This window comes from Diceros bicornis, chromosome 4 (assembly GCF_020826845.1).
Source record: "Diceros bicornis minor isolate mBicDic1 chromosome 4, mDicBic1.mat.cur, whole genome shotgun sequence".
Taxonomy (NCBI): Eukaryota; Metazoa; Chordata; class Mammalia; order Perissodactyla; family Rhinocerotidae; genus Diceros; species Diceros bicornis.
Genome location: NC_080743.1, coordinates 2,256,030 through 2,385,000, shown reverse-complemented (window position 1 = coordinate 2,385,000; position 128,971 = coordinate 2,256,030). Strand labels below are relative to the sequence as shown.

The 128,971-nt window shown below is 37.6% G+C and overlaps 2 protein-coding genes across 6 annotated transcripts; one reads left to right on the top strand and one right to left on the bottom strand.

The window, feature by feature from the left end:
* Positions 1-36,916: 36,916 nt before the first annotated feature.
* ATG4C (autophagy related 4C cysteine peptidase) lies at positions 36,917-125,410 on the bottom strand. 5 transcript variants are annotated; one of them, XM_058538196.1, is made up of 11 exons: positions 125,276-125,410; positions 102,993-103,136; positions 95,658-95,741; positions 81,018-81,251; positions 78,765-79,095; positions 76,845-76,915; positions 63,995-64,131; positions 59,250-59,328; positions 58,514-58,590; positions 52,426-52,545; positions 36,917-38,065 (listed from the first exon to the last, which is right to left on the bottom strand). In XM_058538196.1, the coding sequence occupies exons 2-11, from the start codon at positions 103,066-103,068 to the stop codon at positions 37,898-37,900; spliced, it is 1,377 nt and encodes a 458-aa protein (XP_058394179.1). In that variant the 5' UTR covers positions 103,069-103,136; positions 125,276-125,410; the 3' UTR covers positions 36,917-37,897. The 5 variants fall into 5 exon arrangements, with proteins under 5 accessions (XP_058394179.1, XP_058394178.1, XP_058394181.1 ...); XM_058538195.1 differs by lacking the exon at positions 125,276-125,410 and adding an exon at positions 125,058-125,159; XM_058538198.1 differs by lacking the exon at positions 125,276-125,410 and adding an exon at positions 104,637-105,068.
* Positions 87,517-87,931, top strand: LOC131404022 (thymosin beta-10-like). The gene has a single exon (XM_058538201.1). It carries the CDS (start codon positions 87,535-87,537, stop codon positions 87,667-87,669), a length of 135 nt encoding a protein of 44 aa, XP_058394184.1. The 5' UTR covers positions 87,517-87,534; the 3' UTR covers positions 87,670-87,931.
* Positions 125,411-128,971: the final 3,561 nt, after the last annotated feature.

Here is a 128,971-nt window from a genome sequence, read left to right as displayed (position 1 = left end):
GAGTGCCAGCAATAACACCACCTTGGAAATTAAGGTGGAGACGCCAGCCTGTCTCTAATTCTACTCACGACGTTCACATGTATCTTTGCTCCAGATGAAGACTGTCGGAGAGAAAGGACGCCATGGACTGGGAGGGAGACCCCAGGAGCTCAGGACCTATTACTATTTCTGGGCCTGTATATTCAAATCTTCACATGTAAACCATGAGGACTATTTACTGTCTCCACTCACATCTGTCAGATGTCTTTTCCGGTTTTGTTTTTTGTTTGTTTCTTTGTTTTTAACTTTTAGGCCAAATTTGAATGGTCATTTCTAGAAAATTAGGACAAAAAAAGGGAATGGTTACAGATTTTAATTCATCAGGTTAGTCTGAAACATTTTCCTTTTTTTATTTTTAATTATGTGCCCCTTTTTTCCTCCAATTTTCTACTGCAGCCAGCATCTAAACAGTAGCGTTCATGAATACATTAAATTGTTGAAAGAATACACTAAAGCGAGAGAGCTGTGATGGATGGAGTGCGCGTGACACCGTGAGACGGGTGTTCGACTGACTGTGGAGTCAGAGCCCTGCACTCAGGCCCAGGTCCAGGCTGGGCCCCTTCTGAGCTCTGTTACCTCGGGCAGGTCACTTGACCTCTCTGGTCTCTCTAGGTCTGGTTCCCACCCTGTGACAGGAATATGCATCTCGAAAGGTCTCTGGGAGGATTAAATGAGGAAGGTAATTCAACAACTGTTACTTACCAGGAGCTTCCAAAATGCTGGCTGTGCAAGGCCTTGGGAGGCTACGTAATGGCACTTGGTAATCATTAACAAATGTGAGGAATTATTATAATCATAAAAAATAAAACATCATATTCCTGTGTGTTACCCAAATAGCATTGCCAAGCAATATAATTGTAGCTAAATGTATTTAAATCTTATTATATTCCAGACAGTGTACTCAGCTTTTTACATCGTTATTTAACCCAATACACAACCTCTGAGGCAGTGCTGTTAGTGTCCTCATTGTATAGACGAGGAAACGGAGGTTTACAGGAGGTTAAGTAACTCTCCACGGAATCTGTAAGTGCCAGAAGCCACATTAGAACTCAGGCCTACTTGCCTCTTCTTGCACCGACTTGGGCCAAATTCTTGTCCCCCACCGTCAATATTTGCAAGACTTTAAAATGTAACATTAAATGTTTTTAGACAATATTGGGTGTGATGTCGTTCTTGGCCCCTGCGTTTCTCCTTGGTTCAGTCTTAAACAATAATCGAGGCCCAACGCCGACGTTGCAGAAAGCTTTGGCATTAGACACTTTTGTTCCAGGTGCTCTCCTCTGCCACACGACCAGCCTCACAAGGTGCCAGGGGTGGGTGTGTTCCCCTTTACAGACGGGGAACGGAGGTTGCAGGCCAATGAGGGACTTGCTCGAGGCCTCACTGCTGCTGAGTGAGGGAGCAGCACAAGACCAGATCCCCCAGCTCCCTAGGCAGGTGAGGCAGGTGTTTCTATGTCTCCTCTTGCAGGAGGGGTGAAGGGATGCTGAGAGCCCAAACATGTGTAGCCAAACCCCGCATCTAAAAGACACAAGGAAGGGTAATTCAGATTTATTGAATACGGAAGATTTCTAGGGATTTTAGAAGGTTTTCCTACGTTTTAACTTATTTAAAAAAGATATTTTGAACAAATAAAACCATCCGTCAGCGCTCACCCGTCCATGCCTGGTACGTGCCTCACACAGTGAGCAATCCATATATTTGTTCAGGGAAGGAAAAGTTTCAGGTTCTCAGAGTAAACTCTCATTCTTTAGTATTTTTCTGGGAAAAAAGAGCACGCAGGATGTTTTCCAAGTCTATATGAGAAGCTGAAGATGCGATGTGGTGGAAGAACGTGTCTGCTTTGTAATACCTGGACTGGTACTGGTGTGCTAACCTTCAAGTAACTCCAACTGAGAAAATTTACATCAGAGAAGAACACACAACACACGAGTTTGGAATGGCAAATCCTAGCCAAAAAGCCGCCCTTGCTGCAGTCTTCCACCCCTTCCCCACGGCAGGCATTGCTCCCAGACCATGACACAGTTCCCTGCTGACCCTGGCCAGAGCCTGGAGTCCTCAGACACCTTGCTCCAGGCAACCACCACCAATCCATCAGAACTGACACTCACGCTGAAATCTATTTGTCATCCCTGATAGACTTGAAGGCTTTTTCTCTGGTGCCTACGGAAGACCGGAGAACCAGCTCAAGCCGTTTGTACATCTCTTGCCCTTTGCCAAGAGGACAGGAGGGGCGCAATCTATAAAGCTGTTCTTTGGCACCATTCTGATTTGGTTTAAACTTTATTAAAGAACTGTGGGCCCTGATTACAGAGTCTCTGAATGGGTTACTACGTGAGGCCGTGAAATCTCTTAGATACCTTTATAAATAAGCTAGATCCCGATCAGTCCAGAATTGTTGGGCATAGTCCTGCCTGTGGGAAGGGTTGAAACAAAATACCTTCTAGAGATCATCTCTGCCCCTATTATTGGGTTTTCTCCCCAGCATCTCTGAAACTATGTATGTATGTTCAAAGCTTCAAAGAAACCTCTAGCTCAAAAATTTTGTGACAGCAATTGGAAAAAGTCTTTCACCTACAATTAAGGGATGTCGTATGTGCATTTAAAAATATTTTCTAAAATATACATTTGTAGCATGTTAGGAATTTTAAAACAGAACTTCTTTTGTAACCATAACCTGTGTAACCCTTGATATGATCCCACATGGTAGCCCTTAGAAAATATCATAATTCAATTTACTCCTAGAACTGATCAGCTAACTGACTAACATTAAGTCAAAATCTTATCTTTTCACTAACGCACTTTCTAGAGGAAGATAGTTAAAAGGACAGTAACCATGATTGTTAAACCATGTCTTGATTTCATACTGTGTCAATCTTAAACACAATCATTCGTGATTCTGAATTTCATCCAGTTTTCCCGAGCAGGTATACACCTAGAAAAAGATGTTTTAATTAAAACTATTAAGCAGTATAAGCAGAGCTCTACACTAAAATCTTGGCTTGGAATGGCAGCAAATTAACATAAGACGTCAATCTAATAGGAGGAAAAGCATCCTAGCAGTTCTTGTCCAAGAGAGGGCCTGAAGAATTAACCGATGCACGTCAAAGAGCACGGATGTCCCTGTTACTGCATTCGTGGAGAGAGCCACCTTGAGGAGCACCAACATCGAAACCAACGAGAAAGATGGGCCCCTGTGGAGGAACCTAACCTACGGCAGAAAACCTTCATTGGGGCAAAAAAGAAAAAGGAGTTGACAGTGAGCTGTTTCGTTTTTCAAATACCATACATATCCAATAAACTCCCTAGAATGTTAATAATCTCTGTGAATCCCAAGAAAGAAAAAAATTGTACTTAGATATAAATTATATCAGGCGTAAATCAAAAGTTTATGAGGCCAACTATATATCAGTAATATTTCCCATTTTTGAATGCCAGGCGCTTTTCTAAGATGCTGGGGAGAAAATTACATATTTTTTACATATTAACCCCCACGACAATCCTGTGAGGTCGAAGAAGAAACGGAGGCACGGGGAGCTTGCTTGACTCGCCCCAGGTCAGGCAGTGGTAGAGCAGGCATTCGAGCTCAGTCCGTGTCTTCATCGTCTTCATCGTCACGCTCTGCTCCTCCTACTCTGTTTACAGACCCTTGCTTTGTTCTGTTTTGGAAAGAAGGAAGAAAGGAACCAGGATCTCTTCCTCCGCCTTTAAGCTGGGATGGGTGGAAATTTTCCATCACGGTCTTCTAAAATCGTACCAAAAAATGGGATAATTCTGGTTTTCACAGATTTAAAGTAAAGACGGAACTAAGCCATCCAGATGTCATTGTGGGGACTGTATCAATAGGACATAGTTTTTAAAGAAATTGATTACATTTTCAATGTCTGAAGTGAGGCATGCTGGTCATGCAGCTGATGAGGAGCCGTGTGTAATTATTCTGAGGTTGGCTCAAAATGTGGACAGTCCTATTCCAGGAGGAGCCACATAAAAACAAATGACGTCGAAAGCCTAGGAGGTCAAGTACGAGGATCTGATTGACCCTCGCTCCCTGTATAATTGCAGGTTCACTCTCCCTGGATGTCTTCACGTGGCACTGTTGCTCTGCTGGCTAACTTGTACCTGCTGGAAGTTTTTCTTTGGTCAAAAACCAAAGCATTAACATTTGACTGAATATAGTATGTGAAGTTTCCATAATAAAAATTCACACACACACACACCCCCCTCAGATGGGTATGGACCTCTACCATGAGAATTACCTGTTTATGTGGTTGGTTTACGTATTATTAAACCACCCGTCTGATCTCTAATGGCAGCCCTGCTGACTCCATCTGACCCAGTTTGACAATCTGGATAGAAATTGTAGGGTTGGCTGTTCAATGGCTGTGACTTTTAACAGCACTGCTTTTGGGCCTCAAATCAATTCTGTCTGTTTACAGACCATTTCACAGCCCTTTACCTGCAACATCACTTGTGTCAGTCTCATAAATACTTTGGTGTATATAATGCTTGAATTAGCATAATGGTTTAGGCTCTGAGCTCTGAGCCCAAAGAAGGACACGTCAACATGTTCTCTTCACTTAAGCAATTAAGAGCCATTATGCTGCTTCGGTGGAAATATCATCAAGGTTAAAGACAATCCCAAACAGCCCTCTCACCTTTTTATTCTAAGTCTAATAAATGAGGCATAGAAATTGAAATGTTAGTAAACAGTCCTACTTGCAAGCTCTTTTTGGATCATGCTTAATCAGACCCCCATTCACCAGACGTTTGCAACGGATTCAGAAATGTGTATATTGAATTGTTCGTTTGGTGCAAGAAAATAGAGTTTGCTGATTTTATTCCAAAGTCATAGGGAGCACTAATTTATTTTTGTCAGATTTTTAAAATTTTAGCACCAAGTTACATAAAAAATATTTCTATACTTTTATTATTGGATATGACAAAAGTTACATTTTTAAAGACGATAATGTTGCTTTGACTTTAAAACAAAGGGATATTTCCAAGGTCTTTCTATATTTTTTTCTTTTTAGATTTTTAAAAAATTAGCTTTATTGAGGTATATTTTGCATATAATAAAATTCAATTCTAAGTATACATTTTGATGAGTTTTGGCAAACGTACACAGTTGTGTGATTACCATTACAATGAAGATGCAGAATAGTTCCACGACCTGATGAAGTCGCTCCATGTCCCCTTGTAGGTAATCCTCTTCCCCACCCTGGTAACCAGTGATCTGCTTTTGATCGCCAGCCTTGCCTTTTCTAGACTTTCATATAGATAGACAGCACCCAGTCTTTTGTGTCTGGCGTCCCCTCTGTCTTTGTATCATGTCCTCTGTGTATTGCAGTGAGAAGGTGACGTGGGAAACAATGTGGGTGGGACGCTGGCTCCACCAATTCCAGCTCCACGACCTTGAGTAAGTTACTAAATTCTCTGGGCCTTGGTTTCCCCTTCTGTAGAATGGAGACAACACCCCCACGGGGTTTGTGGGGGGTGTAAATGAATCTGTGCATACACTTAGGGGGGCATCTAGAAAGCGCTTGGTAAGCACTGGCTCCTTAGATCGGTCAGGTTCCCTCCAGCCGCTGGGCTTGTTTGCTCACTACCGCTCTCACGACTGACTGAATTCAGCAACTGCAAAAGGCACAAGGGAGCTTCTTTAGGTTTTAGAAACATTCTATATCTCGACTGTAATGCTAATTACATACTTGTATACATTTGTCAAAACTCATCAAACTGTACACTTAAAATTGAATTTTATATGTAAACTATGTTACAATAAAGCTGATTTTTTTAATCTAAAAATAATAAAGAAATAGGGAAAGACCTTGGAAACATCTCTTCGCCTAAAAGTCCCATGTGATGAGGACACCCCCGACTCCCCGCTCCGTCAGTCGAGCTTTTGGCTTCATCAGCCGAAGGCAGCATTCAAAGCCTATCCTAAGAACAGCACAGTTGATACGGCCAGCCAAAGCCTACACACAGCAAATGTTCTCTTCACCAGCCACCGTCTTTGTGCTGACTTTCAAGTTTAAGAAGGCGTGGTGCAATGAGAGAGTAAAAGTAGTGTGAGAGAAAGACTCATGCGTGTGTGTCTGTCTAAGAGAGAAAAGGCAGTGAAGTGACGCGGTACTGACCATCATGAACTACCAGCTTCAAAAGGTCACAAACAGCTTATTGGAGAGAGAAAACACTCAAGAAGATCTGAGCTCAAAGCAGTTCACTGACGTGTCACTTTCTTTGGGACACCTGCCCCCTCCCAGCAACACTCGCCCCACGCCGGGCTGGGTGCCCCTTCTCTGCCATAGCCGTTCTCACACTGCATTTCAACTCTTGGTGCCTGTGTCTGTCCTCTCCCAAGACTGTGCAGTCCCTGAAGATAAGTGCTATTTTTTGTTTCTTTATATTCTCAGCACCCTGAACAGCCCTTAGTAGGGGACTGGTAAACATCTGACAGATAAATGAGGTCTTAACCATATTACCTCCATGCATAATATTACAAAAAACATGTACCCCAGGGTTTCTTTTAATAGTGATTTAGGTCCATTGTAGATGAGGATCTGAAGTAATAAGTGAGCCACTAAAAGGCATGAAAAAATAACCACCAAGGAGAAGATAATCTAGTAGGAGGAGCCCTCTCACCCCTAGGAGCCCTCTCACTCCTAATAGCTAAGAGAAGTGTCATTTTTTTAAAAATTATTTTATTGAGGTCATATTGTCTTACAACATTGTGTAAATTTCAGGTGTACCTCACTATATTTCAGTTTCTGTATAGACTGCACCTTGTTCACCACCACCAACAGTCCAGTTATTATCCGTCACCATACATATGTGCCCCTTTACCCCTTTTGCCCTCCCCCAACCCCCTCCTCCTCTGGTAAACACTAATCTATTCTCCTTATCTATGTGTTTGTTTATCTTCCACATATGAGTGAAATCATACGGTGCTTGTCTTTTTCTGCCTAACTTATTTCATTCAGCATAATACCCTCAAGGTCCATCCTTGTGGTCACAAATGGCACAATTTTGTTTTTTTATGGCTGAGTAGTATTCCATTATATGTATGTATATATATATATATATATATACCACATCTTCTTTCTCCATTCATCCATTGATGGGCACTTGGGTTGCTTTCACATCTTGGCTATTCTGAATAATGCTGCGATGAACATACGGGTGCATAAATCTTTTTGAATTGTTGATTTCATGTTCTTTGGATAAATACCTGAAACCAAAAAACTCCTGGAAGAAAACATAGGCAGTACACTCTTTGACATCGGTCCTAGCAGTATGTTTTTGAATACTATGTCTACCAGGCAAGGGAAACAAAAGAAAAAAATAAACAAATGGGACTACATTCGACTAAAAACCTTCTGCAAGGCAAAGGAAACCATGAACAAAACAAATAAAAACAAACAATGCACCAACTGGGAGAAAATATTTGCAAATCATCTATCTGACAAGGGGTTAATTTCCAAAATATATAAAGAACCCATTCAACTCAACAACAAAAAAATGAACAACCTGATCAAAAACTGGGCAGAGGATACAAACAGATATTTTTCCAAAGAAGATATACAGATGGCCAACAGGCACACGAAAAGATGTTCAACATCACTAATTATTAGGGAAATGCAAATCAAAACTACAGTGAGTTATCACCTCACGCCCGTCAGAATGGCTATAATTAACAAGAAAAGAAATAACAGGTGTTGGAGAGGATGTGGAGAAAAGGGAACTCATACACTGCTGGTGGGAGTGCAAACTGGTGCAGCCACTATGGAAAACAGTATGGAGATCTCTCAAAAAATTAAGAATAGAATCACCGTATGATCCAGCTATTCCACTGCTGGGTATTTATCCAAAGAGAAGTGTCATTTGTCTTTCACTCCCAGAGTCCAGGGTTTGGGCAAACATGTGCCTTAGGAGTTCTGAGTCCAGGTTCCAGAACCCAAGGACCTGGGTTAGATTTCAGCCCTGCCAACCTCTGCAACCTTGGACGAGTTACTAAACCTCCCTGAGCTTCAGTTCACCTGTGTCTTCGCTTCTCGTCTATAAAATAGAAGAAATAATAATGATACCTCTTCCATAGGGTTTCTGCGAAATTAAATGAGATGGTGCATGTACAGCATGCAGTGCAGTGCCTGGCACATGTGAACACTTACAAAACGTGAATCTTCTAGCATGTCTCAAGAGTGCAGACTCTGGAGTCCAACGGATTAGATTTGAATCTCAAATCATTCCAATTCTGCCTTTGTGAACCTAGACAGATTACTTATAACCTCAGGTTCCGCAAAAGCAAAATGCCGATGATAGCAGTACCCCCCCACAGGGTTATTTTGAGGATTAAATGAGATAAAGAGCTCAGCATGGTGACTGGCACAGAGTAAGTGGTCGATAAATGTGAGTTACGATCCTAGTCCGACAGGACCTGGCTCTACTGTCACCACAGGAGCCCTGCTCCTCAGCAAGAAGGTTTGAGGTCAGATGACCTGGGTTCTAAATCTGTCTTTGTCAAACTCCTAATTGTGCACAAGGCACCTCGTCTCCCTCAATCTGTTTCCACCTGTAACACGGAGATGAGAATCCCCACTTCACTGACTTGTTGCCAAGATTCAATGAGACCATATGTAGGAAGGCGTCTGATGTGTAACAGGTGTCTGTTGAATGAATTTTAGTTTCCAATCCACTTGCCCTCTCCTTTCTACCCATCCAGACATCTTCTACTCTTCAAGACACACCTAAAAATCCACCTCATTCTGGGGCTGTCTCGCACTGACCCCCCTTGCACTCATCTACTGTTCTTATTTTGCTGATTCTGTAAATCAGTCCTCTCTCTCCATCTGGACCAATTAATCTTAACCTCTTCTGAGTCACGGACCCCTCTGATAATCAGATATTTCACCGACTCTCTCCTCAAAGGTATTCACATACACATGAAAATTTGCAAATAATTTCAAGATGCTAATATCCCCTGAAACCTCTGAGAGCAGTGACTGTGTGGTACCCTTTGTGTCTTCCGGGGCTGAGGACGCAGAAGGTCCTGGGTGATGGACATGAACCTTCCGCCTCAGAAGGTAAGTGGTGGCAGCAGCTGCACAGAAAGGAGCAGGCTGCTGACCCAGGCAGAGAGTGAGACGCTCTTTATAGCATCTCGGGCTTTAATTTTCCCAAAGCAAAGCAACTTGAAGCTTCCTTCTGACCTAAGGATGGGACACAAATATTGGAGCAATAAATAGACATAAGGAAAGGTAACCGTGAAAATATTCCATTCCTGCACCATAGATGTGTCCAGTCCACAGAAGCCAAAAGGGTCCCCCTCTCCTCTTATCTTCAGGCACAGATCATAACTTTTCCCTGTGCTTTGCAGCCTCTCATTTCCCGTTAAGGACTGGTTGTTTAGTTTGACTGGTTTTTTTTTTACTTAACGGCCTTTGGGTTTACAATAAAACAGTTCATTTTTGTCTCTGCTCATGCAAAATTCTTTGACTGTGGTTTTCCTGTCTATCATTCTCAATCTAGCAAAAGAGATGGCACATATAGGACGTAAGCAGAAAGAGCCCCGACCTGAATTCTCGCATGGCTCTGAGTACCGGCTGTGTGACCTTGGGTAAATCACCCGTCTTTGGGGTCTGTTTCCTTCTTCATACAACGTGGCGATCTCTCCCAGCCCTAACTCTCCGTGATTCTGAGACATGGCAATGATTCATGGTTGGAACTAGAGGGTTGTCTAAAAGCTTCACTGTCATACATGATAAATGTATGGAGAATGGCTAGGAGGGATGGGTTTTATTGGTTCAATTACTAGATTAAATGAGAGTTGCCGTATTTACCACATAAAGTTTTCTAAACCATCCTAGAAAACATGCTTGACACTAGACAACAATAAATATAAGCTTTATTTCTTTGATGATTCAAAAATCTTATGGATCTTGTGTCCAGCGTTCAGAACTACAAAAGAAAAATGCAATTTTCCATGCTTTCGGGTTGTGGTGGTTTGGAAAAACGGGAGCAGTAGGTCTAACCAGCGGGGTCTGTGTCGTCAGATCACCTATTGCGCTCCTGCTGCAAACCTGTACAGCGCGGCTGACAGAGAAAGCAAAGGGCACAGTCAAGGCTGTCCTCGCTGTGCTGAGTGTTCTGGCAGAGAATTATCGTCCAAACATCCTAACATTCTGACATTCTAGTAAGAAGACTAGCCTACCACAACACTGGAAGGAGGTGAACAGACGGTTTCTACTTTTATTCTGCCTGCTCAGACTGTGCAAGAGCAAAACAGATGACAAATAGCCGGAGAGAATTTCTTGACATCGTGCTTAACTGAAATTTCAAAATAAATCAGCTGGGCTCACTTTTAAAGACCTACAACTAAATTATCATTGGGTCGTTTTGTTCTGCTCCCAACTGGGTTTCTGAGGGGCAGGGAGTGAGATACAACGAGATCTGAAAATGGGCCACAGTACGCAAACACTGCAGTGTGGTTTGATTTAGTCCAACGCTCGTGTAATAACTTTCTTTGAAGTGTGGGTTGAGGAGCAGGTTAGGAGCCTGAGGCCACAAGCTCGTCTTGCTCTTGTTACAACTCTGACGCCCTGCAGTCCCCGCACTATATATCAGGGGCCTGGCACTGGAGTCCCCGGCTGATCAAGAGTGGAGCTCTCATTCCCTGCACGGCAGAGTGGCTGCGAGACAAACAACAACAGGGTTGTGTTTGCCTGGGAAATCCGCTCGATAAAAGGACGCAGGTGGGTCTTCGAGGAGCCCGTGAGCCAGAGGAAGCCTGACACTGCTCTCAGCTAAGGAAAGACGTGAAACCCACCTGCCTGGTGCAAGGTGGCTGGTCTCCCGGACCCAGGGAGAGGCAGGGCACGTTTTCCGACTGCTGACTGGCCTCCCTCCTTCTCCAGCTTCGGGAATTGCTCCTTCTCTGCGGATCCTCTGACCTGAGCAAAGCTTCATTTTATTTATTTATTTTTTTTTTTTTTGAGGAAGATTAGCCCTGAGCTAACATCTGTGCCAATCTTCCTCTACTTTGTATATGGGACGCCTACCACAGCATGGCTGACGGGTGGTGTAGGTCCGCGCCTGGCATCTGAACCTGCAAACCCAGGCCGCCAAGGCAGAGCTCGCCAAACTTAACCACTACGCCACGGGGCCAGCCCTGACCTGAGCAAATCTTGAGGCACATCCCCGCTCCTCTTTGGTCTGATTTGTCCTCAGCAAAATGAGGGGGTTGGACGAGTGATCTCTTAGGCCCCATCTGACTCCAATATTTGATGATTCTGACCCCAAGATAGTCTTGTAGCCCCCAAGGGACTGACTTCCTTCCTTCCATGGTCACATATTTTCCAGTAGCCTGAGTTAGACCCTTGGAGCTGAGTGGGACCAAAGATGATTCTGGAAAATAATAATACCTGCACACTTCCGTAGAACTTGTTAGATGATTTTACATACAGTATCTCATTGGATCCTTAAAAAAAGCACCTTTGAAGGAGGAAAGGGTATTATTCTCTTCATTTGATAGAGGATGGAAGCTATGCTAAGGGAGATTAAGTCATACCTGCCAAGGTGAAAAGGGTTCCGTAGACGGGGTCCAGATCTGAAAAGAAAAAAAACTCCAAAGGCAAGTTTCTGAGGCTGGATGAAGCGCATACATCCAGTAAAAGACACGTGAGGAGTATCGTGGGAGCAGTGAGCGTCTGGGAATCTGCCTCTGAATTCAGGCATATTAGAGCTGCCAACATGAACTCTGTTTGGAGAAGCGGCAACATTCCAAGGAGAGAGCTCAGAGGTCGGAACTGATCTTCACTGCCAGGGCAAAGACGACTCTAGGGGACAAGGGTTCTTCTTTAACTCCTCACGCAGCGCTCTGAGGAGAGAACAGAGGGGTGGGGGTGGAACTCATCTTAGGTAGCTAGTGGAAGGTCACCAGTTCAAGCCAGGGACACTAGTGGAGGGCTGGTGGGAAGTGACGATTTGGGCAGAGTACCAACTTTATGCCAAGTCCTCAACAGAGCTTATGGCTGTTGCTTACAACCTGTATCATCTTTCATCCCAGCCTTGAAGGAATCCTGTGGCAAGTTAGGGAGCCTGTAAAAATCCTACAGGTAGGGTGAAATAAATAGGGTCCGTAACAGTGAGGAGGTATTAACACACACACACACGCACACGCATGCACACACACGCACTCAGAAGGTAAGGCCCTCCTCGGGGGCCTTAATGAAAGAACAGCTTTCTTTCCCCAAGAATGAAAGAACAGTTCTTGGGGAGGCCTCCCCATCCGAGCACAGGCCTGCTGGAGCAGAGGAAGCACTCCGACGACTAGAAGCAAAATGAATGACGACATCAGCAATAGTGTGGCAGTGAGCAGCCAGCAGAGGAGTGACAAACTCCAGAGATGCAGGGAGTCAGCCCCTATCACAGGGAGCGACAGCGGGGCCGCGGCTGCAACAGCAGCGGTGGGGGCAGCAAAGTGGGGGCCACACCAGCTGCTGCAGCAGAACCACCCTCCGTTACAGCTCCGGAGCTCTCGGGATTAGGAAAAGGTCAGACAAGAAAGGAATGTGAACAGATGAAGGCGAGGAGGGGATGCAACTAGCAGTAAACCTCGAGGAAAGCTTATCAAATTTGCAGATGACACAAAACTAAAAGCATGCTTCATATGAGTCTTGGATCAGTAAACTTCCGTCACAGACAAACTCTGGTCTACAGACCCAAGAAGGTGAACCTTAACATGAATGTACGTAAAGTCCTGCACACACACTCTAAAAATCAGTCGAGCTGGACAGGATTGACACGGTAAGAATGAGATGTGACAGGATTAGAAAGACTTAGCTTAGGGGTTTTGGTGACCAGAAACTCAGCAGGTGCCAATGATTTGGCTGCTAAAAAAAACTAAGAACCTCAGGCGACACTGATGAAAATACACGTCTGGACCACTGGGCTTTCGTGGCCAGACCACGTGTGCAGTATTAGGATGATGGTTGGCGTTGCATCTGCAGAGGAGCACTGATATTTTGTGTTTGTCCTCAGGAGCAGGATCAAGACGACAAGGGGTCCAGAAACCATGTCCCACAAGGGGCAGCTGGAACTGAGGACGCTTAGGGGATGCAAAAGTCATCGTTAATTCCTGAGTGCGATCTCTTCTTGAAAAGGAATCACACTTATGTGGCCTTATGGGATATGACCAGAACCAAACAATAGAAGGCCAATTTTGGCTCAGGGTAGAATAGAACTTTCTAATAGAATTGTTCCAAGGTGGAAGGAGCTGCCCTCAGGAGTGGCAAAATCCCCATCACTGGCAGTGACTTTCAGTTGAGGCCGGATGACTTTCTGTCTGGGATACGATAGAAATGGCGCCTGCATTAGGAAGAAGCTTGGACTACATGACCTCTGACACTCCCTCCAGCTCGTAGAGACCAGCTCAGGGTTCCCTGCCTTGGAAACCAGCCATTTGGTGCTGGAGGTAAGACCCCAAAGGGACCCTGCTCTACCCTGGGCCTATGGGGTATAGAGTTCCACCACAGCTCTGTTCTCAGAATCCTTTCTCAGCAAATGATGAGGCTCCAACTTATTTAGAATCTGGGGATAAGAAATGTACTTTTATGAAGCAAATAGGTGTCTTCCTTCCTCCCACCTTCTAAATGCGATGAATCAAATTCGTTCTGCTTAAGTCTGAAGAGTGTCTCAAAAGCCCTTTCTCCTTCCCCATCTCCAGGAACCCTGCCTTACTTCAGGCCATCATCATCTCCCCCAGGGCTTTTTCAATAGCCTCCTAGGTAGACTCCTTACCTCCACTGTATCTTCTTCAGCAGGCAGTTGTTTTTAGAGCCACGCTTCCATTTTGAATAGCTCCCACTGACCACGTGGGATAGTACCAGCTCCTAATGTTGCATGGAAAGCCTGCAGCCTCATGTTCTGTGACTTCCCACACACGCCAGCATCCCTACACACCCACACACACACACACACACACACACACACACTTTGTACTTCAATAGCACCACACCATCTATAATTTTCTGCACACACCATGCTGTTACACATCTTTGTGCCTTTGCACGTGCTGTCCCCGTATTGGAAATACCTTTGCCCTCTCCAGCCTCCACCTTACTCACCAGAATAACTCCTATTTATATCTTTCCACACATCAAAGCTTTGCTCAGGCATAACCCTTTAAGAAGCCTTCTTTTAACTTCCTCCCCAAACTTACACCATCTCCCACCGTTAATCACTCCTTCCTTGCTACCTCTGTACCTTTGTACGTGGCTCTATTACGGCATGTATTACACCGCACTGAAATGCAATTATTTCCGTATCTGTCTTCGCCACTGTTCTTTGGCTTCTCAAAGGCTGAACCAAGTACTGTTCATCCACAAATGCGTAGCACTCAGCAGAGTGCTTAGCACACAGTACATCCCTGTGTTTGCTGAACTGACCTGACAGAGGTGTCTTCACGGACACGTCTATCCTTTGCTGTGACATTGAACTTTGTATTACAGAACACGTGAACACCAAGTTCTATTGTGGAAAACAAAGTTAAACTTTGAAAATGCCCAGTAATTTTAAGTTAAATGGAAAGGTCCCAAGGCTAAGAAAAAAGGCTTAGAATGGAAGAAGGGGAGATTTTAACGTACACATTTCTATCACCCTTGTTGCTTTTGTCTTGAAAAGCCATAATCAGGAAGCTGGTTGCGAAGAACATTGGGTTTCTGGTCTTGGCATTCCAAAAGGGAGATTCTCAACTCAGAACCTAAAGCACTCATTTTATTCCACAAAGATTTCCTGGGGGTGTACAAAGCATGGTGCTAAGCACTGTGGTCATCCAAAAGGGGTATTTTGAGGCTAAAATGAAATAGTAAAAGAGCTCTACTCTATAGAGTCATAGGGTTATTAATATGCATCAGAAGACCCTTTGCTTAATTATCCTATACAATGCACAAGAACAACTTTATAACCAGAATAAAATAATAGTTTACATTTACTGAGCACTCACTATGTGCTAGGAATTACTCTAAGCACTTCATTCATTCATTCGACAAACATGTATTAAGGTCTAATACGTGATAGGCACTGTTCTAGGCGCCAGGAATCCAACAGTAGACAAAACACACAAAAACCCTGTTCCTCCCAATAAACAAACAAACAAACAAACAAAACATATAGAAAGCCAGATGGTGGTAAGTGCTATGGAGACAGGAAGAGCTGGAGGGGAGGGGGCGTGGGTGTGGGGTGGCACCTCTCACTGAGGCTTCAGAGAGGACATCAATGAGCAGGTGACATGTGAGCAAACACCTGAGGGAGGCTAGGGAAAAAGCCAAGAGAATGTCCCTGGGAAGGGAGTTCCCGGCAGAGGGCAAAGCAAGTACAGAGACCTCGGGCAGGAGTCGGTCGGGCGTGTTCAAGGAACAGGAGGCCAGTGTGGCAACCAGTAACTGAGGCAGAGTGCGTGACGGCAGAGTTGGAGGAGACGAGACCAGTGGGGTAACCGGGCACCAGAACGTGAAGGGCCATGTGAGCCATTATGAGGACTCTGGTTTCTGTACGGAGTGACGTGGGACACCATTTGAGGGTTTTGATATGATTTTGAAAAGATCACTCTGTTTGTTATGTTGAGAATAGACTGTAGGAGGGCAAGGGCTGAAGTACAGAAGCTATTGCAATAATCCAGGTGAGAACTGACGGAGGCTTGGAACAGGAGGGTAGCAGTGGAGTGTTGAGGCGAGACTGGTTCCTAGATACATATTTAAGTAGAGATGGCAGGATTTGTTGATGGAATTGATACAAGGTGTGAGAAAGAGAGAGACAGGAGTCAAGGATGACTTCAAGGCTTTTGGCCTGGGCAACTGAATACATAGAGTTGCCATTTATTGAGACAAGGCTGTGGAAGAGGCAGCTTTTGGGGGGTGAGCATGGGGAGGAGAAATCAGGGGTTTAGCTTTGATTGTGTTAATTTGAGATGCCTATAACACATCCAACTGGAGGTGTGAAGCAGTTAGTTAAGGGGCGAGATTCAAGCTGGAGTTATAAATTTGTAAGTAGCCACCATATAGATGATATTTAAAGTCATGAACCTGGAGGAAATCATCGAGGAGTATCAGCACAGAAGAGAGGAGAAAATGACTAAGGACTAAGCTCCCGGGCGCTCCACTTACAGATGAGAACAATGAGGAGAACGCCAGGAGGAGCAGCGGAGGAGGAGAAAACCAGCACAGCAGAGGATCTTGCAAGCCAAGCGAAGCGTGTTTCAAGAAAAAGAAAGTGATCAACTGTGCTGAATAGCGCTGACGGGTCAAAGAAAAAAAGAACTAAGAATTGATCACTGCATTTAACAACATGGACACGAGAGAAGTAGGTGGACACCAATAACATTGATCCACTTAAGAATCCCAATTCTATACGATGGGGATTACTGTCAGCCCCCAGAGATGGAAACTGAGGCACTGGAAGATTAAGTAACTTGCACAGGGTCACACAGCAAGAGAGTGGCCAAGCTGGCATGTGAACCCAGGCAGTGTAGCCCTGGAGCACATCCTGCTTGGGGAAATAGGGAAAACAGGTTTTTATGGGAAGTTGACTAAACGGCAAAGACAAGACCCTAAAATATTACTTTTAACCCATTATGCTGAAGCTCTATTTCTAATCCTGCACCTTGATTTAATCTGCCATAGAGCTTTTTGTTCCAAGTCAGGAAAAAAGCATTGGTTGACTTCCAAAGTCCATTTTTATGGAGACTTTATGGATGCTTTCTTAATAACCATGACTAGCCTGTTAGCTCAACTGGTTAGATCCCAGTGATGGACACCAGGGGTGCAAATGCATTCCTTGACATGAACCAGTCAGGTTTACCAGAACAACTACGTCTTGTGGACATGAGCTAAATTCTTTGCCTGGACAAATATCTCATATGCAGGTTCAGTTCTCAGATAATTATAGCACGTGTTCTATTGCCAAGGTATTACTAGTACCTCTTTCCTGCTCAAAGGACATGTTCTTTCTTTTTCAGTGCTGAGGAGAGCGATAGTTTATGTGCCCACATCTTCACAAGATGACAGCATCCTCCACAGCTCAGATTTGTAAACTAATGTCTCTATTTTGGAGAGTAAAGAGCTGCTCTTTATAAAAGCAGGATAGACTATATTCTGGAACCAATTGGATGGAGACCAAACCTGAATCAAGCATTAGCAAGGGTCGGAGCCCACTATTCAGGGATAGCTTTGAATAAATCTGGGGAAAGGAAATTTTAGCCAACTGTTTTATATAATTTTTAAAATCAAGTCTACCTTTTGAGGAAGCATTACTCAGCTAGTAAGCTACAAGGCTCAGGGCAGCTGATACTGGTTGATAAAAACCCCCAGGTGTCAATCACAATTTAAACTTCCAAGACCTCACCCAGTAAACTCATTCCTTAGGAAATCCTGCCCTGGCATCTGCCCTTTTATTAGATCTTGTGGCCAAACTCAGTTGTGCCCACATGGATTTATTGTATCTACATTTTTGGAGGTAATGACAAATTTACAATAAACTTTATATTTGGCATAATTGTGGGTGGTCACTTTAACTTGCATTCTACATGTTGAATCACTAATTTGGATACAGTGTTTTGACCACTTGACAATCTTTGTCAAGCCTGGTTACATCTGAGATTACGCTGATCAGTACTCTGAAACCCTCATGCAAATATATAACTAGAAGGTATCCCTAACTCTCTTTTTTCATCTCCCTTAAATCTCCAATTTCCCACAATTCCCACAGTTAAAATAACTATTTGTCTATTTTTGTTGTAATCAGAGGACAAGACTTCTTCCAATTCACGGGCCACATCACTAGTGGTACTATTCAATTCCCCCTTCATTCCAGGTCATATCCAAGGCTTGTCTCAATGTTGCCATCTGTGATAAATGATGATCAGCAACAGGCAGACGTGTGAATTCAGGCATTATAGATGCTATGTAGACACAGAAAAAAGAAGTTTTGGTGAAGGAGTCTTTCAGGATCTGTCTTACACCACCATCAACCCACAGCCAGGTCATGTTCAATCAAGGTCACACCCACATTCTCCTCCTGCTCTACACTTGCACCACGGCGCCATTTTGCCCTGCCAGATAACTCTTGCTGGGTAATTCTCCTCACTGTCTCACCAGGCCAAGTATCTGACTATCAGAGAAAATAATAAGAACCATCATTGCAAAATTTATGTACACTCAGTTTCTCCTTATTTCTTTTCAACCAGCACGGGTGGGGGTGGGAGGGGATGAAAAGCAAAAAAACATCGTCCGAATGATATAGCATCAGCTTAATTTTTCCAGATAGATCCAATACTGGTTCTCATAAACTGGACAGAAAATTTGCCCAACAAAAGAAGGGTTCTAATCAGAATATTGTGAATATAATATAAGAGGAAGTTTCGTACTGACTGGTCTCTTTCTTAGGTAGAAAGGCTTAGAACAGCTTATGGAACATTTCAAAATGATGTCTTACAAGCATTCTACCCCCTTTTAAATCACACGTAGCCCTTGAATACGAGGAGGAAACAGGCTGGGCGGTTTTAAGTCTGTCCACGGCTGGTAGGAGATAGGATGCATTTAGCCATATCCACCACCACAAAGGTTGGTTCCCCCACAAACCTCCCCAGCAGGACATGGATGGAAATGTGGATTTTTTTTGCAGCAGAGAAGCTTATACATAATACTATTACTATCCTAGGCACCTATTAAATATGATTGAAACAACGCCCATTGGAAGTCTTAAAACCTTAACCACCAGTTTTACTTCTAAAATAAAGTAAACTGCCAAAAGTTCTGATAAAAGTGACAATTTATATTTTTAAGTAGTACAACTGGAATTTTCCTATAGCTGTAGACAAAGGAATTCTTACTCAGATAAGTAGAAGAGCACCAATAAATTTAAGGTAGCTTATGCAAGTTAGGCACTAATGAATGTCATCTTCTGTTTTGTCATGAAAAAAGATCTTTCTGCTGCTAAAGGAGACTGATTTAGATTATGAATAGCTGTAGTGATTTGCAAAAATGGCTCCAGAGAGATAGAATGAGACTCCATATACTCATGGCACTTGAGGTTTCTGCCCTTTTTGTTGAAAATTAATTTGTCCTGTGGGTTATTGGATTCTAGCTCAGCCAATGTATATTGCTCAGTCATCACAAATTTACTTAAAATTTAGTGTAGCTGAAGTTCATTCAACAAGACAAAAGTCTACAGTTGAAAGCTTCTAAAAATCTTTTTAAAAAACTGGCTAACAGTGTAATTGAAAGTGCTGGCGTCTAAGTAGATTCACATAATGTTTTGCAGGTATCAATATATACTATATTACTATGTTAGAAATAGATTTTTCACTTGTTTCCCAAGAAAAAGCAGATAGGGAGGATTTATCATCCTTTGGTAAAAGGACGTTTTGGTTGAAGGTTCCATATTCCAAAATAATATAAATCCCTAAATTCAGATTAGATTCTGTAATACATACCGCATAATTCAGCCATTCACATATTTTACATAATTTCAAAACAAATATTTTTAAAAGCAAATAGGATATGCAACTCCTAATGCTTCCAAATCCCAAATACATGACACTAGAAAAGAAGTAAAAGTACACAAATTCTGTCTGCCTGTTTCAGCAGCTCTAACCACAGGCAACTCACTTCCTCCTTAGAAGGCTGCAGCCTGGACGCCCCCAGACCAGGAGGGTCAGAGTCAGTCACGCTCCAGACAGAGATCAGGACACAAATCACTTGCTGTTGACAAAAGGAACACCGGTTTAGTGGCCCTGCTCCTTTACCCAACAATAATGAGAAGAAAGGAAAAGGAAGTATTCTTCAAAAGGGCCTATCATGAGAAGATATGAAGGAGACATAAAAAAAAGAAGCAGCTAATTGTGGGAAAGAGAGCAGTTTTTAATTAATCCTTCCCTTAAAGGGATTTTCCTTAATATAACCTATATTTTTTCATTTTTGCACATTTAAATATGTATATTTAACACATTAAACACATTTAAATATATGTGTTTGACAGTCTTTTTTCCCTTTGAAAATCTAGATGAAGCTCCACACTTATTTAATAGCTAAAACCACACTAGAGACCCTCAGCTGTCATTAGGGCCATTGGGGCAGCTCCTAATTAAACTGAAACACAGGAGGCAACAAACACTATTTGTTCATTTCATTTACAGTTGAAAGATTACTAGATAATAAGACTGGTTCTATTGAAATATTATATCACAAAGTAATTAAGAGCTGAACCTAAATGGTAAAAACATTAAGACGTTATCATCTCATTAAGGAAAGAAAGCAAACACTGTTTGGGGCGACCTAAACCATAGTTCTGGGGGTTTTTTTCAGAAAGCGGCTTCTGTTTTATTCCTTGCACTTAGATTACAATTGAACTACACAACTGATGAAGTTCAAACTCTGAAGCGATCAGCTCTTTGCTTGAGGTACAACCGCACAAAACGAGGTACCGAGTGCTAACCCGATCATGACACAATGGACTGGAAGTTTCAGATTAATAAACCTCTTCCAGTGGAGGACTAAATAACTTTTACAGTTTTATCTATGGTTATTTGTTCCTTTGGAGATTTATGGTCCTCACAACAGATATGCATCTTATCTTTCACTTTCTAGATCAAAGAGAGATGATTTTAAACAGACTTCTGACTGGCATAATCTGGAATTGCAGATGATCTCAATTTTTTAAAAAATGCTGAAAGTGAACTTGTAAGCCAAATGAAAATGACTTTGTGCATGTCAGGTGCACAGGAGAAAAATCTGCATACAGCTAACCAAGGCTGACCTTCTATTACCAATACTGACGCTCTCGTCCGGCCCTGAATCAGCCAGGTGCAATCTGCACATGCTCAGCCAGGAATTAACACTCTTCGTGCTGCTGCTGCTTTAACCGATTGATGCTAAAAGTTTAGAAAATAAAACCTAACCAGCTATTATTACAAAGTGCCTTTAACCAAGCCTTCTCCTTTGAAAGCAGGATCCTCAATTGAAACTGGCAGACCACATTTTTAGGTTTCAAGCAGCTCTGTCATTCTACAAGGAATGTGTCTGCCACTTCACACGATAGCTTGAGCTGAAAGACATGTACTTTGAATCAGAGAATCAATAGAACACTTAATGGACAATTAGGAGAACAGCTGTAGGACTGTCAGAGACCCATCTGTACACAGCTCAAACAGCAAGCCTGGACAGGGCCCGGAAAACAAAGTACACTGCTCCAGGGCACTGGCCCCACTACAAAACCTCCCTTTCACTTCTCATTTAATGTTAATATAGTGTTCTTTTTCATTACAAATTTTAACACGTGTAGAAAATTATGGAAATTGCTTAAGCCATTTGTCAACTTATATCATGTGAATTGATCAATAAATTTCACTACTTTGTTGTTAATGTAGATAAATTTTGGCATTTAATTAAGCTCCAGTGAAAATGTGGCCACTTTTAATTTCAGCAGATGCTGTCTTTTCATTTGTAATACATAACTACAGGGGTAAATACAACCCAATCATGAATTATCACTAAATATTTATAGACAACATAGCAATTCAGAAAATAGACACAAAAGATTTTTACAATGAAACAATTACTGTGTGCAAAATCTGAAATAGGTGGTGATGAACTCTAATAGGAGCTGTGAACAGAATCTTAATATTGTAGCTCAGCAAAGAATTACATATGCATATTTTTCTCTCATGATCCTGCCTCCATAGAGTACATTTCTATTGACAGAAATAATCAAGTTTTTTTCACAAAATTGTTCCAAATGTTAAAAGATAGTGCCCTAAGTTTGTAGAAGCATATTAAAATTTATAAATTAAAATAAAAATCCATTCCTTTATATTTCTTTTTACTAAATTTATTTAGATAAAATTGGGAGGCTTCTCTGAACGGATAAGAGGAAAATCTTACAACGATTATTGCACACACATGATTTGGATTGGGGCTATAGGTTGGTCAAGAGGACACTGGGATGGGGAAAGGAGACAAGATGTCAGACAATGGGAAAAGCAGAATGAACTTTTCAGGCTTCCTCCATATGGCCTAAGGGGCCTCAACGTGAAATCCTGCTCCCGACAGCCAGAAGCCCTATAGCCCTAACCCTCCGTGGCGTAGTCTGACATGATAAACTGCTGTGTCTCATTTGAAGGGGAATAGGCTGCCTCTTGGTGATTCTGCTGGTGCCTTCAGGGAAAAGGGGATTCAAAATCACATTGCTGTCTTCACAGTGTAATCCACTCCATAACGTCCATTCCCACCATTGTCCAAATGCTTCAGGAAGAGGGCCCTTGCTGGCTGTGCATCGCTGCGTTTTCAGCAGAAAAGCAGACCCGAGTGCTGTGTGTAGCGCCTTTGGAAATATTTTAACAATAAAGTTTAGGGAAATCAAAGCTGACCCCTCATTCCTATTTTCACGATGTCTCCACGTCAGAATGGCCACCACTGCTGAGGCAGTCTGGCGCTTCCTACTGTTCTGGCAGAGGAGTGCGTGGTCAGAGACGATGATCTCGACATTCAGACTGTATCAGAGGAATGAGAGTTAAGCAGCCAAAGGGAAAATGGATTGCGTCTTCTTGCTGAACCAAATTATACATCTAAATTCCCAGCCAAAATTCTCTCTCTGGCTCATTCTCACATGCTCATATTTTTTTTTATTCCAAAATTTAAATTTCCTGGGACTTGAGGCCTTGTTTTTATACCCGTAAAAAGTAGAAGAGGCTGGAAAATCCACCTCAGCCCTAATGCGGATAGTTAGGGATTTTTGGTAATCTCTGAAATCTAGGATTTCACAGAGTCATAATCCTAGTATTTTCCTGAGTCATGTGTATTTATGAATTTCTTTGCCTTTGGGGCAAACTGAGGAAAGACAGAGGTTCTTGCTAAGGAAATACAGGTATTTGTTGAATATTTGATGTGGACATTAAGGTGGAAGAAAGTTAAGACACAAGATTGGCTGAGAAACAAAAATTGAGATTCTAAAACATCGAGATTGTAGTAGATTAAAGATGACCACGAAATTCTTGCCATTTCTCCCATCAGTGAGTGGAGTCTATTTCCTCTACCCACGAATCTGGGCTGGCCCATGAGCTGTTTTGCTCAGTAGAATTTAACAGAAATGACAATGTGTGAGATCCCAGCCAAAGTGTGAGAGGACCTGGGAGCTACTGCTTTTGTGCCCTTTTAGGCGTCAGTTGCCATGCTTTAAAAAAACTCTAGTTAGACTACCAAATGATGAGAGATCACTCAGAGAGGATCTTGGAAGATCAGAGACCATCTTGGATGATCCAGCCCAAGGCAGACTCCCAGCTGAAAGCAGCTGCCTGGATGACTACAGCTTCCCCATGAGGAGGAGCTGAGCTCAATCAACCCACAGAATCATCAGGAATAAATTCTTATTAGGCCAAGCCATGAAGTTTTCGGGTGATACATTACATGGCAATAGATAACCGAAACAGAGATTTTATAATAAAAATATCCATTCTTTTTCTTCTCATATCCTACCCTCCCTCTAAAGTCATGTCAACTGGCAATCATCATCTATTTTCCTATGCCTCTTGCAGAATTGACCCAATAACAAGAAAACAAAAAGCCAAGATAAGAATTGGGGGGGGGGGGAGTAGAGTTATTTTTAAAAAGGAGCTCAGACTGATTCTATTACTTCTCTGTTTTCTCTCTTTACAGTTTCACTCAATATCCCAAGTCGACATCAGTGCTCAGATTGGACACCAAAGGAAAGGCAGTTTCTGTAGCAAGTAGTCCTTCTCCTTTCAGGACTCCAGTCTTGACAGTCAGCTGAACAACCCAAGTTACCTAAAGGAGAGTGGACTTTTTAAAAGACATCAGTAGATGTTCTGCCACTTATATTAGAGTTGCCAAACATTTATTCTTTAAAATCAATTTTCTCTGAGCTAAAAGAACAAACTAGATTCTAATCACAGCTCTGTCATCTGTGGCTGTGTAACTTGGGCAAGTAATTTTATCTTTTTGGAGCTCAGTTTCCTCATCTGTAAAAAGAAGACAACAGACTACGTGATCTTTAAGGTCCCTTAACACTTTGCCATCTTTCAAAGATATATGTCATTTTTCAGGTGATGCCAGCTCACTGGTCATCCCTTATTGTGATCATGTAGTGTCAACTAAAAAGTCTTTCTCTACTGCCCAAGGCAGGCATGAATATATCCTTAATGTAATATTCTACCCCTGAATAATTGAGGTGATTGTATAATTAACTTTTTCTCAGAAAGCATAATCCCAATTTTTTTTACTCCATCATTCTATAAGAATAAAGAAATATGACCATTTGTCTTTACCATGCAGGTCTCTAAATGGATACCCATTCTTCATAAAGTTCATAAGAATTTAGTGCATGTTTTTCTTGTGGAAGAGACCTGAGAGGAACTGAGGGAGGGTAACAGTTGAGCACGGAAGGTAATAGCTTCAAAACTCACTGATTCTTATGTTACACCTGACACTGAAAGTTCTGTTGTATTTCAGGGGGTCTTCATGAAACCTTGGGTTTAGTCAGAAATAGGATATTAATGTGTAATATAAGTCTAATTCAAAAGCAAGTAAGCAAAAATCAAAAATTAGGGCTCTCTATCTCACTGCACTATTATAGTAAAATATGGTAAATATTTGGTATGGTAAAAATCATAAAGTTAGTCATCACTTATAATATCTAGGAAAGGAACAATACGGCTCATCAATCTCGCATATATAATTCCAAAATTTAGCAGTTTCGACCATTTATGGAATCAAATAGATCTAGGGTGGAATCCTGAATGAACCATTTACCAGCTGGGTAGCCTTGGGCAACTTGATTAATCTCTCTGTGTCTCGAGTTTCTTCCTATAAAGCACAGATTTCTGTTTATGGCATAAAAATGAGATAACATACATACAGTGCCTAGAACAGTGAGCACTCGGTAAACAGAAGTTACAATTAAACATGAGCTCCATGAAAGCAGAAACCTTGCCTTTTCACCTTTCTACCACAAGTGCATAGACACGCTGTGTGGGTCAAACATTATTACTCCGGCCAACAGCTCCAACATCGTTCAGCGGTCTTGTTACACTGCTTATCAAGTAGCAATCACTTGGTTTGAGTTTCATGCCCTTTAACCTCCTGTGCTCATTATGAACAAGGAAAGAACCATCCAAAAGACAAAAGTCAGAGGGACAAACCCTACACAGATTACCGGTCCCTGGTAAATTAAAAGTTGGGAGCGTGAACTAAAGACAACCACGGCTCGCATGGAATGGGAGAATCCCTGATCACAAATAGGCACCTCTGGAAGCTGTGCTAACTACCTTTACAGAGGCCACGGCTTTGCTGAGCTTCTGCTTTGGTGAAAGTTTTCTAACAAACAAGGGAACTAGGTTTTAGGGGATCCCTGTGGAGCAGTTGCCATTCAGTCTGGTAGAAGAATAAAACAGAAAGAGATTCTGGACAATTTGCCCCAGGTCAGTCACTGACCAAACCGAAATTAGAACTCACATTGCTTAATTTCCCTAATCATTATTCCATTATTGACCATATTTCTTTGCCTCCTATATTGAGAGAGAATTCAGATAGTGGAATGAGGCAACATTAGAAAATATTTTACATAACGGGTGTTCTCAATCTTCCTTCACAGAATCCAGGCTGACTTTGCAACACCAGGAGTCCTGTCAGATCAGTGATCACAGTCTGACCAGCGGTCCTGCTGCCCCGGATGGATAATTGATTCTGGTTCACTTTCATATGAACGTACTTTTAGGGTGGCAAGCATTGGTTGGTGACGAGACTGTTCCCTCCCTCAACTGTACCAAATCTCTGCCTAATCAATCATTCCTACGAAATGAGCCAGTTCCTTGGGTCTTCATACATGGCAAACACAAAACCATACAAAAAGATTTACACTCAAAACTACTGCCGCAGTCTTTCGATAATTACAGAGAGTTAATGTGGCTATTGGCAAAGCTAAAGCCAACGAAGACATAAGTATAAGACTTAAACGCAGAAAAGAAAGGGGAATCTGCCAGACCATAGATATGGAACCTGGTACTAAATGTTCTAGGCCCCTGATAATACATGGTATATGACATGAACTCATATCAAAACCACACCCACTAGTTCATCTTTCTCTACTCCCTTCCTGTAATAAGGAAGATAGCGGGCAAAAGGAAATGGGAAGAGAGGGTTTATAAGAAGCACGACCACAGACAGAACGCGGAGGGAGACTTGGGCATCTTGTTCTTTGTATCCAGGGTTGGATATACCAAGTTAGACACGGGCTCTCAGATGATTCCAAACCTTCACCTTCATATCAGCTTGCTTGTAGCTGATATGAAGATTGATGAGATTTTAAGATTCTAAGAGTTGGTGTATCCAAATGTAAACAATGATGATAATTTTGGTGTTTCCTTTCTTTACACGCTAATATTAAGTATCTTTACGTTGTGGAAGTTAGGTAAACCACAGTCACAGTCTGTCTGTGGCTTGAGGAAAAGCTGACTTGAATCAGAGATGTGGGTTTGGTTCGATTTCCAGAGCATACCCAATAACTTGAATGGATCACAGAGAGCCTAATGCTAGTTCTGCTTGAGAAGCTGATGTGTACATGTGCATAAAATGTATATTAGAAGCATATTAATACAATTCTATCTCAACAGATTTAATTCTTAAATGCTACATATACTTGTTTAATCTCCCATTTTAAAAGTAGAAAAGGTTAGATTATAACATCAGGTTAGCTCTCTTTGAAGCAGGTAATAATTAAGTTGATTCACTGTTGCAATTACTGTCAAATCCCCCTTAATTACCAGAGATTTTATAGCAGCTTCATTATACGTCTGCTGTAATGCATTGTGGCCCTAAGGAGAAGTGTTGCAGGAAATTCTGCATAGCATGGATAATTCTAACCTGCAGTTACAGCTTCCAGCAAAAGCTTCTGCACTAAATTTATCTTTTTTTGACATTTCTCCCTGTTACTCAAGCAGTTAAATGAGGTAACATTACTAAAATACCTACCTAACTTTGAAAGTTGGAATTGATTTCTCCATGGATATTAAAAAAAAAAAATGAAGGGATAAGTTAGCCTTCAATAATTCCTGAAAAAGTATCACACTATGTTTAATAATGAATTTCGATTATGGCATTCAAATAGAGCTGAAGTCTATATCTAAGTCACAAATGTATCTCATATTTCTACTTCTTGTGGATATTTCTTATATAATAAGCAAGAAAAAATTATTACTGAATCCCCAACAGATAATCTTGAAGAGGATAATCAACTGCTTTTTATTTATCAATGACTTTTCAACTAATTTCTGAAAAAAGTAATCATTTAAAAAAGGTAATTTTTAAGTTTCCATATCACTGCTTGTTTTCATTGGAAAAATCTTTACAAATCAGAGCCTGTAAATTGAGTCAAGTTCAAAACCAATAACTGAATAATGTCTCCCTCAGATCCCATTTTGACCAAGGAATTCACTCCACAGAATATATTAGATTCAGAAGGGGTTGCAGTGTCAATGACACTATTGGCAGCTGTGTTAACAGTCAAGGGCCTGGCTTTGTACAGCAATACAGTTATTAAATTTCTCCAGAGACCATGACTCATTAATCAAATATTCATACATCTCTGTGAATACACACTGAACAGAGAATGCCCTCAGAGCTGAGCATCCCAAGACAAGTCTCTTTCATGTAACACTGACAGAATCCCGAGAACATGCGGTCCTGGTTTGCATTTCTAATGCACTATGTACTCTTGAATTCTCCATTTCCTAAAAACAGAACACAAACGATCTTACTGATTGCAAGTGTTTGAGGGTTACAATTAAAATTATTCTACTATTGCTTCATACCATCTTTTTTTAAAATGAGGACAGTGAATCAATTCTTCTGTTCTTTGTTTACCATCAAACAAGTAATTTTTTCCCAGGCGGATGAAGAAACCCAGGGCCATGCTCCTATTAATACAAGAATTTGTATTAGCATGAAAACAACAGATCACTACTTAAACCAGGGAGGCCAAATTACTTAACATATTAGCAGACATGAACTTGCTATATTTTGCAAAGTCCTCAGTCTGTTTTATACCACTGGGAGTTTTCCCCCTATTAAATAGTAACAAAAGGTCTTTCTCAATTGTGGTCTCTGGAAAATTGGGGTCTGAAGGCCAGGCAAAGAAGAGAAGGCTCAAAATGTCACCTCGGAAGGCTACTAAGAGCAGGCTCTTCACCTCTGCGAAGAGAAGTGAGAGAAGGAGCATCTTACATACATTTCCCATCTAACTAGCAGTTTCTGCAACAACAGGAACCTGATTCTCAATGCTAGTACAATACTAGCAAATCTGCCAAGTGCCATCTCACCTCTTCAACCTATCCAGTCTACCAACCAAACTGCCTATGTCTTTCATCCTGGTTTTCCAAAATTCTGGCTCCAGTAGGTCAAAGACTTCCCTTCCATAGTCACCCAGCTTTCCTCCCATCCAGCCAAGTCCTTCGCCACTCTATGTGCTATTTTCCCCAGTGCCTTCTTCTTGGTCATTTGGAACCTCGAACTCAACATGAGGCAGAGAAAACTAGGACAGGCTTTGCAATCAGGAGAGGTTTAAATCCCGGATTTCCAAATTGTCAACTGTGCTAACTTGGCAAGTTACCTTACCATATCTGACCTTCACTTTCTTCATCTGTAAAATGGAGATGATAAAAATACCTAATTTCCCAGGATTTTGAGGATTACACTAAACAATGTGCTTTATAAAATACTTAGTAAGTGCCCAATAAATGGTATCATCATTGCAACCGTTAGTCCTCTCTCTCTTCACATTGACTCAAACTTTTCTTTTTCCTGACAAGACTGATTCCCTCCTAAACTCAACCAGCAGAGACTCCTCCTTCCACGTAGACCCCTCTGATCCAGAGGGCAGCTTTGCTCTCCCACCTCCAGGTACTGGCTCGGCGTCATCGCACACCCGCTCCCACTGATGCTCACACCGTCACTTCACACACTCAAAAGGCTCCAGTTCCTGATTTCAGCTGATCTTGTGCCTTGTCTTCATTCTCACAACTTCTATCTTCCATTTCTCCCACTTCCTCACTTTATCCTGTGGTAGTCTGGTAAAGTCTATGGACCCATTCTCAATAAAATATTTTAAAATATAAACAAAATGCATATGGTTACAAAAGGAATAGTTATCAAAATATTTTAATTTGTGATACTAGTAAGTCCTAGCAGCAAGTCCTACCATAATTTCAAAGCAGTGTGAATATTTCAAGATAGCTGCAGTAACTATGACATGAAAGTATTTCTGATTTCTATTAGGGACAAAGTCCTAGGTACTGCGGATGCTACTGTACTTCATCCCCTCCATTCTCCGTGGAAGGAAATACTGTTTCAGTTAGATGTTAGTAAAAATAAAGATGTAATTTTTTTCACATCCCAGCTCACGGACCCTTGAATTCTATTCATGGGTTCATGAGGTTAAGAACCTCTACATTAAATGACCTATTGTTGCTCTTCTAAATTCACTAAGTTCATCCATAGACTATAGAATTACACCTAGATAAAACAGACTCTAAGGGTAGGGCTTGAGAAATCATCTTCCAATTTTAAAGTGTTAGAACTAAACTCCAGTTCGTCTGACTTCTGTACCCTTTGTTTCTTCCTTCACAGCATCCTTCCTCCTGTGTCTCTCTCCCAGGCATCTACCTACATAAGTATACATTTCAGCCTGACTCTCACGGCCCTCGGTAACAGAGCTCCCAGACGCGTTTCATTCTTGTCACTCATTCTTCTGTCCACATCATCGCAGGACGTTTATCATCACCCCACACTAGATGCCAGCAGTGCGCCCTGGTCAGCACAACAGCCCAGACCAGGCACATGCACTTCAGATGTGCCCTCTGGGGACAGCCCTCCACCCTGACCCCACTTTCATTTAGATAATATGTCCACAGACCCTGTCTCTGGGTCTTTGGGCTGTTTCCTTCCCAGATACTTACCTCCTCCCTGCCTGTATATAAATCATAACAGACTTTCAGAATTCATCTCAAACACCACCTCCTCCATGAAGACTTTCTTAATCCCCATAACCAGGTGTGAGCTCTCTTTTGAAACCAAATATAATTTTATTTTGTAGAACTTCTAAGTCTTCTCTTCCCTACCAAGCGTGACAGTTTTTTTGTGTATTTTCCCCACCCTTAAGTAAATTTATAAGCTCCCTGACAGAAGTGTCACATTTTTATCTCAATGTATTCTATAGACCCTTACAGAAATTCAGTATTAGAATGGAATTAAGACGTTTTAGGGTTTTGGACTTTTTCTTTTCTTTTCTAATTCCCGTTCTCCAATGCCAGTTCAAAAAAAATAAGGCATACTCTTAAAGCCTTTTCAAATCTTAAGACAGAAATGAATGAAATCTTGACAATCATCTTAAAGGCTAACACTTACTGAGTTCTCACTGTGTGCTGGGCATTTTTCTAAGTGTTTTTGCATGTTTCCTCACTTAATCCTCACAATAGCCCAGCATGATAGTTGCTGTTACCCAGACTGTACTAGGACAGTCACTACTATCCTAGCCACGTAGCCAGAAGGTGCTAGAGCCACAATCTGACACAGCCAGTCTGACTCTGCAGTTCAATCAGCTCATTAATGCCACCTCCACTGTGTGACATGGAGCTTGACAGAAAAAATAAATCTGTTTTTCCCTAAATATAAGGAGTCACAATTTTTTCCAAACTAGTAGCATTAAGTGAATATATAAAGTCTAACTTTTGAACCACTTGTTTCGGCTGATGCTATGGGTTAATTTGATATGTTCTTAATACAATATGACCACAACTATGAGACCTACGTTTTATTCCTTTCCAAACAAGTATCTTTGGTGCTTGGGGCCAATTTTACACTACATAAAAATTCAATAACACTTTATGTTTTAAAAAAGAAGCCTGAAAAAAAATGAAGAAAAATTTTGCAGAAATTGACAAGCTGATCCTAAAAGTCATATGAAAATATAAGGGATTCAGAATTGCCAAAATTATCTTGAAAAAGAACAAAGTTGGAGGACTCACACTTCCCAATTTCAAAATTTACTACAAAGCTATAGTAATCAAGAGAGTGTGGTACTTGCATAAGGAAAGACATACAGATAAATGGAATAGAATTAGAGAGCCCAGAATAAACTCCTACATTTATGGGCAATTAATTTTCAACAAGAATGCCAAGACCATTCAGTGGGGAAAGAACAGCCTTCTCAACAAATGGTGCTGGGACAACTGGACATCCGCATGCACAAGAAGGAATCTGGACCCCTGTCTCACACCACATACAAAAATCAGCTCGAAATGGATAAAGAACCTAAATGTAGGAGGTAAAACTAAAAAACTCTTGAAGGAAGTATAGGTGTAAATCTTTATGACCTTGGATTAAACTATGGTTTCTTAAATATGACACCAAAAGCACAAGAAACCAAAGAAAAAATAGAAAATAAATTAGACTTTATCAAAATTAAAACCATTTGTGTTTCAAAGGACACCATCAAGAAAGTAAAAAGACAACCCACAAAATGGGAGAAAATGTTTGTAAATCATATATCTGATAAAGGACTTGTATCCAGAATACGCAAAGAACTCTTACAACTCAATAATATAAAGACAAATAACCCAATTTAAAATGAGAATTTGAATAGACATTTCTCCAAAGAAGATATACAAATGGCCAACAAGCACATGAAAAGATGCTCAACACCATTAGTCACTAGGAAAATGCAAATCAAAACCACAATAAGGTACCGCTTTACAAACTCCAGATGGCTAAAACAAAAGACAGTAACAAGGGTTGGTGAGGAAGTAAAGCATTGGAGACTCACGCATCGCTGGTGGGATGTAAAATGGTGCAGCTACTCTGGAAAACAGTTTGGCAGTTCCTTAAAGAGCTAACCACAGCGCCACCACATGACCACAACTCCACTCCTGGGCCTGTACCCAGGAGAAATGAAAACAAATGTCCACACATAATCATGTGCACAAATGTTCATAGCAGCATTATTCATAATAGCCCAAAAATGAGAACCCAAATGCCCATAAACCGATGAATAAACAAAATGGTGTATATCCATCTAATGGAATATTATTCAGTCACAAAAAAGAATGAAGTGCTGACACATGCTACAAATCTTGAAAATATTATGCTAAGTGAAAGGAGTCAGACAAAAGGCCACATTTGTATGATTCCATTTACATGAAAGGCCTGGAATAGGCAAATCCATACAAATAGAAAGTAGATTAGTTAATAGGTACAGGGCTTCTTTTTGGAGTAATGAAAATGTTCTGGAATTTGATGGTGGTGATCATTACAAAACTGTGAATATATTAAAAATCACTGAACTGTACACTTTAAAAGGGTGAATTACATCTCAATAAACTTTGTTACTTAAAAAAAAAAACACGAGATACCACCTCACACCCACTATGACAGCTATAATCAAAGACATTACACTTTCACATGTAACCTGATATCCCTAAATCACTTTAAACGTTATAAAATTTGGACTTTTGAACATCAGCTGACAAAGAAGCACTTTGAGCTCTGAGCTGATGCTGTCTGCTGGCTAATATCGCGATCTTTGTATAGCAGCTTATACAATATTAGATTTTATATTTCATTTCCCCTTATTTTGTAAACATGACAGGAAAATACAAAAATGAAAGTTCTAAAACTCATGGTAAGAAATGTAGGTCTCATAAATTTAATATAATTAATATAAAGACAGAAACAATCAGCCTCAATGAAACACTCACTTGACTATCAATCAACTGTATATTTGACAATAAAAGAACAAAAATAAAGAACATCTATGAAATGCTGGAACTATATCATCTGAGATCAAGCCTATATGATTAAAAATAACTTTATATTTTTAATATTTTTATAATATTTTATACTCTCTGGGACAGAACCTTTCTTAAAACGTTGTTTGAAAACATCTGTTTAGTTCCTTCAGATCCAACTGTTTTAAGTGTTTACAGAAACATATTATGTACAAAAATAAGACTTTCTCTCTACGTACAGACATGGGCTGGTAGCCATGAAACTGGCCAAGCAGTGGCTCAGGTTTAGGAAACATTCAGAAGACAGGAAGGACTACCGTGCCAGTCCGGGGCTTAAGACAATGACAATATACAAATCGAAATATGAAAGACCGATAAGTAATGGTCCTCTCCATCAAATAGGATAGCTGTTCAGTTAAATTTTAAAAATAAGAATCAAAATTCAACCTATTAAATGTGCTTAGAGTAATGTGAACAGGAATATAAAATAGAAGAGAAAATAGACAATTGAAAATTATATGTTGAGAAAGCAGAAGTGTGGGGTGGATTTGTTTTCTATGATATTTATTTAAAGTATTTTGGAAATAATTTAAACATGTATGTGTATTTCTCCATTAAAACCCTGATTACTAAGTAGAGTCCTAGCCATAGACTCTCCTGACCTCTTCCACAATGCGATCATCCAAGTCCCAGGACTCATATTAACTGTCTCCTTAATCCCAGATCCAATTCCCCATCTTAGATTCATTAGCCACAATTTAATACAAGTGAATTGATCAGAACAGTGCTCAGTAAATAGAAAGTAGGATGTAAATATTAGCGATAGGGAGGGCACACTGCACATCCCCAGGGAGAGCCATTCACATAACATAAACCAAAGACAGTGCCCCCTGGAGTTGTGCAACATGGCAGCCCCATACCCACTTTCTGGTATTGGTATTTACCTTCTCCCAATGCCTACATCAAATTTTAAATCATCCCAGCCTGCAAGCCTTTTTAATTCATATATTTTCATCTGTGTCAGTTTACTGTGGTGTACCTGCCTAGACACACTCAAAACTTGCTGTCAATAATTCTCTCATTCTTTTGTGATCAGAGACTTCTGTCGGATTTCTTACTTACCTTCGTTTACCCATCCTGCTTATAAAATAACTTTTGAAACCCATGAATTCCCAATTCTTATTAATTTATGTTATCTTAGTATAAAATATAAATATGTATTATATTTATAATTATTAACTTAATTTTCAGTACCTTAAATGGAAGACAATTCTCTGTATAATTTATGTTTCACTCTTGGATAACACCCAGTATCTGGACCGTTGGCTTAAAATAGGGGAAGACTGAGTTTCTAAATTTCTGGAGGAACTGCTTAGAGGGCAGCAAAGTAATTTTTCTACCTAATAACAAACATGTATTCTCCACTTTTAATATATTTTTCTTATTGTGAGAGAATAAGTGAAATTTTATAACTGTAGTTGTGAATGTTTTGGGCCATTGCTTGTCACCAATAATGTCGAAGAGGACTGTAAAAAAGAAAGAGAGAAACATGCTAATTCAAAATGTGTCTACAATACCAACTCTAAATAATTTTTCAAAGTTTATAGGCAAGAAGGTCTTTATATAACCATGAAAACCACACAAGAATGCTTAAGATTTCTAAACTAAGATTCAAACTGTAAAATGATATAAAATTTATATTTTGGAATCAATAGGATGTTTCCAATTATCCCTTCTCTGATGTTTCACCTTTTCAATTCAGCATTCCAAGATATTCGGTCTGAATGCTCGACTGAATATAGTCCTATTGAATAGTGGTTGATAATACTAAAGCTATAATAAATATCACATGAAAAATATTTAATCTCCTAAAATTTTTTGAAAGATATTTGCTCTTTTTATAGAAAATAATAATCCCTATCCTTTCCAAGAAATTGCTTCTATCAATATATTCTGGGTATCCTGCCTCTATTTCACTATTATTTTAAATTCTCAGTTTCTTCCTTATCTTATGTCAGTTTCAATAGAAATTCATATAGTTATTTAATATTTTCAAAGTGTTTTTCATTATCTGTTCTTGTTTCCTGTTTCTGGAAAGTCCTTTATAGTGTTTTTATGGTTGTATATAAATATTTAATCAAAAAGACTTAGATGTACAATGGAAGCTACTGAAGGTGATCTGTGATTAAACCATGAAAATGACACTTTTTCCTAGTAGCAAAGAAATTAGCAGAGAAAAGGGAAAAAGAAAGCTGGATTAGTATAACTTGACCAGAAATACAGTGCTTTCTAACATGCTGTAATTGACAGCAACTGGAGAACTCTAAAAACAGAGATTTCTGGGCTAAAATTGGACAGATTATACAGATAAGTCATTTTTGCTGTTTTGTTTCTTTAATTCTTCTAAAAACAAGATGGAATTAACATATATACTTTTAGATATGTTTGCCCTTGGACAATGTTAAATCCTAAGGTTAACAGAACACAAAAGTGACCTAAAATTTTAATCTTCTAAAGTTATCTTCTCACTAACACAGATTTCATGGGGTTAGTTTAATGTAAAAACAGAAAAATGGATACCTAAGGGGAATTCTTTTGGATATACTTATTCTATAAAGGATCTTTTCACTCGCTCATTCAGCAAATGATGACTCTCAAGATTGCCTGCTGGTGGTTAATATATTGACAAAAGGGGATTCAAAGTGTCAAATCTTATGAAGAAGAGAGAAAAGAAACCTTCACCATCAAAGAGTCACATCAAGGATTTTAAAAATTCATTTCTGAAATGTTAATGGTAAAATCTAGTATCTTAATATTGATGTCCAAATGGAAGACCCTCCTATTATAATTGTAATGGAACACTCGTCTTAGAGTCTCGTCCTTTTGCGCTTTCCTTTATTCCAGGCTGAAAGAGATCACCCATGAGCTTTACTGACTGAGTTTATTGGCTGTCAGAAATTGAAACGAAATCTGTGTTCAAAACAAAGTCTGAAACCAGAATATACAGTAACTGTACTCTAAATCTAATGATGTCGTTTTGCTGCTGTCTTTCCAATAAACATTAACACAACTTTTGGCTGGTCCTCAGCTGAAGTTGAATTAACAGGCAAGATAAATCCATCAGCCTCTCTCTCAATTTTCATAAATGCATGCATTCATTCATACACATATTGAATACTTTTTAGGTGTATATTATGCTGATAATTTATGACTCTAAACATTTATTCTCAGTCATGGGGATGACTGGTAAGATTTGTTTGTTTCATCTGTACAATGCTCTGAGTATTTTCAATATAACTCAACGTAAAGGAAGTTTCTGCCTCCTCTCACCTCAACTTTGTCCAGGTGTAAGTCTGTCTCATTCAAAAATCCTACTTAAAAATGATCCCCCAATATACTGAGAGAATGCTCTCCTATACCCCTAAGCTTTTATGTAGTTCTTGGAAGAGAACACTTGCAATCAGTTCTGATTCATGTGAAGGTATGGGTGGTCTCATCTGATCTGTTTGCTCCAGAAGCCTGTGAATACTGCAGGTGTGAAGAACAAATTGCAACAATTTAGATGAGGTAGCTGCAGTGTATAAAATCGGGCACACCACTGGCTTCTTATTCTTATAGTGCTTTGACATTCTAGGAACATTAGTTCTGGACTTCACTGTCCAGAGTGTATCTAGAGTAAAGGAAAATTTTAGATTTCAGAATATTTGTTTCAATTCAATGAACTACACTCACTGGGAAATGCCAAACCTGATTTCTCTCATCAGGCATATGAACGCAATCTGCCCACCCTCTGTTTCAGTTTTGCATGCAACTCTAAACCTAACAAGTGGAAGAGATCAATGACTAAATGATACACAATTTTATGTCTTCATAAGTCACTTTTCCACACTGAAACATGGAAGCTCCATAAAATAAGTTAATATTTTGCTTTCAGAGCAACAACATTATTTGCCTTCATTATAAATAAAGAGAATTCATTTGAGACAATGATTTTTCAAACAAAAGGATTAAAACAATCCCATTAAAACCAAAACAAAGGTATTTTATGTTCTCAGAACTTTATTAAAGTATATAATCCTGGCTCAGTAATAACTCTAACATTTTTATATCACAAATTTGCCTTTAACACATAATACACTTAGGTAGATTTACCACATAGACGGCCTCAGCTTCTAAACACCACTATACTGATTCATACGAACAGAAAACTCATGTAGAGGAGCACCTATTGATATCTTGCTTGGTACTTATCTTTAGATTTAAAAACTGCATAACAAGTAGAGTTCCCATAATATTTCATTTTTGAGATAGGAAACAAACACTACTCCTATCTTACAATTGCTTTTATCTGATTTGATTGGATGCAATTATTAATAACATAAACTTTAAATGTGTGGGGAAAACCAATACTTTATATTCACTCCTCAGAGAAGCCTCAACAGCAAGCAAAATGAGCAGCCATTATAAAATAATACTGCTAAGTATTACTTTACCTCGCAATTCTGCTTATATAATTGTATGCATATCACAGCTAACAATTACTATTTAATATATCAAGATACATCCAAAAGTATCCTTTGGTTGCATCAATATCAGGAGGCTAGGAAAGCACTGAAGATTCATTCTCTGGTCTTCTGATCATTAGTACAAACTAAAACTTCTGAAACTATTTGGTGATCCCAATTTTGGGGCCTATATCACAAAACCTTCAGGAGACTAGTGGCCTCAGGTGGAAGAATTTGAAGACGGGAAGACTTGCAGTTAAGGAAGAGTTATCATTAGCAGATCTTAGGAAAATAGGAACGCAGCCAGAATCACTTGATATTTATTAGAAATCAAGATTCATTAAATCATTTCTCTTTCAGAAAAATATCTTTAAAACTTGTATATTTTCAAATGTTCTTTTTTTAAAGAACATATAAAATTAAGATATTTGTGAAAATGAGTTTCAAGTATACTTGTTTCTCTTCATTTCTCTCCTTTCAAAGGAGATCTTCTCACCAAGCACAAATGTGCTAATCCTTAAAGCAAGACAAACTCTTCTGTGCTAAATCTTTTTAATCTTTTCTTTTCATCCTCTGAGAAAAGGTCTTCTTCATTGGTTGTAGTAGATGTAAAATCATAGTCTCTGGAATGACCACTTACAAAAGTAAATAAGGGATATTTCTCCTTAGAAGAAATTTCCAGCATCTGTAACAGAAAGTACAGAAGAGTCTCTGAGTGGACGCAATAGTGTACAGCAGGACCATGTGACAAAATCTAATGTTTTAGCCCTGAATCTCTCTTGTTGGCTTCTGTCATTTACATTGATCCAGCGCCACTGCTTTACCGTTCTGGATAAAACACAAAAGTTCATCAGCATTGTACAGTTTATTTACAGCTAAATACCTGCTTCTCCGTTAGGACTAGACCATCAAAAATTAAGTATATTATCATTCCCTGCCACCACCACCACCCCCTCCAGCCAAAGTAGGTCTTCTAGTCACATTAGTTTGAAGGCTTACTAAAAAGTTCAGACGTATCTTCTTTTGGTATTAACAGGCAATGAAACAAAATGGCATCACTGACTATGGTAAAATATTGTGAAGGATTGTTTGGTACTAAAACACAGAAAACAAAGCTCTAAACTGAGTCAGAAGGTCCATTCTAATTTCAGTTCTACAACTTACCTTAGTGTTACCTTGGACAAATCACTCTACCTGAGTATCACCTATAAAACAGGGCAAAAGATAGCCAAACTCCTGACCCCAGAGAATTGTTAAATTGACCAAAAGCAATAATAAAAAGTTATTTTTAAAAATTAAGTTTAGGGGCCGGCCCGGTGGCGCAAGCGGTTAAGTGCGCGCACTCCGCTGCAGTGGCCTGGGGTTCGCTGGTTCGGATTCCGGGCGCACACCGACGCACTGCTCGGCAAGCCATGCTGTAGCAGCGTCCCATATAAAGTGGAGGAAGATGGGTACGGATGTTAGCCCAGGGCCAGTCTTCCTCAGCAAAAAAAGAGGAGGATTGGCAGATGTTAGCAAGGGCTGATCCTGCTCACAAAAAAAAAAAATTAAGTTTAGTCTTTTTAAAAATTCCTATATTTGAAAAAGTACTTCTGCAATAATCTAGTCAACATGAAAAAACAGTGTTCTTATATATAGTAATAATCTATACTTTAAATATTACCCCCTAAGGTTACATTACATAATTCGGATGCAATAAAAGCAACACCTGGAATTTTGTGGGGACCCCGACACCCTTTATAATCTCTGTCAATTTGGGATTCATTGACAAGCCAACAACCCATTCTAAACCATTTTAAATCTCTCTGTTAGACAAGTTCTATTAAAAAAATTAAAACAATTTTCATTTAAAAATGAATAAAATGTTTTGAATGAAGGATGTTTTGATAGAAACAAACTTTTCTGTAAGTAACCAGGACCTATAAGGATTCTGAAAAGTTCATATGAATTACAGATGAATTATACATCATTAACCATGATCAATTAAATATAATTTGTTTTTAAAGAGTAATTTCAGGGGTAGAAACTAAATTTTCCCAAATGTCAATATTTAACTGAAGGATCATCAAATTCTTAAATAGTATATTTATAGATTCTCTTGAAAAGTGGCTAAAATAAATACGTAGCCCCAGCATACAGATACAATGTTAAATTAAAAATATTTCAATGAGACAGTTAACATGAAATACATTTTTTAATTGAATGGAAATGAACCATTTAAAAAACAATCAAGTACTTAAAAAAACTAGATATGATGAAAATTACATCCTATAATTCACATTGTGCTCCTAATTTATACACTGCTCAAATTTATTTTATTTATATTCTACAAAAAAAGGGAAAGAGAAGGGCAAAAATGTGAAAAATGAAAAATAAAGAGACAGAGGGGGCTGGCATCCCATCAGTCATCTTTCAACTCCAGCCAATGGCTGTAGTACAGTCCAAAACTGCTGCCATTTTATATTCATGTAATGTCACTTGTAAAAGTGCAGTATCTAATGGGCAGGTATCATTTTCAAATCAACACAGAAGACCTAACATTAGCTCTCTTCCTTCTTTCTTTCAAGATCAAGAAAGAAGTCATTTAGGTTTATTAGTTGTTCATCAACTAAGATTCAAATCTGTGCCCCAGGGCAAAATGTCAGAAAGGAACTCTCTATCCTTTAATCATAAAATCTACCTACATTTTGCAAACCCACTAGCAGTGTAAGGCCTCTTTATGCATATTTATTGATTTAGGTTTTGAAAATTATAATGTTTCTAACTTTTCTGAGTTTATTTAAAATATTTTTAAAGATTATCATACGAAAAATATAGTAAAGGTTAACGCAAATGAGTTGAAAACTTATGTCCACACAAAAACTTGCACACGTATGTTTATAGCAACTTTATTCACTACCGCCAAAACTTGGAAGCAACGAAGATGTCCTTCAGTAGGTGAACGGATAAATAAACTGGTACATCCAAACAACGGAATACTATTCAGCACTAAAAAGAAATGAACTATCAAGCCATGAGAAGACATGGAAGAACCTTAAGGACGTATTACTAAGTGAAAGAAGCCAATCTGAAAAGGCTGTGTACCGTATGATTCCAATGATATGACATTCCAGAAAAGGCAAAACTACAGATACAGTAAAAAGACCAGTGGTTGACAGGGATTAGTAGGGAGGGAGAGATGAAGAGTTGCAGCACAAAGGATTTTTAGGGCAGTGAAATTACTCTGTATGATACTATAATGGGGGACACATGTCATTATACAACTGTCCAAACTCATAGAATGTACAACACCAAGAGTGAAACCTAACGTAAACTTCAGACTTTGGGTGATAATGATGTGTCAATGTAGGCTGATCAACGATAACAAATATCTGGTGGGAGATGCTGAAAGTAGGGGAAGGGAGTATATGGAAACTTTCAGTATTTTCTACTCAATTTTGCTATGAAACTAAAACTTCTCTAAAAACTAAAGTCTACTAAAACTATATATATTAAAGGACAATTAAGTCGCGCAATTATAGTAAGTGATAACCTATCAGCACGTAAATATAATATGGCCGGGAAGAAGTAATTTTACAACAAATAAAAATGGAAACGCCAAAGGAGACCTTAGAAATTATCTAGCTCACTCTCATATTAAACGGGAAAATTGAGACCCAAAAGATTTAAATTACTTCCCAAAATGACTTAACAATAGCAGCAGCAACAACAAAAAGAAATAAACTGATAAGGAATTACTAGGATATCAGACCTCACTGACTTATCAACATGCCTTTCAAATTACAGTTAAGTGTGCTATTCATTTCCATGAAATGGAAATATCCATTTCATGTCTTCCCATCTAAAGGATAAGCCTCTGAAGATTTTAAAAGAAATCAAAGTTCCTATCATTAAATCCCAGAAGTAAAAAAAGACCTAAGAAAGAAAACACCCCTCAGCTTTCACTTGGAGAATATAGAACCAGAAGGAGGGGAAACATAATCATGAACATAAACCTGAAACAGAAAGTGTTTACAGGGCCGGCCCCGTGGCTTAGTGGTTAAGTGAGCGCGCTCCACTGCTGGCGACTCGGGTTCGGATCCCAGGCACGCACTGACGCACTGCTTCTCCGGCCATGCTGAGGCCGCGTCCCACATACAGCAACTAGAAGGATGTGCAGCTGTGACACACAACTATCTACTGAGGCTTTGGGGGGAAATAAAATAAATAAATAAAATCTTTAAAAAAAAAAAAAAAAAAGAAAGTGTTTACAGAAAGACATTTACCACAACAGCAATGGGCATGGTAAATTGTGTACCATGGAGAAAAATCGAATGTTAGTTCTAGAAAAGGAAGCAAACCTATTCTCTTACTCAATGAGCTGAAGGAGTAAAAGTTACATGGAGGCTGATTCCAATTCAATGTAAAAAAAGCTTTTTGAACAATGAGCATAGCCCAAGAGATGAAAACAAGGAAAATAATTAGTTCACCATTTCCTGAAATAAAGATTAGACTCTGGACCACGGACTGATGTATAAACAGGAGACTGTATAGAATAGTGCTTACCAGCACATATTCTCAGCTTCAACTACCTGAGGTTTGAATCTCAGCACTACCATTTATTAGTCATGACCTTTGTGAAAGTTCCTGAACCTCTTCAACTGTAAGATTCCTCACCTGTACAATGTAAATAACAGGACCTACCTCAAGCTTTGTGTAGATTAAATGAGATAATGAATATAAAGTGCTTAGCACAGTGTCTGACATAAGGTAAGGACTCAACAAATATTAGCTTTGGACTGAATAACCTCTAAGATCTCTTGGATCTCTAGGATTCAATGGCTGTAATATAAATTTTGTTCTGTAGCAGGAGGACAACTCGCCACATGCAAATATTTTTTCCTGTGTTGACATCCATTCCATACTCAAACCATTAATTTCCTAATACTCACATTTTTATTTGAGATTTTCTGGCCTCAAACATCAGCGCTATCAGGTAGTAAGTTTATCATTAAACAGGAGTATTTTGCTTGACAACAATCATTAGGCTGAGAACAAGTGAAAAGAAGAGCAAGAAAAGGAGGTGTGAGATAAGATAAAAATAATCTACATCAGGCCCTTTACAAGACAGCAGAGCAGAGGAGATACAATCTAAGTCGGCCTTGGGAAGGATGCCTATGAAAGGTGAGCAGGTTCACCTGCAGAACTTAGAGAGGAACAGTATATAAAGGCACAAAAACAGGAGTGAGACACAAAACTGACAACAAAGAAACTGACTGAAAGCCTGTATGTGAATTCAATTCCCAGTCCCAATAGCAACCAATACCCTTCTTCGCTCCCCACTAGCCATCCCACACACAGGAAAATAAAGATTTATTCTTTGGAAAAATTGAATAAAGATACGGACCCTAGGACACCAGGCCTGGTGATGACTACAAAAGCTGAGGAATTAGTGACAGTCTAAAATACTAAACCGTGGGCGGGCCCGGTAGCGCGAGTGGTTAAGTGCGCGCGCTCCGCTGCGGCTGCCTGGGGTTCGCCGGTTCGGATCCCGGGCGCGCACCGGCGCACTGCTTGTCAAGCCATGCTGTGGCGGCGTCCCATATAAAATGGAGGAAGATGGGCATGGACGTTAGCCCACGGCCAGTCTTCCTCAGCAAAAAAAGAGGAGGATTGGCAGATGTTAGCACAGGGCTGATCTCACAAAGAAAATAAATAAATAAAATACTAAACTATAGGGCCCTCAGCATCCTTTACCTCCTGCTCCTGGAGCACCTGCAAGCAAACACATTCCACAGGGAGACGGCAGAACTTTTCTCTGAAAAAATCAAACAACTCCAGAGAAAAGATTACCACTTACTAACATCTGGGGGCCAACCAATGAAAAGGCAAGCTTATCACCTGAATGCCCTCGTAGGAGGGTCACCAGCTTTAAGCCATGCTCAAACACAGAGAACTTGGACTCAGCTCGTCAGTGCCTCACTCTTAAATATATAAACAGACACAGAAGATCACCAGTCATCTAGGGGAAAGCATCCAATGGAACACTGGAAGATTAAAACAAAAAACAACAGCAAAACAAAAAAAGGATCCAGAAGGAAACATAAACAGCAAAAGAAGCAGAAGAAAATTTCAAAATTACTACAGTTAAGTTCCTTGGGGAGAAGAGGAGATAATACATCCATAAAAAAGATGAGAAGATTATGAAAAAAGAATAACAGAAAAACATAAATAAATCCTAGAAATTTAAATGTCATAATTGAAAGTTAAGAACAATAGAAGAGTTAGAAGATAAAGTAGAGGAAATCTCCCATTATAAAAAGATAAAGACACAGAAAATAGAAGGAAAAGAGACAGGAAAATTAGAGGACCAATTCAGAAGGTAGTTCCAGAAAGAAAGAAGGATGAAAACAAAAGAGAAGAAAAGAGAAGTTTTTTTAATTTCAAGAAAATTTCCCAGAATGGAAGGAAACGGGACAATCAATGAAAAAGAATGCAAACCAAGACACATAATGAAGTTTCAGAATGCTAGGGATAAATAACGATAGCTAACACTTTATATAGTGCCGACTATAAACCAGGCACTAATCTGCTAGATCATTTAATTCTCATAACGCTGCTGCAGAGAGAGGCAGCTATTATTATTTTAATTCCACGAGAAAACTGATGCACAGAGAGGTTAAGCAATGTGGCCAAGGGTACACAGCAATGAGGTGGTGGAGCTGGGATTTAAACCCAAAAACTTTCAGAGAGAAAAAATGTCACCCTTCAGAGGAAAAGAACTCAGGATGACATTAAACATCTCAGCAGCAACACTGGATGCCACAAGTGAGTAGACCAATGACTCTGAAGTTCAGAGAAGAAATTACTTTCATTCTATAGTCCATACCAAATCAAATTATCAATAAATTAAAAGATAGAATAAAGATGGTTAGACATGTAAGAATTCAAAAACTTTAGCATCTGTGTCTTAGGAAGGTGTTAGAAACTCTGCTTAAGGGAATAAACTAAGGAAAGATTCAGAAGATTAGGAATCCAGTTTAGGAAGGCAGCATTAGGAAGTTCCAAATGGACATCTCTGCATCAGGTCTAGAGAACAGATGAGACCGAGGCATGGGCCGGCCCGGTGGTGTAGCAGTTAAGTTTGTGCGTTCCGCTTCGGTGGTCCGTGGTTCACCGGTTCAGATCCCAGGCGCGGACCTATGCACCGCTCATCAAGCCATGCTGAGGCGGCACCCCACGTAGAGCAACTAGAAGGAGGTACAACTATGACATACAGCTATCTACTGGGACTTTGGGGAGAAAAAAAGAGAAAGAGGAAGATTGGCAACAGATGTTAGCACAGGGCCAACCTTCCTCAAAGGGGAAAAAAAAAAAAAAACAGACTGAGGCAAACAGAAAACTGAGAGAGAAAAGGAAGAAAGGAGAAAAAAATGATAGATTTTCTTACATTTGTACTCAAGAAAAATTTGCTGCTTGCTATTTGACAGACAGGAGTGAACATTTAGAAAAAATATCATTAGGTACAAAGAAAACAGAGGAAATGAAAAAGAGGGGTGAGCAGTATTCACTCCAAGAAAATGACGGTTAGAGAGAAAGAAATGTAATCATATACACTGTGTGGCTACTGAACAACATCACGGAGGCATAATACGTGAACACTGAGCGGTGATTTACCAAACTCTGTGGGAGTACGGCTGTGAGAAGGAGAAACGGGGTGAAGGGGAAGAGAAGAGAGTTAAATCCTCAAGTACTGTAACAGGAAACTAATCAGTAATGTCTCAAATGGATCAATCAAGAAATGGCAGAATAGGGCCAGCCCCGTGCTTAGCGGTTAAGTGTGTGCGCTCCGCTACTGGCAGCCTGGGTTCGGATCCCGGGCGTGCACCGATGCACCGCTTCTCCGGCCATGCTGAGGCTGCGTCCCACATACAGCAACTAGAAGGATGTGCAACTAAGACGTACAACTATCTACTGGGGCTTTAGGGTAAAATAAATAAATAAAAAGAAAAAAAAAAGAAATGGCAGAATAAGCATATTACTTAGAAATGTAGAAGTAAAAACCCAAAGAAATAGCTGAAAGAGTTACAAGTGACCACCTCTGAGGAGGTGCTCTGTGAAGTGACGAGTAACATGGCAAGGACTCTTGTTTCTCAGCTTAAGCCTTTTATTGCAATTTTACTTTCTAAAATATTTGCATATATTACTTTGATAAAAATTAATTTTGGGGCCCAAACATATTTTGAGTTATGTATTAAATAAACGGACTATTATAAAGGAAGATACAGCCACAGAAATTTAAGGTAAATACAATAGAAGAAATAGGTGAAAACACACTGGATTTGCTATAGTTCAATCACTGAGCTCCCTGCTAATTTATAAGTAAGATAAATTTACAACAAAGTCTCTCGAATTCTTTCCTTCATAGAACAAAAATTTATTAAATTCCTACAATGTGACAGGCAGTTCTCAGCACTGGGGACACAATAATATACAAAACCAACAAATATCCCTGCCTTATCGAGATTACATTTCAGCGGAGTAGAAAGGTGATAAATAATTAAATAAACATAATGTGTTTACATACGATATAGCAGAATATACACATATACAAGTGTGTGTGTGCGCGCGTGTGTGTGTGTGTGCGCGCCTAAATGAATGTGCTATGGAGAAAAATAAGACAAAGAAAGGGGAAAACAACAAACGCATACAGGTCAGCCAGGGCTGGCCTAAGAAGGTGACGTTTGAGTGAAGAGCTGGGAGAAGTAAGGGAGGGACCATGAGAACACCTGCAGGAAGAGAACTGCAGGCACAGGACAGCACAGAATCCGTGAACAGAAGGGCACGCAGCATTCTCAAGGAGGCTAGTGTGGAGGAACTTGCGAGAGCTGGGGGAAGAGAGGAGGGGGACGAGGTCAGAGTGGCGATGGGGTGAAGGGAGATTCCATTTTATGAGGCCTCACGGGTCACTCCAAGAGTCTGGGCTTGCACTCAGTCAGAAAGCTACTGGAAAGTTTTGAATAAAAAAGTAACACAATATTAGTTATATTTTAATGAAATTACTCTGGCTGCTGTATTGAGAAGAGACTATAGATAGAGCGAGGGAGATCAGTTAGGAAGCTACTGTAATAATGCCAAGGAAGATATGATGGTGTTCCAAGGTAATAATGGTAGTGGCGAGAAGCATCAAACCCTAAATATATTCTGAAGGAGAGGTGATAGGATTTGCTGATGGATTGGACGTGGGGTGTGAGATAGGATTTGCTGATGGATTGGACGTGGGGTGTGAGAGAGAGCAGGGGATCCAGGATGACTCCACGTTTTTAGACTGAGCACCCAGAAAAACGGAGTTGCCATTTATAGAGTAACCAAATTCTTTTCATTTGGTTTATTTTACTTTACTTTTATAATTTACTTTAGTGATAAAGTTTCTTTTGATGGATTTAAGATAAAACTGTAACCCTATATTCCTTTCTATAAATAGTACTCATGTGGTAAAATTCCAATGAAATATAGAAATAAAGCTAATTTTTATGTTAGGATTTTTAAAATGGATCTTTTTATTTTATAGTCACATCTTACAACTTAAAAGAACCAGCTGAAACAAGTATTTTATAAAATAATTAATTAGAGGGCCATGATGAGATTTACCCTGCCACCAAGAACAATATAAGAAATGGATAAAGTAGATAAAGCAACTGTTGGAAAATATCTGAGAGCAACCAAGAGAAGTATGTCTTGAGAAGTGAAAATCTTAGAGAAAGGATGTACATCAAGAAATGACAGAGGAAGCCAGAAGTCAACGGAACAAATATCTTTAAGGTACTGAACGAAACTGCTAACCGAGAATTCTATCCAGTGAAAACATCCTTTAACAATAGAGGCAAGCTCTTCCCCTTCCCTTCCCCTCCCAAACAATTCATTTCTAAAGCCACTAGAAGAGGCTAGACAAAACAGGCATTCCTGCAAGGGGGGGGGGGGGGTCACTCTGGTCTACGAGGTATGTTGAAGCCAGATTGGAACCTGGCAGACAGCACCTTAATCAAGTGATCAAAGTAACATCACCAGTAAAAGGACAAACTGAAATCATCTGCCAACCTCTAGGATGCAGTAGGAAGAACATAGAGCATCATTTCTGTGCTGTACCTGACAAAGACACGTGACCTGAAAAATCATGAGAAAACATCAAACAAACTCAAATTGGGGGACAATTAAAATTTCCAAAAGTATCTTGCAAAAACAAGTGTCCCGTAATCTTTGAAAATATCAAGGTCATGTGAAAGTCAAGGAAAGATGAGGAACTATTCTAGATTAAAGGAAGTTCAAGATATATAAATGCAACACCCTATTCTGAACTGGATCCTTTTGCAGAGCATTATTGGAACAATTAGCCAAGCCTGAATAGTTTCTGAGGATTACACGGTGATAAAGTACAGTGCTGTTTTCCCAATTTTGATAGTTGAAATGTGGTTAGGTAGGAGAATGTCTTTAGGAATTGCACACTCAATTATTCAAGGGTGATGGAGCATCATCATGTTGGCAACTTACTCTCAAACAACTCAAGAAAAAATTATTTGTACTGTATTTACAACTTCTCTGTAGGGTCCCAATTATTTCAATTTTTCAATGAAGACAAAATAAAGATGTAGTCAAATGAATAAAAACTGAGAGAATTTATCACCAGCAAACAGCACTAAAAGAAATAGTAAAGGAAGTTCTTCAGAGAGAAGCAAAACGATCCCTGAAGGAAACAGCAACAGAGGAAAGAATGAAGGGCATCAGAAAGGGGAATACTGACTGTTCAGAAAACAATGCCTTGTGGAATTTAAAAAAGACGTATGATTAAAATATCTGACAACGAAGCACAAAAATGGACTTTAAGGACAGAAATATTACTAGAGATAGAGGGTCATATAATTATAAAAGAGTCAATTCAATAGAAAGACCTAACAATCCTAAATTTGTATGTAATGAATAACATAGCCTCAAAATATATAAAACAAAAAGTAAGTGAACTTAAAGGAGAAATGGACAAACCCACAATCACAACTGGAAAGTTTTATCACATATCTTATATACCATGCAGGAACATAAAAAGGACGCGAAAGATTTTAACAACACGATTAACTACTTAGAGACAGAAGGGAGGGAGAGAGGAGGGGAGGAGAATGTTAATGGAAAGATCAGAGACAGTCTTAAATAGAACTATTCCACAGAGATGCTCAAGTCTGAAGAAGTGGAAAATGGAAGAGGGGTTGTTTTAGATGCATTCCCAGTAAACCTGACTTCTTCATAGTCACCTGACCTTTAAATTTTCTACCTCTCTCAATTCTCCCAGACCATTTGCCTCCCTATCCACAGGGATTCCATGATTAACCATTTCAATGAAATAAAAGATACTCCCATCTCTACTTAAAATTCTGCTATCCCTATCATGCCAAACTCTACTGTTCACTTTATTTACTGCCAATTCAAGGCTTCCAAGCATTCTTAAAGCAAGTCATGAAACTGTGTTAATTAAGTTGGTTATAGTAGGAAGACTTCACTATTCTCTTGCTGATTTCTTACTAATTGTGTGGTAGGTTTAAATAGGGCAGGTTTCATGGACCAGTTAAGACTTTATCTGGACGTTAAGGAAAACTCAGTGACTATAGAATGCTTTTGCACTCCCCAAATTAAATTATGTCTTTCCTATTTTTCTTTCCCACAGCACTGTATGTTTTTTCTTCATGGAATTTTACATTTTTGTTACGCATTTATGTGTTTAATGTCCACCTTGTCCACTAGACTATATAGAAAATGTAACAAGCTACATAACCATCAACAAAGAAAGTTTAAATAAAAAGCAGTATATTGCAGAATGTACTATTCTTCAGCAGTTTAAATGAATAAGCTAGACCAACATGTATAGATACAATCTCTACGTCGTGATTAAACAACAAAGCAAGATGTAGAAGGATATATACATCTTTCTATAAATACACCAGTGAAAAGTTTAACAACATACGAAACAATGTATGTTGTTTATGGATATATAAAGTATGGGTATTAAATACTGATTCAAGACAGTGGTTATCACTGAGAAGAAGGAAGGGAATAAGATTGGGGAAGGGTAACACACTTCAATTATATATGTGGTTTTTTCCTTAAGTTCAAGAGTAGCACATGGGTATTTAATAAGTTATTCTCTGTATTTCTGTATGCTTGAAATTAAAAAACTATTTTAATAAAATCAACATATTGCTAAGTATGAACTTCTTTAGCCTGGCTTTCAAGACACTCCATAATATCATTCCAACTGCCTCATCCTTCACTATTTCCTACAGCAGTGTTTCCCAAGCCTTAGACATTTATATACTTCTTTCATTATTTTTGCTATGTATGCCATCTCTATTATTAATGAATATTTTTCTTTTCATAATTTTTACTTTAAATAGCCTTGAACAAATCAATAATAAATAGAAAATCACATGTTTAATATGCCAGGTATATTCTTCTAATGTGAATAAGTATTAAAATATTTGTCCTAGTGCCATCTAAAAACACTAGGTATCACACTCTGGGATGCACTGTCTTACACCAATTGTTCTCAAATTCGGTGCACAAGATCATTTGGGTGGCTTGTTAGAAATGGAGACTCCCAGGCTGTACCTCTAGGGATTCTGATTCAGGCAGTCAGAAGACAGAAATCCTGTCCTATAAGTGTCCTTGGCACCAACCAGACTGGACTATTTGCCATTCTCTAGACCAGCTCTGCATTTTCCTTTTCTAATACCTTTCCTCTTGTCATTTCCTCTGCTTGAAGTACCCCTCCTTCTCCCTAAGCCAACAGAAATTAAGCCTACACTTTAAGGCTCATATTAAATATCACCATCACAATAAAGGACTTTGACTTGGATGTGACATCCCTCTCATTTTAATACCTTTCCCTCCCTTATCAATTTATTTCTATTTCTGTATGGATGCTTATCATATTCAATGTAATATATGTCTACTAGTCTTATTCCTCCTCCTAGACTATAAAGGCTATTTGAGGACAGAAGCCTTATACTTGCTCAAAAGTAGGGATTATGGCTTGGTTATTTTACGCCTTCAACATGACAGTTACTCAAATACTTGCTGGACTGACCTCTGATAAACACTCAATTAATTTAACAATTTTTATTAACATTTCAAAAATCATGTAGCATAAGGCATTAGAATATTCATTCATACAGCACTGCAAATTAAACATGAGATTCTAGACTACCTGGCTTCATTTTCAGGACGAGAAAACTGAAAATATATCCTATATACAAACAAATAATTTTAGTTCTTTTAATTTTTAAAGAGAAAAAAAAATAACAGTGTAACTAGCCAAATTCAGTTTCTAAGAAGAAAAAGAAAACTGCTTAACTTAAAACCTTCCAAGCAAAAGTAAATGATCAAGTTATTAATTGACAAAGTGAGTTTTGATACTGCTACAAAAAGCTATTAACTTAAGAACAACACTATTATTAAAGTAAAGTTAATTGACTCTGGTAAAATTCTCAGTACTTACAAATGATATTTCAATATGGTTTCTCTTTGCTTCAATATTGCATATTACCCTGACGTACCAAGAGCAATAATTTCTAAGTATTTTTCCAGTGTAAAAACTATAATAACTATCAGCATAAAAACCACAGAAACTATTTGTTTTTAATCAGAAAATATCAACATGCAATTCACTTGTGAATCTTGTGTTTTCAACTTGGTAATAATAATTTGGTTTGTTTCTATTTCACGAGTAGACTACTTTACTGTTCTAAACATACTTATTTTAACCTAGATAGAAAATAAACTAATGGAAACAGAAAAGCGACTTTTTAATGGAAAATGTTCATCAACATCAATCTATATTATAATATCATCTGGATTTGTATATTTTAGCATATACATGATACTTTATAAAGACAGATAATTGTCAAACTAAAATATACAAATGTACATACTAATTTCAAGTAATAAAAAAGAGGAAAAAATGGAGAATAGATATTTTTCATGTTCACTTAGCCTTCCAGGTTGAAAAGGAGAATGAAAAGACGACAACTATGAGAAATGAAGAATAAGGAAAGGTTCTCACATAGCTCATTTTCTCCTCTCCTCATTCATTTTTCTGTCACGTTCCTGTTAAATTTCCTCTTTTACATGGCAGGTCAAGTAAACTAAACCTAGCTTATATGAAACTTTTTATTTAACTTTTTCATTCTATTTTTACATCATAAAAATAAAATTTCAACCCACTATGTCCATTTTCCTGAATAAAATTAAGTGGAAGTAAAGAAGTAATAAGGTACTATTAAATCTGGGCTCAAGAATTCCCCAAAATGATTCTCAGTATTGGTTTTATTTACCATAAAATGATAACCTATAATTATTGATACTAATAAAGAGAGCCATCCAGTTATGCTTATTTCCTAAATAAGTAATCTTTTTGATTTTCTAAAGTACTAAATGTAGACAGACCTTGAGGCTCTATAAATGTTTTAGCAGTACTCAAGAACCAGAAAAATGCAGAATTTTAAAGGTAATGAGAAGACATTAAATAAACCTATTTCAAAAAGCCTATAAGTAGAATAGATAGATTAGACAGCTTACTGGAAGGTAACAATACACCTCATTTGATAAAGCAGTTCTGAGAAATCCAAAAATACCATTTCTCTTTTAAAAAAAATCAAAGAAGCACTTGGACTAACAAGAAATAATGCACAATTTGGCCTGATCAAATACTTCATTAATTTTTTTCCACCCTCTAAGGTATTGCCCTTTTAAAATCCTCTTCAAATAAAATATAACCTAATTGCTTGCACGTCTTCAGTTTGCAAAGGGATTTTTATTTCAACAGTGCCACCTAGTGGAGCAATCGATACCTTCAACTGGTCACTAGCTGGTTTCACTATTAGTCTCAAAGGCTGGGAATTTCAAATAGTTTTATTTTCTGGTTCACAATATTCCTAATAATATTAACATTCAAGGGGACTGATAGACTATCTAATAAAATGAGGTCATTTACAAATATTATTATAATATTTTAAATAAAAATACCTTTGTGATTTCTTCAGAAGCTCGTTTGAAGTCCTGAACATTTCGACAGTAAAATCCTATTGTACAGCTAGGATCCATTTTTCGAAATGACATCTTTTTGGGAGAAGGGCAGTGGAATGTCTGTAATTTTAAAAGTTTTTTAGGATTAATTTAGTCTTATTTGATGGACTTAACTCTATACAAGAATATCACTTAACTGAAAATTTGCTATCTAGCTTTTCTCAAAACTATAAACATGCTTTCAAATGGTGTTTAGTCTATCCTATACAGATGGTCCTTCTCATTCTCCAAAGCTGTAAAATATGAGAGCCAACACCGTGTATATTCAATTCACCAAATCTCCACATTATGTGACATTAGTGTTATTCTGCAAAAGAAAGAAGTGTGTCAAAAGTGGTATGCATTTCTAACACTTGCATAAGGGAAGAAAAACGTACCACTGAAAAAGACATGAATAAGCTAGTACAAAGTTTAGAATAAGTTGGCAATTTCTATAAAAGTGCAATTAAGTTTGTTTTGTTAGAGATTTTATTAATGTTTATAAACCTTTTAATAAGGATATCAAGACTCTGTAAACAAATGCACAGATTCATGTAAACATTCCATAATGATATGAAACTTGCTAGTTTTAGCAACTGACACAATTAGCACATAACTGCATATCCCAGCCCACTCTTCTGCTGTGCTTTCCTGTAAGTTCTGTTCAGTCCCCTAGGGGACGCAGGCGAGTCCGCTCTCTTAGGGCACTTGCCCTCCTCCTCACCAGCCCTCCTGTCCTTCAGTTCACTCTGCTCAAGTGGTCACTGTGCCATAGACATACATGGCCTGGGGAGGCTGCTCTAGCCTCTCTACTCTTGCTAATGGGATGCGGCTGCTACATTGAGAATACAAAAGTAGGAAAGGGCAGAATATAGAGCTAACCATTCCAGTATTTTTTTCTCCACCACATTATGTACTTTGTTTAAAAGATTTTTTTAAAAACTGCATTTGATATCTTGTCCTTAAAAATCACTGATGCTACTGAGTCTTTTTTTGTATGTATAAAAGATGTTTATGCAAAAAAGCAGGGCTATAAATATATACATATTCATATTTGTTTATATTTGCATAAATAACTGTGAGGATATACAAAACTTAACAAGTTTAGGGGAAAGGGAGAAAACTGGGCATATGGGAGACAGGTGTTGGAAATTATTTGTTGTATATTTTATATTTTTGAATTAAAGAACAAGCTCAATTAAGAAATAATCTAGGCTGGATGTGAATTCATAAACTTAAAATTTCCCTACATTTAATGCCTAAAACTAAGAGATTTTAACTTGAAATTATCTATGAAAACGCAAACAAATATAGGCTTATAGGCTTTTATATTTATGTTCATGATGAATCAATCAAAATCACTCTTTTCTCTCCCCCTACATCCCCATGATCCAGTCAGTGGCCCATATTATCACCAGAGGATATGCAAAATGCACACATTTAAGCTGCTTTTTTCCTTATGGATAGTTCAACCATATATTATATTCAATCCAACATCATGACAGCGAATATAGACCAAACAAATATGTCTTCAAAACTACGATTTCCACTAAATGCTTAGCTAGCACTTACTTTACACAGTGAGATCCAACCTAGCTAAACTGGAACCTCCAGGGTACTAGTCAACACAAGCATTGTCTTAGTTGTACTTTTTTTTAACATTGTTGCACTTGTTTCATTTATAAAGAGATAATAAAAACATCTGGAAAGGCATAGAAGAGCTAAGTAACCCGTCAGTTAACAATATACAGGAGTATATTAGTGTATAAGGCGTAGAGAGTTCTAGGTCATATTTACAAAAAATTATTCTACATGTAAGGTATCTAAAAGGAGTCATTTGCCCAACTCCTTCCAAAGCCAATAATAAGGAATGTTTATTTAGTTTTTACTACTTGGGGATAAGGAAGAAGGGCCAAAAGTTTGTACAAGGTCCAACAAAGTATTTTTTTTAACTCATTTACAAGGGTGTCCTATATTATACTAAAGCACTGATTAAAGTTTTCATGTAAGAACCTACCAGTAACTAGACTAAACCAGAACAGGCTTAGTGCTATTTCACCGTATTGCTTCAATCATCATAAACAGTAATGACAAACACTAAACTGTTTTTCATGGCTGTTATTTGATATCTACCAAGAACTTTTTAAATTATTCACAAAAACACAAATATAAATTTCTGATCACTGAAAACTGAAACTGCTATTGGTTGTTACTACATGAGTATTAGGACTCATACTGCAGAGAGGCATTTTATATCATTTAAACTTAAAATCATATTCTTTTGTTTACCCAAGAAGACTCTGAAGTCTAACCAACATTAATTTAGAATTCAGAATTACTTCTGCTTATCAAAGAACAAGTCAGACTTTAAAATATTTTCCCAAGTGGCATTACTCAGCTATGTTTCAGCTATGTTCACTTTGTGATAATTCTTTGAGCTATGCACGTATGATTTTTTTTAATTTTTAAAATTCTGACGACTGGTAAGAGGAGCAGCTTCTACTTCACAAATACATTTTAGGGAGTATTCGCCAGATACACTTCTGTGACAATGAAATATATTTCTGAAAAAACTGGCCAGGGTGAGTCAATTCCTGTTTCTTTCATTTTTCAATACATTACTTGTTCACTGCCTCAGCAAACATTCACTAGACACCTACTAAGTGCCAGGCCCTGTTCTGGGCTATGACTCAGAACAGTGGATTCTACACCTAAACATACAATCTGGACTGAAACAAACACTGTCAGGTGTAGCTATGCTATTTTGGTGATTTAGATGAAGCTTCCTAAGGTAGTTAATCAGCAAATACCCTCACTAAAAAGCACCGCCTACTAACTGCAGTTAACATGTGTAATTCATAAAGGGTACGTCTTTCATTGATGAATTCACTCATCCATCTATCTAATCACATCACATCATTCTAACAGCTTTACTGCCACTATTCTCTGCATTTACTAGGATAGATTAAAACAGTCACCACTGTATGAACCTCCTAAAACCGAAAACTTGGAATTGGGGGCCCAGGAATCAGAACAGACTAACATGTCTATTAATAAGGCTTTTCTCACCTTATTAATAGAATATTGATATTAAGGTAACAGCATATTACCTTGGATAATAGAATAGAACTTGGTATTTTTAAGAGTTAGAACCAGTCATTCCAAAAGTATATCATAAATAACATGGAGCAATAATCTCTGGTTTAGGTAATCTTAACTTATTAAATACACACACACAAAACACCGATGCACCGCTTGTAAGCTTGTTAAATACACACACACACACATATAAAAATAAATATAAGAAAATACATATCCGCTAGTCCTCTCATCCCAACAACTGAAAATTGGCCCTGTCCTAACCACTGACAATGGGAACCCACAATTCAACATACCCTCACTGCTAAAGCCTATTTGAGTTTTTCTCATTCCCTTCTAATTTCAAGTTGCCCTTTCATGACTTTTTTCCCTGAAGGTCATTCATCCTGCTCCTTTGAACCTCATTTTCTATATGAAGATGAGAGCACAAGTTTACACATTGTAACATGCCCTCACTAAACCACGTGCTCCATTCCTCAGCGCTGACCAAGCACTGGCCTGGCACACTGGCACATCCCCACTACTAACTGAGGATCTAAATATGACTATTTACATTCACTATTACATTCACAATGTTAAAAACTCAGGATAGCTAAAGATGAAGATTCTCTTAAAACTTAGTATAGAAATTCAATAGTATATACTAATATATTTTATAAGAAAATGTCACCAGAATTAAAAATTAATAAAATATATATAATCAAAGTATTTGGAACTACGAAGAAGGGAAGAAAAGGGCTCAACAGAGGACTTTAACTAAAGTGCTCAGGACAGTGCCTTGCACAAAGGAAGAGTTCAATAAATGATGGTTTAAAAAGGAAGAGATAACTTGATCTGATTTGGTTTCAAAGTTTTAAAAGTTCAACTCTAGAAATATAGTAATTCAATACCGTAAGAACAACAAAAAATATAATCTGCTAAATCTATTATTCTTCAATCTCAAATATTCTGATATACTACTTTCTTAAATTTTCATAATCCCACTGGATTCATGGCACTCACTTAAAATACAAGGACTACTAGCAATTATTTACATGGAATTGGATAAAAGAGCTAAGATTTTAATTTCTCCATCTATTGACTAAAAAGAAATATTGATCAAAAAATGTTTCTTTCAAAAATAATTTTAATAATTGAGGTATAAGGGTGGTTTTAGAATGTGCATGTACTGTATTCCATCAATCAACTACAAAATCTCAATAACACATAAACAAACAACCTATGCAGCAAGGCAAAGATGGTAATTAAAATCCCTCCACTTGGAGCATTTTAAGTTTACGACATGATAAAAAGCAAAAAATGAAATTTTATTTCTATACAAAGATAGACAACTTGCTGCAATTTTTATATTATACTTTCATAGGAAAATAGATAATGCTATTCTCTAAATAATCTAAGATAAATGCCTGAATTGAGAAAAATGAAAAACTGCCCAGAGGAATTATCCAGACAGGGCAAGATACTCTACTAGCATCTCAAAAATAAAACATCTAAACCCACCTTCCTGATGTCCTAATGTATAAGAAATAAATGTTTTATGCATTTAAGAAATTATCTAATTTCACCAAATTTCACTTTACAAAGTCTCCTAAAATCAATTCCTCTTTGACTCACTCACGAAGTGCTGCAACAGTCTCCCAATAATGAGCTGCAGCCTTTCTAATACTGACTGTGTAGACACAACAGGATACTCATCCACCTGGCACTTTGCAGAGTCTCTCAGAATATCAGATGAATAGTCTCTCTCTACTGGCCAAAATAATCAATACAAATAATCTTTTAATTTGCCTACTGTGGATAACACTAGAACACTAGGAACAACCTTCCATCTGAATCTCAAGTATCTACTTTTTTGAGGAGTCAATTTGGCACAGGTACACTGGAAATGTAACTTAAATCACAGGAATTAGTGCTACAAGGCCACAATGCAGCAGAAACAGAATTACAATGTGGTTCACACAGCACAGTTCTACAGATGCCTCCCACAGTATCAGTCAGTCAACTACAAATATTTATTAACGTTTACATGCAAGATACGACAAAAGAAGAAAGTAGAAAGCAAACGATCTCTGGCCTCAAGATGCCTGTTCTTTAGTTGAGGTAACAGTTTACAAAGGATGCTAGAATGTTTTATAAAGTATCTTTTGGAACCAGATTTTCAGCTTGCAGTTTATCTATTTTAATAATCTACCCTTTAAATACTATTAGGTATTAATATTAGTCAGCAAGCTATTACTAAAACAAAGTACTAAACCACATTTCCAACTTGTCAAGCCCTTGAGAATTAGTGATCCATGCCACCCAAGTGATTTAAATTATTTTAAGTCTGTAAAAGCATCAACCAGGAAACCAAGAACCAAAACCACGTATCTTTAATTTTATGAATTAAAATACAGGATCACAAAATGACCAACATAAAGGAAAAGACATTGAGAAATCACAGCTAAAACAAATATCAGAGACCAAACTAAGCTCCTGAAAACTTAACTAGAGGCTAAGACTTAATTACTATACTGAAAGCAAAATAATTTAGCAAATAGTCTCCTTAAGTCACTTTGTCATTCTAACCCAATTCCATCATCTTTATTTTTCTTTCTTTTCTCCTTTCTTTCTTTTTTTAAACATGCCTACCGTTTTAAATTCTTCAGTACTGTTCAGGTGTATACCTACAAAATTACTTGGAGCCTTGATCATTTATTTTGGTAGAGCTAGGGCATCTAACAAGAGAGAGACAAAGATGAATGAAGAAGAAAATGTACCATAAATTAAAATTCAGCAACAAATTACTTAACCTTTGACCAGTGTGTGAATTATGGTTTTATAAATCAGTAAAATATTGATTAACTTGTAATTGTAATACCATAAAAGTTCAGCTGCCTAGCACATCTCTAAACAATTAGAGATGGTAAGAAATGGTATGAAAACAGTACCAGCTCTTTATCCATAGTACCTCAAGAGGGAAATCCTTTATGCTGACATCTACAAAAGACTGGCAGTAATGAGGATCCATGTAAATCAAACTGTCATCTACAAGGACAAAACAGAAGACAAGTAATTCAAAAAACACCTTATTATTACACAGCTTACAATCCAATTTCTATGTAGACTAGCTGAAAAAAATCTGGGAGTAACAGCTTGCCAGACTGATATTCATTGACTGAAACATAGGTTTGCCCAGGACAGATTAACTTTTGCATAATCAAATATGCTTGTATAAGCAGAATTTTTATAAAGTGATGAGACTGTCATTTAATTTTTGGTGATAAAATTACTTTCACAAACACACAATTATATTCTACAGTTTGCATATGAAAAATGTATTGCACTACTTTATCCTGACAGGAAGAACCTATTGCTTGTCATTTTATCATCAACTAGCACCACTAAAACTGGTAAAAAGTAAATATGTAAATAGCAACTGCCAGAATGTGGCAGCAATGTCTTCTGAAGTTTAGTGAAACCAATAAATTATACCTTGTTTATGCAATAACAGAAATTAAATATACATTTTACAGAATCCAATTATGTTGTGGACCAAATGACAAATGGGGGGCTATGGTAGGAGTGATGAATTTATAAGGTACTCATTTTGTTCTGTTAATCATCCTCTTTCCAGATGATCCTGTATTAACTCTCTGACTTTTAAAAGAAAACAATGAAGAAATATACTTCACTAAATCACTAACCTTGAAATCCAGCAAAGTAATATGACTGTTTAGGTTTGCCACCAATAATACCCACACAATATTCAAGGCTTAAAATACCCTGCCAAAAGAAATTAATTCAGATTTAGAGTCAAGAGACAAATGGTAATCATTCAAAACAACCAAATTTGCATTACCAATATTAGTAGTTCCAAAATTTTTCACCACCAGTTCTATTTTTATTACATTTGCCCCCATGTTCGAAATCCTTCTGTCTACCAAATTATCTTCCATTTTCTTTAAATCACTCAACACTAACACAACTAAATCAAATATTCAGCATGTCATCAGCATGTCACTCAACAACAATAAACAACTACTACGTGCCAGACACAGAGGTAAATAACGTTACCACATAAAGGTAATAAAATTCCCGCCACAGCCAAAACACTTGGCCTTTCAGTTAGCTGGTACAACCTTATCGTGATCAAGGTAGTATTTTCCTCAGGTTTTCTGAAATGCTAGAAATAGTTCTTAGACCTTGAGTCTTAGAATCTCAAAGTAAAAACCATTTTCTAATCAACAGCATTCACTTCACAAATTTTTTATGCTACTTCATTTGGAATAAACATAAAGACTAATGAAAACAATTTAATCCAAGAAAAATATTAATTGTTATTGTATTTAAAGCCATTTTATTTTACAAATCATAAAATATCAGGATACCTCAATAAATTATTTAGTATGGCCCTCAGCATCTGTTCTAAGCAGAACTCTATTTAAGCTGGGCCAAATAATTCTACAACTTTTAAAAAAACATGTCCAGTGAAATCAACTAATGTCTTGCCAATAGTTCCTGCATTAATTTTAGCACATACTATGTTAGAAAACACTAATAATGATAAAGTGTACATTATAAAACTCCAGAAGTATTAAACAAACAATAAACTTTCCTTCTCTTAAATGAGAGGATGTTTTGAAATCTAGAAGACAAAAAAATAAAGACTATATGAGCAAATGCTTTGTTTTCCTTTAACAAGTAATCAAACCACAGAGTTTTTTTAACTTAATTATTTTCTTAAAAATAATATGTGGTTGTTCCAAAAAAAAGCACACACAGAAAATATATTAAAAAGTAAAAATTTCCCGGGGCTGCCCCGGAGGCGCAGCAGTTAAGTGCACACGCTCTGCTTCGATGGCCCAGGGTTCGCAGGTTTGGATCCCAGGCGCGCACCAACGCACTGCTTGTCAAGCCATGCTGCACCAGCATCCCATATAAAGGAGAGAAAGATGGGCACGGATGTTAGCCCAGGGCCAATCTTTCTCAGCAAAAAGAGGAGGATTGGCATCAGATGTTAGCTCAGGGCTGGTCTTCCTCACCAAAAAAAAAAAAAAAAAAAAAAGAAAGAAAAGAAAAAAACAAGTAAAAATTTCCCAAAACCCCAACACTCAGAGCTCATTATTATTAACATTTGGGGGAACACCTTCCTGACATCTGGGTATATTACATATATTCACATACAGATTTACAAATACAATTTTATATATGTGGAATCACACAACGTATGCTGTTGTAACTTCTGTCACTCATTATGTCATAAACATTTTCTTATCAATAAATAGAGATCTACATTATAATATTTAATGGCTGTAAAATATTCTATTTTATGAAGATAACAAAACGTGCTTTAAAATCTCCCTCATGAATATCTAAGTTGTTTCCAGGTTCTCCCTGTTACAAATATCCCCCTAAAGAACAACCTTGTGTATTTTCAGTCTTGTGAAAATATCATACAGGTTTTTTTGGATAGGAGAACTGCAACTGAAAAAATTAAATAAAACACGGAAGTCATGTTAGACTAAAATTTTAGAGCTAACTAAAATATAAATTAAGATGAAATTACACAAAAAAATAAACACTTGGTAATAATAGTTATTATTCTATTGTTATTATTATTCTATTCTATTAATAGTTCTATAATCCTATTGCTTTCTCCCTAAACAAAAATCCTTAGCACAATTTGAGAGTGCCTTACTTTAACTTGAGCACTCTGATCAGCTGACACACAATGTCCCTGACACAGGGACCCATGAGGAAGTGAAAGCTCTAAGTTCCTCATAGCTGAGAAAAGAAAGAAAAAATATATAGCAAGAACCATCACTGACTCTCCTCAGAAAAAGAATGATTCCAAGTAATGGAAGACAGACTTTGGTTCTAGACATCTGTATTTCCTTTGCAATAGACTGGAGCAGATTTAGCAATAAGCACACAGAAGCAGATTAGGAGCTGGAATGCCACTACATATAAGAGGTTGTATCTTTGGAAACTTGAAACACTTTTCGGTTCCTAAAAAAGCATCTTCACATAGTGAAGATCTCTATCTATCTCACTATCTCTCACATAGTGGTGAGAATTTATTGAGCTGTATCCATGAAGCAATAAATAAGACTGAAGTCATCAGTCAAAAAGGAAAGTCCTAATCTGTCTTGCTGAAGAAGGAGAACATGTGGGATTTTCCTCATTCCAGGTCCTTTAAAAATATATAAACAAACAAACTTGCTGTGGTAAGGGCTGATAAAGCACCACACCAGATCTCCTTCTCCTCACAGAATGCAGCAGGAGATGGTACCATCTCTGAAGTACTGTGAAACTCCCTTGATGAACAAATGTGAAAAACACAATTGAACGGTGAATTTTAGAGAGTATAATGTACAGTGCTTTGGCAGGGAAAAAACAAGTGCTGACAAAGGAAGTGGAGGGAGGGCGGGGGGGTGGAGGTGGACAAGGAGGGGGTGGAGGAGAAGAGGAGGAAGCGAAATGGAAGAGGAAGAGGAGGAAGGTTATTTTTCTTTCAGGGCTGTTAGACACACTATTTTTTCACTTCCAAATGCCTCATTTTGGCTTTTGACCCCACCACCCCCAACCAAGCATAACACCTAGCATATAACCTACTTTACTCAGCCATTTCAGCCATTTTTACCTGATAATTGAAAAATTAAAATGTCTCAACAGTCATTGCTCTCTTATTTTAGTGGACTATTAAGTTAAATTTTAGTGGACTAAGTATAAATTAAATTAGTAGAAGTTCAAAGAAATGTTACAGTTTAAAAGTTCATATTTTAGGAAAAAATATAAAAAACAACGAAAGTTCTGGTCTCTTATCAGTTTGCTATCTTAACTTGAACATATCACTTAACTTCTCTCTGTCTTTTCTGTTTTATAAGGACAATCCAGTTCCTAGCTATTGTGAGGGCAAAATGAGATAAATCCATATTGAAAGTGTTACACAAATATGCGAGTTAACAATTATTTGTTGAGCAACTCCTCTATACTAGGTACTGCGGACCACTTTAACAGCTGACTGAGGTTCCTTTCACTACAATTCAGGCTCCAATAAATCACTAAAGAGCATTCGGCAGTCCTGCTATCTGATAGACACTATCAATACCACCAAACAGCAAAGCCCTCAGCCAGATGAAATGCGCCGTGAAGCCATCTGCAGCCCATTCCATGAGGAATGGGGATTTGGCCAAGGAGTCAGTTCCAAGATTGTCTCAGTTTCTAATCTTCTCATAGTAGTAGAGAAGGCAGAGAGAATCCAGTTCAGATTTGGTTACAACCTACACAGACATGGCAACATGCCAGAAGTCCCAAAACCTTTAACAGATTCACTAGATGAAATGGTTCATAGCTTCTCACATTCCACCAACAACTCTACTAAAGAGCCCGCATGTTAGAAATCAAAAACCCACTTTTATCTAGGGGATTCATATGTTATCAACATATTATAGTATTGGTATTATTAGTAACAAGTATGCCTGCAAAATTTTAGTAACTATTAGGAAAAGCCAATATACCAGCTAGAAGACTTCCATATACCATGTATTGAAAACAACTGCTCTCGATTTTTAGAATCAGCACAATGTTCCACCTTATATACACAGGGACCACAATATGGGGTTAAAACCTCATGTGGGCAACACACTGTTACTGAATAATAAAAGACAAATCTAGACTTTATTTCAAGGCTACTATATGCCACAACACTCCACTCAAAGAGGAATTCCATCTCTGGCCTTGGAAAAACAAGAAATTTTATTAAAACTATGAAAATAAGATAAATACCATAATCTTAACCAGAAACTAGATATTTTAAAAGTTAAAGTTCTGTTACAACTGAATGTCTTGGTGCCCAAAACAAGAAAACATAATTAGACAGTTTCTTTTGGAAAAAAGAATTATGTGTTCTGAAATAGAACAGATTTTTAACTGGTTAATATGAAGAAAACAAAGTTGGAACCTCTCCCCATACTATCTTCCTCATTTCTGTTTATGTACATAATCATTCTAACTACTTATTGACCTTATGGTGGCACAGGAAACAAATTAAGAGATAATGCAGCAGTAATAGAAAACTCAGTTTGTTTCAGTAATTACCTCGATACAGTTTAATGTGGGTTTTATGAATAAACAAAGGTACATACTTTTGAAAATCACAAATAAGGATAATGGGAACCATAATATTAGAGATTATGATTATTGCTGCATCTGTGTCTCCTTGATTAGCTACAAAGATTAAAAGGCTTTTCATTTTGTCGTAGAACACTGTACTCTTCAACTCACATCTGATCTTACAATACTGATATTTAAAATCTCTAATGTCAAACTTTAGAATCTACAACTATAAAAACATCACTGGCCATTAAATATAAAAAGGACTGCAAATCTTCTGTATTTTTCATATTAGCTAGCATTGCCTTAAAAAAATTTAGCTCTTATTTCCTACCTTTACAAAATCTAAGTAGTCGGTGTTGGTTCTTTCTCCACCAAGTCTAACAGGAACTAGAATAATAACAGCTTTTTCATCTGTATGATCAGAGGCCATGGAAGCGCACTGTTTATCAATTACATCAGAACTGTAAACTGAGAAAAACATAATGGAGACATATTAAATTTTACAAAAATGATTTCCAGAAACATTTTTACCTTAATCCCCCCGCCACTGGCCAATCATCTGATCTCTGACATCACTATCATCTCAACGAGTTAAAAAACACCTCCCTCATCTACACACTCAACAGACACTGAATAGCTACTGTATGGCACTGGGGCTTCAGCAGCAAGCAAGACGGAGAAAAGTCCCTGCCCTCATAGAGCATACACTCTAATACGGAGAAAGAGACGATAAATAAGCAAAATATAAGATGTGTCAGATGGTGACAGGTGCTTTGAAGAAAAACAAAGGGAGAAAGACAAGAAATGCTGGGGGGGGGGAGGCAATTTAAAAAAAGGTGGGAGGGAAAGCCTTATTAAAAACTAACATTGAAGTCAAGACATAAAGTACAAAACCAAGAAAGGCAGATACTTGGTTATCTGCAAGGGACAACCGAGGGAAGAGCACTGTAGGTAGAAAGATCAGCAAGTGCAAACGCCTTAAGGCAGAAGCAGAGCTAGGACACTCTAGGAACAAGCACGCGTGCACACGCGCACACACACATGCTGTGCACTTGGAGGGAAGTGAGCAAGGGGAACAGCAGTGGAGATGAGGTTAGGAGATAAAGTTACAGACTTGGGGGAGAATGAAGACAGGCTGTGTGAGCTCTTGACACCATTGTAAAGACTTCAGTTTTTACTTTGAGCGCGATGTGAAGCCACTGAAGAGATTTTTAGGAAAGGAGTGTCCTGATCTGACTTACTCTTCACCAGTCTGGTTCCTGTGTGGATAACAGACGGAAGGGGCAAGGGCTGAAGCACAAAGAACAGCTAGAAAGCCCCTGCAGCAATCCAAAGAGTTAATGGTGGCTTGAACAAAGGCACTAAGTGTGAAGACAGGAATGGTCATGGGACAGTCATGTGGAGGTGGTGGAAAGTGATCGGTTTGAAGATAAGGAACTCCCTCATATAGTAATATCAGCAAACAGAGTAAGAGAGATGCCATTTACGAAGACACAGAAGACTGTAGGAGGGGAAAATATAGGAGGGGGACTGGAAGCTCTGTTTTAGACAGATTAAGTTTGAGATATCTATTAGACATGCAAGCAGGGAGGAAGAGTAGGCAGTTAAGGATAAAAGCCTGGGTTTGGGGGAGGTCCAGGATGGACCTATAAATTTGGGAGCTAACAGCACACAGATGGTTCCATAAAGCCATGAGACACACACAGAAAAAGAGACGAGGTCTAAAGGCTGAGCACAACACACCAACACTTTCAGAGATCAGAGAGACAGGAGACCAGCACAGCAGGCTGTGAGGGAGTGGACAAGAGGCAGAAGGAAGACGGGAAGAGCGGTGTTCTGGACACAAAGTAAACAAGGCGTTACGAGGAGGAGGAAGTGGTCAACTGTGTAAGTGCTGCTGCAGACTAGGTGAGGTGAGGACTGAGAAGCGACCAGCAGATTCAGTAAGATTAAATTACTGATTAGAGCAACTCTAATGGAGTGATGGGTGTGAGAGCCTAAACAGAATAGTTCAAGAGAAAATAGGAGGATTTGGTGGAAGCAAATACAGACAAAGCTGTATTTTGTTTTATTCAACAAAAAATAGTCTTAGTCGAAACTTACTTTACAGCCACAGCCCCTCTCGGTTTAACCAAACTCTTCTGCTTCTCCACAGTTAGCCCCAGTTCCTCCCTTTAAATTCCAAATTCAGATTATAAACTATCAAATTCTTCCGTTCACCAGCTTCCCTATCCCCCACAGTCAGTCTAAACCCAAGCTACAAAAATGCAACAATAGTTCTTTTCATGTTTCAATTCTACCACCTTACTTTCCAAACTACTCAGCGCTGGCTTCTAATTATAAACTTGAAATTCTCTCACTTTTCTGAGGCAGCACACACATGGCCATCCCCTTCTCTGACTTCTCTGAATACACACTCCAACCAAATGAGCCTTCCCTTCAGAGAGTTCTACTTCCCTCAGAAACAAATACTGCCACAAGTAAGACAAAGTAATACTATGTCCACTGGCATATACAACTTCTTCCTTATCAAATGCCTCTTACCTTTCATCTTCATTCAGCACATATTTATTAGGGTCTGCTATTTTTTGAAGTTTTCTATGCTACAGGAGTATAAAAGCAAATAAGATCCTGATTTCAAAGTGTCTGGCTCAATCGTTTTGGTGTTTTTCCTCCACTTCCAACATACGAAAGGGCTATGAAATAGTCCAATTCCATAACAGAGGCTCCCAACAGCAGTGACTCCCAACCAAATGATTCTGATACCTCTCCTACCCCTGCTATGTTAACAATCATTGACCTATGGGGAGATGTAGATAATCACAAGGTGATATTACAAGTCAATTACAAGTGCAATATTTAATAGAGGTATGCCCAAAATGTTACAGAGCACAAAAAAATTAAACTAATTCTGCCTGATGGGAGTTGGGACAGGCTTCACCAAAGGTGTAATCTTTGAGCATGTTCTTAAAGAATAAGTAAGAGTTAACAAGAGGTATTATTATTAAAATAATAAGGGGCATTCTAAGCAAAGGCAACAATATGTGCAAAAGCATGGAAAAAAAATAATAAAAGTATGTCCAAGGAATGGCTTGAAGGTTGATAGTACTTTGGTGTATCAGCATGGAAGACAGGGCTGGTAGGTGATGCTGGAAATGTACATCAGGACAAATTATAAAGGACTTCATGTGCTTTCCATGCTAAGATAACTTGAGACTAGAGTCCATGGACAGTCATAGGTTTTTAAATTAAAAGACATGATCAGGGGAGGAAGTCAAGATGGCGGCGTAAGCAGACTCTGAACTCACCTCTTCCCGTGGACACAGCCAATTTACAACTACTCGTGGAAAAATTACCACTGAGACAGAACTGAAAACTGGATAAGAGGAACTCCTGCAACAACGGACAATCCTAATCGAGGTGGAAGAGGCAGAAACTCCCTTCTGGAGAGGAAAAACGCCGCTTTCACAAGCCGCCAGCTTCACGGCCGCCGGGAGCAGCCCACAGGTACGCAGCCCTCCCAGGAGGCGAAGGCCCTGAGTGCATCTCGGTGAGAGGTGAGACCTCTCCAGGGACTGGGACATTGGCGGCGGCCATTGTTGTGGCCCGGTGTGGGCGTGCTGACACAGACGCCATTGGAGTTCTCCCTGGGGCCTGCTAGCCCGGGTCTGCCCCACCTGCTAGAGCACTGATTTAATCCAGCTCAGCCAGGGCAGGCAGCCCACCCTAGAGACTGGCCCCACTCAACAACAAGCCCTCAGGCAACTTGTGGGCCTGCATAGATTGGTGACTGATTCTCTGCAGCCTGGCAACTGAGCCGACCTCAGTGGGGCAGGGCGTGCACAAGGAGCGGGTGGAGAGTGTCAGGTGGTGGCGGAGTGTGTGGGGCTCCCGCCGTGGAGAGACTGGGTCCGCTTCGGGAGGTCAGGGCGCGCACACGGGGCAGGACTGTGTTGACTGTGTGTGGACCTGTGGGCGGCAGGGCTTGCCAGCTGCAGAAGACTTGTGCTTCTCAAAGACCCACATAGCGGGTTTGCCCCACCTTCCAAAGTCTGAAACAATTGGGTGCTCCTGTGCCTGAGGCCAGCCCCATCTAGCTGCAATCCTCAGAGAGCTGACAAGAGACCTAAAGGCTGGAGACTTATAGCAATTGTAAGCCCCTGAGCCTAACAACCTGCCACGCTGGGGGCCTACTCACTTAAAAGAAATACTGCAACACAAATGTGGTATTAGAACTTGCAGCCAACTGAGCTGGGGCTCCCCACACATGACAAAGAGAGTGAAGGGCCCTTAACAATTACAAGCAGCTGAGCATTACAATAGCTGGCCAGGGGCATAACTCAGCCTCCCTGGGCACCTACAGGGAGAGCAAACAGGCCACAACAGAAGCACACACGTAGCCCACATAGGGGTCTCCCCTGGAAGACTGAGAACTGAGGGAAGCACACTGGAAGCCTCCCAAGGCATCACTTACATAAGGTCACCTATCCAAGAGCAGGAGACGCAGCTGACCTACCTAATACATAGACACAAGCACAGGGAAAGAGGCAAAATGAGGAGGCAAAAGAACACATTCCAAGTAAGGGAACAGGACAAAACCCCAGAAAAGGAACTAAGTGAAACAGAAATGAGCAACCTACCCGACAGAGAGTTCAAACTAAGAGTGTTAAGGATGCTCACTGATCTGGGGAGAAGAATAGATGAACTCAGTGAGAATGTCAACAAAGAAATGGAAGATATAAAAAAGAACCAATCAGAAATGAAGAATACAATACTGGAAATGAAAAATTCACTAGAGGGACTCAAAAGCAGAGTAGAGGATACAGAAGAACGGATCTGCGAGCTGGACGAAAGACTAGAAGAAATTATCCAAGCTGAACAGGTAAAAGAGAAAAGAATTAAAAAGAGTGAAGACAGTCTAAGGGACCTCTGGGACAACATCAAGCGCACTAACATCCGTGTTATACGTGTCCCGGAAGGAGAAGAGCGAGACAAAGGGGCAGAGAATCTATTTCAAGAGATGAGATGAAAACTTCCCTAACCTAAGGAAGGAAACAGACATCCAGGTACAGGAAACACAGAGAGCCCCCAAACAAGATAAATCCAAAGAGGCCCACACCAAGACACATCATAATCAAAATGTCCAGAATTAAAGAGAGAATCCTAAAAGCCACAAGAGAAAGTCAAGTTACATACAAAGGAAAACCCATAAGGCTATCAGCTGACTTCTCAGCAGAAACCTTACAGGCTAGAAGAGAATGGCACGATATATTTAAAGTGCTAAAAGGAAAACACTTACAGCCAAGAATACTCTACCCAGCAAGGTTATCATTCAAAATGGAAGGAGAGATCAAAAATTTCCCAGACAAGCAAAAATTAAAGGAGTTTGTTAACAAGAAACCAGTGCTACAAGAAACGTTAAAGGGACTGATTTAAGGGGAAAAGAGAAGACCACAAATAGGAAAAATTATCTATTTCCATGATAAGAGGGTAATGGATACAAATGCACAAAAAAGAGGTTAGATATGATATCAAAAACATAAAAGGAGGGAGGAGGGGAGTTAAAGAATAGAGCTTTCAGACAGAGGTCAAACTAAAGAGACCATCAATTCTGTATAGAAGAAGAAAGGAACAGAGAGGGACTACTAAAACATTGAGAAAAAAAAAAGTTAAAAAATGGCAGTAAGTACATACTTATCAATAACTAGTTTAAATGTCAATGGACTAAATGCTCCAATTAAAAGGCATAGGGTAGCTGATTGGATAAAAAAACAAGACCCATATATATGCTGCATACAAGAGACACACTTCAGACCTAAAGACACTCACAAACTGAAAGTGAAGGGATGGAAAAAGATACTCCATGCAAATGGCAATGAAAAGAAAGCTGGGGTAGCAGTACTCATATCAGACAAAATAGACTTTAAAACAAAAACTGTAAAAAGAGATAAAGAAGGGCATTACATAATGATCAAGGGAACAATCCAACAAGAGGATATAACACTTGTAAATATCTACGCACCCAATGTAGGTGCACCTAAATATATAAAGCAATTATTAACAGACATAAAAACAGAAATAGACAGTAACACAATAATACTAGGGGACTTTAACACTCCACTTACACCAACAGATAGATCATCCAAACAGAAGATCAATAAGGAAACACTGGCCTTAAATGATACGCTAGAACAGATGGACCTAATAGATATATACAGAGCAGTCCATCCAAAAACCAAAGAATACACGTTCTTTTCAAATGCACATGGAACATTCTCCAGGATTGATCCCATATTAGGCCACAAAACGAGTCTCCATAAATTTAAGAAGATTGAAATAATACCAAGCATCTTTTCTGACCACAACGGTATGAAACTAGAAATCAACTATAGGAAGAAAATCAGAAAAGCCACAAATATGTGGAGATTAAACAAAATGCTACTGAACAATGACTGGGTCAACGAAGAAATCAAAGAAGAAATCAAAAAATACCTGGAGACAAATGAAAATGAAAATATGACATGCCAGAATTTATGGGATACAGCAAAAGCGGTTCTAAGAGGGAAGTTTATAGCAATACAAGCCTATCTCAACAAACAAGAAAAATCTCAAATAAACAATCTAACAAAGCACCTAAAGGAACTGGAAAAAGAAGAACAAACCAAGCCCAAAATCAGTAGAAGAAGGGAAATAATAAAAATCAGAGCAGAAATAAATGAAATAGAGACTAAAAAAACAATAGAAAAAATTAATAAAACCAAGAGCTGGTTCTTTGAAAAGATCAACAAAATTGACAAACCTTTAGCTAGACTCACCAAGAAAAAAAGAGAGAAGGCACAAATAAGTAAAATCAGAAATGAAAGAGGAGAAATTACAACAGACACCTCAGAAATACAAAAGATTATAAGAGAATACTATGAAAAGCTATATGCCAACCAATTCGACAATCTGGAAGAAATGGATAAATTCTTAGAATCATACAACCTTCCAAAACCGGATCAAGAAGAAGTAGAGAATTTGAATAGACCAATCACCAGTAAGGAGATCGAAACAGTAATCACAAACCTCCCCAAAAATAAAAGTCCAGGACCAGACGGCTTCCCTGGTGAATTCTACCAAACATTCAAAGAAGACTTAATACCTATCCTTCTCAAACTCTTCCAAAAAATTGAGGAGGGGGGGAAGCTCCCTAATTCATTCTACGAAGCTGACATTACCCTGATACCAAAACCAGACAAGGACAACACAAAAAAGGGAAAATTACAGGCCAATATCACTGATGAACATCGATGCAAAAATCCTCAACAAAATACTAGCAAATCGCATACAACAATACGTTAAAAAGATTATACACCATGATCAGGTAGGATTTATTCCAGGTCTGCAGGGATGATTTAACGTTTGCAAATCAATCAACGTAATACACCACATTAATAAAATGAAGAATAAAAATCACATGATCATCTCAATAGATGCAGAGAAAGCATTTGACAAGATACAGCATCCATTTATGATAAAAACTCTGAATAAAATGGGTATAGAAGGAAAGTACCTCAACATAATAAAGGCCATATATGACAAACCCACAGCTAATATCATCCTCAATGGTAAAAAACTGAAAGCCAGCCCTCTAAGAACAGGAACCAGACAAGGATGCCAACTGTCACCACTCCTATTTAACATAGTACTGGAAGTCCTAGCCAGAGCAATCAGGCAAGAGAAAGAAATAAAAGGGATCCAAATTGGAAAGGAAGAAGTGAAACTGTCACTATTTGCAGATGACATGATTATATATATAGAAAACCCTAAAGAATCCACCAGAAAACTCTTAGAAGTAATAAACACATATGGTAAAGTTGCAGGATACAAAATCAACATACAAAAATCAGTTGCATTTCTATACACTAACAACGAAGTAGCAGAAAGAGAAATTAAGAATACAATCCCATTTACAATTGCAACAAAAAGAATAAAATACCTAGGAATAAACTTAACCAAAGAGGTGAAAGATCTGTACACCAAAAACTATAAAACATTGCTGAAAGAAATTGAAGACGACACAAAGAAATGGAAAGATAGTCCATGCTCTTAGATTGGAAGAATTAACATAGTTAAGATGTCCATACTTCCTACAGCCATCTATAGATTCAATGCAATCCCTATCAAAGTTCCAACAACATTTTTCACAGAAATAGAACAAAGAATCCTAAAATTTATATGGAACAACAAAAGACCCCGAATAGCTAAAGCAATCCTGAGAAAAAAGAACAAAGCTGGAGGTATCACACTCCCTGATTTCAAAATATACTACAAAGCTGTAGTAACCAAAACAGCATGGTACTGGCACAAAAACAGACACACAGATCAATGGAATAGAATCGAAAGCCCAGAAATAAACCCACACATCTATGGACAGTTAATTTTTGACAAAGGAGCCAAGAACATACAATGGGGAAAAGAAAGTCTCTTCAACAAATGGTGTTGGGAAAACTGGATAGCCACATGCAAAAAAATGAAAGTAGACCCTTACCTTACACCATACAAAAATTAACTCCAAATGGATTAAAGACTTGAATGTAAGACCTGAAACTATGAAACTTCTAGAAGAAAACATAGGCAGTATGCTCTTTGACATCGGTCTTAACAACATATTTTCAAGCACCATGTCTGACCGGGCAAGAGAAACAATAGAAAAAATAAACAAATGGGACTACATCAAACGAAAAAGCTTCTGCACAGCAAAGGAAACCATCAACAAAACGAAAAGACAACCTAACAACTGGGAGAAGATATTTGCAAACCATACATCTGATAAGGGCTTCATCTCCAAAATATATAAAGAACTCATGTATCTCAACAACAAAAAAACTAACAACCCAATAAAAAAATGGGCAAATGACCTGAACAGACATTTCTCCAAAGAAGATATACAGATGGCCAACAGGCACATCAAAAGATGTTCAAAATCATTAACTATCAGGGAAATGCAAATCAAAACTACAATGAGATATCACCTCACGCCCGTCAGAATGGCTATAATTAACAAGACAGGAAACAACACGTGTTGGAGAGGATGTGGAGAGAAGGGAACTCTCATACACTGCTGGTGGGAGTGCAAACTGGTGCAGCCACTATGGAAAACAGTATGAAGATTCCTCAAAAACTCAAGGATAGAACTACCATATGATCCAGCTATTCCACTGTTGGGTATTTATCTGAAGAACTTGAAAACAGCAATGCGTAAAGATACATGCACCCCTGTGTTCACTGCAGCATTATTCACAACAGCCAAGACTTGGAAGCAACCTCAGTGACCATCAAGGGACGAATGGATAAAGAAGCTGTGGTATATATACACAATGGAATACTACTCAGCCATAAGAAATGATGAAATCCAGCCATTTGTGACAACATGGATGGACATTGAGGCTATTATGCAAAGTGAAATAAGTCAGAGGGAGAAGGTCAAATACCGTATGATTTCCTTCATTAAGCAGTAAATAATAACAACAATAAACAAACACATAGAGACAGAGATTGGATTGGTGGTTACCAGAGGGAAAGGGGGTAGGGAGGAGGGCCAAAGGGATAATTCGGCACATGTGTGTGGTGATGGGTTGTAATTAGTATTTGGGTGGTGAACATGAGGTAATCTATGCAGAAATAGAAATATAATGATGTACACCTGAAATTTATACAATGTTATAAACCAATGTTACTGCAATAAACAAAAAAATAAAAAAATAAAATAAGCCGGCCCGGTGGCGCAAGCGGTTAAGTGCGCGCGCTCCGCTGCGGCGGCCCGGGGTTCGCTGGTTCGGATCCCGGGCGCGCACCGACGCACTGCTTGGTAAGCCATGCTGTGGCGGCGTCCCATATAAAGTGGAGGAAGATAGGCACAGATGTTAGCCCAGGGCCGTCTTCCTCAGCAAAAAAAGAGGAGAATTGGCGGATGTTAGCTCAGGGCTGATCTCCTCACAAAAAAAATAAATAAATAAATAAATAAATAAAATAAAATAAAATAAAAGACATGATCAATTTCTTTTGATCAGATGGATCAAAAAGAGAAAAGAAATATAAGGAAACCAAGTTGAAGTCCAAGTTAGACATAAGGGTCTGATCTAAATCACTGAGAGTGGAGAAGAGAGAAGAGATTTCAGAAGTATTTTTTAAAGTATAATTGGCAAGCTTTGGTTGACTGGCTAGATATAAGCAACGAGAAAAGAGTCAAGAATGAGTGAGTGTATGCACATGAACATGATGCTACTGGTAAACAGAAAACAGCAAGGGGGGGGGAGTGATAAGTTTAGTTTTAAACATGCTAATTTGAAGTGTTTGTAGAATGTCTAGGAGGAAATATTTGAAGGACAGCAGAAAATAGAAGTTACCTCCTATTAGCACAAGAAATGTAGTTTAAAAGTCCTAGTGAATGGCCCATAGTCCTAACTACTTAAAGCCATGGAAAAAGATGCAACTACAGAGGAAGAGAATACAGAATGAGAGGAGGAGAAAACGAATGGAAAGTGGAGCCTTTAAAAACACTAATTAAGGCTGAGGGGAAAATATTATTGATGGAATCTGGCTTCACCTAATTCCTAACCCCACAATCCATCAAAACACATACACTACATAACATAATAAACTCTCCCTTTAGGATTCTTAAACATCAGTGCTAAAAATTTTAAGATCTACTTCAAATTACACACACCACTTACCTAATGAATAACTTTGTGTTCTTTAATTAACTAACAACATGTAACAGAGACCAAAGCTGACCAATATGAATAAAAGCACAAAAGGCAAATTCATAAACTTATTTAATGATTAATTGTTTAAGCACATTCTTTGGCTCAATCAGAACTCTTATCACAGCAAATTTTATTTGCAAGATGTTCTACCTGAAAAACAAATATAGTACCTGCAAAACTCATATACTCATTTGAAAATTTACAACTTTCACAGTCATATGGCTATAATCATGGCTACTGGCCTTTCTTAAAAAACCAATTAACATTAACAAACAAAATGCATGTGTATTGGTAACCATATTTCCACACTACAAACACTAGTCAGTTATCAGGGTAACCTCAAGCATTTTGTAAATACCCTTACAGTAAACATGATTGAAGTATATTTAACTTTCCCAAAACATTAACATATTTTATCCTGTTAACAGCATTTCTGTAAAGAATAAATTTAACAACACTAGGTAGCTTATTTTGAAGGCACTTTTATTTTATTAGGAAATTTAGGTCTCTATTTTATCCCTAACAAAGTTTCAAAATTACCACAGATACTGGTCATTAAACAGAAGACCAAAAACAATAAAACAAAGCAAAATTCTGGACAACAGCTGCATCATTATCAGATGATTTACTGAAGTACTAGTGAAAAAGATATCAAACAGAGAATTTTCCTTCCTTGGAATACAACCACCAATGAGATGGTACCTGGCAGACATACAGCCCAAGAATACATCTATGTTAAATTTTCCCACCTATCTTTTTTAAAGTAGTCATTTTAAATATGGGAATTTTCTTTAAGAACTTATTTTAATATTACAACTAATAATTTCTAGTATATATTCAATCAAGAAATATTTAATAAGGGCCTACTACGTGTAGGGTGCTATGTAGGAATGGGTAAGACATGGTCTCTACCTTCATAATCATTTACAGTAAAAATGGGATAAGCTAAAAAACGTCTGACCATAAATGGTGTTGGGAAAACTGGACAGCCACATGCAAAAGAATAAAACTGAACCACTATCTTACACCATACACAAAAACTAACTCAAAATGGATTAAAGATTTGAACATAAGATCTGAAACCACAAACTCCAAAAAGAAAACATAGGTGGTAAGCTCCTTGACATCAATCTTGCTGATGATTTTTTGGATTTGACACCAAAAGCAAAGGCCACAAAAGCAAAAATAAACAAGTGGGACTACATCAAACTAAAAAGCTTCTGCATATCAACAAAATGAAAAGGAAACCTACCATATGGGAGAAAATATTTGCAAATCATTTATCTGATAAGGGGTTAATATCCAAAATATATAAAGAACTTACACAACTCAACAGCAAAAAAAAAACAATCTGATTAAAAAATGGGCAGAAGATCTGAATAGACATTTTTCCAGAAAAGACATACAGAAGACCAGTAGGTACATGAAAAGGTGTTCAACATCACTAATCATCAGGCAAATGCAAATCAAAACCACAATGAGCTATCACCTCACACCTGTTAGAATGGCTCTTATCAAAAAGACAAGAGATAACAAGAGTTGGTGAGGATGTAGAGAAAAGGTAACCCTTGTGCACTGTTGATGGGAATGTAAATTAGTGCAGCCACTATGGAAAACAGTATGGAGGTTCCTCAAAAAATTAAAAATAGAACTACCATATGATCTAGCAATTCCACTTCTGGGTATATATCTGAAGAAAACAAAAATACTAACTCAAAAAGATACACGCATCCCCATGTTCACTGCAGCATTATTTACAATAGCGAAGACATGGAAGCAACCTAAATGTCCACTGATAGATGAACGGATAAAGAAAATGTACACATACACATATGTGCATGCGCACACAATGGAATACTACTTAGCCATAAAAAAGAATGACGTCTTGCCATTTACAACAACATGGACGGACCTTTAGGACATTACACTAAGTGAAGTAAGTCAGAGAGAGAAAGATAAATACTGTATGATCTCACTTACATGTGGAATCTAAAAAAAACAAACAAACAAACAAAAAACCAAGCTCATGGATACAGAGAACAGACTGGTCATTGCCACAGGAGGGTGGGTGGGAGGGGTGGGGGGATATGAGTGAAAGGAATTAAAAAGTACAAACTCCCACTTATAAAATAAGGATGTGATGTACAGTATGGTGACTACAATTAATAATACTGTACTGTATATTTGAAAGTTGCTAAGAAAGTAGATCTTAAAAGCTCTTATCACAAGGAAAAAAAAATTTTGTAACCATGTATGGTGACGGAAGTTAACCAGACTTATTGTGGTGATCATTTTGCAATAGATACAAATACTGAATCAGTATGTTGTACACCTGAAACTAATATAATGTCATATGTCAACTATATCTAAATAAAATAAAGAGAAGTCTGACCAAATAAACAGATAAAAATTAGAATTATATACATTCCTCACCTGTACAATCCTGTGCAACATAAATAGTTATTCCTTGTAACTCAGGGTGTCTTGCTTCTTCAACTGCTTTTCTAAGAAAATAACAAGCATCATCCTTTAAAATCCTAACTAACATTTCCAGTTAATAATTAAAGATTTAATCTAAGGGGAAAGAAAGCCATCATTTTCTTAACTTTCCTATTTAACCTATAGTGTCTGCTTTCAAAAGTATCATGCGAATGGTATCAAAAAGCAGGTCAATTTTTTCAAAGTAGAATATTACACTAAATTACTCAAAACATTAAAACATAAGTTACAAAATATGTAAAAAAAATTCTTGGGTATAAAGCTGCAAACCCCAACCCCTAAAAAGGTATTTCTCTCAACCATTCACCTGGCAATATTAAACGTTTTCTAGCCAGTGGTATGACAGCATGCTTCAAAGTTTGCTTCATATTAACTTGACATTACTGACCAGCAGTGAAGCACTGTATGGTTGTCCTCTGGTACACTTAGAAAAGTTTTTTTCTTTTCTTTAAACAATAGCATGACTCTTTTTCTCCTTCATTCAAAAATCTATATGACCTGAACAAATGAATTTCCTAATTTCAAGTCTTAGAATTCTATAAGTAAAACTGCAAATTGAAAAATATTTCTGAGTATAATGTTCTCAATGGTGCACACGATGTGAAAAAAATCACAAGATCCGCAAAAGGAAATTATACAAACTGTGGAAACATATTTTTATTCAACTATACCTTTTCAATTTTTTAACTTAACATACCTTATTATGCATGTTTGTATATGTAAGTATAGAAGAGAGATCAGCCAATTATGGCCCACGGGCCAAATATGACCTGCAGCCTGTTTTTGTACAGCCTGCAAGCTAAGAATGGTTTTTACAGGACTCAACGTTTGTAGAAAAAGAAAAGAAAAATAGGCAATAGAGCCCTTATATGGCCTATAAAACCTAAAATATTTACTATCAGGCCTTTTACAGAAAAAGTATTCTGATCCCTGGGGTATAGAACATATCCTGAAGAGTAGAAACTATGCTTTTACAATTATGCTTTTATAAATGTCATACCAAGTTCGACTTGATATTATTATTAACAATCCATTTAATAAAATTAGTAACATTAATAACAATTGAAAATACTTTTTCAAGTCTAAGCATCTGGCCTATAAAATATAAAAACCTGTTAACAAAAAACTCTGTAATAATTTCATATTTATATATGATTCTAAAGGGAGTAAATTTACTATGACATACTACACTTGGATGACATATTAATGATTCAGTTTATAATAATAATGGGACACAAACCAATAAGACAATTTTTTTTTAAACTTTAGTAGTATCCAGATAAATGGCACGTAACAAGCTCAGGTATACTGAAATTTGACTTTCGACTTTTTTCTAACTACTCTGAATGTCACAGACCCTTTACTTTTACTATGATATAATTATAATATTAATAGTCCCATACATTTACAATTCATGTGAATTTGATGTGTGCAAAGAAATGCTGAAAACATCAATTTTAGTTCTTGACATTTCAGTACACTATCAGTACACTACAGCCCCCAGGTTACACTATTAAAAAAAAAAAAAACTATTAATGCTATCTTCCAACTCCAAGGTTGAAAGAGTTGTTAGTTTTTAGAACATTTCAATATGGTAGTCTAACGAAAACCTGGTTAGAAAGAGACCGTGGATATCTATACCTATGAGCAAAAGAAGAAAAATTTGTCAGTAGATAAATTAACTGTAACTAGAGTTGCAATATGACTTATTTTTTCCCTAATAGCAAATGAAAGCTCCTTATGAATATTCTCATACAGACTTTAAAAGTTCCAATTACATATAAACACTGCAAAAGTCACTATCTCTGAGCCTGAGGACTCCTGTTATAAGATGAGATTTTAAAACAATTTTACCTTAAAATGTGAGCAACCACAGCTGGTCCATACCAATCTCCAGCTTTTTTCCCAGACTTCTTTCCATATTCTATTAGTTGATGTAAACCAAAAAGAGCCAAGGGGGAATCACCAAACCAAGAGATGATCTTCCTGTGATAAATCTCATTTCGCATTTCATGATCATCAGAATATCTCCCAACTGTTTCCTTCAGAGAAATTGTTGGGGTTTTGAGTTCTCTTTCCCCTGAAAGCGATGCTTCAAATGATGCAGTAAATTTTTTTACAGTGTTGGAAGTCCATGATTCCAAGTCTGAATTTTCAATGTTCAAAGCATCAGGCCAGGTCCAAGCTATAGTAGTTCCAAAGCAAGGTGTTCAGATCTTTTAAATAGTTAACAATTCTACTAAAATAAGTATATAATAGCATTTAAAGTCATATGTATTACTAAACCAAAATAGTAAACTCAGAAATAGGCAAATTTAGAGAGACAGAAAGTAGATTAATGGCTGTTGGGAGTGACTACCAATGGGTGTGAGGCTTCTTTTGGGGATGATGAAAATGTCCTAAAATTAGATTATGGTGATGGTTACAGAACTCTGTAAATATACTAAAAACCATTGAGTTGTTCACTTTAAATGAGTGAATTTATGCTTTGTAGATTATATATCAATAAAAGCTACTTAAAAAAACAAATAAAGGTACGAGCAGAGAAAATATGCCATTATATCAATGATGTTTACTTCCGAGTGGTAATATTATTCTCTGAACTTTTCTGTAGTTTCTAAAATTTCTAAAATGGGAATATATTACATATAATGAGAAAAAAATTACCAAAATGAAAGAGAAAAAAACGGTAAACTCAGATACAAACGGACAATTCTGAAATATGCTTTTCTTTCTTTTCTTTTCTTTAACAATGCTGAGATGGAATAAACACTTTTGTATTCCATTACCAGGACTGTTTATCAGACATCTAGTCATGACTACCAAAGGCACAATAAACACATTCACTAACATTCATAGTACTCATGAGAGAATAACTTCAGAAAGTGGATTTTGTTTTGATCATATGTTAAAATAGAAGTCTGACCATGGAAGTTTAAATTTCTTTGCAAAATGTTTTTTTCTCATACAATCCTTTCAGAATAACGTAATCATTATTTAGGGAGTAAGATCAACGGTCTAGTAAATGAAAAGTTAACAAATGAAGTCACTTGAGATCAAAGATCCCCCCAAAATCAACTATAATCCACTACTTCACTGTTTTTAATAACAAGACAGTCCCCAAACATACATGCAATTTTAAGTTAACAAAACGAGTCATAGAATCAGAGACTTAGTGAAGACTCTGAAAAATATTTCAATTCTTGCCCATTATTGCCTAAGACTGCCCAAGACTCCAAATAAATCATCCCAGAAAAAGTTTAAAAATTCTTTTTCTTTGCATTATCCACACCACTCTTGAATAAACATTCTCTCTAAATGATCTCATCAATAATTCCTATAGAAAGGTTACTAAATATATGCCATGCATTGCAGGGAAACTAACACCGAAAAAAAATATAACACTTAGTAATAACCAGATATGATAGCCTAAAATGGTAAACTAAAATCCTCCTACAAATGTACACATTATAACAAATGAACTAACAGAAATGATAAGAAAGGTGGCACATTAGAAAAAAATAGATATATGTAAGTTAAGTAACAATGGTATTTTTGAGAATCTAAAAGACTAATAAGCTTGATGACTTTACTAAGAATATGTGTAGCAATTTAACTGTTTATAATCATATTTCTAAAGATAAAAATAATTTTAAAGCATTATTGATATGAACAGAGAAAATAAACCAGTGTAAAAATCTTTTAAGATTTAAATAACGTAAAAACATTAACTATCTGCTCAAAGTCACTGCTTTTGACCTGCCCAGGATTTAATGAACTGGAGATAATCCAGAGAGTTCATTCGAAAAGAACTTAATAGTGACAACAGAAAAACAAAGGTTACTAAAAATTGAACTTAATTCATAGTGGTAGCCAAGAATAACAGGTATGTTTAACTTGTATTTTTGAAAGGGCAATCATGAAAGTTTATATGTAAGTCATACCTGGCCCAGTTCAATAAAGATGCAATAAGCTAAACTAGTTACAACTTCAGAAGACATCAGGGAGTCAAGAAACTAACCTCATGAAATTTTGTGCCGTTTGCATGCTGGAGTTCAAACTAAAAAATCAAAAAAAAAAACCTCCAAAAACAGGAATTTGATTTACCTCTACCAAGAAAGTGTAGCACGAGTCCTTGAGCCAAAAGCATCTGGCCAGTTCTTAGTGTACAGCCCCAACCACAGTCTGTTGTCACACTGGAGCCTTCTATTTGAGGAAATTCTTCCCTGTAGGTCAGCCATATTCTTGAAGTAAAATCTTTACGAAATTCTTCCACGTTTCCCGCAATTACATGATCTTCTATTGTACATCCTGACCTTGGAGGTAATAGTTTATTTTCATCTACAAAATAAAAATATAAACATAGTCTAAATATATGCAAAGAAATGTCAATAATGGTATTATATTCCCATTACTGTCCATAAGATATGGAGTATATCACAATCTTTCTAATCTTTTTTTCTGACTTAAATGAAGATAAATCTTGTTCTGTCTAATCAGGCTTTTATGAAAATCAACTGAGAATGAATGCTGAAATGTTTTGTATATTCAGGCACTAATATAAAGTATTATCAGTAATATTGTTAATAATAATATCCTATATTCCAAATATAATGAACTCTTTTATGAGGGGATAATATGAAAATATCTTTTTGCCTCATTTGGCTCAGGATATAGATAGTAGTGCTCTCTAAAATGAGATTTGCAAATAAAATACCATAATTTGTCAACATGTAAAAATGTGTATAATCACATAAACTAGTTCTCAAAATCAAGTAAAATATGCATATTGTATTTATTGTCATGAATATATTTATATTCAAATTATCCAATCAAAACTAATAAGCTAAAGAATATGAATATAAAATTCTTAAATATACAGTTATATATATATCTATAGCTCATATATATATATATAGTTCAACCTTTCATGTTGAAATATAATTTTTTAAAAAGTGTTGCCACCCACATACATCATTTTTAGAGACTTTTCCAAATTGGTTATCTCTAATACAATTTCTATGTGAAAACTATGGTCACTGTTTGCCCAATAATTTACGAAACACTAGTGCTCAAAATGAATTAACATTCCTTGATTACTCCCGGAGAGAACATCTTAGTCATCTTCACAACCTCGGCACGCAGCACAGTGCCTACACAAGGAGATTCTAATAACTGTTGGCTGGTTGGCTGGGTGGAACTCTCAGTTCCAAGGAGTTCAATTCCCAATGCTCTTCTGCAGGATATTAAAGCAGTTTTATCATGTCTTTATTCTTCATCCTTCCTTCACCTATCCCTCCTCAAGTTCATTCTGAAAAAATTACAATCATCCAAAACTTTATAACATTCGGCTTAATGATAATGATAATAAAAAGAATGAATGCCAAGCCGCTATTATCAATGAATTTCTCTCAGTATTAGAGTTTGAAGTTAATTACAAATAAAATGCCTGGAAATTGAACATGGCACTACAAATATGTCCAAAATTTCCACTTTAGAGACATTTAAATTTGTTTGAAATTTGATACAATAGTGAGTAATTCTCATACCTCATCCTGTGGCTTGCCAAACACATAGTTCCTAACCTCCTACTTTGACAAAGCGATTAATTCCTTACCATCTTAAGATTTAGTCTCCTCTTAATATTTACTCTAAACATCACTGGAAAACTGCTAGTACTAAAAGAACTTTGTTGTCCTGTTGACACTCTACTATAATACTGCCCCTGCTATTCCATCTTTGACTGACTTTCCTTTTCACAATCTTAAATAATTATATCTATCATGTCTTTTACCTACCACTGCCTCCCTTCTAGATTTCAAGTACACTAGAGAAGAAGGAATATGTTTATCTTCTGCACCCCTGAATCTCCAGCACCTGGCAGAGTTCAGTCCATAGCAGATGTGCAACAAACACTTGTTAGGTGAATGTAAGATAAATGGAACCAAAGGAGGAAAGTTTTTTATTATTCTGTTTTGCTTTGCTTTTGTTTTGTATGATGAGAGAGACTTGAGAGAGATTAGAGCTTTATGAAGAATGGGAATGTCTGAAAGAACCACTACGAAGAACTGGAAAGAAAGCTAATAAAAGAAATAGAAGAGAACTGCTAGTAATATTGAGAGCTTAGTCAAGGCTGACTATCACAATCAAAAATCACAATTACACAAGCTAATATGAGAAATAATCAGAAGTAAAACAAATTGCAAAACAAATCCTCAAAGAGTACAGCTACTGCAATTATCAGAAATGGGATAAAATAAGTATACACATGTTAAAAAGACAGAAGCGTATTGAAAGTTGGACAAATAACAGAAAACAGACTATTAAAACTAACCAGGCACATATGAAAGTAATGGAAAGTAAAGTAAATGGAACTACTAGAAATGAAAAACATAACTGCAAATAGAAACTTGATGTAGGATTAAACAGAAAATTATACACAGCTCAGGAGATAATTAAGGAACCAGAAGTAAGAACTAAAGAAATTACTCAGAACACAGCACAGAGAGACCAAGTAATAGCAAATATGAGAAACCAAAGAATTTCAGAGACAAGAAGAAAAATCTAACAGAAAGATTTATCAGAGATGCAGAAGCAGAGAATAGGGAGAATGGGGAACAGCTGTAATTAAAAGTGGCAAAATTTTTCAGATTTTAAGAAAGATAAGAATTTCAAGTAGAATAAAATGAAATCCATACCAAAAACAAAGCGTTGTTCTTAAAAACAACCATAGGGAAAAGCAAAGAAATGACAGCTTCAAAATACTAGAAAGACATCTTCCTGTCCTAAAGTAAGCAAAGACTTATTAAAGAGAACACAAAATCACTAACCATAAGGAGGTAAAAAAGTTAACCAGACTATACTAAAATTAAAAACTATGTTCTTCAAAAGAACATTGAGTGAAAAAGTAACTAAAAGAGTAGGAGAAGACATTTCCTATAGGTATATCCAAAAAAGGATTAATATCTAGAACATATTAAAAAAACCTAGGAGTTAGTAAGAAAAAGACATAATCTAACAGAAGACATATCCAAATAGAAAAATATTTATGAAAATATGCTCAATTTCATTAATTATCAAAGAAATGCAAATTAAAATCAAAACATGGCTCTTATAAAAAGGGAAAAATACCAAGTACTGGTGAGGTGAGAGCAAGGAGAATCCTCATACACACCTAGGAGGAATACAAATTGGCACAACTATTTTGTAAAACTATTTGGTAGTATATACCAAGGCTGAACATAGGAATACCCTAAGACCCAGCAATTACATTCCCAGGCACACATACTAAATGAAAATCCATATACGTGTTCATTCACCAAAGCACATGTACCAGAAAATTCACAGCAGGGCTCTTAACAATTGCCAAATGCCCACCAAGGGTAAAATGGATAAATAAAGCGTGGCATATTCACACAATACAAAACTTGCAGGAAAACAAAAATATCCAATGTCTGGCAATCAACCAAGGATTACTAAGCACACAAAGAGGCAGGAAAACACAAGCCAAAATGAGAATACTCAATCAATAAAAACCAAACCAGAACTAACACAAATGCCAGAATTAGCAAACAAGGACATTAAAACAGTTATTACAACAATATTACATATGTTCAAAAAGAAAAGTAGAGACAAGGAAGATTAAAAAAAAAAAAGGAACTTCTAGATATATAAACATTGTACAATGTCTCAGATGAAAATATACTGAATGGGATTTATGGCAGATTAGACATTGCGAGGAAAAGATTGAAAGATTAGTGAACTTAAGGACACAGCAATAGGAACTACCCAAAATAAAACACAGAGAGGAAAAAGAATTTTTAAAAAGTAAAAGAGCATCAGTGAGCTGTGGCACAATTTCATCCATGCTAATATATGTGTAATTGGAGACCCAGGAGGAAAGGGAAGAGAGGAGAAGACAGAAAAAATATTTTAAGACAATATGGCTGAAAAAAATTCAAATTTGTTGAAAACTATGAACCAACAGGTCCAAAAAGCTTAACAAAACTCAAGCACAAGAAATATGAAGAAAACTACGTCCATGCACATCATAATCAAATTGTTCCAAAATAGTGATAAAGAAAAAAATCTTAAAAGCAGTCAAGAAAAAAAAGACACATTATGCACAAAAAAAGATAACGATGACATCAGATTTCTCATTGAAAACAAAACAAGCAAGAAGATAGTGAGGCAACAGCTTTAAAGCTACCAAAAGAATAACATCATCAACCCAGAATTCTATGTCCAGAAAAATATCTTTCAAAAATGAAAGCAAAATAAAGACTTTTTCAGAGACACCAAAGGTGGAAGAATACATCACCAGCACACTTCCTTCAGGCAGAAGGAAAATAACACCAGATGAACATATGGATTCACACAAAGTAATGAAGAACACCATAAATAATAACTACATGAGCAAATACATAACTTTTTTCTTATTACTAAAATATTTTTAAAGGATATTTGACTGTTTACAAAAATAATAGCAATGTATTATAGGGTGAATAACATATGAATAAGTAAACATATGACACCAATCATAGCATAAAGAGCAGGTGGAGGGAAGTGAAGTAAATTACTGTAAAGGTCTTATATTATATGTGAATTGGTATAATATCACTTGAAGGTAGACTGTGATAAGTTAAAGATGTATACTAAAACCTAAAAGTAACCATTAAAATAACACAATAAAAAGTTATTGCTAATAAGCCAACAAAGAGAAAAAATGGAATCAAAAAAATACTCAATCTGAAAGAAAGCAGAAAAAGAGAGAAAAGGAACCAAGAGTAGATGTAACAAATAGAAAGCAAATAGTGAGACGACAGACTTAAACCCAACCATATCAATAATCATACTAAACATGAAGGGTCTAAACAACTTAATTAAAAGGCAGAGAGTGTTGGACTGGATAAAACAGCAAGACTCAACCATCTACTTCTTACAAGAAACACATTTCAAATATAAAGACACAAACAGATTAAGTGTAAAAGAATGGAAAAAGATATACCCATGTAACCCTAAGCAAAAGAAAGCTGAAGTGGCTATTTAATATCAGACAAAGTAGATTTCAGACCAAAGAATATCACCAGGAATCAAGAAGGTTTTTATAATTACAAAGGGGTCAATTAATTGACAAACTATAACAATTGTAAATGTTTATATACCCAATAGCAAAGCTTCAAAATCGATGAAGCAAAAACTGATAGAACTGCAAGGAGAAATAGACAAATCCATAATTACAGTCAGAGACTTCAATCTCTCTCTCACAATAATTGGTAGAACAAGTAGAACAGAGCAAGGATAGAGAAAACTTGAACGTAATATCAACCAACTTGACCTACCACCCTTATAAAACGCTCAACAATAGTAGAATACATATTCTTTTCAAGTACAGAGAACATTTAGCAAATTATACCACATTTAGACCATAAAGCAAGTCTCAATACCTTGAAAGAGAGGAGAGTCATAAAAGTATTTTTTCTCTGACCACAATGGAATTAAATTAAAAATCAATAATAGAACAAGATCTAGAACATGTCCAAATTTTTGGAAATTAAGTAATATACCTCTGAATAACTCATTTCTTCCTGCATGCTATTTTTTAGTAAAGGGCAAAAGCCATGTTTCAAAAATTTCCAAATTCTGGAATCCTATTTCCACATTTGGGCATAATCCTGGCAAGACCTGGAGCCACAGAGATCCCTGAAAACAGGAGAGACAGCACAAAAACAAGAGTCCACACGGTACGACCCCTTGATACGGTACTTCCACACCCTTCCTTATGTCCTACAAGGAGACTCCTAGGCAAAGCTCCATCCCTGGGCTGGTTTCAGTTCAGAAAAAGCTTTTATTATTTTCTAACCTCTGTGCTACCCTCTCTACTTCTTAAAAAGTTTTTTTTTTCCTTTTTTCCACGTACTATTTTTGTCCCCAGGCTATACTGATTATCTATAGATGCTCCTTACCCCCAAAATTAGGAAGGAGAGGGCCTTATCTCTGCTCAATTTATGTTAAATCATTTTGGTCCCTAAGATAGAACTGGTATACTAGAGGGAACCTCAAACCACGCTTTTCCTTCATGGCCTCTAGGCCCATCATGTCCTGAATCATCTAAGAGAAAACCTAGAAAAATCCTAGCCAAAGGCAGGCATAGTATATGTAGAAAGATGAGGCTTACTTAAAATAAGATAAAATCCTTAATTGCTTCTCTCACAGATACCCTGTAAAAAAAATTTTAATTTTGGTATTTGATCAAGACAATACTAACTGGGAGGACCATATGGATTTATATACTATAAACCTTGACATAAATGCACAGTACGATATCTTACATTGGGAAGGAAAAATTGCATAATATAAGAAAAAGAGTTTGAAACTCAGGAAAGATAGCAAGATAAATTTAAAAGCTTGAAAATTCAGGACAGACTTAGCATAGTTAAAATAATCTAATTTTTTAAACATGTCCTAATATTACTAGAAAATAAATAATAAGAGGCAGATTATCAAGTTTAAGAATCTTAGGCCCCGGCTGGAGTGCCACGTTGAGAGGCGTCGGTGGAGGGGGGCGCTGGCCCCCGCCCCAGGCCAACCCCCTTGGTTTGCCCACCAGGATTGTTTTAAGAAAATGGCAGACAAGCCGGACATGGGGGAAATCGCCAGCTTCGATAAGGCGAAGCTGAAGAAAACGGAGACGCAGGAGATGAATACCCTGCCGACCAAAGAGACCATTGAGCAGGAGAAGCGGAGTGAAATTTCCTAAGAACCTGGAGGATTCCCCAACCCCGTCATTTTCGAGACCCTGGTGGTGATGTGGAGGGAGAGCCACCTGCAAGATGGACACGAGCGACAAGTTGCACTGTAAACCCGGGCACACCGTGCCGATGCCACCAGCCTGTGGGTCTCTAGGGACCCCCCAATCGGACTGCCAAATTCTCCGGTTTGCCCTGGGATATTATAGAAAATTATTTGTATGATTAATGAAAATAAAACACACCTCGTGGCAAAAAAAAAAAAAAAAAAAATCTTATACTTAGCATTATGAATTAATTCATCGTAGATGACTCAGAGGGTGGTAAAACCATTGTGGTTGAAAGCCACCACTTTCTAAGCACTTAGATCTGTGAGATATCAGAATGCCAGTGCCTTCAAACCAAAAGGGAATTGAAACAATTGAACAAAGCTATCCATCAGATAAATGCCACAAAGAACGAGAGATGAGTGAGCCCTAGCTAAAGTAACTTGACTAAAATCATTAGCAGAACAAAGGAACTATTAGAAAGTTTCTATTTAATAGAAAAAGGGATAAAGAATCAAGAATTTAAGTAGGAATACAATCTAGTTAGAACTAAATTGAAAATATCAACATAAACTCATGCCTTTATAAGAAAAAAAAACTGAAAAAATACATATCTATCTGTTCTGGCTCTGTCCACTGAAATGGCTTCAAGGCAATGTCATCCCCACGATGAACCCTTGTGCATAGATTATAGTCTCTAACACCATTTTTCTGCAAAAGAAACAAGGCTTCATTGGGAAATGGCTGATTTCAAATCTGAGGCTGAAAAGTACAAAGTGGGCCTGGCACACCTAGTTATGGAAGAAAGTAGGAAGTTTCCAAAAATCAATCAGGCTTTACGGAAAGATACAGAAGCCAATCTAAAAGGACCTTTCACTGGCCAAGTCAAAGACAATTTGAGTATCAAAGGAGATTACTGATGAAGATCGACCAACACACAGTAAATCTAAAAAGCCGTGAGTCCATAATGATACACAAAAAGAGAAAAGGTTAGCACTAAAATCTCTCAAATGTGGTGAACAGAATATTCTATTTCTGTTGAGAATACAAAGAAAGTCATGACACGACAGGGCAACAACCTCAGGACAGTGTTATGAACCAGAAATTCACCACAGCAATACCATAATTATAGGATTCATAAATCTTTACATATTATGAGTTTGTATACCCACAGAAGAGGAAATAATGAAGGAAATTAGTCCCCATAATCAACAGATCTTTATGTCATATATTTTAAAAGTTTAAAAACTCCACTAACAAAAAAATATCCTTAATACATTACTCCCTCCATGTCCTACTCCCTTCTGCTCTTCTGAACAAATACTCCAATTCCCTCTGACCTTACCTTGCTTACTGTGACTCCTCTTATTTTCAAAATATATATTTGAATCTCTTTTCAAATGCATATTTGATCTTATTTACACTTATTCCTCCTGTTTTCAAAATTATTCTTGACTCACTTAAATTTGTGTGCTTTTAGTACAAAGGCCTCCCTCCCTGTGAATACCAAAACAACTTCTGGAAAGGTATAAGAGGGTGGTTTGGGGTTATACTTGTTAGAAAAGAGAATCCATAAAATGGATGATAAGAACAGAAATGTGACATTCTTCTAGGTAATGGTCAATTCCCCTCATCCTGCATGCAGATCTTTATCAAACAGCAAATGTCATATTTCAAAAAATTCTTAGAATATAGTCTTATTTCCACAATAGTAAAAGAACGTACTATATACACTGTTTATAATGGCAAAAAATAAAAGCAAACCAATGTCTATCAATAGTAGAAGGAATAATTTATGGTAATTCATACAATGGAATACTATGCAGCAGTAAAAATAAACTAGAACTACACATAACAACATGGACAAATCTTAAAAACACAAATTTGAAAGCCATAAGCAAGTCACAGAAGCAAAATATAGTTTGATTCCATTTTCAAAAAGGTCGAAAACAACAAACACTAAATCATCAGGGATATTTTGGGACAGCGGTTTTTTGGCATGAGGAGAGCTACAACTGGGTAGAAGCACATAGAGATTACACATTACTCATAATGTTGTATCTCTCTTTTTGAGTGAGTAATCTCTCTTTTTGAGTAGTTTTACTACTATTCTTTTTTGTTGTTGTTGCTGTTGAGGAAGAGTTGCCCTGAGCTAACATCTGTTGCCAATCTTCCTCTTTTTGTTTGAGTAAGATTAGCCCTGAGCTAACATCTGTGCCAGTCTTCCTCTATCTTGTACGTGGGACGCCACCACAGCATGGCTGACAGGTGGTATAGGTCCGCGCCCGGAATCTGAACCCACAAACCCAGGCCGCCGAAGCTGAGCATGCTCAACTTAGCCACTATGATACAAGGCCAGCCCTTATTACTATTCTTGAAAGTGTATACACAAGATTTTTATCTTCTCTATGTATGAATAATTTATAATTTCAAAATTTTAAAGATTTAAAATATAAAATTATTAAAATAATAAAAATTCAATATTTATAATAAAGAAATAATACAAAGAAGAAAAAGTCCTTCTTCCAGTGGATTCTGTCATATCTCCTATCTTGGTGGTGAGACAGACACTGGCCTCTCTAAGAGGCAGGTGAAGATAAGGCCAATATGTTGAGATTAGCAGAGTGCGAAGACAGACAGAACATGAGTCCTTGATGATGTCACAGAGGCACTAATTAACCAACCTAGAGACATCCCTGCATCAGGACTTCTGCTTGTGTATGACAATAAATCCCCTGATTCTTTAAGCCACTTTGAAATGGACTTTCTGCTTATTTGCATCCACTGGCATCCTTTCTAATTTGGTCTCCCATAGTTTTATAACAGCTTGTACCTCTGCTTCATCACAAATATCACAATGGGATTAATAATTTTTGTAATTATTTGTTTAATGTCTCTTATCTGCTGGACTGTAAGCTCTTTGAGAGTAAGGCTTGTGTCTGTCATGCGTTCAGCAGTAACCCCAGTGCCTAGCACATAACACGCTCTCAATACATATTTATGGAATGAATGAATAAGCTTATTCATCTAATCCCCTACTACTGAATACTTAAATTGTTGCCAATTTTTTGTTATTTCAACAAAGCTACAATAAACATACTTGTACACATATTCTCCACACATACAGAGAATTCCTCTAGGGTAAATACTTCAAGGCAAAATTGCTGAGTCCTAAGTTGTGTATATTTTCAATTTTTCTAAGTACTCTCAAATTTCTCATTAAGAGGTTGTACCAATTTACCCTCCCATCAGCAGCGTTTGAGTTCCTATTTCTTCACATCCTTGCTAACATTTGATATCATGAAACCTTTAAATTTTTCTAAATCTAAGAAATAGTATTTCATTTTGATTTGCACTTCCTTTATTACTAGGGTGAGCATTTTCTTATGTTTGGCCATTCAAGTTTCTACTTAAAAAACACCTGTTCATTTTCTTGACTCATTTTTTCTTGGGTTGTTCATGTTTTTCATTAACTTGTAGTTCTTTATTATTTTGGAAACTAATCTTTTGTCTAATATATAAACAGAGAGATGATAGATGGACAGATAGATAGATCTTCATGTAAATACACACACACAGATATATATACCCACACACACACACACAATGAGATAGTGTGTGCAATTATCTTCTCTCTCTGGCTTGCTTTTAAATTTTTTTTATGGTGTATTTTGTCATGTAGATATCTTTTTCATTTGGTCCATATTTTCTGGTACAGGCTGTGTTTTTATGTTTTATATAAGAAGCTCTTCTTTACCCCAATATCGTAACCACTAACGCATTAAAACAATACAGTCTGGCTTTGATGCATAACACAGAGCCACCCTCAGTAAACGTACTTAGCTGCTGTTAATTTTATGCTTTTACTTTTCTATCCTTACCCCTCTAGTGAAACTGCTTTAAAAGTTGTCAGCAACTTCTCATTGAAAAATCCTATAGCCTTTACTCAGGCTAGTTCCTGCTCAACTTCTCTTGAGCACCAAGCACTTTGTCCAACCTTTTCTTTCTGAAAATCTTTGGTCTCTACAATAATATACTATTGGGGGTTTTGTCCTATAAAATTGCCTATTCCTTCTCAGTTTCATTCACTGATTCTTCTTCATCAGTATATCCTTAAAGATGGACATTCTCCACCTATACTTTCCATCAACGTGACCTTATCCATTGGCCTCAAATGCCACCTCTTTGAAAATAACTAACAAATCAATTCTAAACAGCCTACTTCATTCAGACTGTTCATTTCTGAACAGCCTACTTCAAACACTACATGTCCCCCCCAAAACCCATGCTCCCTGAAGTACACCACATTTGGTTACTGACACTGCCTATCATCGAAGATAGTAGTCTTCACATCTTGTTTATCTCCTCTCTGTCTCTCATGACCCCAAATCCAATCATTTGTCAGATGCTGTTCATTCTACCTGAAAATATCTCAAATCCATCCTCTCCTTTCCACTGCCACTGCCCTATATCAGTCATCGTATCTCACCTGCTGACTTCCAATCATCCTTCCACATTGCTATCAGGTATTTTTCCAAAGCATACATTTAGTTATGATTCTCATGTGCTCCTTCTGGACAAGATCAATTTCCTAACCAGCACATTCTCAATACAATGTTCACTGAAAATAATTAAATGAAATTTGGCATTTTGTGCTCAAAAATCTAGGATAATAATAATCATTGTAGTCAAGAAGCCAGCTGGGTACCCCACCACCTATCTCTCTGAAAACTTAGAAAACTTGCTTGAACTAAAAATTCTATGACATGAAGAAGTCCAAAGCTAGCCCCAAGATTTCTGCTAATTCTCCACAGCTTAAGTTTTCATGATCCTCCTTGCTTCTAGCTCCTGCAATGATATGAGTTGTCTTTTTCATTCCAGATGCCAAATTATGGTTCCAAGTACCTTATCATAAGCATCTTTGCTGTAGACATCTTTGCCACAAGTATTTTTGCCACAAATATTTTTGCCACAATAACTAATTGGCCCTAAGACAATTTTGCTATAAAAGATAAAATTAAAAATAAAATAAAAGAGGGACATTAAAAAGGACATAAAGAAACATGTAGTACATATCTGGACTACAGTTAAATGTTCTATCACATGTCCAGTTCTTATATTTCACCAAATCTAAGCCAGATTCTCTGCCAAATTCTGTCCATATCACGTTTTCCACTATCAAATAGCGAAAAATTTTCACCAACTTCAAGAAACTTAGACCTATCCGGAATCATATAACCATTTCTTTTTTCGGGGGGGAGGGTAAGAGGAAGAATTTGATTCTTCTTTTGCCTCCAACTTCTAACATTGCGTGATAAATGTGGTAAAGACAGCATTAGAAATCAAGCTGTTGTATCTAAATTAGCTAAAGAATCAATAATTAATGCTCTCGAAGACTGCTGTGAATGACTAGCTGCCTCTTTTATATTTGCCATAGCTTGGTAAACTTTTGGTTTTGATGGGTGGGAGGGATGACTGTGCTCACCAAAGGATGTGCAAACTATATTATCATTTTCTAGTATAGCATGCAATCTGGCTTTACACTCTCTTATTTCACACTTTCAGTAAGTTTTATCACCATATTTTCTACCAAGTCAACAGAAATAACTGGGTCTATCAACCAGTTATTTCACCTTTTACAGCAAAATTGCCTATGGCCAATTAGCTAAGCGGTGAAGATGTTTGCAGCAAAGATGTCCACAGCAAAGATGCTCACAGCGAAAGTATCAGACATGCAAACCCATCCCGTTTCCTAAACAACTCATCTTACATCAGTACTTCGTGAGCTTAACTGACTTTACTGAAGATCAGGGGATGTCAACAAGGAAAGCTCTCAACAGATATGCAGCTTCCCTCCACCCTTCTGGCTCTCTCTATCCTCTCTCCCTCTCGACCCCCACACCTTTTTCCTTCCCTATATCCCCACTCCTGGTCCAAAATAAAACAGTCTTCTATTTAGCTCATTCATATCTCCTATATCATTTATTTTTCGTCTCTTGAATTAAGGACCCCCAAGAGCCCACTACAAGGATCTGTTCAAAGTATTTCTTCCAAAAACTATATAACGCTATCCTTAAAAGGAATTCTAATAACTTTTTCTCAAATTCCTTATATCACGAATAATATCATTTAGAATGCTTATATGTACCAGGGACATAACTAAACACCTACAAAACACATATCATTAATACTTAGGGAAATTAAATAACTTCCCTAAAGTAACAACTAACAAGCACAAAGAGCCAAAATTCAAACCCACATATGTCTGACCCCAAAGCCCATACTCTTCTCTGCCTATAAACAAGTGACCTAACTCAAGCATTCAAGACATTCCTCCATAATTTGATCCTTTTCAGAATTCTCTCCCACCATAGCTACGCTGGACATTTCTCTGTTTCCTAAATATACACTTTCGTCACGCCATTCTATCTACCTAAAATGCATTCCCTCTTTATCTATCAACTTCCTACTCATCCTTCAAGAATGTTGTGAGGTCTCAATAAGTTAATACATTTAAATTACTTAAAACACTGCCTGGCATATTATAAATACTCAGTAAATGTTAGCTGTCATTATTACAAGCCATTTACAAGGTTTTAGAAAATTGCTGATAAATAATTTACCAAAATAGGTCAACCAAAAATGAACAAAGCCTGATAATCACATACTCTCATACACATTCTCTTCCTCTCTGTTTCTTACAAACACACACACACACACACACATATACACAAAAGACACACACTCATACACACAAAACCTAGCAAAGATGTATAGTAGAAAGAACGCCACTATTAAAGTGACACATAGTCTTTCTTGGTTTAAATTTCAGCTCTGCCATTTAACATCTGTGTGACTTTGGACAAATTTATTAAACTTCTCTAAGCTCCTGCTTTCACACTCATAAGATAGGGATACTTGAATCTACCCTGTAGGCTTGTTGTGAAAATTAAAGACATTTCCCAAAAAGCTTAGCATGATGCCGACAGATAGTAGGCACTCAATAAGCAGCATAAATTATTGAAAGAAAATATATAATAATTATTGAAAGGATGAGCAGATGTGGAAATTTGGAAACATCAAATAAAGTCAATAATTTCAGAAACTGGAACATCCTTAAGAATTGGAAAATTTACCATTTTTAGGTTAACTAATGTGATACTTTTAATTATTATCGTATACTTTAAAGCTATCATCAGAGAACCTGATAAAGAATATTAAGATATCGGGCCAGCCCCGGTGGCCTAGTGGTTAAGTTCGGCGCTCTCCGCTTCGGCAGCCCAGGTTCGGTTCCGGGGCACAGACCTACACTGCTCTGTTAGCAGCCATGCTGTGCTGGCGGCCCATGTACTAAAAAATACAGGAAGACTGGCATGGATGTTAGCTCAGGGCAAATCTTCCTCAGGAAAAAAAAAAAAAGAGAGAAAATATTAAGTATCAATTCAAATAATGTTTACTTAGCATTCACACTATAACTATGAGGATATGATATAACAAAAGATGGCATGATCCTTATCCTCAAGGAGTCAACAAGAAACACAAACCATATGACAGTATATTATGTGTTATATAAAATACAGGGTCTTAAAAGAACTATGCAAAACGTAGGCATAAAAAGTAGAATGGTGGTTGCCAGGGGCTGGGGAAAAGGGAGGAATGGGCAGTTGTTTTTTAATGGGTATAGAGTTTCAGTTCTACAAGATGAAGAGTTCTGGAGATGAATGGCGGTAATGGAGCACAACACTATGAATGTATTTAATACCAGGGAACTGTACACTTAAAAAAGTATAAAGATGATAGATTTTACATTATGTGTATTTTACCACAATAAAAAAAACTGAAAGTAAAAAAAATACATCAAAAGTAGATTCATCTGGAAATAAGATAATGAAAATAGTTACACAACGAATTTCTAGGAAGATTTTTAAATAGGTTACAAACTTAGCACGTACCTTCATATTTAAAATGGTAACATTTTCCAAGCAATAATACAGGGGAATTTCTACTAAAATACGTCTTTGTTTTCAACACCCAACCTAAACAAGAAAAGAGAAAAATAGTTTTGCAATTAAAGGATTTCAAACTAAAAGTCAAGCAGCATTTTTCTTTATTTAATTTCAAATCATCAATTCTCAACTATGGATGTGCATTTTTCGCAAGAGTAGCAAAATATTTGGACAATGAACTGAAAATACAGGCCATTTATGCTACTTTCAAATAAACTTGAGTATTTTAACCACATTCTATCCACTTAAAGAACATGAGAGAAAATTTTTAATTTATTTTCAAACAGGTCACACTGTTCTTACAGTATGTTCTTAGAGACACTCACCTCTTTTCCCAAAGGCAACAAATGTTACTATCTTCTTGTATTTCCTTCCATCTTATAAAATTAAAAGGTTTAAAGTATTTGAATATTTCAATGAAGTAATTTAGGGAAAAGACCACACAGTACACTAGTGCCTATGATCAAAGTGGATCTCTGAAGTTTCCTAGGGAAACCTGTTAGAACCCCATCATTTCTAGGGGAATATAAAGCTTTCAGACATCTTCATCTCAGTTTTCCACTTAATCCCCAATCCCCAACTTTAGTGGCAAATTCTAATTCTTCTAATTTTCTTCCTACTATACTGTCTATATCTAAAAGGTAGTAACCTTTTAGCTTTTTATGATGCCGTTAATAGTTCTCAATTTCCTGAGAAAAGCACTTGCCCATTACATTCCTGAACATTTCCAAATATGTGAAATTCCTAACTGCTAATGGGTAGGCTTAAAAACAGCTCCTAAAACGCAAAAGTATATAAAAAGAAAGAATCTAAAATTGGGAGTTAACCGACTTAGGTCTAGTCTTACGTAGACTATCTGCCATTTATATTTAAGAGAGTTGTTACAAAATTTAAAACAAGTGGATTTTAATGAAAGCACTCCCTAAAATACTATAATACAAATAAATACAAATAAATAAAAATATGTATTTATAATAAAAATGATACAATTTATCTAAATTTGGTGGTAAAAAAGAAAGCATGGAAAGTCAAATACACTAATCAGACTCTCATGAAGCTTCACTTGGGCCACCACAGTGCTCACCAATGGCCCTCTGCCATCAGTCCTCCCACTCTGGCACATGTCACGTGTCACTGACCGATTCATCTTCCTGTGGCTCAGCTTTGGTTAGGGAACTCTTCTGCTCAAATACCATCCTCAATGACTTATTACTTAACAGATTTACTATGAACTTCTCGGTGATACTAAAGACTTTCCACAACATAATAGAAATTACCTTTCCAGTCATCTTTTTCACTACTTTTCACCTATACTCAAAGTGGGCTTTGCTATTCAGCTCTTACTATCCCATAACAAAAATGTCCTCCCCAGTATCAGCCCAGCTAATTTCTACTCCTTCTTCTGACTCAAACATACACTTTCAAGCTATTTTTTCCTTTTCCCACCTGGCTCTGATTCTCTTCTCTGAATTCCAATGGGAAATTAGTAGTTACCTACTGTATACATGGACCTAGGCTAGGCACTTTAGAGATATTCTCTCTTAGAAATATTATTAGTACTATACTAGAATGATTCTAATCCCCAAAACAGTAACAACCTCCTCCCCTCAAAAGGCAGTATTTCCAAAGCAAATCCTAAGAACTTCATAAAAAGAACCTCAAATAAAAAGAAACAACCTTTAAGGAGGAACTTCTCTCTTTCTCCCTATACTCTACCCTCTGCCTAGCCCTCTTACCAGTCACTAGTCTTTGCACAAGAAAAGCTGTGAATCTGACTGGTCAGAGCCTGAGGCACTGCAAGGATCCACATTTTGCACGAGCACAGATTTATAGTGCTTTGAAGTTCAACCATCATTCATGAGATGCGGTGCTTAGTTTCTCTCACTCTTCTATCTCCTACACAGATCCTGGCAGGGCCTAACACCTCATAATAGGCTCACTTCCTTTAATACCCCATGAAACAAGGTGCATAAGAGGACTCATAAGGTCTAGTCATTTTTCTCCCTTTTTCCACAGCCATGTCAAAGCTGAATCAGATCAATATGTCAACTAATCCATAGAATGGTTTTTTTTCTTTTAATTATCTAGTTTTAGTTGACCAGTTTTCATTTTATCTTAGAAAAGCATTATAAGAAATACACCACTATCTCTGCCCCCCCAGCTTGCTGATGCTGGGAACCAGGACCCTATGGTTCAGAGAGAGGAAAAATGAAGAATATAAAATCCATAGAAGCATGGGATAACAGAGCCTGGGGCATAGGAAAGAGCCATGAATAAGTAGCAGTATTATGCATAAGCTCTTCTTATACATATTAAAAAGAATATATTCATCAGAATTCTTCATATTCAAGAATATATTTTTATTCTGTTCCTCAATCTCCTCCCTATTTTCACCTCTAAATCTCTGACTATAGCAGCAGGGAGTTGGGACAGAGAAAAATTAAATGTCATTATGATTTCTAAATGAAAACTAATTAAATAAAACCAAACAAGTTAAGAAAAGCAAGTAAATTTGGCAACAAGCCATTCAATAAATTGACACAGGGCAGTGACTGTCCACGAGGGAGGAGCATTGACCAGAAGGAAGCACGAGGAAAGTTTCCAGGGTGAAGAAAATTTTCTATATATTGATTAGATTGTTAGTTTCCCAGGTGTATACATGTGTCATACTCTGCAAATTGCATACTTAAGATCTGTTCATTTCACTTTAATTTTCCCTCAATTACAAACAAAAAGTTTCAGAGATGAACTAGGACAGTGTTTTAGTTATCTATTCCTGGTTTAACAGACCACTCCAAAGCTTAATACTTTTTTCTTACATCTCACAGTTGTGTGGGTTGACTGGGCTCAGTGAAACAGTTCTCCTGCTGATCTTGCTTGGAGTCTCGACTGTAGTGGAAATCACATGTAGAGGCTCAGCTGAGACCCTGAGCTGGCGGCTCCCTTCTCTCCTATGCAGTCTCAGGGCCTTTCTTCTTCACGTGGCCTCTCCATGTGATTTCTCCTGCAGGGTGCCTAACCTGGTTACACGACAGTTCAGAGCTCCAAAACAGAGCAAGCGGAAGTTGCCTCTTAATGGCTAGGCCTAGAATTGACAAGCCTCATTTCTATCTCATTCTACTGGTTAATGTGAGGCACAGGCCAGCCCAGATTCAGTGAGAAAGGAGACACCACAAGATGTGATTCATTGAGGACCATCTTTGGAGAGGAGCAACCATAAAGAGAATGCTACAAAAAAAACCTACAGTCCATTAAGATTTCAGCAATCTGAAAATCACAAACAAGGTTTTAAAAGATGCAAACAAGCCAAAGAGCATAGAAATAAGAAAGATGATAATGATTTACTGGAGGATCAGAAACACCCAAAAGAAGGATGGTTTACTTATTAATATTGTAAAAAGGAAGTCAAGTTCATATACTTCATAAAGCCATGTAAATAAAGGGGGAAAAAGTAGAAAGAAAAATGAAACATTTTTTCAAGAAAGTAAGGTCCAGTGTCTTTTAAATCCTAAGCGCTATGCCATTTCTAGTTCCATCTTCATCATATCATAATATTGACATTGATAAAAAATAATCTTAAATTACATTCACTGTATTTAGAGAACAGCAAGACTGAGGAGCAAGAGTGGCTGGGTTTGAATACCAGTTTCAAGACTTACCTAGATATGCGACCTTGAATCTGTCACTTAATCTCAGTTTTTTAATTTGCAAAAAAAGAATATCTCAGAAAGATATGAGATTTAAATGAGAAGATACACAAATTATCTACAATATACTAGAGGGTGCTCAATCAATGTTAGTCCTTCCTACACCAACCATACTACACAAACTCTAAGCAAGGAAAATACATAAAACATTTTAGAACGATTTGCACCAATAAAAATCAAACTAAAACACAACTCCATAACTTAAAGCTATCTCAGATACTTAGCTACCCAGAACAATCTGTTCTTCAGAGAGTAAAGGTTATCTTAATTTTACTATGCCCACTTAAATATCTAGATAAGGAAAGCTACACATATGTAAATAATAGGCTAAATAACAATTCCTAGGATACTGCTGAAATGTGTTGAGTACCTATATGACAATTTTCAGACTTGACAAATGAAATCTTTACCATATAACCTATTCATCAGATTAAAAGGCTTAAAAAGAACATAAGTCTCTATTTGCAGGTGACACGATCTTACATACAGAAAATCCAAAGGAATCCTCAAAAAACTATTAGAGCTAATAAAGGAGAACATCAAGTTTACAAGATACATGATCAAATTACAAAAATCAATTGTAGGGGCCAGTCCAGTGGCATAGTGGTTAAGCGCGTGAGCTCCGCTTAGGCGGCCAGGGATTCATAGGTTCGGATCCCGGGTGCGCACGGACGCACCACTTGTCAAGCCATGCTGTGGCAGCATCCCATATAAAGTAGAGGAAGATGGACATGGATGTTAGCCCAGGACCAATCTTCCTCGGCAAAAAGAGGAGGACTGGCATCGGATGTTAGCTCAGGGCTGATATTCCTCACAAAAAAATAAATGAATAAATAAAATCTTTTTTAAATAAATAAATTTAAAAAATCAATTGTATTTCTATATACTAGCAATGAACAATCTAAAATGAAATTGAGAAAACAATTCATTTTAACATAGCATCAAAAAGAATAAAATACTTAGGAATAACTTTAACAAAAGAAGTGTAAAACTTGTACACAGAAAACTACTAAACACTGTTGAAAGAAATTAAAGACCTAAATAAACAGAAACACATCCCATGTCCATGGATTGGAAGACTTAACATGGCAATACTCTGTTAAGATGGCAATATTCCGCAAACTGATCTACAGACTCAATAAAATCTGTATAAAATCACAGCTGAATTTCTTACAGAAACTGACAAGATGATCAAAAGTTCATATGGAAATGCAAGGGATCCAAATAACCAAAACAATCTTGGAAAAGAAGAACAAAGTTGGAGGAATCACACTGTACAATTTCAAATTTTATAAAAAGCTAAAGTAATCAAGAGAGTGTGGTACTGGCCAAAGTAAGGATAGACATATAGATAAAAAGATAGAACTGAGAGTCTAGAAATAAACCCTTACAACTATGGTCAATTCACTTTAGACAAGGGTGTCAAGACCATTCACTGGAGAAAGAACAATCTTTTCAACAAATGGTGCTGGGACAACTAGATAGCCACATGCAAAGAATGAAGCTGGACCCTTACATCAGACCATACGCAAAAATTAACTTAAAATGGATCAAAGACCTAAGTATAAGAGCTAAAACAATAAAACTCTTAAAAAGAAACACATGTATAAAGCTTCATGATCTTGATTTAGGAAAAAGTTTCTTAAATATGACATCAAAGGCACAAGCAACCGAAGAAAAAATAGGTAAACTGGACTTCAACAAAATTGAAAAGTTTTGTGCTTCAATGGACACTATCAAGAAAGTAAAAAGACAACCCAAGAATCAGAGAAAATCAAGGGATTTGTATCTAGTAAGAACTCTTACAACTCAATAAAAAGACAAATAACCCAATTAAAAATGCATAAAGGATCTGAACAGACATTTCTCCAAAGAATATATACAAATGGCCAATAATTACATGAAAAGATGCTTAACATCATTATTCATCAGGGAAACGCAAATCAAACTCACAGTGACACACTTCACACCCACTAGAAAGGCTCTAATAACAAAGATGGACAAAAACAAGTGTTGGTGAGGATGTGGAGAAATTGAAACCCTCAAATATTGCTGATGCGAATGTAAAATGGTGCAGCGACTTTGGAAACCTGTTTGGCAGTTCCTCAAAAAGTTAAACTTAGAGTTAACATATGATCCAGCAATTCTACTCCTAGGTATATGCCCAAGAGAACCGAAAACATGTTCACACAAAAACTTGTACACAATGTTCACAGCAGCACTATTCATATTAGTCAAAAAGTGGAAACCACCCAAATGACTACCAACCCTGAGGAAAGGGTAACGAAAACGTGGTAGAGCCATACAATGGAATATTATTCAGCCATATAAAGAAGTGAAGTACTGACACATGCTACAACATGGATAAACTTTGAAAATATTATGCTAAGTGAAAGGAGTCAGACACAAAAGGCCACGAGTTGCATGATACCATTTATATGAAATGTCCAGAACAGGCAAATCTATAGAGACAGAAAACAGACAGTGGTTCCCAGGGGCTGGAGGGAGGTGGGAGGAACAAGGAGTAGCTGCTAATGGGCACGAGGTTGCTTTTTGGGGTGATGAAAATGTTCTGGAATTAGATAGTAATGATGGTTGTACAACCTTGTGAATATACTAAAAACCACTGAATCCTACATTTTAAAAGCGTGAATTTTTTTTCATTTTATTTATTTATTTACTTATTATTTTTGTGTGTGTGTGAGGAAGATCAGCCCTGAGCTAATATCCATGCTAATCCTCCTCTTTTTGCTGAGGAAGACCGGCTCTGAGCTAATATCTATTGCCAATCCTCCTCCTTTTTATCCCCCAAAGCCCCAGTAGATAGTTGTATGTCATAGCTGCACATCCTTCTAGTTGCTGTATGTGGGATGCGGCCTCAGCATGGCCGGAGAAGCGGTGTGTCGGTGCATGCCCGGGATCCGAACCCGGACCGCACCGCCAGTAGCGGAGTGCGTGCACTTAACCGCTAAGCCACAGGGCCGGCCCCTATCATTGTTTTTTTATGAATATGAACTTCTTGCTATTGAAACTGGTTCTGCTGAGTATTTCTCCATCTTTGAAGACTTCTTCATCTCCAATTCGCTACTAGACTGAAGTGGGCTTCAAATCACCACATGATCCTTATTGGATTTGTTTGCAAACCAAGAGTAACTAGGTTAAAAACAAGGGTCTGAGGGTACTTCTAGGACAGTCATAGGTATCAGCACGTGAACTTTATACTGCCGGCCTGGTGTGTTCAGAGGTCTATTTTGCTTGCTTCCTGGTTTATATACAAGGTTGTGTGAAATTGAGTCTGAAAAAGTGAGGTATTATCAACACCTTAATAAATTCTATCTGCTTTGGAATGTTTAAAACAAAAAACAAAAAGGACCATATAGTATGCTTGAGTTTCTAAGTAATGTTTATGATGACACTGGGCTCCTTCTTCAGAAGATTTTCTTATCTACATTCCTTACAGAAATATTTCATTCAAAGAGAACCTCAAGCAATTGTCAGTAACTTAATAAGGGAGACAAGACATGTCTTCAAATATTTCTTTGAATTTACACAATTTTTAAATCATGATACTTACTATATTTCATGTTGTTCCAAGCAGATATAAATTTAGTTTTTAGCTTGTCAACATCATCTGTTCCTGTGGCTTCCATATTCAAATTCTAAAGAAAAAGCCATCACTTGATTGCATTCTTCTGTAGAGTTTAATCTTCTGTACTGACTTGAAGGAAAACATTAAAGAAAAATAAGTAATGAGTACATACTATATGGTGCAATACCTGCTAAAGTTACTTAAGTGATTAAATACAATTTGAATCAGAAATGAGCAAACCAATTTCTCATTTTACAGAACAGAATATATTCTATAAGTATTTTAATTACAAAAAACACTTACACCAAACATACAACGATAAAAAATTATGGCACAAAACCAAACAACAATCTCCCCCAGGTACTCACAATTAATAAATTAACATAGTGACACAGCTCAGCTTTGTGCTTGTGAGACCACCCAAGATTCATTTTATTTGTAATTAGAGAAGGTGATTTGAAATCTTATAAAAAATGATGACTGTCTTCAGAATGGAGGCTTCCACTTTCCACTTAGACTAATTAGATTTAATTTAAATCTGTTTTATTTTTTAAATTAAGGGATTTCCTACATTTCCTTCCTATCTCAATATTGCAGCATTTTTTAAAAAATAGAATGGCTGAAATTTACAATACAAACTGTTTTCTTACTTTAAAATAAGAATAAATGTAGCTCATAAGTGTTTGTTTTGTAACTAACTTGAGGGAAAATTGAGATGTGTGATATAATCCTGAAAGAGGAACAAATTATAACTGAAAATGCTTGAGCTCATTTGCAATAATTCACAGTTTACTTTTCAAGAAAAGAATGCTGCACAGAACATTACCCTTTTAGGGTTATAAACGTCTACTCAAAAGTATTGATACATTCATTTCTCTAACAACAGACATTCCATTTTATAATATGTATTAAAAGCCAATAATTATACATTATAATTGAGGCAGGAGAAAGCATGGTCCATCGGAAGAATTTAAAAAGCCAGTGTGACTAGAGCACAGAAAGTCCAAAAAAGTGGCACGAGATATGACTGTAGGGTTAGATAGGGACATGTAGACCACGTTAAGAATTTTGTTCTTTATCCTCAGAGCAACTGGTTTCAAACAGGAATATCAGAATCAGATTCTGTGGGTTTGTTCGTTTGACTCCAACAGTAGCACAAGGAACAGACTGAAAAGGGACAAGAGCAGACAGTGGGAGTTTACTACTGTTGTACAGGACCAGGAACGAAACGATAGTAGCTGGGACTAAAGCAGCTGAGACGGAGAGAAATGGACATATGAGGAAACGTGTCAAAAATTCAGTAAGTCTTGGTGATAAAATGGATGTAGACGGTGAGAAAGAGGGATATGTCAAAGATACACCCAGGATCCTGGCTTGTGAAACTAAAGAGATGGTCTTAATCATGGCAATAGGGAATATTGGGAGAAGGGCAGATTAGAGGCAAATGAACACGAATTTGATTTATGTAGAATTTGAGATGCCTCTGAGAGACACAGTAAACAATCACTCATTTATCTAACCATTCGATAAATTATTGCCAGGCACTGGTTCTAGGCAATGCAGACACAGCTTAGAACAAAGGCAGTGAAACACTTGCTCTCCTGGAGCTTACGTTCTAGATATACTTACAGAGGCCAACTAGGCAGCTGGATATCCAGATCTGGAGCTCAAAGGTGAGGTCTGGACTAGAGCTATTAATTTGAGAACTGCTGATGTACAAACGAGAACTGGAGCTACGGACATGTTCCTCAAGGACTTGGCCTTGCTCACGTTTGCACCCCCAGCCTAGAGGATGACATTCAAGGCCCCTCATGAAATTACAGCCGCCCACTGACTCAGCTTCCTCTCTCACCACTCTCTCCCATGTACCATATACTGAAGTCATTTTTAACAGCAATATTAAAGCTTCCTACACGTGACATGCTATCTGGTGCCTCCTGCCTTTGCACGTACTGTTCCCTTTACCTAGAACATCTTCCTGCGCACTCTCAGTTTTTGACTACCTTACTGTCATGAGTCCCTGAGACCCAGCTTAAGCTTCACCTCCTCTGGTAAGCGTGGTAAATTTTCCACCCTCCTCCAGACCTCAAACTGAGACAGATGCTCTCCCCTTAGCCATAGGATCCCACGTCTTCCTCTATCACAGCACTCATCATACTGTATTGTACTACTCGTTTCTTACCTGTCTCTCACACTAGAAGTAAAATTTCTGAGCGTCCTTAAATTCTGCTTGACACGCAATTGGTTCTCAAAATATGCTTATTAATTGAATCAATGAACTGATAAATTAATGAAATATAGGTATAACACTAATAGCACTTTTACCAGCTGTAATTAGAATTTTTTTAACTGACAACTAGAATAAAGAAAAGGAAAGAAAAATTTTCCTCCAGAAAACTGCATAATTGAACAAAATCTGGAAAAGCAAGAAGGAGAATTTATAAAATGTGTGAATTACATATAATACACCCACATGATGGGTTTGTGGAAATGGGAAAACACTACGCAGAATCTAAAACTTTATGTGTCACATGATACTGTCTGGGGGGCGGGGGCGTAAAAGAAGTACACCAAAATGTTGACAATAGTTTCCCTGGATGTAAAATCGTGTGTGCTTATTTTTATGTCACAATCGTCCACCTTTTCCAAATCTTATACGAATAATATATGTAATTTTTATAATTTAAAAAGTTTATTTTTAAAAAGCCACAAACCATGAATCTTCTAAATTCAAAATGTTTAAAATAAGAAAAGGTAGGGGCCAGTCCAGTGGCGTAGTGGTTGAGTTCAGCGCACTCCACTTCGGCAGCCCAGGTTCACAGGTTCGGATTCCGGGCATGGATCTACACCACTTGTCAGCCACGCTGTGGCAGCAACCCACATACAAAATAGAGGAAGATGGGCACAGATGTTAGCTCAGGGCTAATCTTCCTCAAGCAAAAAAAGGCAGATTGGCAACAGATGTTAGCTCAGGGTGAATCTTCCTCAGCAAAAAAAAAAAAGAGAAAATGTACATGCATGTATTTTCCTCCTAAGTCAGAAAGAAAGTAGGCCACAGGGAAAACTTTGGTTCAAAGAGTTCTGAACACCAGCTACCAGGAACACTCTGAACAATCCTTAGCAAGGGTGTAACAGTCAGGATGCCTCAAAGTGGGTGGGGAAAAATGAAGACCAAGTGAAACATTTTGTATGGGGAAAGTCTATATCTTAGATAATGATAGATAGATAATTTAAACAGATAAACAACGAAGGTAAGATGCTGTGACAGAGACAGAAATTAATGAGACAAATACTCTAACCTCAAGGAACAAATAAGTAGAATAAATTAAGTTGTTCTTTTATTGTTATTTTTACTCAAAACTTCTGCTACTTATAGACTATTTACTCAGAATAACTTTACCCCCAAACTTGAAACATTTGAAATGTTTTTAGAGCACATCCTTGACTATTCTATAAGAATACTTTTACTGTCATTGTTATATAGAGTAGACGAGAACAATAAAATTATTATCATAAGGTCCAACTAGTTAAGCTGTTGCTAACTTTAATAATTCAGTATAGTTACTTTTCATATAACTAAAATTGAATTCCAATCTTCTATAAAGACAGAAACCCATTTTATTTCTACAACAAAAATTTAAATGGCTGTTTCTAAAAATCCTAATTTTAGAGCAGAGATGATTTTGAAAAGCTATCCCTTGAACCATGTTGGAAAGTATTATGAATCAAAACACTTTAAAAAAGAATAACCAAAAATTCCTAATGAGGAGAGGATTTGCCATACTGCATATTAAAATGTGTTATAAAACTACAGTAATTAAAGTTTAGTAATGCTTAAATTGATTATTCTTATTAGCAGAGGATGACACTGAATAAAACATAATAGGGAGTACAGAAATAAATCCAAGCATATTTGAGAATTTAGTACCTGATATGAGAGATATTTCACATCAGTGAGAAAAGATGACTAGTTTAATAAGTAGTGCTAGAATAATAAGCTAGCCAGTTTAAAAAATAAAGCTACCTCACACATTCGGAATTCTAGATGAATCAAGAGTTAAATGCAAATGTAAACATATGGCACCTGCGCACATAACACAAGGAAGTACTGATTAAAAATTTTTTAACAATCTTGTAGAAAAGGCCTTTCTAAGCATGGTATGCAAAACTAGAAAACAGAAAGGAAAATATAATTACATAAAAATGAAAACCTTTATATAGGAAGAAGAAAAAGTATTAACAAGGTTGAGTTATAATGCATCAATTGGGAAAAAAATTCATTATCTATTATATAGACAAAGTTAATATCTTTAATATACAAAGAGCTCTTATAAATCAATAAAGAAAAGAACCCAAATGGAAAAAAGACAGGCATTCTAGAAGAAAGAGAACAATAAACATATGACAATATTTTCAACCTGGGGCCGGCCCAGTGGCGCAAGCGGTTAAGTGCACGCACTCTGCTTCGGCGGCCCACGGTTTGCAGGTTCGGATCCTGGGCGCGCACTAACGCACTGCTTGTCAAGCCATGCTGTGGTGGTGTCCCATATAAAGTAGAGGAAGACAGGCACGAATGTTAGCAAAGGGCCAATCTTCCTCAGCAAAAAGAGGAGGATTGGCATCAGATGTTAGCTCAGGGCTGGTCTTCCTCACCAAAAAAAAAAATATTTTCAACCTTACTAGATCAAAGTAATGCACATTAAAGGAATTTCATTTTTTTAATCACCACAAGAGATGAAATTGGTGAGCCTGAGGAAACAAGCATTTTATGTAATTATTTTTCAAATAAACTCCTTGAGGGCAAAGAATGTGTCTTGTTCACTATCATATCCTCACATGTAGCACAGCAGTGTGCTAATAAGACACAAATATTTGCTGATGACTAAATTATGGCATATACATATTATGATGACATTATATCATTATATATTTATCACCATAAAAAGATATCCAGGGAGCATCAAAATATGTGAGAAAAAACTGATAAAACTGCAAGAAAAAAGAGATGAATCCACTATTATAGCTGGAGACTTTAACACCTCTCTATCAGAAATGGACAGATCCAGCAGGCAGAAAATCAGTAAAAACAAAGTTGAACTCAATAGCGCCACCAATCAACTGGATATAACTGACATCTACAGACTACTTCACCCAACAACAGCAGATTACACATTCTTCTCAAGTTCACATGGAATACTCACCAAGATAGACCACTCTGGGCCATAAGACAACCCTTAACAAACTTAAAAGAACAAAAACCATACAATGTTTATTCTCACCACAATGGAATTAAACTAGAAATCAATAACAAAAAGATAGCTGAAAAATTCCAAAATACTTGGAGATTAAACAACATACCTCTCTAAACAACACATAGCTTAAAGAAGAAATCTCACAAGAAATTTTAAAGTGTTTTATTTTTTTTTAATTTTTATTTATTTATTTATTTTTTCCCCCAAAGCCCCAGTAGATAGTTGTATGTCATAGCTGCACATCCTTCCAGTTGCTGTATGTGGGACGTGGTCTCAGCATGGCTGGAGAAGTGGTGTGTCGGTGCACGCCTGGGATCCAAACTCGGGCCGCCAGCAGCGGAGCGTGCGCACCTAACCGCTAAGCCACGGGGCCGGCCCTAAAGTGTTTTAAACTAATGAAAATTAAAATATAACATCAAAATTTGTGAGATGCAACAAAAGCAATGCTTACAAGGAAATTTATAGCATTGAACGTATATATTAGAGAAGAAGAAAGATCTAAAATCAATACTCTAAGCTTCCACCTTAGGAAACTAGAAAAAGAAGAGCAAATTAAATCTAAAATAAGAAGGAAAAAAAGGAATAATAAAAATTAAGGCAGAAAGAGGGCCGGCCCTGTGGCTTAGCAGTTAGGTGCGCGCGCTCCGCTGCTGGCGGCCCGGGTTCGGATCCCGGGCACACACCGACGCACTGCTTGTCCGGCCATGTTGAGGCCGAGTCCCACATACAGCAACTGGAAGGATGTGCAACTATGACATACAACTACCTACTGGGGCTTTGGGGGAAAAAAATAAATAAATAAAAATTATAAAAAAAAAAAATTAAGGCAGAAAGAAAAAAATCAACAGAGAAAAATCAACAAAACCAAAAGTTGGTTCCTTGAAAAGATCAATGAAATCTATAAGCCTCTACCCAGGCTAACTAAGAAAAAAGAGAGAAGACACAAATTACAAATATCAGAAATGATACAGGAGACATCACTACAGATCCCATGAACATTAAAAAGACAATAAAGGAATATTATGAACAACTCTATACTTGCAAATTTATCTGATAACCCAGATGAAATGAACCAATTCCTTGAAAGACACAGTCTGCCAAAACTCACACAAGAAGAAATAAACAATCTGAAGAGGCCTATATCTGTTAAAGAAATTGAACCAATAATTAATAACCTTCCAAAACAGAAAGCATCAGGCCCAGATGGCTTTCACGGGTGAATTCTACCAAATATTTAAGGAAGAAATTATACCAATTCTCTACAATCTCTTCCAGAAGACAGAAGCAGAGGGAATACTTTCTAACTCACTCTATGAGGTCAGCATTACTCTAATACCAAAACCAGACAAAGACATTATAAGAAAAGAAAACTACTAACCAATATCTCTCATAAACATAGATGCAAAAATCTTCAACAAAATATTAGCAAATCGAATTCAACAATGTATAAAAAGAATTATACAACACAACAAAGTGGGATTTATCCCAGGTATGCAAGACTGATTGAACATGCAAAAATTAATTAATGTAATCCATCATTAATCAACACTCTAAAGAAGAAAAATCACATGATCATATCAATAGATGCAGAAAAGCATTTAACAAAATCCAACACCCATTCATAATAAAAACTCTCAGCAAACTAAGAATAGAGGGAAATCATCTCAACTTGATAAGAAACATCTTCAAAAAACTACAGCCAAGGGCCAGCCCAGTGGCATCGTGGTTAAGTTTGCGCACTCTACTTTGGCAGCCCAGGGTTCATGGTCTGGGATCCCGGGCGCAGACCTATACACCACTTATCAAGCCACGCTGTGACAGGCGTCCCACATAAAGTAGACGAAGATGGGTGCGGATGTTAGCCGAGGGCCAATCTTCCTCAGCAAAAAGAGGAGGACTGGCAACAGATGTTAGCACTTCCTCACAAAAACAAAAACCTACAGCTAACATCATAATTAATGTTGAGAAACCAGCAGCTTTCCCACCAAGATCAGGAACAAGGCATACACATCCTCTCTCACCACTGTTTTTCAACATTGTACATGAAGTCCTAGCTAATGCAGTAAGACAAGAAAAGAAATAAAAGGTATACAAATTGGGAAGAAATAAAATTGTCTTTCTTCACAAATGATATGATTATCTATGGGGAAAATTTTAAAGAATCAACAAAAAAATGACTGGAACTAATAAGTGATTACAACAAGGTTGCAGGATACAAGGCTAATGTACAAAAGTCAATCACTTTCCTATATATCAGCAATGAACAAGTGGGAATTGAAATGAAAAACACATTGCCATTTACAATAGCACCCAAAAACAAGAAATACTTAGGTATAAATCAAACAATATATGTAGAAGATCTATATGAGGAAAACTACAAAACACTAATGAGAGATACCAAAGAAGAACTAAATAAATGAAGAGATATTTCATATTCATGGAAAGGAAGACTCAATATTGTTAAGACGTCAGTTATTCTCAACTTGATCTACAGATTCAATGCAATCTCACTAAAAAGCCCAGCTAGTTATTTTGTGACTATTGAAAAACTGATTCTAAAGTTTAACGGAGAGACAAAAGACCCAGAATAACCAACACAATACTGAAGGAGAAGAACAAAGTCGGAAGACTGACACTACTCAACCTCAAGACTTTACTATAAAGCTACAGTAATCACAATAGTGTAGTACTGGCAAAAGAATAGACAAACAGACTGATGAAACAGAACAGAGAGCCCAGAAATAGACCCACATAAATACAGTTAACTGATCTTTGACAAAGGAGCAAAGGCAATACAATAGAGCAAAGACTGTCTTTTCAACAAATGGTGCTGGAACAACTGGACTTCCACATGCAAAAAAAATTAATCTTGACACAGACTTTACACTCTTCACAAAAATTAACTCAAAATAGATTACAGACTTAAATATGAAACACAAAACTATACAAGTCCTAGAAGATAACACAGAAGAAAACCTAAATGACCTTGAGTACAGCAGTGACTTTGTAGATACAGCACCAAAGGCACAATTCCTGAAAGAACAATTGGTCAGCGGGACTTCATTAATATTAAAAACTTCTGCTCTGCGAAAAACAATGCCAAAAGAATGAAAAGACAAGCCACAGACTGAGAGAAAATACTTGAAAAAGCCACATCTGATAAAGGACTGTTATCCAAAATATACAAAGAACTTTTAAAACTCAACAGTAAGAAAACAAACAACCCAACTTAAAAATGGGCCAAAGATCTTAAGAGACACCTCATCAAAGAAGATATACAGATGGCAAGTAAGCATATGAATATATGCTCCATATCATATGTCATTAGGGAAGTCAAATTAAAACAATAATAAAATATCACTACATACCTGTTAGAATGGCCAAATCCAAAACACTGACACCACCAAATGCTGACAAGGATGTGGAGCAAGAGGGACTCTCATCCACTGCTGGTGGGAATGCAAAATGGTGCAGCCACTTTGGAAGACAATTTGGCAGTTTCTTACTAAACATACTCTTAACATATGATCCAGCAATTGCGCTCCTTGGTCTTTACCCAAAAGAAATGATAACTTATTTCCACACAAAGAACCACACAGATGTTTACAGAAGTCTTATTCATAACCACCACAACTTAGAAGCAACCAAGATGTCCTTCAGTGGGTGAATGGATAAATAAATCCATTTACCCGTACACCCAGATGATAGAATATTATTCAGCACTAAAAAGAAATGAGCTAGCAATCCATGAAAAGCTAATTAAGGAAAACTAAATGTATACTACTAAGTGAAAGAAGCCAATCTGAAAAGGCTACATACTGTATGATTCCAACTGTATGACATTCTGGAAAACGCAAAACTATGGCAACAGTAAAAAGATCAGTGGTTGTCAGGGAGTTGTGGGGGTAGGGGGAGAGGATGAGTACACAGAACACACAGGATTTTTAGGGCAATGAAACTATTCTGTATGATTCTATAATTAAGGATGTCATTACAGATTTATCCAAACTCATAGAATGTACAACACCAAAAGTGAACCCTAAGGTAAACTATAGACTTTGAGTGATAATGATGTATCAGTGGAGGTTCATTGATTGTAACACATGTACCAGCCTGGTACAGGATATTGATAGTGGGAGAAGTTGTGTGTGTTGGGGTACAGGAGGTATATGGGAACTTTGTATACTTTCTGCTCAAATTTGCTGTGAACCTAAAACTGCTCTAAAAGGTAAAGTTTATTAATTATTTAAAAAAAAAGAAAAAAAGAGCTATCCAGGGCGTAGAGTGAGAAAAAAAAGAGAACAGCACGAATACGTTCTACACATCTATATGCATACATATTATGTATGTATATACATACGCCCACACACACACATATATACAGTATATGCATAGAACAATGCCTAGAAGTCCATAATGTTAAAGTGGGAATCTCTAAGAGATGAAATGTCATTTTTACTTTCTTTTTTGTACTTCTCTTTAATATTGAAATTGTTTATTTACACTGAGCCTCTTTTAAAATAACAAAATTATTCAAAAATAAATTGCTCAAATGAAAAATTTAATACACAAAATTAAAAATGTGCCCAGATTATGTTAAATTCTAACAAAACAGCTGAAACTGCTCAACTACGAAATCTACAGAGAAGACATTCTATTATAAAATTCCTCAACAGCCTGTAAGAAAGATAAAAACACTGAGACAAAGTGCTTTTTCCTTCTTAAGATACACAACTTGATTCTTGTGGTTCTTAAAGACATCAGGTTCGGCTATTCAGTCATGCAGAAAACAACTTCCTCAACTAACTCCCCAAAGCAGCCTTGGTTGAACATAATGACTTGGAGAATATCCCTTGTTAACTCATAATTTTTGTTTCTCCTTAACATAAATGTGGTGAGACTTGGAAAGAGGAAAAAGAATAAACTAATACTTGAGTCCATTCAGTCTACTAAAATATTTTCTTTATATCTGTGCGAGATAAGCCAAGTGAAGGCAAGACAAACAGTACTTTTAGTTTCACTACAAATGAGCAAAAAACACAATGGAGAAACTAAAATTAACCTTAGAAGTAGTCTCATCGCAAAATTCTAAACTATCCTCACCCACAGATTCCCCTTCCAAAAGCTTTCCTGATTTTTAAAAAAATAAAAAACAAATTAAAATTCATTTGTCTATCAAGTATAAAGTGAAGTGATGATTTACCCCTTACCCAGTATATTTCAACCTCCTTTGGTACCTAAAATACCTGGTTTGACTGCCCCAATGATCAAACCGACATGCCAAAATTCTTGTTTATTTTATGTAGTGTTGTCAGGGCATTGGTCTGGAAAACCACCAAAATAACATTCTTCACAATTTCAAAACACTTTTTAGAAGAGATTTATGGTTTATAAAAACTTTAGATAAATTAGTAACTCTTTTTTCAAGTAGACTTTCTTTACTAACACATACTACAACAAATCTTACCATCCACCATTTCCATATTTCTGTTCACGGTTTACAATCTGACAAATCCACTTTTAATTAAAAGATAATAGCAATAAAGAGGAGAAAACTCTATTTTATCTCAGTAGACATAGATAAAGCTACCAGATGAGGTTTATTCCTAAACGTAACTGTTAATGATGTGAAAAGCAGAGTGAAGACTAAGCAGAGTTCCTTTGGAAGGCAGGGCTACAACATTTGATATGAAACCAGCGATTGAGACCCAGATGTCATTTTCAGAGAGTCACTTTTCTAACCATAACCACGCATTAAGACAGTCGATAAGTTATAAACTGATAAATGTAAAGGGTATTCAAATCAATGTCCTTGAAGGGCAGATGACAGGAATCAGCCTCTCCCATATGTCAACAGATAGAATACTTCGTCCACTGAGGATTTAAAGCCAAGTGACAGCTCCTGACAGACAGAACCTGAGGGTCTGAGTCTACAGAATAGACCTCAGTCACACAGCACAACCGATAAAACACTGCAGACTTGCGGGATTTGCGTCTGCTTGGGCATCTTCCCCAGATGGTTCTCTGCAGCCTGATGAACTACTGCTACTGATTTCAAATTTTTGATGTGCTTTTAGTTATACCATCAAAAAAATGAACTGTGAGGTCCACTCTTAAGTTTTTCATCTACTGTAACCTTTTCTACCTGCTTACATTTTTAGTAACAAATACCAATCCTCTGCCTGACCTTGAGTGTCTCTCAATATGTTGGTCTGTCATCTCTGCTCTCTTATTTCTTCTCTCCATCTCAGTTCTTTGTTTACAGAAACATCAGCCATTGTATCCAGTTCTATTCCTTCTCTTTTCCTGTACTTGCCCATCTTCTATCATCACACACTGAACTTGGAGTCTAAAAATGTTCACTTTGTAAACACAGCATACTATTTTTTTTTTTTGCGAGGAAGATCAGCCCTGAGCTAACATCCATGCCAATCCTTGTCTTTTTTTTTTTTTTTTTTGCTGAGGAAGACTGGCCCTGGGCTAACATCTGTGCCTATCTTCCTCCACTTTATATGGGACACCACCACAGCATGGCCTGACAAGTGGTGCGTCGGGGCGCGCCCGGGATCCAAACGCAGGCCGCCAGCAGCAGAGCACGTGCACTTAACCGCTACGCCATGGGGCCGGCCCCCACAGCATACTACTAAAAAAAGGTGGCAAATGTGAAGAAAGGGAGAAAACTGGTAACATTTATTTAGACTGTCCCCTTTCAGAGCTAAGGGTTAGGCAAAGTAGACGAAAGTAAGAGATAAAGACAAAAAGACTGAGAAAAGGAACAGCAATATAATAAGGGCAGGACACACATACTCAGAAACTGGCTTTTAAAAGACGAATAAAGAGCTGATAGCAAAAAGACTAAGGCAGTTTTGCCTCAAGGATACATCTTACAAGCATTTTTAGGACTCCTCAGGATCACATCCTCCAGTTAAAAACAATAAATCAGGGGCCAGCCCAGTGGCGAAACGGTTAAGTGCACACGCTCCGCTGCGGCGGCCCAGGGTTCGCCAGTTGGGATCCCGGGTGCCCACCGACATGCCACATGTCAAGCCATGCTGTGGCGGCGTCTCATATAAAGTAGAGGAAGGCCAACAGACACATGAAAAGATGTTCAAAATCACTAACTATCAGGGAAATGCAAATCAAAACTACAATGAGATATCACCTCACGCCCGTCAGAATGGCTATAATTAACAAGACAGGAAACAACATGTGTTGGAGAGGATGTGGAGAGAAGGGAACTCTCATACACTGCTGGTGGGAGTGCAAACTGGTCCAGCCACTATGGAAAACAGTATGGAGATTCCTCAAAAAATCAAGGATAGAACTACCATATGATCCAGCTATTCCACTGTTGGGTATTTATCCAAAGAACTTGAAAACACCAATTTGCAAAGGTACATGCACCCCTGTGTTCATTGCAGCGTTATTCACAATAGCCAAGACTTGGAAGCAACCTAAGTGCCCATCAAGGGACGAATGGATAAAGAAGCTGTGGTATATATACACAATGGAATACTACTCAGCCATAAGAAACGATGAAATCCAGCCATTTGCGACAACATGGATGGACATTGAGGGTATAATGCAAAGTGAAATAAGTCAGAGGGAGAAGGTCAAATACCGTATGATTTCCTTCATTAAGTAGTAGATAATAACAACAATAAACAAACACATAGGGACAGAGATTGGATTGGTGGTTACCAGAGGGGAAGGGGGGAGGGAGGAGGGTGAAAGGGATAATTCGGTACATGTGTGTGGTGATGGGCTGTAATTAGTATTTTGGTGGTGAACATGATGTAATCTATGCAGAAATAGAAGTACAATGATGTACACCTGAAACTTTTACAATGTTATAAACCAATGTTACTGCAATAAACAAAAAATTAAAAAAAATAAAAAAATAAAAAATAAAGTAGAGGAAGATGGGCATGGATGTTAGCCCAGGGCCTGTCTTCCTCAGCAAAAAAAGGAAGATTGGCAGTGGATGTTAGCTCAGGGCTAATCTTCCTCACAAAACAAAACAAAACAATAAATCAACGCACAGCTCCTTTATAATGATGACATAAATAAAATGTACTACTTAATGCATTCTTCTCTTAAATCTAAAAAGTAAAACATGTATGGAATAAACTAAGTACTGAGCAGACATTCATCTACCATCACACACGACTTGTATCGAGTTCCTATAGGCAAAAATCTCCACTTGTACCGCAATGAGTATTACATGTTCACAGACTATAAAGTCGTCATCATAACCAACCTACATTGCATATAAGGAGTTTAAATGACCTCAATCATTTACTTCAAGACTACAATAAGAATTAGTGGTATCTGGGCTGTCTGAGGCATTTCTTGATCTTATCTCTAAGAAGAACCTAATATTTACTATAGTCTGATAAATAAACTTTAGTCAGGACCTTAGTAACCTCTGATGAGTCCAAGGTAAGTATGGCTGTTTGCAGCCTCCATACTTTAAGATGCAACTTTGTGAGCTGTTAAATACATAGTCTACATATAAGAAGTAACATACTGGGTCAAATCCTTTAATCGACAATCACTTAAATCTACAAGAATTGAAGGATGTCAGAATCTCAGGATTGAAAGGGAACTTACAAAGCATCTTGTAACTAGTAGGTAGTAATATTAATAACAGTTCTTGACAATTTTCTCACACAATACACTCCAATCTATCAGCAATCTCTCCTAACCTTCAGTGCCTGGGGTCGGGAGGAGTAGTGAAAGAAAATGTGTCAAGTTACAAGACTGAAAAAAATATCACTCCCGGCCCCAGGAATCTGATCTGCTCTCTGATTCAGACTCACTAATCACTAATCAGGTTCAAACATCCGTACAGTAGGGAGATCTCCTTTACAACATCCTTGCCCAGCGCATTCACCCAGCCTGAGTGAGCACTTCTAGAACAGGGAGCTCAGGACTTAATAAGCTTTGTATTTAGCTGAAAATACAGCTATAAGTTTAAAAGCCTGATAATGTTTTAAACTATTTCTTCTCTGCTAATATAAATGTTCTCAAGCATCCATATAACTATATGATACCTGCTAATTTTAAACAACTACACTTGCTTGAAAGATATATGGAACCAAAAGTCTGTGTCCTTACAACCTCCACTAACTGGTTCTGGTTGTTCCCTCTGAAACGAATTCCTTTTCCATTTGATAGTCCGTTAGATATTTAAAGACATTCCTCCTACTCCTCCCCCCTCCATCATCTCTTTTCCACATTAAATATTCTCAATTCCTTCAGTTAGTCAGAAGACTGCTACATGAGTGGTAATGAGGGCCTCAATCAGGCTACTGGTAAGGGAATAAGAAATAAGGAGACATAAGCAACAAGCTGAGCTGGTAGAACTGGCAACATCATACAAATGTATGAATGTTTCCATGCCCACACATAGGAGAGAGACTCAAGTGCCTCTGAGATCTCAGGTCTGATGTCCAGGAGGATAACGATACCTTTAACAGCAACAGGGAATGCAAGAAAAGACTATGGAGAAGACAGCGAATTCAGTTTGAGACACAGTGATTTTGAGGTTTGTAACAAGCAAATACGGATAAGATCTTTTCAAAGTCCTATTCCATTAGTTAATTTTGCCACGAAAAAGGTGCGTCTGTATTATTGAGACTAGTAATTACGTGTAAATTAAACACAAAATATCATATTTATTCATTCATCAAATATTCTGAGCAGTTACTTTCTGTAAGGCACTATGGGAGAATCGCTGAGCCATGAAACCCTGTTCCTGCCCTCGTTAACATTACATTCTAAACAAGATGTTTATAACTAACCAGAACTCAAGACTGAATGTGGTTATGTCTCACAATAGAAATAAAAAGTGTTATAACTATTAAGAGAAATATTTTTCCTCTTTCCAATGAGAATATTCACATACAAAAAATATCACAGGGTAACACATTGTCACAACTGGCATTCTTCAAATACGAAGAAAAAGAACATACAAATAACATAATCTTTCTATTCTGGGTATAAATACAAGAAAACACTAGCCATATTTCTTAGGGATGAGTTAAAGTACTCTCAACAATTATGTCTATTGTTAAAGATTAATGCTTGAATTGTATTACCAGTCAAAAGAAGAGCATTGTTTAAAATGTTCACAAATAGAACTGTTTTGGCTTACAAATGGAATTGTTTGATGTCATTTTTCTCATCATTTCTAATTTTAAATAATATTATATCAATTTGAAAACAGAGCTACAAGTTTAAAGCCTTACAAACATAAAAACTGCATATTCTTTATCTGATATAACTGTTCTAGAGTTCTCTATAACTATAAATTATAAGTTTTAAATTATTATGTCTACTTTAGTAGTTTTACAGATATCTGATTTTACAGAAAGAATCTATTAAAAAGTAGTTTAGTAGGAACTTAACTATATTTTAAATTGATAACATAATCACACAGAAAAAATAATTCAAATAACTTTGAACACCTACTTTGACTACACATCTTTAGTGGGATATATTCTAAGGACCTAAAATGGCAAAGAAATCTTTAGTTGGTAAATCTGTTGTTGAAGGGAGTATCAGTATGGTAATTCCAAAAGCATCTTATGTGTGTTGTAGGATAGATTAGATGAGTAAAAAGTATTGATATGGTTGAGAATCAGAATTCTCCCTGCAGGAAAAGGGAGATACAAATACGAACTGAGGGGAAAGTGAAGATGAACTCTGGGGTTCTGAATTTGAATTGAAGGTACCCTATAAACTCATGATTTCTTTTAAAAAAAAGTAAGTGTGGTGAGGTGTGTGTGTGTATGCCCATTTAAAGGACCTATAAACAATGATACTCCAGTAGCAATGAGTATATTCAATGCCCACATCTTCATTTCTAAGTACCATTTCCCACTAAAACGAACCAGGACTCCAGGGTAAAATGACTGATTCCAGGTCTCAAGCAGGGAATATACAAGGTGAGCCTGGAACATCTCATTGTACAAAAAAGTAAGAGGAATGTGCCCAAATACCAACGTGGATCTATACAAATGCCAGAGGAGCCAGCCTGAAGGGACTAACCAAACTTGAGATAATTGAATCATCAAAAAGAATAATGGTAACAGAGTATAACACACTTGATAATTTTTTTAAAAGAATCCTTGGGTACACAGTGATACTAAAATAAAAGGAGAGGAGGAATAGCTCTTCCTTAGAGAAAATAGCCAGCAAATGTGTAGAAGGATTGAGAGAACTGGAAACCACTATTTGGCAACCATCAATGCAATGATTGACTCAGGCCAAGGATCATCAATGGCTACTAAAACCACTGGATAGAAAAAAAAAAAATTGTTGGAAAACAGAATATCCAATGATCTCAAATTATCACTCCCACAGATTAATTACTAAGTAAAAAAGGGAAAAGACACTTTTAGAATGTAGAAATCTTGCTAACCTAAGCGATGGATCTTAACATCACCAATAATGGAACAAACTATCCTTATTACTACTCCTGATGTGCTGAAATGGAAAGTTGACAATATCTCCTAGGTAATAGTGTTGAAAAAAACTATTTAACCTGAAACTGTGAGGAAACATACAGACAAATTCATTTTGTGGGGCATTCTACAAAACATTTGGCCTGGATTCTTCAAAAATGTCAATGTCTTGAAAGACCAAAAAAAAAAGGAAGGAAGGAAGGAGGACAATGAAAAGGTGAGGATTGTTCTAGATAAAAGAAAACAGAGAGACATGACAACTAAATACAATTCATAATCTCTGACTGGATTCAGCATTTAAAGAAAAAATTTTTTTAAAGCTGTAAGAGACATTACTGGAACATTTGGGGAAATTGGAATTTTCTAATATGGGGTGTACATGAGACAATATTATCATATCAAGGTTACACTATTTGGGTATGCTAATAGCACAGGAGATGCATGATGAAGTACTTAGGAGTGAAGTGTCATGATGTCTCCACCCTACTTTCAAATGGTTTATACAGCAAGAAAAAAAATGTGCACGTGAGTGTGTGTGCTTGTATGTGCGTGTGCACTGAGAGAGAGAAAGCAAATGAGGTGTAATGTTAACGACTAGTGAATCTAGGTGAAGGATATACAGGTATTTGTTGTACTACGCTTTCAAATTTTTTTATAGGTTTGAAACAGAAAGAAGTTGGGGGAAAACACAGGGGGAAATGAAGCTGACTTGAAAGCAGCCAACGAGACTTTATACAGTCTAACCACTTCTGCACCCTGTCATAAGAGCTGAAAGCAAGCACCAAGTTCAGAGAGGTCTGGCTAAAAACGAAAGAAATAATCCTGACAGACAAATAATTACAAACCAATCCACCATTAATTTCCGATTACAGCTGTCGATTAAGCATACTCCCTGATGGGAAATCTGTGGAAGATGACATGTGCTGACTCATCCAGGACATTTGTGAATAAGTAAAGCTATCTTACATAATATTTTCTCCAAATCCAAATATGACTACCAAACAAACTTTTTCTCCAATTGAGACCTATTCATTACAAGGAATTCTAAAATTAAAACTTTGTCAAAGAAGTCCAGATGATCTCAGACACCACATCACTATAATAATAATAAACACAGGCTATACCAGGAATTTTGTTAACCCATGCACATATATCATCTCATTTAATTCTCACGACACACTATAAGGCAAGTACTAATATTATCCTCATTTTATAGATAAAAACGACAATAAAAGCTTGGAAAGACTAAATAACTTCTGCAAGGTCATACTGCCAGTAAAGAGCAAAACACACCTTGAATCCAGGCAGTCTGACTCCAAAGCCCATGCTCTTTGCTCTATGCACTCTACTGCTTAAATGTAAAATTTCAATAATAAACTGACTGTCTGATTAAATATCTATCAATAATTACACAAAGGTGACATTTCAAAGAAAAATCAAAATATGTGTTTTTCCCTAACACACATTTATATTTACATATACACCAAGTGAATGAAGTTAGAAATTAACCAGATGCTCAATTTACTGCCAAATCCCAAGTGAAAATAAGATGATATATAACTATTACTCAGTTACCTATTCATATATATGGCTGAATATGTTACATATAAATTCAAAGCAAATACCAGCATATTTCCAAATGCTTTCATGTAGAATTTTCTTCCTGCTCACTCAAGAAAAAAATACTGAAAAAACTTACTTCAGGTACACCATTCCTCAAATATACTTAACTGAAACAATCACATGAAAGGAAAAAAGAATAGCTGTAAAATTAACCTTGAACATTGATGCCACAATAAAAAATATTAAGAAACAAAGCATGTTCCTCCAAACCTGGTCATCTTACAATGTTCTCTATCTCAGTGAATTGTACCACAATCCATCCAGCTACACAAGCCAAAAAGCTAGTGGTAGTCGATGGCACCTTCCTCTCCCTCATTCCTCATACCCAATCCATCACTCAGTCCCACCTCCCAAACATCTCTGAATCCATTCCCTTCTATCTATCTTCAGCACCACCTTGCCCAAGATACCACCTCTCATCTGGCCTCTCCCCATGCACAGTCTTATCCCTCTGTAATCAGCTTTTCCTCTGTGTGGCATCAAGTCCTTTTCATGGCACTTAGAATAGCTGCAACTTCAAATCTCTTTGATGCAGTATTTGATTTACATTATACAGTAAGTTATACAATAAGTTACAATATACAATAAGTATACAATAAGTTATACAATAAGTTCTATGAGGGTAGAGACTGAATTTACTCACCATTATATCACTATGGCCTAGAAGAGTGCCTAGTTAAGTAATAAATGCTAAATGACTGAATGCATGTCAAACATTACAAATTTATTTATAAATGGTCCAAAAAAATAATAAAGCAGCTATAAGGTTCACCAGTCATTATAAGGATTACCTTATTTCATCTTTTCTAGATCACACACGTTTACATTTTAACTCTGAAACTGAATGCATCTTACAGTTAACAATCTTTGTTTAATTGGCAGTATTTTTTTCTTTCATAGTGATTCATAAAATAATGGTGCATCTTGGAATAGAAAAAAAATCTCAGGATTTGATGAACTAGGTAAAGCTACAATATACCTGGTCCACTTGGTTCAAACCTGGTCATCTGGCCTCCGTCCTCCTCTGGCCACCGCCCTACTCCCAACAGTCCATGATTAACAGAGCCCACTGGTTCTTCCACCAACAGTTATCCGTTCCTTTCTTCCATTCCCACTATAACACTAGATCTATCTAATTCCTCATTGCCTCAGATCTGAGCTCTTTTCATAGCTTCATTCATTTAAACATTTGTTTCCATTTCAACCAACACTGTGCACCTACTACCTGCAAGAAACTGAAGATACAAAGCACTCCAGTTACCTGTCCCTCCCTCTAATCTCTCCTCTACATTTCAGAATTTTGTTCATTTTATGCCTTAAGCTAGAATTACTTTCCTCCCAATTTCTACCTACCAAATCCCTTGCTACTTAAGTTCTAGATCAAATCTCTTCTTCTTCACAAAATCTTTCCTAGTTTATCTCTTTTCAATTTTAACATTCTAAAACACATAAAATCTCATGCATATTGGCTACATTTTCTGCTTCCTGAAGGCAGGTTTACATCTCATACACGCAGCTGGAGTGTAAGCTCCCTGAGAGCAGGGGCTTTGTGTCTTCTGTTCCCTGTCATATCCCCACACCTAGAAGAGTACCTGCTCAGCAAATATTTCTCGCATTAATGCCCTTTACATGTGCCAGGGTAGAGAACAAATCTCTGCAGCTGTGGTACGGAGAGAAGAGGCAAAAAGAACTGGACTAAATGACCTGAACTCTTTGAGCTTCAGTTTCTGCACCTACTAAATGTAAATAATATTCAACAGTTCACTGAGTTGTTACAATGATTAAATGCAATGATGCTTTTTTGTGTGTGTGTGTGAGAGGAAGATCAGCCCTGAGCTAACATCCATGCTAATCCTCCTCTTTTTGCCCAGCTCTGAGCTAACATCTATTGCCAATCCTCCTCCTTTTTTTCCCCAAAACCCCAGTAGATAGTTGCATGTCATAGCTGCACATCCTTCTAGTTGCTGTATGCGGGACGCGGCCTCAGCATGGCCGGAGCAGTGCATCAGTGCGCGCCCGGGATCCGACCCCGGGCCGCCAGTAGCGGAGCTCGTGCACTTAACTGCTAAGCCACGGGGCCGGCCCGCAATAATGCTTTAACAGCATCTAGTACAGACCTGAGGACCAGAGGATGCTCTCAATAAATGTTTTGATGATTTTGTGACAATAAAAAATAAGAAGTATTCAATAAATGCCCACTAAGTGAACAAAATCTCAGGAAAAATATAGAAAGTCTGAGAAATGTCTAGCCTTTTACCATTTATCCAATAAAGAATTCCATGAGTGAATTAATTCTGAAATATTATATTCTGAAATCTTAAGCATGGCTGAAACTATTTCCAATTAATTAGGACTAATCCCAATTTGACAGGGTATAGATACCAATATTTATATTTTACTGACACATATAGATTATATTTGACAGCTTAAAAAAGAATGATAATCTTACTGTTAAATTTCTATAGTGCAATAATCAGAACAGAAGAAAAGGTGCAAACTAATTTGAGTACACAGTTCCCGGAAAGCCAGGAAGTACGAAAATTTCTGTCTACAAAACATTAGTGAATACCATGCTGTTTTACCAGATCTATGAAAATATATACCAATACCTCATAAACAATTCCAACAAATAAATTTCTCAATATATTTGCATTCCATTTTACAGAAAAGATCATCAGTTAAATGGGTTTTAAACTCTTTTTACTAAACTATAGAACTCCTTATATTGGCAACTCTTTAGGTTTAACCAGTTCCCAAAATTTTATAGAGAATGAACTGATAACTAACTCAATCTAGCATCAGATTACTGACCTAATTAGAAACTTGTCCTTGTTCGGAGAACAAGCTTTATTAATCTATAAACTGTAACTTACACAGACTTTACCTCTCCAAGCTTTTCCAATCCCTCTGAGTCCTCTCAACGACTCATAACCTCAATCACAAATCACAAGCAGCCAGGGAGGGGAGGGCATTCCCATGTGTTCATCTGCTACTAACTGACACAAAATCACTGCAAAAGTTCCCCTGGGGACACACGTTCCAAGTAGGAACGAGAAGAGAAGATCCCATCTAAGAAATTAGACACACAGAGCTGGAGGAGGAGAAATTCTCCCCAACCACGGGGGGAAACGATCAACACAAACCGAAAACGCAAGCCCAGGGGATCTCAAGAAACACAGACTCGACGAGCGGTCCCGCCGTCGCGCATCACCGGCCACCCCAGCACGGATCCGAACCCGCACGCGAGAGGCCTCCCGGGGACGGGCGGGCCGAGGGCGGGCAGCGCCGGACAGGCGCTCAGGTCCGCAGCCCTCCCAAGGCCAAGGGCGCGGGAGGCGGCAGGGGCAGGGCCGGAGCTCGGGGCCCGACTTTGGTGCTTTTTCCTTTTTTCTTTCTTTTCGTTTTTTTTTTAACAGGGAGGGCGTTAAGTGGAGGCGACAGCTCGGGGACACCTAAGACCGGGCGCGGGGACAGCGCCCACAGGGAGGCTCCGCTCCACCGGCTCGCGGCCCGGGAGGCGAGGGCTCGGGACCGACGACAGCAGGAGAGCCGGGCGAGGGCGAGGACTCAGGACAGACGACGCGAGGAGCGGGGACGAGGGGCGCCGAGACCGCGGGGCCCCAGGGCAGGCCCCCGAGGAACTCGGGGACAGACACCCTGAGCCCCGACCTTCCCTGACTCCGCGGCCGCAGGCCGGCCCTCACCGAGACCGCTGGAGACGCGTCAGAACGCGCCGGCGCCACCAACGCGGGACACGTCCCAGCGCCACAGCAGCCGCCACACCACGCAGACGCCCCGGCCTCGGCGCCGCGGCCCCCCGCCCTCCCGCTCGCTCGCGGCCACCGTAGTCCCGCACCGTCCTCCCCTCCGCCGGGCCGGCCACTTCCGGATCCGGAGCCTTCCGCCCGCCTGGTCCGCTTACCTCGTCCACCCCTTTTCCCCTTGTTCGCCACCCCGGCATCTAAGTCACCAGTGCGGCAAGCGCAGGACCGAGGGAGAGTGTCCGTCTGGAAGCGGTGACTCTGAGACAAACCACACTAGGCCCAGCGTAAGTTCCCGTTGGACAATTGGACTTCAACTCCCAGCATGCCGTGCAACACCACTCCCTCGCTTCAGGGCGAGGAACTACAAGATCCAGCATGCACTGCGTCATTCTGTCGTCTCTCTGCACCGGACGCCTGCAGACTCCAAGGCGGTTTCACAGTCCTCATTAAACCCCGCGGACTAATGTAGACGTTCTCGCCAAGCCACGCTTTGGTAAAAGTACCAGTATTCCTCCTACCCTGTTGTGAAGGTACTCTAAACCAACCTATGGTGGGGCAGTAGGTAAATATTTATAAAATATCAAGGAGTGTGTGCACTCATTTTCCACATTCAGCTCATTTTCAAGGATTGAAACACAGTCTACAAGGCGTTTTATGCAACGGAAATTTTTATCCTCACTCATGAGGAGTGTTGAGTGAAATACTAAATTATTGCAGAGTGTGATTCTGTGTCGTTTTGCAGTATTGCAAGATTGTGTTGGAACAAGGACTACCAGACACGCTCCTGAGTTGATCGGAAATTATAGTAAGAACTAGAAGTAAAAAATTAACAGTCTGTACTACCGGACTATGAAACCACATGGGAAAGAAAACCTCAGAATGCAGAGTTGAAAAGTTGAAAATTAAATTTGAACATGTTTTTCAATTGTTTAATGTGTTTAATGGTTTGAATTATATTATTTTTATTATTCTCACAAAAACAGGTAACTGGAACTATTTATTCTCTATTATGTGGTAGGGCAACCAGGTAACCACACAGAGGATATAGCAAGATCACAAATGTAACATTTATTAGCGTGAGCAAGCAAAATAACTTTTCTTGCCTGGTTAGATAGCCTGTGGTTCCATATTTTAAAATACAGAACTCTGTTTTGATTTCTTAGGACAGATAACATGCATCTAATGAGCTCTCTAGATGCCGTTTTGTTACTTTCATAAAGTCTTGGATTATAAGAATGAATATATTTTATTTTTGATATTGTGCATTAACAGGCCATGAGAAACAATGATTAGATTCTTAAAATAAACTACATGGTAATTACACAAAATAAAATTGTGTGTATACCACAAGTTGGTTTTCTCTGGATTTACAGCAAAACAAATTTTAATTGGTTAGGAAAACAGAGTAGAATACTTTTCATTTTACAACTTCACATAGAAGTCACAGGGAAATTATATTCTGTAACACTGACAGGGCATCAGCTGTCATACAAACTGCTTTCCAACTCCAGGGTGCTAAATTATGCAGCACTAGCAAGTAAATATTTAAAATCTATGATCATGGAAAACAATCGGCTGCTTTCCATACTCATGCACCAAAACAATATGAATGCAGTGAGAGAAAACATTTCCACTGGAGTGAGTCAGAGGTAATGATAAACTATAATTAGGTTATCTGCTATTCATAGGTGTATGTAGTAAATAAATACATAATTGCATCCACTTGCTAGGTTTGTTAAGGAAACTTTAAAAATATGCTAAATATTTGACACATATTTCTAAAGCAGTTTCAATGATCAACTGTGTAAATGAACGTGGGAGAGAGTTTAAAGAGTAGGTGATTTATGTAACAGACTTTAGGTTTTTAAGAGAGATTCTTGCAGCTGCAGTAGTTAGCAATATTCTCTTCTCTAAATGCGTCTTTGACTTTCCAATTCAGCCAATTGCCAACCACACAAGAGTTAAAATTGGACAAGGTGTTCATTTCAGTTCAACAAATAGCCAGTGAGTGCTGCTAGGGACAGAGCACTCTGCCCAGGCACTACAGTCTTTTTCTGAAGCACGGATAGCTTTGATAATTAGGAAGGATTTAATGAGTAATGAAAAGAAGAGAAGAGAGCTTTATCAGAATGGAAAACAGAAAGTAAAATAAGTATAACACCATCTCTTAATAATCACTTATGCATTTGGTTAATTGGAACTCCACAATAGCTAATATACCTTCTAAAAGGCAGGAGTCACTTCTTAAACATCTGTCCCTCTCATCTCAAAGCACAGCACTTTGTACAGAGTGACTGGCGCTCCATAAGTGTCTGTGGGAGTTCACAGTGATGACTGAGGCCCCGAAATGCCCTTCTCATTCATTCTGTATAGTTTTAACATAAGCTATTTCTAACAACTGTGCTTTTTTAATCAATAATTTAGATTATATAATGAAATAGTATTAAAACCAGAATATTTAATTAATCAGGATGCTACATTCAAAAGTGATGCAAGACAGCTGTATTTATTGTAAGTGTCAAGCCCTTTCTAAAATGTCATCATATCCCGGGCACATACTTTGAAAGCATACCAGCCATTCTAGTAGCCTTGATTGTGATACAGCTCCAGATTTTTGTTAGTAAACTTTTAATCCTTAACTTCTACCAAGTATACTTCTTATCCGTCTCCCTCCCAGACCCAGGGAAGGATGAAGGTTCTGTGTAATAAGTAAACGTGTACTGTGAATGCCTGAGAAGAATATTATTTTGAGATAAATTGAACTCAGCCTTGATGAGACAAATACCTTGTAGATCTCTAAAGGCTAAAAAATTATTTTAAGGAAAACTTGGTGAAAACCTTTCCTCCTTTCCAAATGACTTTATTTCTATCACCTCTCCTGCATCTTCAACTTCTCTCTCTCTCTCCACTGCCCCCTCTACCTCAGCCTACAAACATGCACAGAATCCCCATAATTCTGAAAGCAACTTCCCTCCTAAATGCACTATTACCCCGTCCTCCTTTTCCTCTCTAGCCACACTAGAGGAGGTGCTACAAAGTAAACTTTAGCCTTGAAATGCAGGACAGGATCTATTCTCAGCTAATATTTACTAAACACCCAGCACTGTGCTAAATCCTGGAACTATGACAAGAATTCAGATGAGAAACTTATTGGTCGCATGATACCATGTGATAAACGTTGAGATAGAGGTATGGATGAGGTTTTAAGAGAACAAGTAGTGTCAGTTACTCTCAAATTGAGGGATCCTAGAAGAGGAAGTCCTGAGATAAATGACAAAAATAAGACTTAACTAGCTGCAGAAGAGGGAGGTGCACCAGTTTAGGATAACCCATAAATTCATTATAAGTGGAACATGAGAGTGGGGCAGTGGTACAAAACAAGGCTGGAAAGCCAGACTGGGGCATTCCATAGAGGGGCCTTGCATACTATGATAAGAACCTTGGACTTTAACCTGGTTATAAAGGGAAGGGAATGACATAATTACATTGCACTTTAGGCTGCTGGTTGCAGGTTTATGGAGAATGTCTTGGGCTGGAAAGACCAGTTAGTCGATTGCTTTCACAATTCAGGTTAAAAAGAGGAGGGGGGTAGATCTGAAATAAATAGTGATAAGAGAAGACCAAAAAATTGGTCAGAGATATTAGGATAACAGAATCAAGAGGAGGTGCGAGGGAGGAAGGAATCAAGGTTTCTGGCTTTTCAGTTTCCACAGGTTGAGTTAGGAATGCTTAGGAGTTGTCAGATGGCTATGCCCAGGAGGCAGTTAGATATGAGCTTACCAGGAAGAATTGAGCTGAAATTATAGCTTTGGGAGTCATCAGCTTTGGATGACAGTTAAAGCCATGGGCGTGGT

Bases quoted from the DNA above. Each gene is read 5' to 3' on its own strand.
- LOC131404022 (XM_058538201.1), top strand. From the start codon at position 87,535: ATGGCAGACAAGCCGGACATGGGGGAAATCGCCAGCTTCGATAAGGCG.
- ATG4C (XM_058538196.1), bottom strand. From the start codon at position 103,068: ATGGAAGCCACAGGAACAGATGATGTTGACAAGCTAAAAACTAAATTT. The intron at 79,096-81,017 runs GTAAATCAAATT...GAACTACTATAG, and splicing joins GCTACACTTTCTTGGTAGAG to CTTGGACCTGGCCTGATGCT. The intron at 38,066-52,425 runs GTATTTTTATTT...TTTCTGTTACAG, and splicing joins CTTCTGAAGAAATCACAAAG to ATGCTGGAAATTTCTTCTAA.